General features: G+C 39.4%; 1 protein-coding gene across 3 annotated transcripts; it reads right to left on the bottom strand.

Moving 5' to 3' along the window:
- Positions 1-9,958: 9,958 nt before the first annotated feature.
- pou6f2 (POU class 6 homeobox 2) lies at positions 9,959-98,584 on the bottom strand. 3 transcript variants are annotated; one of them, XM_084747675.1, is made up of 10 exons: positions 98,432-98,584; positions 97,312-97,499; positions 79,286-79,383; positions 71,854-72,073; positions 52,589-52,917; positions 37,828-37,962; positions 29,009-29,218; positions 25,913-26,054; positions 20,072-20,240; positions 9,959-13,573 (listed from the first exon to the last, which is right to left on the bottom strand). In XM_084747675.1, the coding sequence occupies exons 2-10, from the start codon at positions 97,481-97,483 to the stop codon at positions 13,066-13,068; spliced, it is 1,983 nt and encodes a 660-aa protein (XP_084603801.1). In that variant the 5' UTR covers positions 97,484-97,499; positions 98,432-98,584; the 3' UTR covers positions 9,959-13,065. The 3 variants fall into 3 exon arrangements, with proteins under 3 accessions (XP_084603801.1, XP_084603803.1, XP_084603802.1); XM_084747677.1 differs by having other exon boundaries at positions 25,913-26,051; XM_084747676.1 differs by having other exon boundaries at positions 37,828-37,959.
- Positions 98,585-104,829: the final 6,245 nt, after the last annotated feature.

Below are 104,829 nucleotides of genomic sequence, written 5' to 3'. Positions count from 1 at the left end.
GTCAGAAACATGTTGTCAGCGTGTCAGAAATCACGTCTGCCGTTGTTGTTTCTTCCATCATGTTTAGTGCAGCTTGAACGCTTCAAATCACTGTCCGGTGCTTCTGTACACCTTCCTGTTTAAGTTTTCAAACAAGAAAATGTCACCCGTCATGACAAACACATTATTCACTCATCAATAATGCATCTCACCTCCTCTTTTTTCTCCTCGCTGTTGAGTAAAGAGAGGAAGAAGGAGAAGAAGAAGGGAAAAAAAACAAAACAAAAAACGAACCCCTTGTTTGTTTTATTTTCAGATTTTCTCATTCCTCATGCTTTATGGAAAACACGGCGGGTTAAAATGCCTTTCACCTTGTTGGAAGACATTTGCAGCCGCCGGACAACAATGGCCTTGAGACCACTCCGAGGCCACGGTGGAGTTGTCTCCACTCTGGAAATGGAGGCCTCATTCGCGGCCAGCCAGCCACACCTTCACAGTCCCCCTCGCTCAAAAGAGTCAAAACAAGCAGCCGGGGCAATCACCTGACACATTTCCATCCAATTTCCACTGCAGAATGTGTTCATTTTCAGGCTAATGGCATGTCATTTTGCTGGAGCCTTTGGTCAAGAATTAATCCTGGAATCAAAACAGATTTTCCGGGGAGCAATCTTCCATCAAGTATTGATTTTTTTACACTCACGGAGCCTGTACTCCCTAATTTAACCTGACAGCCAGCAGCACAATGGACTGGGAGCACCTTGGCATCTCACAGAGGGAGCTCTCCTCCTCCTCCTCCTCCTCCTCCTCCTCCTCCTCCTCCTCTTCGCCATGAAGCGAAAGAGAGATTGGGAAGGAGAGGGGAAAAAAGACTCCCAGATGTATAAAACAAAGAGCATTGCTTACAGAAAACACAGAGATAAAGCTTCCGTCTCTCTGCTTTACCTCTAATTATGTTTTCTAGTATAGTGCAACTTGGGCAGGTATAAGGCTGAGAGGGAAAAGGGGAGAGTGTTCTGGGGCCATCAGCTATCATTATGTGCCTGTTGACATCTCCCTGTCTTTGAGTGATTCTCATCTGTGATTTCCCCTGGCCATTTTCCACAGATGCACCAAGAGGGGTTTCATCATGGCTCCCCGTAAAAAAGGACCAAAGTGTCCGTACAGGCCCTCACTAATAAGAAAGCAAAGATGTGTCCGAACATGTCACTCCTCTCCCCACCATCCATATCTGCTCTCATGATGCCTTCAGATATGCAATCATTCTCTTCCACCCCCCCCCCCCCGCATGTGCTGTAAGTATACTATAGCGTACGTAGAGGTCAGTGGGATGAGAGGATGATGGAGGGCAGGGCCGGTTATTTTCCTCCAGCTCTTAAAGCTGCGATGACCCGTGTGCAGGAGAGTTGCACTTTGCCAAAGGGTTTTCTACGCGCTGCGTACAAACTACCTGACAGGAGGGGAAACTATTTCACTTTTCATCTGCTGCTTTTAACTCATAATCATCCATTTCAGGAGAAAACGTGGTCTGATGTTTCTGTTTTTTTGCATTAAGTAGCACTTTTTTGCAATACATTTTGCAGTACTTACTGTAATCACGGCTATGTATTGGCAGGGTCACAGAGGATGGACCCTCAGGCAGAAGTTTTCAGATACATGGCTGGATTACTGATCAAGCTCAGACCCCTCTGCGTTAGGGATGCACCTGAATCTGAATATGTTACTTGGGAAAGCGCAAATAATGAGATGGGAACAGAAATTTCTTCTGTCTGAAGCTGCTCATAATTATTTGGAAAAAATCAACCTCATGATTACCTTGGCATAGTTTTGAAAAGGTTTTAATGTACTTTAATCAATCACTGAATTAACGCTCCAAGATTATTCCTTTTATAACTGTAGAGTTTCTATTTTCAATGCAAAACAGAATCTTCATATTCATAAAACTTTTTTTTTTTTTCCAGTTTTCAGCAGAGGTGATGGCTGCAGAAAGTTAACATAACACTTAGTTTAGCTTAAAATAAAAAGAGATAGAGAGATGAGAAGTACAGTATAAAAGTGGAAATTAATTATGTGCTGATATTAAATCATCTGGATGGTTTGAATAACAGGCAACTTCCCATTTTAATATGATCATCAGAATAAACCACGCCCACTTCTAGTCTTGTATCTGAATACAGATACAGAGATATTTTATTGGTTGAACAGATACAGATGCAGCTAATAATTTCTCTTTGCACCCCTACCCTGCGTGAAGTCACTGCATTTTTTCATTGCACAGTCAAATGCATTACTAACTCATGTCAATGACAGAGTCCGAAAAAGTCCGACTGAAAAACTAAAGGAGCCAAACTATTCACTCTGAAGATGTCACAAGAAAGAAACCATCATGATATATTTTAAGTTCATCCCATCACTTTATCTATAAGACTTGAGCTCTGTAGGGAGAGATCCATTAAAACCAAATGTCCATGTCCAAAATGTCAAAGTGAAAACATCGATCTACTATATATCGTCATCTTTAAGATACACCTTTATTTTGAAAACTACATGGCATCAGATCAGTTATAAAACTATTAATTTGTTAATTTTAATTTAGTTGTTTTGATATCAATCGCAGGCCGTATCAAATTAAATCAAAATTGTACCATTGTATCGTAGCCAAAAGAATAAATTCAGTATCGTGTCATGGTGAAACTTGTGATTTACACCCCTGCATTTTACTGCTGGAGATGTTTGTGGTTGTGCTCATTATAACTACTTTAGATACATTTTGGGTAAATTAATCTACAGAAATGCGTCATATTCTATACGATCATCATATTTTTGGGGATGAAGCCTCTTTCTCGGTGTATTTTACAGGTTAACAGTGGCTCTGAAGTTCTCTAAAGTTCTCTAAAGTTGTTGGTTGCAAACTCTTTTATGCTGCAGTTGAGAGAGGAGAGAGTCTGTTTCAATCCACTGACACAACAAAAAAAGTTTTCAAACTGATTAAGAACCTACATTAAGACCTAAAAGTCTTGAAAAAAGACATTCATTAGGTATTTTGTATTGGTTATTTCACACAAGGCTACATATATCACACGCTTTTATCCAGGAGGGCATAGTCATGACCCGTCCTACTCCTATTTTAGCAATTCGGCTCTGCCAAAATAAGATTTTGGATGGATTATAACAAATTTGTGAACACAACTTGAGTGAAATAAACCTTTTGAATGGACAAAAAAAGTATTGGATCTTTTACAGAATGCTTTCAAACACAAAATCCTTTCAAAGGACATAATGTAATGTGTCCTATAAAATGCCATAGTAATGGTTTTGATGCTCAAGGTCAAGACAAAGACAGCTATCATCTTTTTTTTTTTTTTTTACAGCAAGCACAGAGCTATTGATTAAAGTAACTATTAAATAAACTATTTAAACTATTTACTGACATACAGTAGATTTTCTGAACATTTTTTTATGGTGGTTTTGATTGTTTTCATCCTGTCCTTGTGTTCCTCAGTGTATAGTACATTCAATAAATTAAAAAAGAAGTGCATTCAGTTATGTAGCCATTAGAGCTGGATGTGAACTTTTTCATAAAGTGTTATTGATTACTGTCTTTTATCTACTACTAAATAAAACTACCGACTGTGTGTGCAGTCACTTGGAACCCCTTCAGACAGTTCTACATATGAACCAACACAAAGGGTTATACCTAGAACCATCTGTGAAAGGTTTCACCCAGAAACCCCAGTGATAGGTGTTCTCCACCAACATGGTTCTGTTCCCATCCCAGTTCAAGCTCCTAATTTTGTGGAACTTCTGATGATTTCAACCAAAAATAAATTGGTTTGGAACCTGAAAAATTGGTTCCCTGTTAGAAACAAAAAAAGAGCAAGTTCTCCTTGAGGATGAATGTGGATGTGTCATGTTCTACAGGCCGCAGAACCCTTTGTTGATAACATCTTTGATTAGAATGGTTCCTTTTGAAACTGGTGGAAACTTCTAGTAAGGTTCTGGATTTAATCATTCTACTATGAAATATTAAGCTCTTTACATGTTTCATAGGCTACAGTGGGTTCTTTCTGAAGGGTTGTAGTTCTAACCAGAGCAATGCGCTTCTGAAGAACCCTTTTTGGAAGAAAAGGTTTGTCAAGGGTTCTTTGTAAGACTAAACTTTTCTTAAATAACCCATGACATCCAAATAACCTCTTTTAGAGGAAAGAATTCTTCAAGGATTGTTGAAATCCTTGAAGAACTCTTTCAAGGGTTCGTTGTACCATAATATAAAACGGTTCTAGGTGGAACCATTGCACCATAAAAGCAGGTTCTAGATTAAACCTTTCACAGTGGTTCTAGATATAACCCTTTATATTTGCTTCGAGGTAGAACTCCTTCCAAGTGAACCTTAACAAAAAGTTCTAACAAGAACTAGAAATGGTTCTCCTATGGGGACAAGCTGAAGAACCCTATATGGTTCTAGTTAGCGCCTTAATTTCTGTGCAACATGTTGCTGTGGAAACAGAGCTTCGACTGAGGGGAAAATGCATCTATTGTTTGGTAAATGCAAAGGTTTTAAGATTTTGTGAGTGTGATTAATCAATTAATTGATTGTTAATTTTTACCGATGATCACTTAAGGACAGAGTTTATAATTTGCAACCCTAGTTCTAACAGCGGGAAACAATACACTTTAGTTTAGTGCAAATTGCCCGTTAATAAAGTCTAATACTGTTTGATAAAGAACATATTGTTTCTACTTTCTTTCTTTCTTTCTTTCTACTTTTTGTACAGCTTGTCACATCTCATTAGAGAACTGTAAAATAGAGTGCAACCTGTTATTTCTCAGCGTGTGGACAGCAGGAGTGCCACAGCAGCTTGTACAGTCTCACCTGAGTGTCTGTGAGACTTTTTGGGGAAAAGATTCCTGCAAAGAAAGACGGAAAGAAAACAGAGACATCACGGCCTAAAGACGTGCATTCAAAAACCGGGCTGCTAGAAAGTTAAATGGACTATGAGCTGATGCAATCAGCTGCTCAAGTCAGACAGGTGTCTCTGTAAAGACCCGGGCTATTAACTCCTCTACCTGCAAATACCTCACAGTGTGTCATTGCTAATAATGCTGAAAAAAAAAAGCCACAGAAACAACAGCGAAAGCAAAGGGGATCATATGCATGGCCAACCTCGATTGCATGTGAGGATTGGTAATTGCACCCCCAGAGGCATCTGGGTGTGCAGAGCAGCAAAGTGGGAGACGCCTGAGCAGCTCGGGCTTCGCAGTCAGTGTACCAACATCTCAACCTTGAGGAGGAAGTGAAAACAAGGAGGCGGAGGAGCGGAGGGTGAGGGATATACAGACAGTTCATTTACCCAGAACATCAGCCCACCGCGCATTGTCTGAAAGATAAGGAAAGTGAATGCTTCATGCCTGATGGAAAACAAAGGCAGCAATTTAAAACCATCTGCATCCAACACATGCACTCTCTGCCTCCACCTCTCTGTTTCTGTGTCCTGACTGATATTGAAACATAATCCATTTGGAGCGCCGACATGTCATAATATTTCTATCCGGGCCTCCCTCTCCCCCATTCAGGACAATTTCAGGTGGAGGTGGGTGCAGGTTGGAATGCTTTATTGCAACAAGTCAGACTGAAAACTGGAGTCTTCACTTTGATTCTGGTTAGAAAAAAAAAATATAGAAATAGAAAGAAAAGGAGGACTTATAGCTCACTTTAAACCCCTCTTAAGGAGACCTCAGCTGCTGCTCTCGGCTTCTATAGGTTCAGAAAATAACAATAAACCACAAGATCCAGAGATCAAAACTCTCCTTTACTGTAAAGGCTTGAGTGTGAATCCTCAAACTACAGTATATACTGCTCTTAAGTCTCCTCCAAGTAAAGATGAGAAGAAGAAAAAACAGCTTGTCCACGCCTCTTTGAACAGAAATATATATATGTGTGATTGTGCATATTAACTCCAACTGTTACCTGTAAAACACTTTGAACTCAAGGGTGTAGATTTCGTTTCAACACCGAGGCTGGTGCAAATTAAATGGGGGTCCTCTCCTTCATTTCCTGCATTCTGGAGGTTTTTATGCACCAATTTGTGCCTTTCCTCCATCAGCTTATCAATTTAAACTGGAAATATCTTTATTTATAAAAAGGAAAACAAAAAAATTCAGGTGCCAGGTGACAATTCAAAATAATGCAGTAAGGCTGCAGTAAGGTTTCAAGTAAGGCACTTTACTTATTAAACTTAATATTATGTAGTAAATATGATACTTTACTTTCTATTTATCCAACATTGTCTTTCTGTTTCTCAGTGATGGCATGTTGCTCCTGTAAAAGGGATCCTCCCTCTGTTTCCACTGAAATTCCTTCCTCTTTTTTTGGAGGTTTTCTTTCAAATCAAGGGTCTAAAGGTAGAGAGCCTTGTATGTTTATTTATTTTATGAGCTCCAAAGTAAACAGCCTGAACCCATCCAACATGCCAGAGCTTTTACAGCCTAATCTAGTTTGGAATATATGTTCTCTAGATGGGATTTTATACAAAATACACAAAACTGAACAAGAAAACAGACACAAACACACAGTGAAATCAAAAAAAGGCCCCGTGTTGTAGTGCAGAAAAGTGAAAACTGAAAAGTTAACTGTAGTTTTCTTTGAACATGGCAGATTTTAAAGTTGTCTGAGAGAGAGAGACGTGTCATTTTGGGCTTTAGAAATAAAACTGATTTTGTTGACCTGTAAGAGAAATGCCACAAAAAGCTTGATTAAGTGATTGACTGGTCACTGAAAATTCTTTTTGACAGCGGACATTTTGTCCTGTTATACAACGTAGGAAAAATACAGATGTTACTGATAGTCACACCTGTGCCTTTCCTGCTGTGACGTGTCAAAATTACTTCAGTGAAAAATGCTTATTGTGTCAAACAGTAGGTGTAAACTGTAGGAGTTATTTATAAAGTACAAGACAGATTTATTTATCATTATACAACACAAGGTTGTATATCAAGATTAAGATGTGCTTCTCTTTTTCCTCTCACAACAATACAGCGTTAAATATATATAATAAAATATAGCTGCGCAACTAATGGAAATTTTATCAAAATTGCAATATGGCTTCATGCAATTTTCAAAATGCACTGTGTCAAAAAACTTTTAAATGAATGTCTGGTCCTACAAATCAGATTCTGCAGACTTAATGTGGGTCAAATTCCTGCAAAAACTGTGTTTCAGTCAAAATAAGAATAATAACGTAAAATTTACCATCACCTCTAATAACACGAATCATATCGCAATACTCACAATTAAGATATATTTGCAAAATCATTCAGTCCTAGGATAAACTGTTTTACACTGTGGGGTTGGTGGAGTGCTGGAGATGAATTCATTATTCATATCATTATTATTGTAATTATTATTATTATTTTGGATTCTTTGGAAAACATTTCAGACACTTTGACAGTGTTATTAAACACTGTCAGAGGAGTGGGACAGATGTCCATAATACGGCTGATAAGACACAATCAAAACATTGTTTAATAAAGTGGTTCCTTCACTCTTCACGTCACTCTGACAGACTTAATTACACGTCTTCAAATTTACGCAGGTGAAAGTGTGAAGAGGCTGAATCTGCTACAAAAACTTACTTAACTGCGCACAAATGGGAGCAAAACTTTTGCGCGCGAGACGTCCTCATCAGATTCACATCCGAGAATGATTGAGAAAAAGCTCAAACCGTGACATTTCACTCTGTAATTCCGCGTTATGATTCCTTTTAACTGTGCTGTTACTCTTCATTCAAAAGCCGTGCTGCTGCAAGAGAATCAATAGAAAGTAAACTTTTATCAGCGGCAGAATACAAACAGTTTGAGAAAACAGATATGGGTCAGGAGCTGCATCTGCACAATTACATTGTTAATGGGAAAGACAATGAAAATGGCGCGGGCAGACAACAAAAGAACATCAAATAACTCACTCGAGCTGTGTACACCTCAGCCATCACCACTCAAAAATACATCCAGTGTTTTGAAATGAAGGCGGGGGGAGAGAGAGCTGAAAGGAAGACGAAAAAGCATCTTGAACATCAGTTTTCAGTCTAATGTTAATAATTTATGTTGTCTGTGCTTTTTATTATTATTATTTATTTATTTACTACTTTCTTTTCAGCAGCCTGCCCGTTTTTCAAAGGCATCATGGACAGGGAAGCCGTATCAAACTTTTGAGTTTAGTTTCAAAAGGCTTTCTCCCCGTTTATTTATATATTTCTTCTTCTTTACACTTGTCTTGTTGTTATTTGGTGAGGCAAACACATGAAGCTTTGATGAGAAGCAAACCTGACATGTATTCTTCTCTACTGACCCCAAGGAAATCTAAATAAATTGCTAAATATTGTATGTAAGACAGCTTTTTGTAACCCTTTCTCTCATTAAAAACATCAAAAATTCAGCTGCATTCATTCATCTGTCCACCAACAATGGGTTAAAATGTCAAATAACACCCTAAATAACAAGGTGTGTACAGGATGCACTTCACCATGACCTCGCAGAGGGAGAAAGTCCAGACAAGTTTGGTTTTATTCGATGTTTTCAATAACCGTGTTTATGTGAGGAGTTGAGAAAGATGAAAAGAGAAGTCAGTGATGTTTTTAGAATATTTGTATGTTACTGAAATCTTTGAACTCTACAACAAGCAGTGTCTGTCTTACTTATATCACGCTTTTTAAAATCTAATACAAAATATAAACTACATCTTTCTTCATTATGAGTTTCAAATCTATCTATCTATCTATCTATCTATCTATCTATCTATCTATAAGTAAATGCATATCTATTTTACTAGTCTGTCTGCTGCAAATATTTACAGTATTTTGAAATCAACGAAATATTAGTCAACAATTTAACAGATTTTAAAATGTTTGTACAGTTTCACTATAAATTTAAAAGCTGAGGTGGCTTACTTAGCTTGTTAGCAAGCGTTTAATCTTAATCTAGAAGAGTTTTTTTTTTTTTTTACTTGACTAGGGTCCATGGGTGCAATTAGCAGTTGCAATTAAATGCTAAGATGGCAATTACTGCAACTCTGCTAAGCTAGTTAGCTTCAGCAGTAGTAGTAGTTCAGCATGATTGAAGTCTGCCTCATTTAGGTCTGTTGAATAATTAGGAATTATTTAGATTACCGAGATATCTCTAATAAATTAATCTGCAATTTAGCTACTGGCTACATTTAAAAGTGATTAAGAAGTAGCTAACCACACCAAATTATAAATTCAGCTACAGTCAAAAGCTGAAGCGTTACCGCTACTCTGTTAAGCTTGTTAGCTTTAGCAGGAGTGTCGTTTGCTAGTTTCTTTTTTCATCATGATTTGATTTAGCTGTTGACTCATTTAGTGATTTCAAAGAACTTACAATGTATGTAGCTACTTATTTAATAAATTAATCTACAATTTAATACATTCAAAGATGATTTAAAGGCATAATCACACAAATTCACATGAACTCCACTAGCTAAACCTGAGATGGCAGTTATGTTTAGCTAGCTGTTTTTTTTTTTATCATGATTGGATTTGGATTATGGAACAACAAATTGAACATCTCAATTATTAATACATTAATTTGCATTTAAATATGTGATTAAAGGCAGCTTAATTGTTGTTTTTGTTGTTACTCTGTTAAGCTTGTTAGCTTAAGCAGCAGCAGTGAAACTGGGGTTTTCTCCATTATAATTTAATTTAGCTAATATTATGTGCAATAAAAGTAATTCTAATACGTTCATTTCAATTACAGATTACAACAAGGAAAAAATACATTTATTTCTCCCAATAAATCCCAACAATTTTATATTGTCTGATGGAAATGATACCTTTCTATGGTATAATAATTTTTTATGGCAAAAATTCAGATTTCTGTCTAAATTCAGTTTTGACCAAATATGTATTGCATTTTCGCTTTGTAGGGCAGAATCTCTATAAAATCATTCCACTGAAAACAGGACACATGATTCATGTCAAACAATTGTTTATTACTAACTATGGTACAAATCAATGTGACATACTTGAAGCTTCTTTTTTTTTGGAAATACACAAAGTGCTGCTTAACTGACCAAACAGATATTGCTCTATAGATTAAGTACAGTTTTCAGTCTATAAAAAAATGAAAACCAACCTCTGCAGGCTCTTCAGCTTTGGTTTCGAGTTCTTCGACTATATTAACAAAACGTCAAACCAGTTTGTCTGTGTTAGTAAAATTTCACAAAAGCATTTAAAGGTGATTCACAAATCATCCTAATTGGGTTAAGAGCAACATTACTGTAATCTCCTTTTCCTCTACGTACGCGGGTCTACAGGTCTGTGAAAACTGAGAGGTGAACGTCACAACGGATGAGAAATAATGCAACAATAATATAAAAAACAGATGACCAGAGTCACATGTGGCTCGGGGAGCCACTTCACGAAAATAAAACAATCATGTGTCACATAATAATAAATAAAACACAAGCCTCTCCCTCCACATTGAAGGTGAACATCGACACACACACAGTGCAGAGTAATCATCTTGTCTTTTCTACTGACCTGCTGCTGCTTGTATGGCATTTTGTATGATTCTCACAAGAACAGTACTGAGGTAAACCTTGGATGAACTACTGTACATTTCTACTCTTCAATTCTTTTTTTTATCTCAGATTTTAAAGATTGTCAACATCATGAATCTATTTCTCTGTACAATGTGCATAACTATAGAGCTTTGGTCCAGCATTGAGAAGTTGAGCAAAGGCATAACTCCTTTCTGTGTCTTCTTCTTTTTTTTTTTTTTTTTTTTTTTTTTATCTTTTTGGTTTTGGTTACAGCTTTATTGTTAAGCCTCAGAACAGATCCATATTCTACCTGCAGGAGCCTGCTGCTTTCTCATGTATTCGTCTGGTGGGTGGATGCAGACGTGTAGTTTCTTGGCCAAAGATTTGCCTGAATAAAACATTGCGAGCAACAAAAAACAAACAAACAAACAAACAAACAAAAAAAAAACGCAAAATCTGATTATGAAAATTAAATTAAATAAATAATCAAAATCATATTAAAAAGTCTCTGTGCACCAAAGGAAATGAGATTCTATAGTTGCCTTTTTCTGCAAAACTCACTTTCTTGTTTTAAATTTAAAGCTTCTTCATGTGTTTTCTAACATTTACCAAGTGTGTGTGTGTGTGTGTGTGTGTGTGTGTGTGTGTGTGTGCGTGTGTGTGTGTTTTACAGGCAGTGAAGAAGAACACAGCAGTGCACAGGGGACTGAAAGACTGAGATAACCAATGTGACATGGAAGGACAGATATCGAGCAGACACATGATTCTGAATAAATTGCATCAAATTTCACCTCACTTCAAATTAAGTTCAATCGTTCTGACATGTGACACTTATTCTCAACATTCACCTCTTTTTTTCCCCTTCTTCTTCTTCTGCTGCTTCTTCTCCTGTGAGGGTTTTTATGAAAGCCAAATATTTGTAGTGACGGTCTGGAAACAGCATGTTTAGTACACTGTAATTAATGCAATAAAATGCAAATTCTGATTAAAAAAAAATAACCACAAATACATGAAATCTGTTGAAACGAACCTTTTAAAGCATTTTTTTACTGCAGTAGAAACCAATCAATAGATAAAATGGTTGATTGGAACATCTGTAAACCTTCACTTAGCTGCTTGGAATATCAGAATTGAAAGGAAATGACATTTATCTTAGCAGAAAATCATATTTGAGTTGAAATATTCAGGGTATAAAAACAGCCGAGCTGGAATGGGCTCAGCAGTTTGGTCAGTGGCAACAAAAACAGGCTTCATCCACACATTTACTCAATTTTAGGGCATAATTAAAGGGTTTATCATGTAAAATAATGTGTTTTTTTTGTTATAATGTTAATTTTGGGTTGCCAGGTGAAATTTATCTTCATGTGGTTTGAGTTGAAGCATGCAGTGGGAAATTAGCTTAAAAGAAAATCCGTCCAACACATTTTCTATATCGCCGTGATAAGGAGTTACAGCAGACAGTGTTGCGGCTGTTTGACATGATTTTTTTTTTTTTTTTGTTAAACTCGACCCACAGAGTGAAACACTTTAGAAAAAACGGGGGGAGAAAGCCGTGTGAACAAATAAATAAAAAGGTAAAATCTTCACCAGTCCTTGAGCTGAATTTTATGTGTTCTTTGGCTATCAGGCTTTGGCAACAGAATGACACAGTAGCTCAAAACAAAGCTGCAGTAGACTTGACAGACACTGAAACCCCTCATCATCATCATCATCCTCATCATCATCATCCTCATCATCATGTGAAAGTCCTTGGTTTACTCTCCCTCGGTCCGTCCTCTGAAACAATCTCATGAGATTATTAATAAATACCTGTAAAAGTTGTACAAAGTTACACTGTGACTGAAAATATTTGCAGATGAAACACAAATCAGAGGCAAACAACATTATTATGCAATTGTTTAACAGCAAAGGTAATTTTTTTTTTTTTGTCCAAAAGAGAACTTTATCAGTGTGATTTCAATTCGAAGACAGCGTTTTTCTTTTTTTCATCTTTTTTTTTTAAAGATATTTACATACAAACAATGAAGAAAAAAGTAAGCGAGACAAAGATAAAATGTATACTCAACCTCACACATATAGCTTAGATTTGCCAGTACAAATGTAAAAATTTAGAGCACATTTACATTACAAAATTATTCTTAGTACTCAGATGCAACAGACTTTGGTAAATAGTGTTTTGATTTGGTATGATCTCTTTACTAAATCCCTCCTCGTGGGAACCAAAATTTGGGCGATAGTCTGGTCTGTAAGACCAGAATCTAAAACTCTTTGAAACAGCACACCGTATGTTTTTACATAATTCTCAGATATTAATCTCTTTTTTCATGTTTTTGGTTTTCGCCAAGGTCATTTACATAGCTGTGGTAATCACACTGACAACACATAGTTTTTGTTTGCAAACTCTCAAACTGTCCGTCCGGGTGACTCGGGAACATTTTTCAGTTCTCATTTCAAGATGAGTTCATCCACCTCTGTTGTTTTTAATGGCTGCCACTTTTCCACTCCACTCTTTTTCGGTCGCAGAGCGAGCCCGTTCATTTCGGGAGCTCCTCTAGAGAATCGGTGAGAGGGTCCATGGGTGCAGCCGGGCCGAGGTCGGGCTGTTTCAAACGCTTTATTGTGTTTTTCAAGGCTTGCCTCTTGTTGCAGAACCAGACACGCACCACCTCCCTGTCATAGTTCAGTTTCTCGGCTATTTCCGTCATTTCCTGTCCGGAGGGGTGTGTGTTCTTCTCAAAGTGGCTGTTGAGGATCTCGAGCGCCTGCGGGGTGAAAGAGGTCCTCCGCTTGCGTTTTTTGGAAGGCTCGCTGCCGATAAACTCAGTCAGGTTCTGCATGCCGGATCGGTGGCGGGCTTCAGCCTCGGCCATCCAGCGCTCCAGAACGGGCTTAATCTTCTGGGCGCTTTTAGGGGTGATGTCCAACTTCTCAAACCTGGCAGGATATAAAAGGCCAGGGTTCAGTTTGCCTGTCAGACTGTTACCTATAGTGTTCTCTTGGGCTTCCTGTGGTAGGAAAAAGTGGCTTCTCAGGATGGTGTGTCTGGGGAGAATTGAGAAAAAAGAATCTTACTTAGGTGCCCTGCCAGAACAAGGGATAAGCTGCCTGCCTTTTAGTCTCCTCAACCAGAATGCCACAGGGACTGAGACTAACATCCAGGTACACATCCGAGCCAAACTCCTCTGTATTCTGCACCTGGAAACACCTCAGCTGCAGCAGCTGGAGGTGACGCTTGCCAGCGGTGTGTTAATTTTCTGGCGGAGGCTGTGGTTCTCTGTCCCAAATTGGCAATAGTGGAGCAAGGAGATACTGCCAATGGCTAAAATCAGGTCCAGTTGAACCAAAAACATACCAAACATCTAACTAAATGTTTTAAATGATGTACTTGAAAAAAACAACAACAAAAAAAATCATAAATCAACAGAACAACAAAACAGGAATTACTCCCAAATATCCCATTTCTTTCCCTCAGGTGATAAAAAAACAAAACAAAAAAAATAAAAATCCACTAATGCATGCAGTTAAATATGGCACCATCATTTATTTACACAAAAGAGCTTGAATTATTAATCAAAATGTACATTTAATACATTTTTCAAACTTTTTCGTCCGCTAACAACGTCTCATTTTATATTTAATAAGAATACATTTACACACTCTAATCCTGAAAGTTCCTGCAACTTTACGGCTGCGTGACACATAATTCTGACTTCACATATACTCCGTGTTTTAGCAAGTCACAGTAAGAATGGAGAATGAAGCTTTTTATATATATATATATATAAAAAAACCCACTAAGTTGGCAGCTCAATGACTGTGATGTGCTTTTGACTGTTAAAGGAACAGACACAGTGTGTGTCGAGTTAGAATTAGATGTGATGACGATGATGGTCTCATATATTTACAGAGAAATGACTCCTCTCATGTCTGTAATGCAGGGCTGCAACTAACGATTATTTTAATTGTTGATTAACCTGCAAATTATTTTCTCGATTAACTGACAGTTAATGTTGGTCGTGATCTACTATTTTGCCTTTTCAGAGTGACAGGAAACATGGGAAGAAAGACATGCAATAAAGTTCCAGTTAAACTTGAACCAATGACAGTTGAAACAGTTACTTAGATACGTTTGTTACTAAGAAATCTGGGATGTCGGGATCTCCCAGTAATGCTTCTACTGAAAGAAGTAGTGCTGCACAATTCACTGAAATATCATCAAAATGGTAACATGGCCAAGTGCCATATCCAAATTGCAGAAGCTGCGATTTTTTGATAAAGGAAAAATGTGTGATCAAACATTGTAATGAAGTACTGTAGAGCTGCAGAAAATGCTCTGAACCACAAATCTTGTTCTCCAGATGTAAGAAAACATGTTTGTTTAGTAAAGAGTCCAGGAAATGTCACATCATCATGATTTTAATATTTTTTTTTTCAAGGAAAATTGTAATGCAAAAATTATAACTCCCACTAATGATTATTTTTTTACCACATCGTGCAGCCAGGCAGATATTTACTGCCTGGTTCAAATATCATCCACCATCATCACCACTGGAGTGTACTGCAACACAAGTTAGACAGACTTGTTCCTCTCTGAGTCCTCTCGGATAACTTGCTGATAATTTAAAGAGTGTCTGTGGTTGTTTTAATTGGTTTGTCTATATTTGCAAATTGTTCTTCAGTCTCTCTCTCTTTTGTTTTGTCCTTACTTGATAAGAAATACTAAAAAGGAAGAGGAAATGACAGAAGAGAAGAGGGATGACTTGTAACAGAGGTTCTTGGCAATGTGATGATTGTAGATCAAAACCGTGATCTGAGGCTATCAAAAATCTAATTTTCAGACAATTTTTTGATATAACGTCATTGGCTAGCAGATTGTCGAGTGATGTAATGAACAAGATGGCTGTGCTAACTGGACAAATTACTTCATGTGGGGTGACGTAAACGATGCAAGTGAGTTGTGAGAACTTCAAAAGTGTTATTTTCTGATTATGATTATCTTTTGGCTTGTGTTTACATCGTAAAGTCAGTTTTTAATCACCATTTTGAAACCTGTGCAGTATCGTTAATGCAATATTGTGTTTTAATGGTGTAAATGCATAAAAATCAAAGGCTATTTCAAGTCTGGCTGTAGTCTACAGGGTATTTCAAAATCAAGAAAAAAGACCTCAGTTTAAATTGGATAGTGATTGTGTTAAACAGATCATAATGTTATTTTTCAACAGGTTCGTCAGCCCCTTTCCTCAGCTCCCCAGTGAACATTAATTTATTCCAGAATAAAGGTTAACTAAGTAACTCTGTATCTTAGTAACTAACTGACTAACTTTAAATTTAACAACGGACAATGAAACTGTCATTAAACATCACATGTCTATTAATAGAGGAACTGTTGTTTGTTTTCTGGGACTAAAATGAGCGTGACGTGTGTGAATGCTTTTAGTAAAATAACTCCTGAGCTGACAGCTGTGATGGAAAGACAGCAGAGATCTACCAGGAGTCTCCGCTCTCTGTGGAACAAACAATGCACACAAGACGTTTTTAATGGCGAGGTGAGCGGCTGCAGACAACAGCGGCGAGCGCGAGATGATGCCCATGCATGCATGAACTTCCTCTGTTTCTACACCTCGTTGGTGCTTTCCTGCTTGTCGACAGGCGGTATTATTTATAACCCTCCTCCTAAACAGTGGAAAGAGGAGGGCTCCATACTGCGGGGAATACATTAGTAAATATGAGGAGTCACCAGAGACAGGACATTTCATGGATCAACAGGAAGCGCAGATACTAAAATGAGTTGAGAGCTGCTCAGCTGGGGTATGCACTCCCTCTACTAGTGCATCAGCACGAGAGAGAAATGGCCCTGAATGCACCTCCAGCAGCTCTCTGGCTCTTCTTAAAAGTACCTTAGGAGGCTGCTTAGACATGCTGTGTGTTTAGGCTTACAGTTTCCCTGAAGGTTTACAGTCAGGAACCAGAGAGAGAGAGAGAGAGCTGTGTGAGAGGACTGTGCTTCAAATCAGAGTCAGGGTGACCTAAAATCTACAGTATATCACAATGACCCAAATTACCTCCATAATAATATATATGACAACTATTATTTTTACACATTACCATATATGTCTCCTTTCTCATGCTGGTTTACTGATATGTTTGCGCCATTTAAAGAACTGAACTTCTGGTTAAAACTCACTGATTCATATATTATTGTCTGTTTATAGACTCTTTTTAAATGGGTGATATAATGATAAATACAGTCACACAATATAATTTAAACTGTCATAAACTGTTGTGGATCAATCCTATTAGTATCTCTGGTTGTTACAGGCCATTCCTGGCTGTAAAAATCACTGAACAGGACGTTTTTATGGTAAAATCTTTTTATATGTCTTTGAAATTAATGTGATACATTAAGGTACTTTACTTTGTCAGTTTATCTGTAACTGGACCAGTTATAGAAACATTCATGTCTGGTTATTTCATCCATCAACAATTTCTCAGCTCATTTTATAAATGTACTTTATCAAGATATATATTAATATAATGATTATACAGTATTTTATTCACACTACTCAACCCCGCTGTCAGGCACTGAGAAGTGGCATCAGTTACTTAGATTTCTTACATTTTTCCTCATTTAGATATGAATTTCACTAATTTTAGACTGTAATTTATTAGGTAAAGTTCTTGTAAGGCCACTTCATAATGAGAAAATATTAAACACTGATCAATTTAAGAAGTTTGGCTGCTTTTGTTTAAAAGACAAATGATTTTTAGGGTGTTGCGATACACTGATGATAACTGCGATGTTAAAGAATTATGTTATTAATACACATATGATATTATCATTATGCCTTGTTGGTCAGTTTATCTGGTTGCCTTTTCAATAACCATGCAATGAAATTACAATTTTTGTTCACTTTTCTACTGTCACGGTTAAAGATGCGAGTAACTCCCTACACTCGTATTTTGAGTGCATTTTATTTGCCAGACAAGACACAAACCGCACAACAAACAAAGATAAAGATGAATTTGACAGATAGCATTAAAAAAAATCTTAAATGATCTTAAATTTTTTTGGCCACAACAGTCGTGTGGTGAAAATGTGCGAAAATTTGCAACAGCCCCAGTTCAAGTAGTGTGATAAAAGTACATTTGAGTCTACTGGAGATTCATGACATCAGTTATTTGCTGAAGTTGAGTTACTGCCTGGTCCTAAGTGGTGCGACTGACTGCTTTTATAAGCTGTCTGTATTCCTGGTTTATCATAAAGTTAAAAATGTGGTGAAATGTCTTTTTAAAGTGATGAGCAGGCCCACACAGAATCTGTGACTGAACGATATTGACAAAACCTCGATGGATTTTAAATGAATAGAGATGCTGCTTGTAAAACTGAATGTTAACAAGTACCGTACCAGTTATTTTGTTATTTATGTAGTTGTTTGTTTATGTGTTGAAGTGGTCATTGTTTGGAGATGAATGATTAATGGTTAATGGTTCTGCTAATTAATTTTCGCTCTCTCTGCTCCACAGTGAAACTTGTATTTCAGTGCCCATGTGTCCAACACTCTATGCTGGTTGACTTTTCCAACAAACATTCACACTTTGCTCTCGGTTCTTTTAAGGTATTGTGTGGTATTTTTTATAATAATTATCATATATATTATTTGCTGACTGAACTTATTTGCTGTTGAAAACTTTCCTAAATATTTCCTGATTTAGAGATAAATTCTGCTGCTTTAGATTTTGTTCATTAGATAAGATAAGCTCTTGTAAGGCTTATCTATATTTTTGTAGAAAGACATTTTTATTCTTTACAAAAAAGTGTTTAGTAGGAGGTGATTGTAGGAGATTCATGACTCATGACATCAGTTATTTAATAACGTTGGTTTATAATTATTTTATATGAGTTTATAATCGTGTTTGAAATTCTCAGCAGTGTGAAAACACTGATGAAGGCAAGTTATTAACACTTTTTAACAAAAATCATGTAATAAAAAAGTGAAATGTGTGACAGTTTGTAAATTTTTATCATTATCTTGTCTGTTTTTGTTTTTTTTTTCCAATATTTTTAACTAAGCAAAACAAAATATGATCCCACAGAGGACACAGTGGTACATGATTGGTTTGATGATGCCCTCATGTAATGCCTGTGCCTGTTTAGATAAACTAATAAAGTCCCTGGAAACACACTGAGCAATGAAAGGAGACAAGATGGAGGCATCTGTCAGTGTCTGTTCACTGTCTGGGTTCAGAGCCGGAGCCCCAGAGCTACCGTGACGTCCCGCCGCTCCTCAAACTTCATGTCTATGTTGATGTTAACTAAACCAAAGCATGTGAAGTTTGCCCCTCTACTTAAAACATCAGGATGTCATGTCCAATGTCATACAAACAAAAAAATTGTCTTAACGGCATGAAGAACAGCCCACAGAGTGTTTATTTTTGAAGCTAATGGCTTTTAATGTATGTTATAAATATTTGAATTATTCCCGGCTGTGAATATTTCATGTGTGATTTTAAGACTTTAAACATTAGTCAGAGATGGCTGGGCCTCATAAGAACCCCGGCCCCTGTACTGTTTCACATTTTATCGCCCGTTTGATGTTGATGTGATGAAATTTTTAAAAGTGCGTGGCAACGGCGTGTCACATAAACAGCGCAGGTCATCAGCAAAGCACATGCATCGCACAGGGACATTAAAATTAATACAGGAATGTGAGCTGGAATTTCACTGAGAACGGAGGAGAACGGTTGTCAAAAAGTGAGGCTTTAATTGTGTTAAGCTCTGTGTGTTTTTGGCAAAGAAAAGCCAGAAATTAATCCTTTAATTAGACTTTAGAAAAGACTTCAACATTAACTTCCATTTGCAAACTTTTTAATTAATCTTACTCTTGAAATTCTTTTTTTTTATGTTGTAGAGTAAATGATTGTGCTATTTGTTTCTCTTGTTAAAGTCATATTTGGGCATGATGTGGCCCAATTATTCTCACTTGAAGGGGAAATACGGCTCATTTGGCATCCTCATGCAAAACGTTATTCAAGTGGAAAAACAGGAGGGATGAAACACTGATTGTCTGATTGTCTCATGAATATATAATGCACCATTTATGACTAAACTGTCCTCGTGGCAGCAGTAAAACATGGCAATCTTATTAACAGATCATCGCCGTCAAGCTCTCTCATGTTCAGGCGGAGCAAACGGCAACGGGGCCTTAGAAATTATTAAATGCTTTAAGTGCTTCGTGTAATACTTGTGTATGTATTTTGCATAAGTAACGCACGGCTGTCATGTCAGCGGCTGAGAGGGAAGCGAGAGGAAGATGAGTAAGTACAGACGTGAGAGCTTCATTTGTCAGGGTGGTGATAGTCAATTATGTATTTTAATATCTTAATAACGTCTGTTAAAACATGGGATGAAAAATAGATGGTAGTTATGAGCACCAGACAGCTCAGTGAGGCTGCACCACTTCATCTGACAGAATTAGGACATATTGATCAGAAATAATGAACCCTTTGTTGTTGAGTTTTACCCTCTTTGTTTGTTCTTACCTGCAGATGGCAGACTGGCTGTACGCCGGACCCTCGGCGGCGCTGAGCGCCTGGCCCACCTGAGTCTGTGTCAGGCCCAGGGACAGCCGGCGGATCTTGAATGCTTTGGCGAATTCACGAATCTCCTCCAGGTTGACCCCATCCACCTCGCTGGGGGCGGTCTGCGGGTCTACAATACAACACACACGTCTCATTTTATTAGCCCTCTGCTCCCCCGCCGCTTCCCTCATTTTGAAGAGTGAATGAAGCAAACACCCAGACATATGTGATCATGATCGTCTCTAAACAACTTAAAAAAAATAGTCCTGCTCCGGGTCAGAACTTATTATTTCTCTTTGCCCTTGTGCTGTAAACTGCATGTATCTGAGAGATGTTTTGAAGAATAAATTCATCTGTGGTGTGAATGCAGGCATGTCATGGCTCTGACTTGCAAGTGTAAATCTTTAATCTCACATACAAAAGCAATATGGACAAAACCATACGACAGAGAGCTGCTTAATTCAATAGACGGATAGATCTTGAGCACATAGATACTGTATATCTGTCGTTTTCTTTTATATCTTCAAAATTTTCTGTATGACTTCATGTATTCTAAAGCTAGCACTTTCAAATAAACATTAAATAATGTATAAAGACATTATTTCATCCATCTGACCCTTAGTCCAGACAGTTCAGACCTTCAAACCACCAGCGAGCCTCATGCACAAACAGCTCCACACTCTTTATACAAAGAAACGCTGTTTGTGAATCTCCGCATTTGAGCAGATCTGAAAAACTTCACTGAAGCATTTTGAAGAATTTCCCTGCTAATAAAAAGTGATTTCACATTGTACATCAATGTCAGGTGCCCTGGCATCCTGCTTACTAAAGCAAAGTTTGTGCCTCTGAATTATTCATCTTGGTCATTATCAATGAATTATTAAAGGAATCCTCCAAGCGTATTTAAGCAAAAATCTATGGGGCTGCCATCTCGTTGTGCCTCATAAGTGACGTGTAGCGTATGCGGCGTGCTCCAGACGTGTGAACACACTTGGAAGATGAGGGACTAGAGACTCCCGGCTAAATGGGAGGGATGAGCACTCACAGCTTCGGGTCCCATCATCTCCACATTGATGAGCATCTCTTCATCATTCCCAGCAGAGTCTATTTACTCAGTGGTTTGAAAGACTAATGGTACTCTCGAGCGGCGCTGCTCAACTGCTCTAAACTCTGGATCCATATTTGTCTTTAAACATTAAATCACAACCCAAACATGACTTAAGCTTTAAACTCCTCTAATTTATTTTGCAATAATGAACGGCGGAGTAAAGCTTTCACCAAATAAACAGAAGAGTGAATAAAATGTTTTAAAAGCCAAATTAAAAAAACACTGAAACAATGAAGACAAATCAATCAAGCTACTTTTCTTTACAACAATAAAACACTAATAATTGCAACAGAACAATAACAAGTTAAATACTCAATTTCTCTGCTGAAAAGGAAAATGAGAAAAACCTTCATAAATTACAGACAAGGCTTGTCTATTGTGCTACGTGGCGGGACTGTCTGTCCTCCGCTTAAGGTAAAATAGTTTTTCTTTCTGTTGAAATGTTCAGAATTCACCTGAATTAAATTAAATGATGATGGAGTTCATAGCTGTGGCCTATGAGTGGAGAACCAGGAGGAAGAGAAGTTAAAAAATGTGACCGGGAAAAGTGAACTGTCCCTCAGGTTTGAGACTTTATTTACACCTGGTGTCAACATGTGATCTGTTAGGATGTCCACGCAAATAATGAATTCAGCTTAATGGTTAAGAATGATTCTGTTTGAAAAGGATGGATGAAATGGATTTTATCTGAAATATGCTTTAATAAATATCTAAACAAATTATAATTATATTATTATTTCACAGAGTAATTGATTATTGTTTAGAAACTGTCAATATTATTCAAACTCCAGAGTCAAAAGTTTATACACAGTTTGCCCTGGACTAATCAAAGTCATTATTATTACAAATATTAGGCTGTAATACTGATTAGGCTCGTAATGAGTTAGATGTTGAATTTCTTGTCTTATTTCTTCACTTATTTATCAAACTGTAGTCATAAATAGCCTGGTTTTCCAGCACTTCATAACAGGCTAGAAGTCAAACTCAAGTCACCACTGGTTATTTGTGCAGTGTTTCACTTGATGTAGCCAATAAGAAATCACAATCTCAACTGGTGTCTAAAAATCATATTGACAGGAAAGAGGCAGAGGAGGAAAAAGGTGACAGCAGCTGGGGCAGGGAGAGCGGGGCATCAAGGCCACTGTGGCATGAAGCCAAACTGAGGGGACACGGCGGCCATGACCATGAAGGGCCAACATGAACTTCCTGCCCTGGTGAATACATTTACTGAATACGAGTAGTCTGCTACACTGTGATCCCATATGGATTAGTGGGCATCAATACTTTTTTAAAGGGGAGACTTTCTAGCAGCTGGTACTTCTTATTTTTGTGTAGCTTGAGCTAGCAGGCAGAGGCTACGTGAAAATAATATGACAAAGCAGTTGCTCTCAGTGATGAACCAAGAGACAATTTTCATGGTTTTGGTTCACTATCACAGTTTTCACTCTACCTGCTCAACACCAAACAGCTGACAGACAAAGTTAGCAGCGAGCTGATGAATACAGACACAATTATCTTTCTCAGAAGTGGGTGGAGACCAAAAACTGAGCTAAAAGAGAGTGAATACTGGACTCACATTTGCCACGTGGCCAGTAACACGACTCTACTAAATCACTGCATGTTTATGCCAGGGAAGCAAGAGTCAGATTTCAAACCCAACACTGTAAGCTAACCACAGTCAGTCATGCTTGATATGACTGTACAGACTGAAATACACTGAAAGGGCGATTATACAGAACCATAACTTCGCCTGCAGACATAAGCGAGTAGTCTGTTGTTCAATGCATTACCATGAAGGTGTTAAATTGTGCTAATTTGTCAAAACTTAAGACTAACGTGGCTAAACCATGGCAGCCTTGTGAAAAAGCTAACATTAATAATTAATAGAGGGGAAACTTCCTCACTGTGGCATCCCAGTTGGCTGATTTGATCACATTTTGATCACAGTAAGTTCTGGATGCATTCACACGTGCATTAACATATAATTTTCCATATCCAGACAGAATATCCACACTCAGATTTCGTGTTGTTGCCAGGTGTAAATAAGTAAGTGCCACTGAGCAAGACACTTTAACCTCTGTTTTGTTCCAGTGCAGCTGCTCACTGGAAACCAACAGAAGACAGTGGTTGGAGTGGTGAGATGAATGCTAAGTAGAATTTTGCTGGAAAACAGTTTGTATGCTCAGCTGACTTTCTCTGGATAAATAAACGTAAAAATAAAAACAACCTCGGGCAAAATACTGCTGACATTCTTCTCCCTGATTGACATTTTCCCATCTGATTATTTCAAATAACAGTAACAGACATTCTCTGTTTTTTAATCTGTTTCTCGCACTTTGTTTGTGGCCAGTGAATGCAATGACATTTCATCTTCTCTTCTCTGCAGACGACTCTGATTCTGTCATGGGATTTTGCTTTCTGTATGTATGCTGTAAGTGATATTGAAAGGAAGTGATATGACTCATACTCAGCATAAAGCATTAATTCTATTTACCTCAGAACTGAACCACAATGATTTTGTGCAGACTCAGAAATGTTTATAAGATATTTTCCAGGCTACAAGTGAACACAAACTAAACACAGTGTCTACAACAAGTTGATCAATGGCGACTTGGTTTTTTATTAAATTCAGTGGCATTGTAGCTGCCTTTGAAATGAGTTTACATGGAGTTTAGGGGAATGGACTCTGACAAATGAAATTTATCTGAATAAAACAGAGTTTTTAAAGGCAATAGCTGCATGCTGACAGGCTGTGGCCCAGTGATTTATAAGGCTCTGCCACAGGCCCCCGCATTGGGAGAATGAAACTTATGTTCATTATACATAACACACGCCACTTTAGATTGTCTAATAAACCAAAGAATTGACAGTCAGGAAAAAAATAAAACAATCGTAGGAGGCGGGGATCAGTCAAAAGCTGTCCACACTGAGAGTAACGCAGCCACAATACTAAGCATTCACCATACTGAATCTTTAGATCTAAATTACAAAGATATATTTTTATTCTCTTGCCTTCTGTGGTATCGAGTCATGCAGATAGTTTTGGTTTTATTTGCTGAGATGTTTTTCCTCCTCCTCAATACAATGAAGGTCAGTTGAATTACATTTATGGTGCCCAAGAGGAGAGAGAGAGAGAGAGAGAGAGAGAGAGAGAGAGAGAGAGAGAGAGAGAGAGAGATCTACACACCAAAAAGCTCCAGTTTACAGGACGGTTATTTGTGTGTAACTGCTGAAGCAGTCTGAGGAGCAGCTCAAAGACAAATAAACTTCCTTTTTACATCATCATGACATCGGGAGCTTTTTGGTGTGTGGATCTCTCTCTCTCTCTCTCTCTCTCTCTCTCTCTCTACATCAGGTGTTTTGTCAACCAGCACCCATCCCATTTGATGTCTTTTTCATTATCTTTTCATTTGTGGTGCCTAAAACATTCACACATAAAAATGATTGTTGTGTGTATTTTTAATAACCGGATAATAAATAAAAAAAAATACAGTCACTTAATCCAGTATTGTCTAATTTTCTGGAGAAAGAAAGTTGATTGTTGAGTCTCATTCCAGGTCTTTAGGTTCACGGCTTGGGTCCCGACACCAACCAAAAGCATGAATGATGAGATTCAACACTCAACTATCTTTCTCCAGAATCACTTACAGCACCTTTAAAGTAATGAAAGACCAGGGAAGTAAGAAACTTTAAAGCAATTTCTAATAAAAAAAAAAATCACTGCTCTAATATGAAGAAAAAATGATAATTGATTAGAAAATGCTATTTGCAGTCTGGGAATATATATTTTTGTATTGTCAACAAAGCCCATAAAAAGTTCAAAACCAGCAATGAATTCACCCTTGTGAGCACTGCCTACGTAGCCATTTCATGATATAGCTTATTCCTTTGGGCTACAAGACTCCGTAGAAAACTGATATATCTCCTCTTTCCACTTGAATTGTGCACTGAATTACACAAGATGATTTCATAATTCGTAAAGATAAGAAAGTACCATTTAGTTTGTGTGAAACCGCTCAGTGAATGACATCTCTTGTCTTGTACAAAACGAGACATGGCCGTCACCTTGGCACATTTCACCTCATTCCTCCAGAAAAACTCATAAAATAGGTGAAACTACCAATCTAGCCATGTTGAGAGCCGCAGCTATATAAAAAAGGAGTTAGTTAGTTCCATAAAAGTTAGCATGCAAGATCGAGTTTGGTGACTTTTGGGTGTGTAGTGTATTTTCACAGTCTTATACTTCAACAGTGAAAAGACCAACTATGACTTTCTTCACTTGTGAAATTATCTTTTAAACTCACAAACATCATATGTGTACTTCATGGCACAATTCAAATGGGATGAAAAAATTATTTGTCTCTCGCTGTTAGCTACAGTGCATATTTGTTCTGAAATAAAGTCCCATGGTGCTCCACTGAAATCAATCTCACATAAACAATCCTGCTGTAAATACTTGAGGACCAAATGTGTATTAATCCACAGCTAAAATTGGTCCCCAACAAACACATTATCTCCTCCTGTTTTGATAACATTTACTAAAACCTACAGCTACAAGCTGTTCTAGAAAATTACACTTTGATTTCACCCTTTAATGCAGATTCGCTGTCATACCAAACCTACAAGAGACAGTAAATTTTATTCTGTGTGTTTGAAGGCATGTTGTGTTTTTGTGAGCTGTGTCGAACACTTACTGCTGACCAGCTGCCCCACGCTGAGAGCCGAGGAAGAGGAGGAGGTGGAGGAGGAGGAAGAGGCCTGGTGGAGAGGACTCTGTCTGTGGGGCATGTGGAGCAGGTTGGGCTGAGACGATGCAGGGCCTGTCTGACCCTGCTGCTGGACACACAAACAAACAGAGCTGATACAATATATTGACAGCAGAAAAACATCTATTATTCCCTCCACAATAATCATCATTTACAGTAATCATGCCATTATGACGATCAGGCTGTGATATTAAATCTAATCAACCAATCAACAGCTATTAAATTAGCCCCTTAGAAGCTGAATATAATGAGATTTACCTTGTACCGGATGATGGATAAATGTTAATGACTGCCTGCAGTATTTAGACTGACAGAGCAGAATATAGTGTCAATAGTCTGCTCAATAGACTACAGCAGTCAGTGGTTTACTACTGCAGGAGTCAACTGAGGTGCTTCACTGTCTCTGAGCTTTACAATCGCTCCTCTGCAGAAAATCAACTGAGTTAAAAAAAAAACAAAAACAAAAACTCTTTGTGACAATTAGAGTCTCCTCTCTCGTCATCAGAGCAGAGAGGATGCTAATAATGGCAGCCTGAACGTGAAATAAAAACATGTGGACACAGCAGTCCCCGTATCAAACATAATTCATGATCCACACGCTACGTGCTCTGATGGTGAGAAAACGATGTATTTTCATGTTTTATGCACATTTGAATTGCTTTTACAAGATCAAGATGGTACGTCGTCACTTTTAAAGTGAAAAGCTGTCTCTGCTGTAAGCTGGGGCCGGCTTCTCCTCTCCTTCTTTGCAATTAATTATTTTCTCTGTGGCATGTGTTTGTTTGGATGGTGGGGGGTGTCAACAGCGATGCACACACTGTCAGGACTGTTGACAGGCTCGGAGAATTATCTAGCTTCACTGGAAATATTCCAGACTGCAGGCTCTGACAACCGTAAATTATGCCCGTGGAACAATGTGTACATGCGGGCTTTGAAGTGGAGACAAAAGCATAAACATTATCACAAATGCATTAATTCATTCAAGAGTATGATCTGGTGTTTTCGGGGGAGCCACAATTAGGTGTCCATCTGTTGTTCATCCATTCTGCACTGTACGGGCCTTCAGTGTGAACTTTTACCCTGTAATTCTGCGCTGACATCGCCATTATCAAGTCAATAATGTTTCATTGTTGTGTGCATGCATCTGACTCCACGCTCGTGCACTGTATAGATCTTCAAATTGGGAGGAGATGATGTTTGAGCTCGAGTTTCTACACTTACAGTATGAACTTGAGACAAGGAAATGAGCTTGTGTGTCTTATTCCTTTAAATCAAAACAAAATCCTTCTTGTTCAGGTCAGAGAGGACAAATCATAAGGCTGGAGAGTGTGATTGAGGAAGGAGAAAGAGAAGGAGGAAGGAGGGAGGGTGAAAGCGGAAAGAGGTAGAGAACAGAGGCAGGAGTGTTTGAGTTTTAAGTGGGGTGATGAAAAGTGTTGCTTTGTTTTTTTTTTTTTTTTTTTTTTTTTTTGGTTTGGGCTCTGCAGGGGCGCAGCAGTCTGAAAGGTTGGCTGACAAGTGCCTTCCGAGCACGCACAGACACACACTGAAACATACACACACAGATTGGGAACAATTGTACCAAATGCTGCAATTTTCCGAGTGGAATGATGCAAATGAACGTTATGAGTGCTGAGGCGGGAAGAATATGAGGTGTTTAGCATAAAGCAGACCTGACGAGCAGCGCTGGAGGCTTTCATGAATAAACAGACTCCACTAGGTGTTGCTCATTCAACAGTTTTAAAGTCTTGATCGTTGCTGAAACATCCGTTTAAAGCTACTACAAGGAACTTTCATATTATGTTGATTTTGGAGGTCCCTGCAGACAAAAGCTGTAGCGTTTCCACCATAATAACCACAAAATTTAATGTCAAAAATAAAAACTACGTAAATAAAAATCTCCTCCTGCCTCATTTTAACTGACTAATGTGCTACTCACTGGGACTTTGGCTGGGAAAATGAAAACACAGGCTTGTTTCATCTGATTTGACAGTGAAATGACCTGGTGGCATTAAGAACAACTATATAAACAGCCAGTCTTCTTGCGGATGGTCTCATTTGCTTATGTAGGTCATGCAGAGACATCAGCATTAAACTGAGACTGTTCAATAACCAGCTAAAAAGTTCTTGTGATAACTCTAAGTGTATAAAGTGGGGTTGTAAGAGGCACTTGTTGACAGTCAGCGTATTATTTACAGCAGACGGTGGTCGGCCACGCCCCCAGTTTGGAGAAGCAGAGTACCAGTAAGGAAGCTAAGCAATGAACTGCTGCGGATGAGGACAGCAAAAAATGTATTTTAACCATCTAAATAAAGGTCCACCTTAAAAAAATTAGTATCAGTTTAAGTGTATGTTGTATTTAGTATATTTTCACTGCTGTACTTTGCGGTCAGACAACCTTTTCTAATGCAGAACTGCAGTTATATAAGCCAAATAGCGCTCTATCAGAACCAACCAAACTTCAAAGGTAAAATCAGTAATTTTACCTCGCAGAACATGGGAGTTGCTGGTTTATTGTTGTCTTGATTTGTTAGTTTATATCTACGGTTTCCTGTCAGAAAAGGCCGCCTGACAGCAAAGTAATGCAGTGAAAATATTCTAAATAGAGCTTACTATGCTAAAATACATTTTGTTGCTGACACTCACCATGGCAGTACAATGCTTAGCTTCCATGCTGGTGTAACGCTCTGTTTCTTTAAACTGGGGGCGTGGAAAAAATAAGTCCTACCATCATTACACTCCCTGTGGCTAGTGAAGTAGTGTGGAAACTTTTCCTCCTGTGCTCACATTGTCTATTTAATGTTATAACACTGTATTTGCATACATTAGGACCTCATACTTGACTTAATCTTATTTATTTAAGTTTTCTTTTGCATGTTTATTTACTTATGTAAAATAGCTATTTTGCTTCAATAAAAATATCTTTAAAAAAGTATATAATAAGCTGCTCTACAAGATGTCTTCTCTTGTCTCTTGTCTCTGTATGTATGTGTGTGTGTGTTTGTGCATCAGTGTCTATGTTACCTGCTGTCCAGGCTTGATTGGTGACAGCGTGATTCCCTGGGTGTTGATGACAGGCAGGATCTGATTGCCGATCACCGTGGCGATGATCTGGCCTTGAGCGTTGGTCAGAAGCTGAGGTGTAATTGGCTGTACCTGCAGTGCTGGGTTGCCACCCCCTGATTGGCTGGAGGGCCCTGCAGAGTTGGGCATCAGTGGGATTGTTCCAATTATCTACAAAGGGGGTAGAGAGGAGACGAAATCAGCTGGGCGGTTTTAAAAAGAAGATGGAGCAGAGAGGGTAAACGCTACTGGAGGTATCCGTCTTAATGATCTCTGCCGCTGTGAGTCCTGTTTTTTGATCGGAAACAAAGCACGACACGGTCGTTTCGCCGTGTTACGAGATTAATCAGAGCACTCAGCCTTCCGGTTGGTGTGGTTTTTAAGAGAGAAACATGCACAAGTGTCCACTGATCATCTGTCACTGAGGTGGTTTTACAGGCCAGAGCAAGTGAAGCCAAAGCAGACTGCTGGGAGCACACTGCAAAGGTCAACGCTGAATACCTGTGTGTGTGATGGTGCACACCACTGACTGTATTATCCATCACCAGGCCAAGACTGGGGATGAGTGTGTGTGTGTGTGTGAGTGTGTGTGTGTCTAAGTGTGTTTGTGCTTTAAGTGTCTTTGTCTGTCTCTGGTGTGAAGGAGTGAGGCTGCTGAGAGACCCCCATTTCACCCTCTCTCACACACACATACACACAGAGAGAAAGGAAAGGAAGAGGAAAGAAAGAGCAAGAAAAGAAACAATAAGAGGGAGAAAAGAGGAGCATCAGAGAGTGAGACAGGACCCTGTGTTTCTAATTCAACTCTCAGGGGTCCCAGGGGTACTTCACCCCCTCCTCCACCCCCCCTCCAGCCCCTGCTTTCCTCTCCTCTGTGGCTGTAATCAGGAAGGGCAGATCAAAGGGGGCGGCAGAGTGTCACTGCAGCGTTTTAGCTCTCAGAGCTGCCAGAGTGTGGCCAAGAGTGGCGCTTTAGGGGGGTCTTAGCGCCTCTTCACCATGATGAAGGTTAATGTCATCTGGGGACTGGTTCTGAGCAGCTCCTGAGCAGCCGTCGCCCTGGTCCCCCCCTCCCCACCCGCTGACATCGCTGCTCCACCAAGCCTCATTACACCAGAGAGCAGCTCAACATGGATGAGACGCCCGTCATTCTAAATTCTGTTACTGGGCAAGAGAGCTACTTTTGCAAAAATTGCACTCTTCTTGTTTTTTAAGTTTTTATTTTAGTGCAACCCCAACTATAAACATCCCCTACATAGCATTACCCAAGCATCCTCTGGCTCCCTAGTCTCTATCGCCACCACTGCTGATGTGCTTCAGCGCGTGGTTTGCCCCCCTTCCTCTCTCCCCCCCAGTCTCTTTGACATAATAGGGAGGGATCAGTGAGAGAAAGGTGGGCCGACAATCTGTAATTCATCCCTGCCACGGCTCATTTGCTTACGTTGCTTCGCATTAGGGGAGAGATAATTTATCTCTCTCTCTGCGCCGGCTTTACAAATTCCCTGTAATGCTCTCCTGCCACTTAGCATATTTTATTGCCCTGCCTGACGCTCTTGTCTCCCGAGTCCCACTGATCCCGCTTTGCATGCCACTGTGGCAGGGAACTTGTTCCGCTCAATTATTCATCGTCATTGGACTAAGTGGTTGTTCTATAAGCATAATAAAAGAGCAGGCAAGTGACAGCTTAGCTCTCGTCCCCGTCCCACCATGCAATGCTTCTCCATCTCACTATCTCAGGCAGATGTTTCATGGCAGTGTCTCAAAGCTCTTCTGGGGCTGGAAGGGTAGAGTAGAGAGGTAGAGGGTTCTGTTGAGTGTTAATTTGTAGGAAGAAGGGAAAACTTTGTTATAACCTTCATTAATGGGAAGTAGTGAGTTCAGAAGCCTTAAGTTGATAGTTTAAGTTAATTCTGGGTATTAAAACGCAAACGCTTTGAATAAAGAAATGCATCTGTAAATTCCAAAAGGGTCCAGTTTTGAAACAATGATTGGTCAGATTCTTAAATTAACTAATTTCTCTGTATAGGCTTTCCCATTAAAACCTATATTAGGGTGCTGATCTTCCATCTATGATACAGACTTTTTTCTGTGTTAACTTTTGTGCTTTCACTTTATTTCACCTGATATTTAATTATTCTGGATTGTGTGATTGCCTCCTGTTGCTGTTGTGTTGGCTGTCTGTTTGTTTAAAGCCCTGATGAAGATCTACAGTGGTCCAGACATGTTGGGTTTTTTGATGATTTCACCACTACAGTAAAGTTTTTTTTTTCCTTTTCTGTTCTTATTTTTTCTTACATTTTTGAGTGCCTGGATTGCCTTCCTGTTATTCAGTTTTTTTGTTGCCCTTTTTGTTAGAGTACTCAACACATTTCTGATCTATGATTAAATACACAGCAACAGTAATGAGTCATCTCTTTTCCTTCCTTATTCTTTTAACAGAAATTTCCAGATCTCAATCAAGAAACATGTTTTAACTTCAGCTTATGTTTCATTATCTATCATTATGTGTATTTGGCAGCTTGGTGATAATTTCAATAATTAACTGTAAGGTTGTGCTTGATTCATAAAAATGCTTCAGAACAACTTTTTTAAAGCAGTGCAACCTTGTGTGACACCTCTGTAATCTTTAATTCAAAACTTTGTTTCTTGTGAGATTAAAGAAGAGTGGCAAGTGCAAAAAAAGTTAGTTGTTTTAAAGCATGTCATTTTAGTGTTGAAACACATCTTGTGAGTCTATATGTTATATATTTTGTTGTGCTGTGCGCTTATATTATCACCAATGTTTCCAACAATATTCAAAACCAAGGAGATCTGCAATTTTGTAAAGGTAACAGTGCATTTCCAACTTTGGTATAACTTCCAGGAAAACACGTGATACACCAGATATGCCAGAGAGTGAGGAAGGAAGTTGGCAAATGTAACTCAAAAGTGAATAAAACTTTAATACATTTCCTCGTGTTCTACTGATAACATTCACCAGTGAAGTGACTTTAAAGGAAGTTGCACAGCTCACATTTGGTGAGCGTGCACTTCCAAACCTGCAGTACTCCAAATCAACCAGCAGGAAATCCCAAGCAAGCACATATTTGATAGAGACGAGCAATCATCTCCATTTCTTAAGGTGCAATTTCATAGTAGCAACATTTCATAAATAAGCAGCCTTCAGGACCCTCTCTCCCTCGCTGCTAAGCACCTCTCCTCAGTTATCTTTCAGTTCCTTCTCCTTTATTTGGCTTCCCGTGTTTGCTTCCCGCTCCAGTTCGTATGACATGTGAGTAACGTGTCTCTCTCCACCCAGCAGAACTCATTAAGATTATGCTGCTCTTGTTTCCACAGAAATGTCATCTCATCTCTCCAGCCAGGGCAATCTGTGTCTTTAGCCATGGTCGCCAGGCAATATCTCTGCCCATTTTCTCTCCTCCACTGTTCATGCGGTGAATTTAGACCCAAGAGGGAAAATGTTTGGGAAGTTTGGTCCAAAGTCCAGAAAAAAGCTAAGATTCAGAGCAAAATCAAAGCCTAAAACAGCAGACTTATAATGGTGCACTGGACAGAAGATGTTTCCTATGTAGGGTGGCAGGTATTTTCTGTCATCTGCAACACGATGCTGCGGGCAGTGGCTCACTCAAACTTTGCTACTTTTCTCATTTAATCTGTTATTTATTTTCGGCTTTATTGCTGGAAACCGTATCGCCCACAACAGAAATAAACTCGTAGGCACTGGCAAAGGAGGAGTGGGGTTTGGTTTGAAGAGCAGCAGATCTTGAGGCGATCAACAATGCGCATGGCATCTTTTGACCACACAGTCAGATCAGCCGATCAGGAGTGGAGGAGAGCGGGGATAAGAGCCATGCTAAACCATCTCAGACTTAAGGTTGCTCCTGGATAATGAAAATGAACCGGACAAAATGGGACTCAGGCTGTGCCACATCTTATAGAGACTTGCTCCACCACAACATCCGGTATGAAGGCGCTGCACTTTACCAGAGGACCAGTTCTGAGCTGACAGGACGCAACACGACTCCTGCAGGGCAAAGGGAGGAGGACTCTGTGTTTAAATCAATGACGCTTTGTGCACAAACGCAGTCAAAGCCGACAGACAATATTTCCCAGATGATGAACTTTTTATGTGAAGATTTCGACCATATTATGATCACCGTCTTCTTTCTGCTATTTACATTCAACTGGACGCAAATTCAAAAAAATGCACAACAGAATCATCGCCTGGATGTGTTTGTGCATATGTATATGTAAATAACTGTATATACAATATTGTTTTATTTTATTTTATATTTTATCCTAGTCTATTCTGAATTTAATTAATTATCTGTAGATGTGCTGTATGTGTGTGTAGCATGAAGGAAGTACAATTCTCATTTCATTGTGCAACCCTGTGTTGTATAATGGTACCTTAATTAAACAGTGTTTGTTTTATTTTATCAAATACATGACACAAAAACAAGACACACATACAGTAGATTGGTGCAGCACTGATTAGTTGTTAAACATGTATTAGCTAATTGACATAAATTTTTGAAAATTGATTAACTGTGTGAATAATGTATCCAACAAAAATGTCTAATGGTAGCTTGTGGCAGTGACTCAAAAATTTGCTGCTTTTCCATGTTTTATGTCTAAATAAATTTAATATTTTTACTTTTTCGAGTGTTGCTCGGACAACAGAAGCAATCTGGGCACTTGTGGGTCATCGACAGATTAACTGATACTGAAAATAATCAATAGTTGCAGCCCTAAAGTAGATTTACAATTACAAGGTCAATAGCAGTTTACACTGAGGTTACACGTGATGTAAGGGCTGGAAGCATCCATCAATACAAAGGGCGCACTTGTGCTGTGGTTCAGCTTCACTCACCTCACAGCCTGACTGTAACTGTGCATGTGGTTCTTCCAGGGTTATTATAGGTTTGAATTTTGCATTTATTTTTTTAATTTCATTTTAACTTTTTGCTTTTAGTTCTGTTTAGTATTAGTTTCCAGAGTGGTTTATTGTTTAAAATGTTTTAATTTTTAGTTTTGTTTTTCTAAGTTTCAGTATTAGTTTTTCAAAATAGGGGCAAGATTGAAGAAATTCAGAATGGGTAACAAAACAGACAAACTTTGTGAAAGCAGTTGACTCGTGCTTGTTGTGTTAGCGAATTTGACCAACTTGACAAAAACTACAACTAAAGACATTTCCTGTATATTTTTATTTTACTTAAATTAGTTTTAGTACACAATATTGTTTCAGTTTTAGTTTTTTCTTAAGTCTAGATTTTATCCTTATTTCTCTTAACTGCAGTGTTTTTTACACCTTATTTAGCATTTAGTTTAGTTTTAGTTAACTATAATAACCTTGGTTCCTTACCAAAGTTCTCGCCGAAGGCTGGAAATGTTGGGAGTAAAAGGGATGAATGGTCTGAGAGTCTAAACTCAGGGAGAAGAAGGTTTCCACACACAAAGCAAAGGAAAAGTGAGAATTTACACTGAATAGAGGATGATGAAAAAAATGCCACAGATTCATGAAGGAGAAAAAATCTCAGCAGTGAGAGTGACAACAATATTCTGGGCTTTTATCCACAGCCTTAATCACTGTTGTAGAGGCGGCGAGGACAAAAGCGCCTCATTGATTCTCCTTGGAGAATCAAAAAGGCTGGGGCCAATATAATTAAGGTTTAAAAACATATTGAACTCCAAACGTTCATCAAACGTGGCACTTTTCAAGGTCCCCAGGGCTGTTGCTTATGAAAGGGCCTTTTGATGGAGTTGTAGAAGAAATTATGAGGTCAAAGACAGTATACTATGTTTTACATCAAAGGAAAGGTGACTTTTTACTCATGGATTCCAGTGATGATACAGATTGGTCCCCTAAATACAGCAGTACTCTAGTAAATACAAATCAAAATGTGGTAAAAGTGGCACCACTGCTTTCTGTTTTGTAGCTTTCAATGCTGACATAAGTTCTCAGAACATGTTTGGTGGACCTCCAGCCTTGTTTGGAGTATGTATTAGCCTGTATAATCTCCTCTGTGTTGGGGGGGAAAGGGGGAGGGCGGGACCTTCTGATAGGGTAGTGCATGTTTCAGAGCCCTCTGTCTGAATAATGCTGTGGAATAATGAGGTGGGGAGCAAAGGCTGTAGCCCAGGGCTTTGACCGTCTCTGTGACCTGATTATGTCAGGGGCTGTCAGCCGCCAAGACACTACAAAAGCACAGAGCATCCCATCAAGTCCATATCCACAGTGATCTGTCCCCAGTGCTCCAGGCACCTTGCGAACCAGGGAAGTCCATACTGTCTCATTAGCGACGTTTAGCATCAAGCACTCAGACAACACTTTACTGTAAACAATGAGGCATGGTCACACTGGTGGTACTGGAACTTCACTCCAGTGGGCTAAGAGTCAAGTTTAACATTAAAAATAAACTGTTTCCGCATCTTTTCTAATTCTAAGAGATGCACCTACTGCTTTGGTCTCACCATGTTTGAGTGAACCCAGAAATGTTTTATATTAGAAATGCACAGTATGGATCCCCAGCATTTAGAGAAAAGTAGCAGTAATTAGCATAATCACTTATATATCAGCAACTGCTCAGCTGATTTAGACAATATTGGAGCAGTTTTGGTTATTGAGGATGCCAAATCTTTTTCCGACATTGCACAATTCAAAATGGCTGTTTAAAGCAGAAGAAAAATAAGACAATCAGGGTGAGGTTGAAGATGAAGATGTGATCTATAACAGCGCAGAGTAGTATTAAAGGTACTCTTGCTTGTAACGTGTTGTAACTGGAGCGAGTTTTCTGCTTCGATAATTTTGGGTAAACTTGTATTTTAAAAACTGTTCCAGGGCTTACGAGTTCTGCCCGTTAAACATTTTCACTTGTTTAATATGCCCTTCTCACGCTCTCTTTATTGTTTCAGGACATTATTTTAGCCGTAGTCACATTATTCTAGTTTGTTATGTTTTTTGCCTTTTAGTGTTGTTACGATTCTCCAAATCACACAATTCGATTTGACGATTTTGAAGTTTTGTTTTCTTTCTTCATCCACATGCTGGCTGCCGCAAGTAGGTGGGGGTGAAGAGAAAAAAAAATATGGGGGAAATCACTGATTCTGCCTTTTCCATTTAATTATTGACATTAAAAGCATCTTAAATTAAAATGTACACGTTTCACACAAACCACTTTATGGTTTAAACATCCATTTAATTTTGAAATGTCAGAAATGGATTCAGGATCCTCAATTATAAAGGTGATTATGCTAATTATTGCTAATTCCCCAACATAGAGAAGTTAAGATTCAGCAGCTTCTAAATGCTGAAGACCCACGATGAACACTCCTAACATAAAACTTTGGGGTACTCAACATTTACAGGGTCACAATAGGGCCCTACTGGCTGGCAAATAGATGACTGAGGACAGTACAAGTGTTGAAAGATGAAACTGGGGTTAAGGTAAATAACACAGAGTGGCATGAAAGGGCACATTGTCCATACAATTTTCCTTTAATATGTGCTGTGTGCACCTGCGATAAGATGATTCATTAGATAGGGTCCCACAATGACAAGCATCATCGTTCAAGCCTCTGGCTACTGATGGAACAATTCTGCAGCCACCCTGTAAATATGACAAGGTCAGCGTTTTACTGCGACAGGCGCATGCGGATAAGAGAAAGAAGGGATTTGTTTATTCCCAAAAAGCTTAATATATGGTGGGGTGGCTACTAGAGTGTAGACAAAGACAACACACAGACCCACCACCAGAAATCTATGAGGAAAGATCAGAAATACTATACAAATCTTTTATGATGGATGGTGCAGCAGCATCTCTTACAGATCTGTTACCAAGGAAACTGTTTTCTCGCTGCAGTATTTAATTAGCTGTATGTATAACTGATCCTTCAGAAAGTTTTTTAGGGTCCAGTATTCAGGGTTGCTACACATCTTCCATTTCAAAATTCCATACTTTTGCAGACTCAAGACCTCCAGAGTTGTTGGAGATGTCAAACAATTTTACACAAAGATTGCATCTAGCTTTCTTTTCCCATTTGGGATCCTTAGCCAACCAGGCTTTATATGCAGGATTGTCGAGCCAATGGAAAACTTGCATTTACCCACTGTTGCCATTCAGTCCACACTTTCATGCAGAAAGTTGAAACATTCCACTGTCTACTCCTAAAAGGAAGTAAACTAACCAGGGCTACCTAAACTCATATTATTTTACCTTAACATATTCAATAAATAATTTTATATGATTGTTATAAACATTTACTCTCTCTAAAAGATTATTAATGATCTCTTACAACTAATAAACAGACATTTATTAATTCTGCAAACATTTGGCATTAATTTGACCTTTAATTAAAGTGAAACAGACAAACTTCACAAACTTATTGACCCTGGAATAGAAATTTCAACACCACGGCTGCAGCGTTGTTGTCAGAGCAGTGAATATTTCAACTTAGCATATCCCTTTAATCTCTGATGACACATCATTTAATGATAAATTACAGTAAATGTATACTGTGGATACTCTGGAAACTAGGTCTGGGTACTGTTTAAAAAATTATGCAAATCATCTGATACCTTTTCTATCATTTCGGTGGAATTTTGGCACCATTTGGTACTGGGTTATTTCATTCGATACCTTAAAAGGTACTGAGTATCGACACCCAGCCCTATTGGAAACACAAATGATTTTCCATATTTTTTTCCATACTTATCCAGACCTGTAAATCACTCAAATCAACTTCCATATATACTTCCATACTGAGTATACAGCACTCACCTGTCCTTGTGCGTTGGTGACCAGCTGTCCGGTGGCTCCTTGCAGGTTTGACAGGGTGTTTCCAAACACCTGAGAACCAGCGATGGATCCCATGGCTGCTGCCGCTGCTACCTGGCTGGCCAGTGGATTCAGCTGCTGAGAGCAAAGAAATCATTTGTCAAAACCGCAACTCTTTATGTCACTTGTGCAGACGTTTACTAGTATAATGCAAATTCCTAAGAGAGCAGGTTCAGGAGCAAGGGGGTGGTGTGGGGTGGGGGGGCTTCATACGCCTATTCTTTGTTGCCGAGGCCAGATTAGGCTAACTGCTGTGAGTCCAGTGTAGAGGGCTATGCAGTCCATCATGCGGTTCCCAGAGGTCTGTGCTCCTGAACCCAGTGGGAGGCTCGAGGGTAGGGAGGAGCAGTGAGAACGGGAGGGTGGCTGTGAATAAGTGGCCATTTTACCACTCTAAGTGCTTCCTCTGGCCCCCGGGGCTCCCCATGGGCCGAGCCAAGCCTCTCCACCGGCAGCAATGGCCCAACAGCATCCCGCTCGCACAATAGAGCCGGGCAGTGTGGCCATGCATCACTGTATCGTCAACCGCTTCAATACGCTTCGACTAAGAATTCCTCCTGCGTCACATAATGCTGCAGCACACTGTTACTTTTGAAGGAGAGGAGGGTTAAAATGACCATCTTTACCCCCGCTGTAATGGACTCATCTGGTCTGGCCTGTGGTTGTGAAAAGAGGCTCAGTGCGTCGGGGAGAGGTTGTAGAGCCACCGCCACATCGACGAGATTACCCATATAAATCAAGCTAACCACTTATTAGGGGGCTGAAAATGCACTGCTGATTTGGTTGTAGTGCAGCAGAGCAAAGTCTTATTAGGTTGAGTAAGTAGATCAAAGACCAAGAAGAGATAGGAGACCTCCCAATTACTCAACAGAATAGAGAAATAATAGAAACACAGCTTTGAAACAGGCTGCCTCCTCCCTGCTGCTAATACTGGTCGGCTACATATTCAAACAAATCTCCTGAAATTAAAAGTACAGTTTACATAAAATGTTTAAAATAACAAAGTCAAAGTTTATGTGTGCTGTGATAGAAATTCTTTCCACACTCTCTGTACTCTGCAGGGAATTCAGCTTTGTTCATCTGAGATCATTCAGTTGCCATTCATCTTTTATCGTACTGCGCCACCATATATTATTACACTTTCTGAAATCAAATGATGAAAAAATGCCACCGAGCGATCAATACTTTTTCATTGACAGTAAAGGTTAAGCACATTAAGAATGACACTGCATTTGTCTTATGAAATCATATTTCATGTTGGTGGCCTCAAATTGGCCGTGATTGATATTGCCTCCTCTCGTCTGAAAGTCATCCAGTTTTTCCTCGATAATCGCAAGATTGTCTTTTATGTGTCCATCAGTTGTCCTTCGGAAATCTTGACGTCTCAAATGTTAGAAAAGTTTGATTCAAATGCAAAAGTAACAATAAGCTGGGATTAACCTGCAACATCTGATAGTAACTTCCACAAACTTATATGTACTTCAGGAGAATATGTTAGCTAATTTGTGTGGTTTAACATTTAAAGAACAATAGTGTGTATGTTCATTAAACTTAGAGATGAACAGTGGGAGACAAATGCATTTATCATCTGGCAAAGAATTTATCCCAACACATATAGTTTCTAATGATGCTTACTAATGTTTGATCTTCCAGACAAAGGAATCTGTACAATTTCTTGCTTGTATAGTTTTTTTTAATTTGTATCTAATTATTTTTCCTCTCTAATCATCCTTTTTTTTTTTTACATCTAACGGTCATGCATGTGTTACCTGAGAGCTCACTGGCTTCAGGTCATCAGGTCATCTTGATAAGGTAATAAATACGTTTTTTATGTGGAAGATGGCAAAAGCTCATTTTTGCACACCCTCATATACATAACAGTCCTGTCTACTCTTTACTTTTATTTGTGAAGCTTTGTTGACTGCGGTCTTAACTGTAATATCTATTCTATTTTTTCGTAAGTACATTAGAGCAATAAAAAAAATGCATACTAACTCAGAATAATAAAGCTGATTCTGATTCTGATTGTGTTGTACAATGTAGTACAAAATGTTCTATTCTTAGATGTTAAAACTACATATCAAGATGGATTTAGCCAGTGTATTGGTAATTTTAACATACTGCATATGAACACAACTATTTTCAAAATCCTAAAATAAGATGTGACCAATATGGGATGAGATGTGAGAGACAGAGGAGTTTTGCTGAGATAGAGATGAAGAAATAAAACACGGACCAGCTGTGGCAGTTTGTTTTCTGAATACAAAATTCCTTCCTAAGTGCTGATAAAGGGGGTCTTTAATCCATGTTGGTGAAAACAGTATTATGGGTGTTGTAATAGCGAATGGGAACACAGAGAAAAGCCAACACGGCCAGTTAAACACAGTTAAACAGAGGCTACAGATCAACAAATAGATAATGTGATCTGCTCAGGCGAGCACACCCAGAGCGTCCCTGAAAGTCTGCTGTGCTTGGTGTCATTGTGTGAGTGATAGGTCGGTGGAGAAGCTTTCAGATTTATTTGAAATATTATCATTGTGTTTCATTCGATGATAGCCCTTTCAGATGCTATGTTATTCTGGTTAATCTAGGTGAAAAGAGAGCAGGCTTCATTGCTGCATCTCCTGGCACTGGGTAATATGGATAGCAGTTGAAAGGGAGAGTCAGGAATAAGGAGAGGCGAGGCTGTGTTCAACACCTAAACAGGTGATTTTCCGCCACGGTGACTCCTCTCAACACCTCGGCGGGAGGCACAAAATGACAGACCTGGCCTAGCATTTGTACTGATTGCATGTGTTGGAGGAGATAAACAGTGATCTTCCAGTTTGCAGAGCCTGCATGTTAACCATTGTGTTTCGTTCTTTTCATTCGCCGTGAAAAGGGCGTCAAGAGGATTTTCAGCAGCGTAGAACCACTCTGGTCAGCCACACAAGTGTTGGGATAACACAGATGCAAAAATAAACCAGAGTTTGGGTATTTGGTAAAAAAACTGTTTGAGATTTTAACATTAAATTCAGGTCAGAAATGTAGAAATATTGTCAACACCTTAGCACTGCCTCCATTATATCATGTGACATCATTTTATCACCTTTAAGTCACTACAACTGCTATCCCTCTCTGCACTATCACAGTTTAATATAGCCAAATCTACAGGGCTACATAGGGATCAACAAACACAAAGAAATGTCTCTGAGGGGGGGAAAAGCTTGCAAATTGTTAAAAATGCATCTTTTCTCTGTGCGGTATGAAGGGGAGGGAATCTAAACTCCACCAGGCTCTACCGTCGCCTTGTTTGACCATGAGGGTCACCTGGTGCAGCAACCCGTGTAATCTCAGGAATAGAGGGAAAAATAGCGTCCCCGCAAACCGTGGAGAGACCCCTGGAAACCAAAATTGTCTGACACAAACTAACTGGAGTTTATTCTTGGGTTTTTGCTCTTTTCATGTGGCCCGTTTGAAACTTAATTGCTTTTTTTGTTCTGGGGCCTGCACAGGACAAAAAAGAGCAAAGATAAATGGACAAAGTGGTGCAGACACCAGCAGGCGGGCAGATTTGTCTACGCTCAGGCTTCAGCGCTTCAGAGTAAAACTTATTTTCTGCTCATCTATGATTCAACAACAGAATCAAACATTTATCTAATATATCAGAGAAAACTGAAAGAGAATAAAAGACCACAGAGAATGATTTACCAAATTAGTGGTCAGTAATGTTTTTAATTGACAATGAAAGCAGGTACATGTAAACTTTTGTCTAGGAAGTGACTGAAACAAAAAATATTTTCCTGTTCAAAAAGTCTTTCAGATTGATTACAGCTGGAAGTAAGCATGCTTTCCTCCCTACTGTTCAGCCAAAAGTGCGTCAAAGTGGGCCAAGCAGTGTAAATCAACAGTCAATAGAGGAAGAATGTCCTTTATCTGTGGAACAACATCGAAGTTTCCCTCGTTCATCCCCACATCTCTGTCTCCTCCTGCTCTTTTCCCACTCCGGAGTGAATGTAATCAGCTGTGACATGAGAAAACACGTTCTCTGTCTGTCAGGACTCTGCTAGTCTTCCGCTGACAGTCCTCTGCTGACTCTCCTCCTCCCCCTCTTCCCCCCAAAACGGCCTCTCCCCCACCTCCCTGTCTCCCCTCCCCTCACATCCTCTGTGCTTATGAACATCAAAATGCCATTAGGCCCTCCAAAACACCTCTGGTCCCTTGGTTAGCGGGGCCTCGCACTGTGGTCGTGCACTCTGAGCCCTCGGAGCGCCGTCTATTGCTCACCACTGGGCCTCTGCTGCAGCCGTCGTGAAAAATAAACCCCAAAAAGAGCCATTCTTGAGGAAAAATATTGGGAAGTGAAAGACGGATAGAACAACTGGGGAAGATAACACCCGGCGAAACACAATAACGCTGCATCCGGTTGACGGTCGGACAGTGTAATTGCTTAAGGCAGAGGAGGGATGGTGGTGGCAGCAGTGGTGTGGTGTGGATGTGGAGGTGGCATGGCGGGTGCTAATGGAGTGATGTCATATGAAACACCAGAATGACAGCTAGTTAACTGGGGAGGTTTGGCTGATCAAATAAAATGCATTAACTCCAGGAAATGGATATCGCGGGCAGCCTCAGAAATGGCCATATCTAATGAGGCAAAATGCAAATGAAGGTGGAAAAGAGTCGTGAAAACGTTTAAACTAACTATAAAGGGATGATGGAGTGTCGGACAGTGGCCGTCAATCTCCCCACTCATTACCTTCATGTGAAATTAACAGCAGCTTTAATCATTACATAAAATCTGCTCCAGCCCATTTGTTGATAATTGTGAGGCGCAGAGGTTCAGAGTGGGTTCTCTGTCATCAATCACAGCAGCGGTATATTTCCTCTGGTTAGGGGGCACTCTGCGAGTAAAAATATAAGTTATACTACAATCCTCTTACACTATTTCTCTTCCTGAGGAATGATCTATAATATTTAGCTGTTTCCAGATGTATTAAATTTGAAACTACTTGGTGATTAAGTATCTACAGGAAAGTGCTGACCGTTTCAGCTCATGATGTGACATATTTGGTGCAGTTATTTCTGTACCATACTCGTGTTGGGTTGGAAATCATAGCAGCGTTAAACCGGTGTTGCAGTAAATCTACTGCTGCTCCGGCTATGACTTTAAAGTGGATACCTGGCTATGTTTTTGGCTGCTGTGAGAAAATGAAAAATAAAATCATTGGAGTCAGGAGATCAGGCTATGAAGAAATTATGAACACTATTATTTTGCTGTATTATCGAAAGACTCGCCCCCAGCCTTTGGATGACAATTACCTCAAATATTCAATACGTAATAAAACATTTTTCTTGATTTTAGGAGTTCTATTTCCATTGCAGAGACTGCAACCCATTCGTTTTCGTTTAGGTGGAAATGCCGTCTCTTTTCACTCTGCTGTTGTTTGACATATAAATATAGCATTTGAATGACTTTAATATCCTCCTAATCAATGTCCAGTGATCTTTTGATGTCCTCAATTCAATATAGGAAGGGTCATCCATGCCGCAGCTTTATAAACACAATAAAGGTAAATGATTACTCTCCACTGTGGTGTCCAAAAATACGGCCAGTAATGAAGAGAAATGGAGGAGTTTGAGGGGGAGGCCTGTCATGTGTCATTGGCCAACTCTAAGCCCTAAGATTAATCACGAGAGAGGGGCTCTGTGGCTAAGATGTGGTCACCCTTGATCGATAAATCCAGCCTCCCTCCCCTCCCCCCTCCCTCCATGTCTCTCTGCTTCACTGTCTTCCTCACTCGTTCTCCCAAATATACACAAACGTTGGCACAAGCTAAATCAGCATAAGTGGAGAGATGAATTGATGACATTTACAGCCGTATTTGTATTGATTACTCGAGTTTTGACTTCGGAGGCTCCCCTCTTGGAGGAGTTGACTTAAGAAAATGCACTGTTCTTGCATTCCAGTTGAGTCTATTTACTAAACCATCAATTGCACGTTCCCGCTCCTAATGAAAAAGGGCATAAAATCACCCAACAAGAAAAAAAAATATGAATGCTAAATGCTTCATAGAGTAGAGTAGAGAGCAGAGTACAGCTTAGAGGAATTTCAATTCACACAACCCACTATACAGTATGTACATTGCAAAATATAGACCAAATCTAGGCTCAGCTCACCAGGAAAACACTGTGGAAAAGAATTTCTGATAATATTCTGCAGGGACCACAAATGGGACTTTTGACTTGGTCTATGAGGAGGGCATAATGCAATAACATTGCATTAGAAGGGTCTTTTTACAGCGTGGCAGTGCTGCGCGGCTGTATTCCTTGTGTGAACCCGGTGCTCTGTTTGCGGTCACTAATGGGCATCAGAAATTACAGGCAGTGGAATCGCGCCCCGCGGGGGGACTGGCCTCCTCAGCGGAGCGGAGCACTTAGACAGTGTCTGGGAGCCTGCTGGAGGAGGAAGGGGGGAACTCAATGTCATAGCCCTGCCTCATAATTAAAGAAACCCTATTCCTTATCCACTGTTAGGTGAGCCCTAGCCTGGTGCTCCATCTGAGGGCTCCCCTGTGGGCGTCTAATGCGTGTTGCCCCCAATGTGCATGTGGGCTGATCAGGGAGCTGTGCCTTTCTGCTGGGTGTCTGAGCTGGAAGCCCTCTGCCCACTGTGAGAGTTAACGGGGGCCAGGTTTAGAGGAATCGCAGACCTCAAAAAGCGAAGAAAATATCAAGTTGGTGAGGTCTGAAAACCCAGCAAAACCAGAAAAGCCAAAAAGGGAAGTGCAAGGCAGGCTGTAGGTGTGATTTTAAAAGTGAAAGTGGCTTCACAGTTTTCCAAATGATGCCTCTGAAATATGATAAATTTAAGTTTCTCCTTATTTATAAATTCAGGGCTCATCGTTGGTCCTTAAGTCTGTAGATTTTCTTCCTGCCTAATCCCTCATTTGAAGTAAATAAAAGTAGTAGAGCTGTCATGGTCAGGTTGTTTTCCTCATCTAGCTCCCATGCTTTATAATTATTCATATGAAATGTGGTTCTGTTGATGGGCAACAGTCTTATTTTCTGCTTCAGTCAACAGTGCACATTTGTATTTCTAAATTGTGGAGCGCTTGTTATGTAAGGCAATTTTCTGCCTTCTTAAGAGCCGGATCTCCTGTGCATTAATAAGAGGCTGGGCTGAGCTGCTGGAGAGCTGAGGGCCCGTTCATGCTCTACACCACACAGCCAAAACTAGCAGCACAGCCATTTAAACACACAGCCTGGCACCACATACCATTTATACATATTAAAAAGTTTTATTAGAAAATAGTGATTTTAAAACAGGTGATATCATGGATAATGGTCAGATGAAAGAATGCTTGCAGTTAAAGTTTAGATATTTTTGCAGCTTCACCTGAAGACCGTCAACTTTACCAGAGGATTCAGGAAATCCAGGTTGTTCTACCACAACCCTAACCTCCACACCATGCATTTATTTCCTAACCTTTATTTACACAATTAATTACATTTTCTGACAATTCATCTCCCAACACAATGGTCTGAATTTGGGGTGTCATGATATACTAGTATGGATGATAACCATCATATTAAAAAAAAGAAAAATGCATTTTAATGCAAATTTGCAATTTACTAACTTTATTTAATGTGTACTTTTTCAAGTCAGAATAAGGACAACATGTTGTCCAGGCATTTTACCCAAAAGTGTGCATCAACCTCACACAAACTGCATCATAAAAAAAACTGATTTTGTATTCTCCTTATGTTCTGAAAGAGAGAAAAAAAATCTTGAAGAATCATTTGAAGGTCAAGTTTTGAAAATCATCAGAATATGATCCTCTCAAAAATTCATTTTTTTAGTTGCAGGTATTTTGTGAGAAAAAAGCGGTGAAGCTCACACAAATTACCACAAAAAATCTGACAATTGTTGCAACTGATTAAAATAAATTTAAGACAAAATTATTTAATTACCACAAATATAATTTTTATATTACTTTCAAAATATTTGTGACTACCAAATTGGCACTAACATAACAATGAACAAACTTAAACAACATTCCCTTTTAAGTAAAACTTGATTTCATTACAAAGGTATTGAAAGAAACCAAACCATTAGGTCATTTTGACCCACATATTTATCTAAGCTCTATTTCCACATGCACTGTACTGCATCCAGCTCCATGTCTCATGGAAAGCATAGTTTCTGGTTGATTGTGGACACCACTGGAGCCTCTGTGTGGACATCAGACAAGACGACATGCTTAAATCAATTTAACATGTGTTGCAATGTGGCCCCACTGATTTCCCCCACTCAGATTTCTTAAGACTTTTGATATGTTATAAATGGCATATTTATGAGATTAGAACAGTTGAAAGAGTTTCTGTTGCATACTGTGTAGGTCATATTGTACAATGCTTGTACTAATCACCTCAGTGCTGCTATTATTTGACAATATTGCAGATCTCTGAGTGAACAAGTTTGAATAAACATGCAGTTTTGTGGTTTTAACTTAATTCTGACTAACAGAAATTTGTTTGGTGGTCACCTGCACATTGTGAAATTGTATTATCAATTTAAAAAAGTCAGGGATACAAAAAGAAATTAAACAATTATATTAGGGCTGTTTATTAACAAGAATTGGGCAATACAATGTGTATCACAATGCAGGGGTTACAATTCAATATATTGCGATATACTGCAATACTGTAAGCGTGTTGATACATTTTTAAAAATCTAATTTTAGGAAAACTGTCATTGTATAAAGAATAGACACCATATGCACAAATTCTAAGTTAAAAAAGTTTTTTATGCAATCAGAACAGTGGGACCTGAATTTGTGTTTATCACAGCCCCTTAGGGCTGCAAACCATGTTAGAAAAGCATAATGAATCATGCCATAATCGCCCTATGATTATTGTGACAGATATTGCTATTATCGAATGATTCATGATTAGTAGGAATGATAATTTTTGCACCACAATTTTTATTTTCCCTGTTTTCTTACACCTGAATAACTGCATCTCTGCAGCACCACAGTACTTCATTATAATTCTGTTTGTCACACATTCTTCCTTTATTAAACAATTTGAGCTTCTGCTATTTGGATATTGTACTTAGCCTTATTGTGATTTTGATATTATTTCAATTAACTGTGCAGCATTATAGTTCCAGTAACATCCAACATCACACCACTACTTTTTGTGCAATTTGAGCAAATGAAAGATATCTGCTTACTTCCTCCCGCCTCCGTTTACGTTGTTACATCAGAGTGGAAGAGTCAAATGGCTGCTAAATCCTGCTAAATTATGATTAGTTATGTTAATCATATGCACATGTTAGTTTATTGCATAAATCATCTGAAAAACATCTGTAAAGTTATATTTCTGTGACTAAACTCTGTGATCTTTCTCCAAACCACAGACACCACAGTTGAGTTATGAGACAAGAGATAGATAATGGACTCTTTCCTCAACTTAAGCGTTGCCAGTTTCATCGACAAGCCACAGTATGAGCCATTGGGTCCACATTTGAGCATGTCATTTTAATTTTGATTTAATACCCCGTGGAATGATGGCGGCCCGTTTCGCTAAATTGAATAGACGTGGGGCTGATCTGGAAAATCAATTAATCGATGTGCAAGGCTCATTTAATACACATGTTAATATAATGGGAGAGACGCCCACCGCCCATAAAAAAAGAGACGTTTGGAGCAAATTGGTCAGTGGTGATTTTAACAGCGGTTGACATAAGTAAAAGTGCACTGCAGCGGAAAACAGTGACATGAGTGTCTGAAGGGGCCTCAGCTGGAGACAAAAGCAGCAGAGATGGGCCCGAGACTTGAGGAGGATGGTGGAGCGAATGGGAGGGGGAGGAGGAGGAGGAGGTGGAGAGGAGAATGGCAAGGAGGTGAGGAGAGATGGAGAGTGCAGACAGCCAGGCCTCTGAAAGGCCGTTGTGGTTGGCAGCCGCTGACCTTGGTGACGATGGGTTTTCACCAGAGGCTTCTAATGAAGGCTGATTGCCAGGGAATAGTGAGAGAGCCAAGGGGTAGAGAGGGGAGAAGGGGGGGAGAGGAGAGAGAGCGAGAGGGAGTGAGAAGAGAGACGGGGGAGAGAGAGAGAGAAAAGGATAGAGGAGAGGCTCAGGTAATTGCAGCACTTGTGGGTCTGAGGCCCTGCGGTCCTGTGATGTCGGGGTGCAGTGGGGAAGAAGAGAGATGTCTGTGGACGCTTTGGTGGTAAATTGTGGAGCACAGGGATAGGAGGCAGGCCCCTAGGCTGTAATTACCCCTATGAGTGTGCGGATGGAGAGTGGACAGGCCCAGTGTGAGGCTCTGACAGCGATCAAGGAGACGACTGCGAAGGGGAGTAGAGACAGACACACAGACAGACGGCAGGAGTCTGGCGGAGGAGGAAGACAGGACGCCTCCATCTCCGCCAGGCCCCCTGAAAACCAGCCAGCCAGACACTGGACCAAGGTCAGAGGCTATTAGCTAACACATAACATGCTGGTGACAAGACAACCATGACAGGAACAGCAGAGAGACGGCGCGTTGTTGCTGAAGATGCAGCTCCCGGATGGAGAAAGACATAATGTAGAAGGATTTGGCTACAAAAAAAGGCAATAAAAAGCGAGTAATTAGATCAGAGCCACAGAAAGAGGGATGCTGGAGCTCCACTGGATGGCGCAGCTGGGTCAGGAGGGTCCGGGGCATACCAACTGGAATAAGAGAGTTGATAGGCTGGCCTAAGCTTCCCGCTGCCACGGATCAGTATGTACTGCCTCTCCTCTCCCTGCCTGGGCTGATGTAACTCACTGGAGTGGCAAATTACACCAGACCTACAGCTGTAGCCCGACATTATGATTAATTTGATCAGTAATTTCTCCTGTTTTTCATTTTAATCGCCGCGACCATTCTGCTGTGGCAGGTCTTTCAGATCTAATTAAGATCAATTCCGGTGTAACAGACTTGGCGAGCGCCTTTACCCCGTCAAATCCCTGAGCTCTCCGGGCGTGGAGAAAACCCGCAGCTCTAATCAATCAACTTCCAGCAAAATCCAGCGGGCTCCCGCAATCAGCCCATTAACACACTTAAGCAAATTTTTATAATCTCCCCCGTCTATTTGTCATCACTGTGGTGGCTATTTCAGGCAGCCACAGGCTGCATCTCACTGTACTCTACATGTTGAAGAGCAGAGAGCATGTGGGCGGGGTGGAAAGGTAAATTCTTTCTCCATTTAAGCAAATTAGCTGCAGTAATCTGAGTTTAGACCATTGACTCAAGGGGACAAGGTCTGTTGTGGTGTGATTTGTCCCCTAATAGGGATATTAATGAGCCAATTAATGCATTTTGTCTCACAAATTAAAAACTGCAAACACTAAAAACACTAGGGATGTAATGAATGCTCAGGAATTCCTCTCACTATGGGTTTATGGGGACTATCACACACCTCCCATGAGAGGAGAATTACAATGGGACATTAATTGGAACATAATGAGTGTTTGTCTCACTGCGGCTCTGCGCTGTATTTTCAGCAAATAGTTGAATGGCTGGGTGATTCTGCACGTCTGAATAATGACAGCAGGAAATAGGGGTGTTATCTGTGTAATGCTGATTGTATTATGGTAATTATGACTCGACTTTACTGCACAGACTGGCTCCTCTGGGTGAAGCAAACATACAAAAGACTGATCACGGCCTGTGTTTGTGAGTGAGTCTCTGCACAGGGAGTCTCCCTGATTTAAAAACTTATGCGAATTAACCTGTGAGTTGCTCAGTGATTCTGGATCCTGAAAATCCAATCACTGACCCAGGCGGTGGAGAGAGGCGGAGTTGCTGTTTAAATCCTATTGCAGCCTTGAGTGGGTGCTGAGGCTGCGGCCTGTCCTTGGGCGAGCCCCTCGTTGGGTGACACACTATTTGAAAACACCAGCACTGACCCAGAGAAACTAAACCTTTTACGGCCATTCTGTTTCTCCCACACACACCCACACACACACACAAACACACGTTCCATAATCCTATTTGATGAGGCAATATCTTAATGATACCTGATGTGGCCCCTTTGCCCCCCCCTCATGGGAGGTCTGTCCTCAGTCATCATAATCAGCCTCGCTGCTTCTTTTAGAAGAAGACAATCTATATAAAGCTGAGGGTCTCAGTTTGCTCTAAAACAACTCTCCTTCTGCTTTCTTTGTGTCTGAACATCACAGATTCAGAGTAATGCAACAAAATTATGGTTTCCAAGGAAATCAGACTTATATTCTTATTGCACAGTATCTGCTATTTAAGGCTTTGGTACCAGCACTTTAAATTAAGGACGTCCCTTTTTTCAGGGGAACAACAAAAATAGCACCTGTCACACAACAATACAGTGTCTGGGACAATTCTGAGATGGTACAGACACACAGCATTACAAAGGCATCAGAACAAATTTCCAAATAGGCATCATTTGGATAAACTGACCACATACTGGGAATCTAAAGAGTTACTTTCATGCCTGAAAAAATACTAAAACTTCAGTCCTACAGAGAATGTACATGACAACTGCCTCATTCAATCAGTCACGTCTGTGCGCGCTGTATTGCTAAACATGTGACTCAACTCGAATTTTCAATCGATCCTCAAAACATCTGTGTAAAATGTAAGTGAACATAACATGATGTAGAAATGCAATTTTACTGTGCTTGCATATATGCATTTGTAGTAAATTTTTGAAAAATATGTAGTGTTACATTTTGTTGCATCTTTGTGCTATTTTTAGTTTTGGGAAGGTGTATCCATCAAGCAAGCAGCAGTAGATCTGAGGGCAGCTGAGTCTGTGTTTCCCAGATGTTCAGCTATCTGTATCAACTGCACTGTCAAAATATTAATATGCAGTGTTATTCAAGGCTGCTTTGCTATAATATCTGTGGCAGAAAAGTCGCACATGTTAAATGAGCTGCACCATATTGGTCATTGCCAATACATATGTTCAATCTATTGTGCTTGTCTGAAGGAAAGCTTTAATGAGCTGCAATTTCATGAATCAAAAGACAAAGTTTTATTTGAGAATGGTTGTAAAGTCTGAAATCCGCTGAAAGCAGATTTCAGGATGAGGTGGACACTGAGGAAAACAGTTGATTTCAAGCGCTGCTTTGTACGTTGACATAAGCTTAATGTGTGAATCTGTATGTTGGTCAGCAGCTCTTGTATCCACAGTCAGACTGGACAGTGTGTTTGGTGCGATGTAGCGGCTAGTCTTTGGAGCCCATTAAATCCAGAGGCTGTTTTTCCTGCTGAGTCTCACTAGGCCGTGACAGGGCCGGAGAGGGCTGCAAGGGGGAAACAAATAGCCCAACTCATCCTGGCCATAAAGAAGGTTGCACCACAACCCAATAAGGGTCTGACGCTGATGAATGTGACCAGGGACAGAAAGGCGACCCTGGCCAGTCTCCACCAGAAATGAAACCACAGGGATATAAAATAGGTTATTATCGTCACACAGTGACAGCCAGACGGACAGAAGGGCAGAGATGGATGGACAGACAAAGTGACTAAAAAGGAGGTTGAGTAGGAAGAGCAGCAAAGATTAAGGGACTGATTACGGCCAGAAAGCCCAAGGTTAGATAACCTCAGAATCCCTCTCTCTGCCGTAGGAGGAAGTGAATCGTGCTCCTTCTCGCCTGGTTGTGAGGTTTGATGTGCTCAAGTGCGTCAAGGCTTCAGCAACAAGATGCATATTCTAATAGCTCCACATAGACAGAGCAGCTTCCAACCTCCATTCAAATACTACCACTTGATAAAGATCAAGTGGTGACAGAGAATCGAGAATTGTGTATCCTGCTTAAACTCAGTGTTTTCTCAAGGTTAACTTGCCCAAAATCACATCATTACCAATGATACCATTCAGATGCGCACTTCAGTTCTTTAAGTGGAGAATTACCGAAGTACACAAATCATGAATACAAGAAAATGTGTATTTGTAGTAAAATGTAAAGACCAATTAGCCAGGCATTTTTCATGGTTCCCGTGATGTATCTCATCTAATGTGTCAATGAGAAATTATATGAATGAGACGAACACAGAAAGCCTTTCTGTGTACAATTGCTGTTGTTGGGATCATTCACAAATGAATATTCCACAAGATATGTACAAATCTTTAAAACTGGATTAGTACTGCTGCTGATACTGGAGGACAGACTGCTCTAATGAAATCAGTATACTTAAATTCTGCTTTCTGCTCATTTTTTGTTATAAAAAGGAAAAACAGACCAGTGTGTCAGACACAAATGAAATATAACATTCATGAATGTTTGCATTAGTGTATAATCCTCTGAAAATAAAAATCTTTATGCTTTTGTTATATTTAAATGAATTCACAATATATACACAATGGAGAGAACCACATTTTAACTAAAACTGAAATTATGTCTTTGATGAAAATTGGTCAAAATAGCTTATCAATGCATCAACTATAAGGCCTGATTTTGTATAGCAGCAATATACTTATGTAAAGGATATATCTTCCAATTTAAAATAATTATATATCCTTCCAAGGACAACCATTACGGTTGATTTATTGATATGAATGTGTGTGTGGGTATGAATATCTATATTTTTGTAGAATTACTTTTATATTTTTTATTTGCATGTTGGCACATATGCATCACTTTGACTATCTGTGTTCTTTAAAACAAAACCTAATCAAAGAAAGAGAATATGTTGAATCGGTGCAGACTCACCGGCAAAGGCATGGGCGGGGTGACGGGCGAAGGGAGGCTGCGGGCCGGTGACTGGTTGGGCCGGTGCGGCGGGGACTGCTGCGGCTGTCCAGAGGCGGAGGAGCAGGCAGAGCCCGGAGACGGGACAGAGGTCTGCTGCTGGCTGGGTGGGGTCATGTGATGCTGGGGTGGCAGCTGGTTCTGGGTGTGGGAGTGGGTCTGTTGGTGATGGTGTTGCTGCTGTTGCTGCTGATGTTGCTGCTGCTGTTGCTGCTGCTGCTGGTGGTGGTGCTGCTGCATCTGTTGGAGCTGCTGCAGGTGTTGGAGCTGGGAGTTCAGTGATGAGGTAGCTGTAGATGAAAAGACAGCGAGTTGTTTGATTTTCTCTTTGCGCTCGAGTCCAGTGGCCAGTTGCAACCTGAAGTTTTCTCTTTAAGTATAACACAAAGGGACTTACTTTAATGATTTTGCACAGAAGCCCCTAAAAGTTTTCCTTAGTGAAAGAAAAACCTTTAAGCACCAACTGCATTGAAAATGATTTTACAGCGATAAAAGTTTACAATTTCCATGAAGACCATTTGTTTGCTTGCACTGGTGCTTGTGAAAACTGTTGCTGCCTCCATCCAAGTGGTCCAAAAAATATGATAACTTAATTACAAGAGGAAATCCAACAAAACTGGTAAGAACGAGTTTAAGTTAAGCAAGAAACCATTACCACCTATATACATTTAGAATGTAACTTAATGTGCTATAAAATAAATATTTTTAACATAATTTAATCCATACATTATTCATTTATCTCTATAAATTAATCCATGTTGCGACTAAGATAGAGTCAGTGGTATGTTAAGTTTTTTCCTTACTTTGGCTGCTAGTCTTTTGTGCAACTAACTTTAAGAAATTCCTTAAGCATAAGGCAAAGAATATTTTATATTCAGTGAATATTTTAAGGAAATGTTAAGGAGAAGACTAAATAGTGTTTTTGGAAAGGAAGGAAACCTTAACTCAGGAAAGGAAAATCCTAACTTAAAGCTACTACAATGAATCTCCGTCTTCTGTTGATTTTGGAGGATCCTAAGGACAAAAGCAATAGTGTTTCAACCACAATAACCACAAAATATTGAAAATTATCTAAAGAAAAATCTCCTCTTGATTCTTTTCAACCAGTTAATGTACAACTTGCTGTAACTTTGGCTGAGAAATTGATCCAGTGGGAGGCTTTAAGAATAACTATACAGAAATAACCAATCTTCTCGTGGACGGTCTTGTTTGCTTATGTAGGTCATATAGAAACATCCGTATTACACTGAGACGGTTTCATGACCAGTCCTTGTAGTAGGTTTAAGGTGTTTTTGTGCCCCTGAACTCTCTACATGTTTTTTTAGCACATAAACAGGAAGCCCTCATTATCTGAAGAATATGCTCACACCTCAGATAGAAATGCATGCACACATGGAGGTGTTGGGATTCATGTGGTGAACAGTGAGAGACATGTAAATAGCATGGAGCCACAACAAGGTCCTCCAGGGTTTTTACCCTGCATGATAGAGTCAGTGAATTTAATTTAGCCAGCTGGAGGACAAAGCTATCAAGCCTGACTGATATAATTGCTCTCTCTGGAGCCAAAAGTCTTCATTGTCACTTGGAGAATGTCAGAATCTTTGGTTTAATGGCTTAAAATCTCATAGGAAAGAGACATCCATCTTCACTGGAAGACTTCAGAAATAAACCCATTAACTAATTGGATCCAATAATGGCACGCCATTAGAACCTCATCTCTACATTTAAATTTTTATGCTGCTTAAAAAAAAAAAAGACGGTTAACACTCACGCTGAGCCAGGCTGCAGCCACACCAGCATGCAAATACTCCTATGGACTCACAATGTCCAATCTTTAACTTGATCTAATATATATATGTATAATTATTTTCTTCAAGGTATGAAAGTTCCCTCAAAAACACCCGAGTACAGATTTTGGTCGATCTTCTGTCAGTTCACACACACTGTGTTTTATTGTCTGAAGAAATCCATACCACAAAATAGACAAATAATGTCTACTAAAGGTGTCAACCATAATACTACATGTGGAGAATTGGGATAAAAAAACATCTAAGCTGCCCTTCACAGCTCCTTAAATAGAAGGACAAGTTTCCATTCCATTCAGAAAGCTCTTGACAGCCTTTTTCAGTCAGAAACTCCTTAAAAGAAAATATATTCCATAGAGCAAAATAGTTGCACAGAATTAAAACAAATACCAGTGACTTTAAACTTCACAGTATTGTTCCTACAATGACTCCCACAGTTAATCTGCTGTTGCCTCTGACTGTGAGGTCACACAGCTTTGCATATAATACAAAAGGATGAACACAACAGATGACCATGACAGGGTCCAACATGATTCTCTGTGGATTATAAGATAAAATAAGTTTGGAGGAGACGAGACCTGATCTGTATGTTGATATCTGACTGGGCTTCACACACTGGACTGCATCGTAGAAACCTGGGGGGTGGACTCTAGTCACAAACATGAAGTGAAACGATGCACACATAACCAGTGGTGGGTCAGATTTGGAACCTGGTATGAACCACTTAGAAAACCATGCTGTTTAAGTGTGATGCAGACTCACAGCAAAAAGAGAAAGTGCAAATAAAGTGCAAGAAATGGAGCATGAGAATATGAACAGAAGTGTTAAAGTGATCTTAACTTTCACTGATCACTTGAATCAACTTGAATGTAACTCTAAAATTCTGTGGTTTACACTGCAGTCTGTTAACACTGACAAACAGGTGGATCTGTGTTATACACATTCCAGACGAAATGTCTGTACTTTGACTGTGCTGCTGTCCATGCACTGTGTCTCTCTATGGAAACCAATTTCCACCAATGTAATAAAAAAAAAAAGAAGCTCCTGTTAGGCCATTGTAATGAGAAGCTCGTTTTGTCGACACACAATTCTCCAGGTTCACTTTGTTTGAACCAATCCATCATGGCTTGAAAAATTAGGGACAGAGACACAACAACTTCCAACTCTGTTTGATGAAATTGCACAAAAGTGATTTGAGGCTCTGCTGCTACAATGGCTTTACATTTAGTAAGAGCATAATATGACTTGTTTAGGATTCAAAATTCAAATTTGACTTAACTTGTGACATATAAAACAATGACTTGTCCAATAACTAATGAGAAAATCTAACAAATGAAAAAAAGCATTATTTGTATGACTAAAATCAAGATATGTATGCAGAGTTAAGGATACTGTATATATATATAACGTCCAGAAGTAAATTAATCAACCTCACTTACAGAAAACTAAGTTTATTTTGCATTATCTACTAGCCCACTGGTTTAGAATAATCAAACTGGTAAAAAAAAAATCAACTGGATTTTTAAAAGATAAAAAAAAAACAAAAAAAAAAACCTTTCTCTCTAATAGTAATTTAAAGACATATTTTCTCTCCGGGCACTCCTCAGTGATATAAATAAAAGAAAAAATACTTGAGAATACCTGCCTTCAAATTCCCTAATTACAGCCTATAATGTATATATGATGAAAGACGCCTCAGTACAACCTATTATCTACAGCAAGAGACAGTACATTCACAATTTACTCTTAAAATGACTTGAAACACAAAGGACTGAATAACAAATGCTGGTTCAAAAGAGTGTTTGTGAGCATCTATTGATAATGCAGCCGAGCAATTGCGAACGCAGGCGTAGACAAGCTTGTATACATACAGAATCAATGCACTTAAATAATTTAAGTATGGTTGCCTCATAAAAGATGAATAAAACATCAGCGCAGACAAGTCTTTGATTAGTGTGGTCACTAGGACTCCAGGACAGGCACAGATGAACATTTGATGAAGATCAGATCATCCTCTTCTTTCCTCACTCTGCAGAAGCTCAGCCAAAGAAAGCCAGTAAACAGTGCACTTTTACATTTCTTCTACCTCTTGACACATTGACACCTCTCTCACACCCCCACCATGAATTATATATCATCTGTGCAAACGGCAAGAGTCCAATTCTCACTTGAAATGTTGGGGCAAGTTGTCTAGCAAGCGCCGAGCCCCTGACAGGACCGGCTCTTTTCCTTTGCAACTTCGCAAAACGACAAAATGTTGAGTCCCTATTTAAAGATGGAATAAGAGGGAACAAAGACGGAGAAAACAAAAGGGGTCCAAAATGAGATTTCTGTCAGAAAATTATCGAAACCAGCAAAGATCAAAGACGATTGGAGAATTTCCTCCAGCGCCAACCATTACGCCGAGGAACAAGAGGTACAACAAAAAATATGAGGCAAAAGAAAACAAATACAGAGGGAATATGGAAGAAGCCCCATGTGGCCTTATTATAAGGGCTACACCGCAGGTACTATATTCTTTAACAGCAGTGCTTTATAAATTCTGTCATCTTGTTAAGACTGTCAGGACCACTGACCCTCCCTTCCCCTCTAACTGGGCAACTGGCATTTTGAAGCTCATTCTTTTAACCACAGCTGTCTGATTGCTTTGGTTGAGCACATAATCCAAACGGCTTGTCTCAGCTAATTGTTTGCGCTCCTTCCTCCAGCAGACACAGGGCCGAGGATGAGAGTGGGAGCTTCACTTATGATGGAGAGAGGGCAAAAGGGTGCCGGGATCCTATAGTGCTCATTATATCTCCCACTGTCTCTTTGTTGTGTTTCATATTCACTAGTTCTCCCGACTGCGAAGCAAGCAGCGCTCCCACTTAGTCATCACGCCCGAGGGGTGTAAGAGCACGGGTCCCACTTTCGCTGCTGTCACAACTCGCCTATGTTAATGTTTATAATGAGGAATGAGCCAGATCATAGCGGAGAGTCACGCAGCTAAATGACCAGATACGAGCTGAACTGTGGCATTTTGTGCTCCATTTAAACATTTACAAAACAATCATTTGGGACTATGAAACACCAGCACTGAGAAGTCTGAGGCCTCCAACCTCAGTGCTTTGAAGAAGTGTCTGCCATCTTTCTCTCTGTTTTTTTTTTCTTCTTTTTTTTGTGCTTTAGTGCCACAGTAGAAATCAACTGTTATCTTTGACTGTCCCGGCCCCAGCTTCTGAAGTACTGGAGGACGAAGCGAGACTGATTGTCAGAGGTCGAAAGGCTAGGTCAAAGCTGGCTCATTCGTCAGACAAAATGCTATTTTTATTTCCTGTGCGGTTGAGGAGTAAAGGGGGGGAGGAGGGAGGTGGGGAGAGCGGGAGCAGCCTGCTCTCTCATTACCAGCGCTATCTCAGTAGTCCCTGCCAACCCCCCTATTACGGCACTTTTCTCTCTGGGGCTGATTCGAGCTCAACTCCTTGTTTTCCCCTCAATGCACAACACCTACATTTACAAGTCTTCCCTACAAGTTATCTTATACATCGTTTGTGTCTGTGCATGTCTGCGTGCCGGTGTGGTCAGGACAGAAGCCAAACTTTGATACTCAACCTAAAGGTGAATTTTGAGGAGCACGCAGAACTGATTTAAAGGGATAGTTTGGGTTTATTTGAAGTGGGGTTGTTTGAGGTACTCTTCCACAAATTACCTGTAGTAAATGACGGTCGGCACGTCCTCAGTTTGGAGAACCAGTAGGAGTACTGGTGTAGCTGGACAGGGTCAACAGCAAAAAATACATTTTAGCCAATTTTAAAAAAAAGCCAACCTAAAAAAACACAATATCAGTTCAATTGTATGATATATTTAGAATATTTTCATTGCTTTATCTTGCCATCAGACAGCCTTTTCTTCCGTTATATTGCTGCCTCCTCACCACCCTTGGACAAAAACAGTAATTTTAGCCTGGAGAAAATAGGAGTTGCTGGTCTACCACTGCCTGGATTGGCTAGTTGTTTGTTCTATAGTGTGACTTTGGTGACTTCAAACTAACCCTTTAAAACATCAAAGTCACACAAAAACACGAACAAACTAAACGATTGAGGCAGTGGTGGAGGAGCAACTTCTGTGTTCTGTGAGTTGAAATGACTGTTTTTGCCAAAGGAGTCTGTTTGCTTTGGAAAGAGCGATATTTGGCATCTAGAACAGCAGTTTTCTGTCACAAAAAGGATGTCTGATGACAAGGTAAAGCGGTGAACATATTCTACATATAGCATCATTTTTTTAGGTGGCTGAAAGGTGGCTTATGCTGCTGACTCCGCTTTTCTTACTATACAGCTACTCCTGCTGCTTCTCCAAGCTGGTAGCCAACATCTATTGAAGTAAAGTTGCCACAATACCAGAGTTTTAAAGAATGTCTGGGGTAAGAGTGCTTCCTGGGATTAAAATGTATTTGTTTGAGGTTCTCCTTGGATAGGGACACTAACACAAACAATTAAAATGCCTGTATTGTTACGTCACGGTCGTGTTGGACTTTAAAACAAACAAGTTTCTGCATCACACCCCATAAAAGAATAAAGAAATGCTACTTGATACCATGACATGAAAGGAAAAAAAGTTCTAGGCACACAAAAGTAGTAATAGTGTCTTTTTTAAAAAAATTAACAACCTGCATATTGTGCTGGTACTGAAAAGGTTACTGAATACCATCTGGCTTTACTACAAGCCCAATTTCAGGCAGGACAATAAAGACTGAACTGAACTGAGGTATTGGATGAGCACTTAGGTAGTTTATTTTTAAAAACAGGTTTGATACTTTCTGTTAACTCTTAATATTGTTTTTTTTTATCATGTGGTACTGAAAAGTGGTGATACTTTTGACAACCTTGTACTGTAGGTAGGTAACACGCTGACCATGGATAAGAATCTCATACAGCTATACTTCAAAAAATCAGTTCCCTTTAATACTGGAAAACCGCCACAAAAGCAAAGGTCTGTATGTGTGGAAAATAAGCTACTTTTTGGTCTAAGCTTCAGTTATACCTAAGATACCAACTTCATGACATACCTGATTCATGGCACTAACTACTTCTGTGAATACATATTGAATAAAAAGAAATAGCATTAACACTTTCTAGAAAGCATATCTGAGCAGGTGCTCATCATATTATAGCCTTTAGAGGAGGCCGAGCCAAGGCCAACATGAATCATGTCTACACAAAAGGTCTTTGACGATCTTTCACTCCATAGAACTGCGTGTGCTCCATCCAGCATCAAGTATGGTCAGGAGATGGTAAGTTCTCATCTCATGTTGAAGGAATTCACGTTTTCTGGCCCTCAAAAAGGAAAATATAGTTCAAAAACCTTGTAAAGAATGTACTGAGTTCACAGGAATGAATAAAATCTATGGTAGCTTTTGTGTAAGACCAGAAAATTACAAGCATGTAAGCTGTGTATGTTTTCCTTAAAGATACTGAAAGGTTGTGGCTTTTGAAGTAGTTCTCACAGCTGGAACATGTGCATCGCGTCTTCTACTCAGCTCAGATATGTCATTAAACTGAGATAAAAAAAAAAACTGTCAACTCAAAACATATCTATCTGCTATCGTACTGTCTTAATGACATTAATGTCTTAATGTCTCTGGCATCATTTAGGACTTCTGTAAATTAAGAGCTAATTAGAAGCTGCAGAGCTGTCAGGAGTTAATGAAATTGTCCAATGTGAGCCACCTTGTATTTTTAGGAACTGCTCTAGTCTAAACACAGCTGTCATTCTCTAACAAGGTGAGGTGAGAGGGGACAAACAAGCTCCCCATTACTGCTCTGCCTCACGTTCCACTATGGGAGTCCATAAACCACTGTCTCAATTGCCTTTTCAGTGAGTCACACTGATAATTACTCCACTGGAGGTAAGGAGATTTAGACTCTATGAGATCTGGTAATTACAAAGGTGGTCAAAGGAAGGTCATTTTTACTCTGCGGATTAGATCGGAGCACTTGTACACTGATGAAGTGGATAACATCACTGTTTCTGCACTCATTCCTTCACTTCCATTGTTAACTTTTATCACCGGTGGTTACTTTGTGTCACATTGATGACACTCGTTCACGTAACAAAATATTAATTACTTAATTTACTGATCAATCTGTTAGTTATGCTTTTTCAATTAATGCAATCCTTGTAGTCAAACCCTTAATACTGCAATATAAATACTCCAATACAAGTAAAAGTCCTGTATTGAAATGTACTTTAAGTATCAATGCAAATCAACAGCTTATGTGAGTGCTATAATGTTTCTGTATATTATTGGTGCATAAATGTGTAACTTGTGTATATCTGTTCTAGATGGAGCCAATTTTCATTATTTTGGATACTGCTGGGTAGTTTAATCTATAAGAGCGCATCATATTTTGAAAACTTGTTATATATTTTGTGTGTAAAATGTCAATCTGTAAAGTAACTACAGCTGTCGATTAAATACAGAGGAGTTTTAAAAAAGTTTCCCTCTGAAGTGTAGTGAAGAAGTATAAAGTTAAATCCTCCTGTAAAGTATCTAAAACGTATACTTAAATACTGTGCTTGAGTAAATGTACTTATCACTTCAGCATTAGCTCCTCGATCAATTGTTAACATATCTGTGAGTTGTTTAATGTATTTAAAAAAAAAAAGCTGTAATTGTCTTTGTGCAAAGAAAAAGAAGAGAAACAAACAAATGAGTTAACAGAGGAGGAAATATGTTCTTATCACAGGTTTTCTTAACACAACGTGGAACACAAATTGGTGTTACACTCCTTTTACCAGCGAGTCCATACAATTGGTAATCATGTTAAAGGAATGGAAAATAGATTCCTGCCTTGGCGATGGCTGGAATAAACATGGAGAAAATGAAACGTTAAAGGAACTAGTGAACTACTGAATAAAAACATTACTCAGAGCCACAGCAGGCAATATCACTGTTTCAGTCCTGCTGCAGGAGGAAACTCAGTGACTACACACACACACACAAAAAATATAGGCAGTTAAGATTTGAGCAGAGTCGTGGAGCCACAGGGTTTTAGAGAGTAAACCACATCGCTTGTAGGGATCCAGAGATAATGCTTTCACTTTGTGATGCAAGGCAATATCAAGCTGTGTTGTAGAATTCTCACTCTGGGGGAAGCATTTCAAAGAATCAAATCCTCTCCATGGAGATGTTACACATACAAGAAAATCCCTGTGTGCTCGATAATGTTGCCCTTTTGGTATTGCTTACGCTTGGTTATTGATTTCCAAAGTGTGGTCCAGGGACCTCTAGGGGCCCTTGAGAGAGTTCCAGGGGGTCCCAAACAAAGTAAAATTTCCTTCTTGAGAGAGAAAATAAAAATTATTGTAGATTTTAGCTTTTTCTGCCTTTTAGTACTGACCTGTGCTGTCAAACTACGTGCTAATGAGGCTGAAAATGTGAAAATGTGCTTATTTTCTTTCTAACTAAAGATGACAGAAGTTAATTTCAGAAATAAGTTGAACTCTGTCTGCTCGAGGGTTTGATAATCAGTGAAATTAGTTGGTTCACTGTCTGATTTTAACCAAAAAACAAAAAAAGAGTGTTTGAGTTCTGGACTGTTGTTTGGACAAAAGAAGCAATTTTAAAATGTCTCTTTGGGTTTTGGGAAATTGTGATGAGCATTTTTCACAAGTTTTTGTCATTTTATAGACTAAGCAATTAATCAATAATGAAAATAATTGTTAATACAATAATACAATGCCTTGAAACACTTTCTTTAATCAAATGAATGACCAGACCAACCCTTCTATAAATTGAAATACATTCAGTCTCATTTCTAATACTACGTGGATAATGTGTAATACCAGTGTGCCCAGTAAGGGGTCCCTCGCCTTTGTCCTTCAGAGTCCAGATGCTGGTGGACCCCCACTCCTTCCTTTAGGAAAAAAAGCGCCTGTCTGCCTGGCAGGACAGACCGGGTTATTACAGCGTGTTCATGGTCCCATCATGTGTCGTCAGACCAAAGCGGAGGCCGCGAGTAAAAGCCTCATGCAAAATTTATGTTCATGCGGCTGTTTCAGTGGGTGGAAAAATCAATATTGCGGGCCTGATGCACGGAGATGACTGAGTGCTCTCTGACTGACAGTAAAAGCTGAGAGAGATTGAGGGGCTACATTTACTGCTCTAGAAATGGAGTGGAGTAGAGTTGGCCTAATAGTCTAGTTCACCTTAAATTTGAATTTCATTGTGGCTTATTTTGGTAACAACTTGGATACTGAGGGCTTGAAGAAATTACGCCATTAGTGCGAAAAAGAGAACAAATCAGCAATAAGCAAGCTTGTTTTGAAATCGTCTAAAACACATCTGGCGTTGTGGTTTCTGAGCAGCTAAAGTATTGTATATTATGGGGTTATTAAGCCTTCCCTTCCTTTCCAACTTACACAGATATAAAATGATTGTAGAATAATCAAAAGACAATGTGGGTATGAGGAGGACATCATAGGGCTTTTGTTCTGCGCTGCTTCGCTTACATATGCTTTTGATAGCGTGCCACATACCCACAGTGCATTTGGGGAGGAATGTGAGAAGAGAAACGAAAGAAAGTGAGAAAAAGAAATTCAGTGGGATGAAATAACCCCAAACAATGGGATTTGCTTTCCATTCTTCTGCCTCCATCTTCTGTCTTTAATTATTCCCTTTGGTTGTCTGAGGGAGCGTGTAAGCACTTTCACACAGCACAACATGCCCAGCAGCACAACACTGTCTGCCTTAGTGATGTGGAGACTTCTGAGTGACACTGAGCCTCTTGTGATTATTAATGCTGTTTAATACAACACAGAGCAGCCACTATGATTGAGGGAAAAAACAGATTTCAAAATGCATGCATTCAAAATGCAATGTGAATGGAATTATGTTCTACACGAGCACTGTGCTTGAGATACATTTCTTCCCCATCCTGCTACATAAACAACATGTATGAACGCTAATGTTTTGTAGATGCAACGCTGAAAATGTGTATGTGATAATAACTACCAAGTGTGCTCTATTTTGTACACAGTGTTTAATGGAACCTCAGCTGATCCTGGTGGGATCCTTTGTGCCGGTTTAGTAGTTTCTTCCTGAATCGCATATGAGATATTTGAGAGCCCAGAACGATGTATGATGAATGAAGTAGCATGCTACTTATACGCTTATCGTGCTCACTGACTAGCAACAGGTTCAGCAAAGGGCAGCGGCAGTAAATGAAATTCCGCACCGGGACAATATATCATCAAAAGAAATGTATGCACCCGAAACTTACAAGCCTTCTCCAGATGCGGACAAGGTGCCTGACGGGGTTGGGGGAGGGGGTGAGGATGGGATAGTAGGGGGGAAGAAAAGGAGGAGGAAGGGGGGGATAGGATTTTTTTTTTTTTTTTTTTGCTGGATGGGTGAGGAGCAAGCAAGGGGAAGCAGCAGATTTTGTTGAATCAGTTCTATTTTCATACTGGCTGATCTGTGTCTTTTAACCATTTCACTGCAGCTGGAAAATGAAAAGTACCAGGGCTAATTTCACAGTGAGAGCTCACTGAACAAAACCCCCCACGGTCTGTGGAAAAAGGTGCTAAGTCTACTTTGTCATTGTGAATAACGGCGGTGTAATTCAGGAAACGGGCGCGTGTGTATGAGAGAGAAAAGTAGAAAATATATTCAGAAAGAAAAGGCATGAAAAGCCTTTTTTCCCCTCTCTAGCCTGAGATGTTCTTGGTGAGGTTTACTTATAAGTAACAGATATCTCTCTCCAAACACGCTGTCCTGTACTGATGCCACAGGATCCATCTGTGATGTGTCTGCAGTTAGTCCAGAAATAGCACCCACGGGACTTACACACTCCTCAGGCCTCCTACGGGACCTTTTAAGCTGCACTGATACTGATAAAAGCCCCCACAAATCTGGACCCCAGATACCTCGACCATTAATTAAGGTAATTAGGCCCTGGTCAGCAATTAGTAACCACAGATAGCTTTTAGCAGCGGCTGAGACGTCCCCGCTGCTGAGGGGTTTGGTTCCATACCATCTGCTGACAAATGCCACCACAGACTCTTTGGTTTCACAGACGGGGAACTGGAGAGCCGTGTTTAAAAATGACCTCTGTGTGATCCAGGCTGGCTCCCAGACTCCCACAGCTTCTGCTGCTGCAGGAACCACTTTGTTTGTTCTCTCTTTGGTTCTTTTCTCTTTCAAACATGGAACAGCGAGCTCTATGAAAATCCATACGTGCTGCACGCCGCCAGAGTGGGAATAGGAAACATTCACTGCACAGGGTATCGATCAAAATTAGAACATCTGGTCGGAGTGTAAGTAGTATTGATTAGAGCGTAATGCTACATTGATTTGCTTGTATTATTAAGTCCATGATAGATCCTTATTGATAATATGTTAGTTTACATTATGTTTTGTACAGTTTTATTGAAAGTGAGGATAAACCAAAATAATGTTGTACATACAATATAGTAGTTTTAAGCAGTTTGAGTCATTTTGAAAGAAAAAAGTTTAAAATTCTCTGATTCCAGCTTATTAAATGTCAATATTTTCTGGTTTCTTTAGTCCTTTATTAAAGTAAACTGAATATATTTGGGTTTTGGACAAAACAAGACATTTGAGGACATCATCTTTAGCTTTGGGAAACAAAGACTGACATTTTTCACAATTTTCTGACATTTTATAGAGCAAACAACTAATCGACTAATAGAAAAAATAATCAACAGATTAATTGATAATGAAAATAACTGTTACTTGCAGTCCTAGAAACAGCCATTGGCTGCAACAATTAATCGTGTAATTGATTAGCCAGTCAAAAGAAAATTAGTTGCCATTAATTGTTTTGATAATCAATTTATCATTTCAGTCCTTTTCAACCACAAATATCAAACAATTGCTGGTTCAAGCTTCTTAATATGAGGATTTGCTGTTTTTCTTGTCATTTATGACAGTAAATGAAGAGTCTTTTGGGTTTTTGACAAAAGAAAGACTGGGAAATAGTGCACATGCATTTTTTGGACAGTTTATAGACTAATAAACTAAATAATTAATAATGAAAATAATCAACAGATTAATCGATAACACAAATAATTGTAATATGCAGTCCTGTTTTGAACAAGATCTTATTGAATGACATGAGGAAGCATTTACTTTCATTCTAGGTGAGATTTATGATTAGAAACCTCAAGATATAGGTGATGATTCTTGTTTTACAAGTTTCAATGCTTTGAAAGAAATCCTCAAAAGGTCAAATATTCAACAATTAGAGTATATTAACTATACCAGTGGTTTTCAAACTGGGGTCTGGGGACCAGCATGGGTCTTTGAGTGGGTTTTCTAGGGTCCCCATCAAAAGAAGTAATAGAATATTTTAACTTCTATCACGCTTTTTGGAATTCAGAACAAGGGAAGCAATAGGGTTGATAGTAAATGAAGAGTCTTTGCGTTTTGGACTGTTGGTTGGACAAAAGAAGCAATCTGAGGACGTCACTTTGGCCTCTGGGAAATTGTGACGAGCATTTTTCACAATTTTCTTTTACATTTTAAAGACTTAACAATTAATCAATTGATCGTAAAAATAATAGGCAGATTAATTGATAATGAAAAACCTTATTAACTGCAGCCCTACCATTAACATCTTATTAAATGTTTTTAATAGTACCTGCGATACAAATACACAGGGAAATACAAACAAAAGCAAAGAGCTGCTGAATAAATGTGAGAAACATTCACAAACAAATGTGGCATTTATACTAATATCAAAATACAGCAGTTTGTGTATTTCATCCTGTGGCGGAGGAGTGTGATATAGTAGAACGTGAGTAGAACAGACTGATAAAAACAGGCTGAATACACACATTCAACCTTAGAGAACAGATCATGCAATAACTCGCATTACTGGGGGAATGGGAAATAAAGGATGCAGCTGTGCTACTTTACACAATTCCACATTTGAAGCAATCGGTGATAACACCATTTTCATTCCGGTTCAGTCCCATAAAATTACCATTAACATTACAGCTCATGCAGAACACAGATAAATGTAAAATGTCACCCAGTTCTGCCAGGCGGGAATTCCAGTTCCACAAGATTACCATCTCTGTCTGCTCTCTCCCACTGCACCTTGTCTAATATTTCATTTACAACATTTCATAAGTTCATTTTCCCCTCACTGACCATGTAAATCACAAATCAATTTTCATTTAAAATGCTTGACTACAGATTGTTGCTGAAAGCTTCTGAATTGCGCCTCAGCAATATGGCAGACCTTTAGCAAATCTTTCGGAAACAGTCTGGTCGGAAAGAGGGAGGAAAAAAAAGTGAGATGTAATTTCTTCAAAACAACTCCGGGGCCAAGTGGTCAAGGCATTTACTGGAAGCATTTTACAAGTGTTGAAATATCATGAAAACAATACATCATTATGTATTGTAATTTATATCCAACTCAGTGCTGCCTCAGACTTGTGATCGACTGCTCTGCTCAACAGGAACGATAGGCTGATTATGTGATGATGAAAGATGAACGCTATTGATTGCGCACAATTGTTGGGGATATCTAATCAATACATGCAACAAAAATACTGAATATTTATGAAGGATATCAGTTTTTTTAAAGAAACGGTTCAGATAATTAAGGTTTTATTAAAAAATACCCACACAACTGTTAATTTGGTTGAAAAGACACCACAGTATGCATGTTTTCTCAGTAATTACACCAGGGAGAAGGTAATCTGTTATAGTTCAGGAGCCGTGGGAATAGAAAACAGCTGGATTAAAATGGAATAATTTAGCATTTTCCTAATCATTCATGTAATTGGAAGCTAATTTGAAAATTTGCCATGATGACATTCAGACTCCTAATTCGGAAAACCTATCCTCTCCTTCTCCACTAAATAAATGCATTGCACTCTGTGCATACACAGTGCAGACAGACACAGTGTGTAATGCTGAGAGACTCTCTTGTATGTGTGTTTATGGCAGGTGGTTTGAAAAAAGCCTCCCTCAGTGTTTACCAGTGAGGGCAGATGTCAGGGTTTGCTGTGGAGGAGCAGGTACAGCCACATCTGATTAACAATATTATTGTCCTCCTCCACATCGCCATAAAGATTCATCCTCCCCCCCCCTTCCCTTTCTTTTTCTTTTCTTTTCTTTCTATTTCAGGCTCTGGCAGCGTGCTGTCCTGTGGCATGGCTGAGCCAGAGTGACACTGCCACCATCCACAGAAACAAAACACGAGTCAAGAGCCAGAAGGTTAAGACAAACATCACTACAGCTTCTTACCAGACAGAAAACAGAAAATATCATGGGATACATACATTTAAAAAAGCATCCTGTATTTTCAAAACACAATGTGCATCATTTGTACTGTTATTTTTGTGCAATTATGAAACTTGAATTCAGAACAAATCATCAGCATGTCTGCAACAAGTGAAACACCAGGGGGTAAAATTTACTTACATCTCAGCTTCAAAAAAGACATCACAGTATAAATCATGAGTCTCATGGGAGAGTCTGTGTGTTCACACTGTATGTGCGCGTACAGTAAACCTGAGTGTAAATCTGTGTGTTTGATTCCAACCCTCTCTTCCCTCCTCTGTACATTTTGATTGGTGCGTTTTTTCCCCTTCTTTCCGTAGCCAAACTGTCACAAAGGCAGTAACCCCACACGTTTCCAAGCTGCTTATTGAAGACAAACAATAAACCACTGGCAGATATCAATGGCAGAGATGAGAACCCGGGTGCCATATCTGCTGGGACTGCCTGGCGAACCTGCCTCTGCCTGCGCTTCATCTCCAGCAGCACCTCTCACTCTCAATTATTTGGCTGCTGTCACAACAAATCAATCAAATTACCGCTCCAGGACTGTGTGCAGCTGCTCCTATTGCACCGCTAGTTGCATTAGCTTTGAAATGTATGAGGTCTACATTTTATCACTGTTATTTATTTAATGCAGCTCTCTCCCCTGCGAGTCATCTTACAACCACAGCAAAGTTAAATCATTAAAGGACGACGTGGAATACATACTGGTTGAGAACGCCTCAAATTAAACAGCGATGAGGGAGAAGGGATGGGTTTGGCCTCTATTGTGTTAAGATGGCAGATGTTGATGTGAGGAAATGTGGACTGGGTCCTCTTAATGTACTCCTCTACTGGCTGACTGTGCACACAAACAATAGATTATTTCTTTTCTTATCCCAAAATGATTCCACAAATGCACACATGAGGAAAAAGGAGCCCACAATGAGCAACTAGTGTGGCTGTAACAAGCCCAAGAAGGATGCTTGAAATTCTCTGGCTTCGATAATATAATGGGTAAAGGGACACAGAGGCATTCCCACAGCAGACAGAGGTTAAGTCAGTGGCCCGGCCCGGTGATCTAACCTCTTAAAGGAGCAGCAGTCAGCTGAGGCAGAAGAGATGCAGTCTGACATGTCTAACTAGTGTGGAAACATTTGGCTCTTCCCCCAGGAGCCCACCCTTTGGTGCTGTAATGAGCACGGTGATTTCCCTAATTTGTATCACACCAACAGCCGCAACCTGCGAACGACACCGCTGAGCGTTTTCATCAAAACGGCAGACATGCCTTTGATTGGCATTGACACCGGGTCTCATTACTGCAGGTGAGTGGGATGTCGACCTTTATCAGGAAGCTTGAGTGCTGTTTTGTGTTTCCTGCGGACGAGTACAGAGGAACAATGCTCTCACCTCACCATTAGAACTCGGCTCTCTGATGTGATGCGCTGCCTGGCTTTCTGCTGAGAGCAAATAAGATGGGATATGCTTATTAATATGAAAGAGCTCCAGTAAACTAGCTTCTTGCATTACCTTTGAGTGAGTCGTAGAGAAGAGGAGTAGACAGATGAGACTTTGTTCTGCTTCCTCCCATTGGGCATTACATGTACAGTGCTTTGATACGACTAGTTTTACAAGTATGGTAATCATGCTTTGCTTGTTATAAAATCATGTGAAATCTAAACCTATTAAAAATGCAGCAGAAAGTTAGCATCATATCTAACAATAAAAACCTGCAGATGTTTTGTCTGCATCGGTCGAGCACACTTATATGAGAAATTGTGAAAATCATGTATGATTTTTTTATTCTTATGAGCCGTCATATTTACAGACCTCTAGCATGACCCAACCTAGTTTTGCCTCTGTGAAGTCAGCTAGAATTGTGTGCACTCTGTCACAAAAGATAACTTTCTCCCTTGTTTAGTTTCATTGGGAATTTGTTTTTACTGCATGTTTGCAGGCATAAATCATTCTGACAAATAACCAGTTACACTGGTGCCTGTGTTTACTGAGTCTGCCACAAGATGCTGCTCAGTTTTATTTAAGCAACCGCTCCGACTTTATAGCACAACCCCATTACAGTGATAGTTATTCATCACAGTCTGAGAGAGCTGCCCTCCTAAAGCTCACAGCAGTCGAGTCGGTTCCCTTCTGTCAACATTTATTTTTACAGAGCCCGCTTTGATTAGCGTGATCAAAACATATGATCAAACATGCTGTTGTTGCTGTTTGTTCTGATTTGTCTATTCATGTCATTCCCCTCATTAAAGCTGAATATGAAAATGTACAAAATGTAAACAAATTGGGCTGGAAAAACCTAATTTTGGTCTAATAAAACTTGTTTAACCTCAGACTCTAACTGAGAGACTAGCATGCTGGCTTATAGTCTAATAGAATACACTTCCTCCACCCTCAACCTCCCATTCCCCAAGACAAACAGCCTTATTAGTTGGTCATTAGCCGCCTCATTACATTTAAATACAGCCATTGGCTGGGCTCCTCCTGGAGTCTCATTACTGTGCCGCACAGTTGTCTTGTGTCTGATCTGACGCTAATTAGCTAGCAGCGTGAGTGCTGTAAAGCACACTTGCTCCTGAGGTCATGAAATGAGCTGACTGCTCCCTGGCGACAGCACGACGCTGTATTATATCTGTGATTAATCAGGCCTGGAGACCCAGAGGGGCAGGGAGGGGAAGCGACGGGGACGCAGGGGCAGAGGCTAGAGTTGCAGTTGTCTGACAGAGGTGCTGTGCCAGCAGGCCTCATTCAGCGGAGCTGTGATGAACTCAGACAGGGGAGAGTGGAGGAGCGCCGCGTGGCCAGAGGGGCCCGGACACAGTCAAGACATTTAGCTTCACTCGTGACTTGTGTCACTTTCTCTCCATGGAGGTCCCTTCAATGCATCCCCTTCAGATAAGAGGACGTGCGAACAGGCAGTCTGTCAGTCCACACGCTTAAAAAAAGATCTGCCACAGAGGCATTTCTCCACAACAGTTTTTTTCCGCTATCTCTCATGGATGGGGAATTTTATCAGGACATTGGATTCCAGACTGTCTGTTGGTTTGTTTAGCAGCAGACAATAAGGATGACTGAGAGGTGTTTGTTTTGGCATTCTGACACTCTGACAATGTGTTTGTCGATCAGTTCATCAGATCACTGAAGCCTCTGGGTTGTCCCTCATGCACTAGGAGGAAGATCTGTTGAAGTGTGAGTCAGACGGGCCTGCTGGGCCCATTATCGTCCACTACTGATGGATACATTGAAGGGCTTGCTAGATAGATGTGGGTTTATTAAAAGCTCTGCCCACAGCGATGGCTGCTGTTATTTATGCATGTTTGTGTCCATTAGGCTTCTACCTCCACATTTCCTCACTCAGGGCATCTGTCCATCCATTTCCCCACATGAAGGGAGCCTTCCCTGCACTTTGTGCTGCACTGGCATTATTGTAATCTCCATCCTAAAAACACACTGCTTTACATGTAGCCTGGCATCTTTTTACATTAGTGCAGCTCTCTCATCCAAGATTCATGACTGACGGTTTCCCCATCCATCCCTCAATCTAATGGTATAAAAGAGACAATGTTTTAAACATTAAAATGAAAACCATTTACAACTATGATCAAAAGAGAACACTTGGGCATTAAAGTTTAAAAGGCAAGGATAAGTACAGCCATGTGGATGGACAGATGAGGTGGAAAAGAGATAAAAAAGTGAAGTACAGTGCACTCTTATGCACTGGAAAGAGGCATAAAGTGCTTTTGCGCTGCACTGCAAAACGTTGACCTGTAATTAATATGGTTGTTCCTCTGGGCAAGTTGAGGATAGCGGCTTTTTGGGATACAAACCCCTGAAGGATTCTTACCTGCTCAGAAGCTTTGTAAAGCATTTTTATTAAGGAAAAAACAAAAACTGCTGTAAAACTGATGTAAAACAAGCTCTTACTGGGATCAATATTTGTTGTATTTGTTACTAATAGTTCATGGTGTCTCATGCTCTATCAACCATTATGTATAATACAGGAAAAAAACTTTATTCTTTTTAGAGCATCCAAATTATTTTCTACTTTCTTCCTGGGATATCATGTTGACCCTGTTTTGTCAGAGGAACCATTTTTTTCTGTAGCGGTGTAACTTGGCCCTGTTTCTTACCTTGCAGGTTCTGGAGGGGGAGCGTCATGATGCCCCCTGCAGCAGCAGCAGCCACCAGGCTCTGGATGTTGGCTGTGGGCAGGGAGAGGACGAGGCCCTGCTGCCCGCCCAGGTGTCCGCCTGCGTTGAAGGGGATGAGGATGGGCTGGTTCATGCCTGGCGCCGCCCCGGACATCACACCGCCTACTGCGTTGGCCAGCTGCTGGGCCACCAGGAGAGACTACAGCAGACACACACAAGAACACACATTCATAGCATTATTGGTTATATAATCACAAATGGGTAGTTTTTCCTTTTAAATGTTTTTAATATCACTAAATATTAATATCACTGTTTGTTCATTCTGGGCTACTGTAGAAACATGGTTGTGCAACATGGCAATCTCCATGGAAAAGGACATGCAGCCTCTGTAGATATAAATGGCCAATTCAACAGTAAAGAAACACATACACAAAAAAATGAAAAAAAAAAAAAAAAAAAATTATATACTAATGAAAACATACTTAGAAATATATACCATTTTCTGCCAATAAATCCATGTAAATCATACACAGCTGACTTTTAAGGACTGCCTGTAATGTGATTACTTGTGCTTATTTTACTTAAAATTACTTTACCATGCTTGGGGTATAACTACTCACTACTCTCATCTTGTAAACATATTTTTGATGACTCATTCTGAATTCCGGGGCAGTTACATAAGTGCAACCAATCAAATGTGATTTGGGTTGACTGGCTAACTTAGGCCAAATAGTGGCTAGGGGGGGCAACATAATAGGTGGTGTGTGTTTGGATTCCAGCTGATAAATCTGTGAAAGAAAAAAAAAAAACAAAGAATGTGGTTGAGGTCTAATTTTCCATTTTTTTTTTCCATTTCCATTACTGTAGATTTTTTTAATCCACGGAGGGTGCAGGTCCTCTTCCATGGAGGACACCATGTTGCACTGTCATGTTTCTACAGTAGCCCAGAATGGACAAACCAAAAACTGTCTCCACTCCAGATAAAGCCTTTTGCACGTTTTGCGGGTTTTGTGGCTGCAATAGGTTACACACACTACTTGCTTGGAATGGGAGGGTGAGACTAGCAGTATTCACTTGGTTGCAAACTACAAGCTCACAACTATATAAATCCTACACACTGGTCCTTTAATCCTCCTTCTCCTGGTCAAACAACATGGGTCAGGGAGGTATGTGTGGAGGACAACGGTCTACTGCAGCTCCCTGCAAAGCCTGGTATCGTGTTGAAAGAAGATGGCAAATGTCCACAGGGGTGTTTTTGGATGCAAGGGGACGCTGCTTCTCAGCAAAGGGTGCTAACCAGCAACGGGCAACACCCTCCAACACATTTTCTGGCTGGACCTGATGGCCTAACATGGTGGCTTGTTTGGAAACTCTCTTATGTGACGAAAATATGTTACGGCAAACATTTTAGGCAAGAAATAAGTCATGCAGTTGTTGAATCTGTCTTCACTTTAGACTGACAATTCCTATGTTTTTTGGGAGGTTTTCACTGGACACCCCTGATTTGTATAAAGCCGCCTTGACCTCAACTTTATGCAAACGATGAGCACTGCGGTGCTACCAGAATACACTGCATGGCTGCTAACATAGACAATGAATGGCAAGCATGGAAAGGACGAATCCTGTGGACACACATCCTTAACTTCTGTTTAGCTGTAACTTTAAATGTGAAATCTGGTGTTTTACAAGCATCTGTCATAAGAATACAATATTATTTTAGTTAATATAGTGGATTACAGTAAAATCTTTTTTCTATTCAGAATGCACAATACAATTAATGTAAACTTGCAAGTAATGCTGGATGATATGGTTGAAATCATTACATTACATTACATTAATATTGAGGATATTTTCCAGTAATGGCATATATCACAATATAGCAAATACATAAATCACACAAAATAATCCAAATGTTGTGTATTACACAAGACCAAACCCAAACTTAAGATAATTTTGTTAGTTTATTTGATCAAAAACATTAATTCCAGAATTTTGTAGAATGATAACATGATAAGATTTGTCTGTTGTCGATAAATCATAACACAGCATGCTTGTTTGCAGAAACATAGTTGTTGGCAGAAATATAGAGTAAGGACATCACACTTAGTTGATGAATATGCACTATTTTACACCCTGGGATGCTTAATTGAGACAAGCAAAGCAGTGAAGCAGATGAGACCAGAGTGAGTGTCACTAATCAATGTGTTTTGATGAATGCAGTTGTTTTGCAGATGAATTCTGTGCTTTGCTGTGTCACAGACTGACAGTCAAAACACACCGCCGTTGGTACTGACAGAGATCAGATCCAATCTTTGTGAAAGAGCTGAGAATTTTTCTTTCACAGAGATGCAGAGTGATTTATGTTTCATCCCATTGAACAAATCTCTGGTACCGCAGAAATGTGCCTGAAATACACAGTGCTTTTGGGAAAAAAAGAAAAAGAAAAAAAGTAGCAGTACTTCACTGTTTTGATGAGGGATATAACACATCACCCTTGTCTCTTCGTGTATCCATTCATTCATATTAGTTAAAGTGGAATCTGCGCAGTCATACCCATAGAGGAAAAGATATGTTATCAGAAGTATCGCTCTGAGATATTTTACGCAGTAGAAGATCTCTTCAAATGTATTTTCCGAGGAAGTGGGTTTGGAAATACACCGACACATTTTTCATCGAGAGCTTTGAGCCACAAGTGGGAAGGTTTGTAGCATGGCTGAAATCTCCATGAATACGCAGGGAATGACATCTTAAATTTCATTCATTCTGATAAAACCTTTTTCAAATTATGTCAGCGTTTGAGCATGTCAAACTGAATTTACACAGGAGCTACGAGACAGGAGATACTGAAGATGCTGCAAAATCCAACAAAATTACTGTTTAAACACTAAATTGAATTGTTTGGAATAAAATAATAAAAGTACAATGTCAGCTTGTGTTGTGTCCACAGTAAAGCAGCCTTTAGACGTTGCTAGGTAAGCCTGGCTGCACTATGTTGACTCCTCCACTGTGACTTTACGTTCACAAGCCTTTAACTCCAATTGTCAGCTATCTGCTTCTGTTTTGCATGGTGTGTCTGCAGCTTGCAGAGGATGCACAGCGGGCTGACTGGTGCGAAGACCCCACCATACTCCCGAGCCTGGTGCTCCTGGGTGACAGGCGTGTCACTGTGATAACCCTGCATGGTGCAGAACGCCTGCACCCACTCCGACATACATGCGATCACAGTTTAAGAGGTACGAGGTCATGTGGGTTTAAAGCCACAAAGCACGGAGAGATCTCAGGGCACTGAGAGACACATGAATACCTGTTTGTGTTTCTAAAAGAATAAAAAAGCACAGAGAGGTGATTGTTGCTGGCAGGAGTAATCACACGCGCGGTATAGGATTCCTCTTTCTCAACATTTGCTTTGATACGCAACAACAGTGCATAACAAATGACAATATCTGACGCTTCTGAGAGCATTCAAAATGACATTTGCCATTAACTTTAAAAAATGAATTAATAATTCGGCAGCTCAAAGAATCCTCAAAGGACAATAACAAAGGCAACGCGTTTGTTAGCTGCAAGTGACATATGTTTAATCTCGCTTTTTAAACTAAATGTAATCTTGAATCGAAGCAGCATATAATCAAAGACACTCTTTGAACATTTCATCTCAGAGTCAAACAAAATGAGATTGCCAGGCTTGACAGCAAAGACAGCCTCACATATAAGGGAATAACATTAAAAGACAATTCTGCAATTATCAGATGTAGCCCTGATTTATTTATCATTACAGGCAGCTTTGGAGAAACAGGCAGCTGTTAGGCACACAGACAGCTACAGAGAGAAAACACTTTGGAGATTTTTTTTTTTTTTTTTAAGCTTGCAGGAGCTCTTAGTCTTTAGGCTGTTTGTTGTGCCAGTTTAAGCCTGATTATGATCTTCATCTGAGGTGAGAACACCGTATACGCACACGTCAGAATCAGAGATAAGAATAAATTTTGCATGAACATAATTAGCTCGACTCTGCAGCCACACAGCGAGCTTTTACTACGAGAATCCCCAGCATCAGTCATCTAGATTTACAAGCAGTTCACCTTCTGCCTTTTCGTCTGATACTCTCGCTCCTCCTCTCCATAGGTGCTGTTGGAAAGCTGCTGCACAGTGCTTGGCAGGCCTGACAGCTGCATGTTGAGAAGCGGTCTCCTAGGGGCCACACGGACGCGCAGGCTGGGTGTGTGTTGGGCTCTGGATGGGGAAGCAGCCCCACTCAGGACTGGATGTCGTACCCAGCCTCTCTGCCCATCAGGGGAGAATAGGCCCTTCTATCTGCTTGGCAGCTCTGGCACTGAGAAATTGCCCATAATCACCCAGATAGCAGACTTTTGTCATCCTAACTGCGAGTGGGAAACAGAAGGAAGGTGGATTCATGTTGGGTAAACTACCATCGGATAATGGTTGTTCGAACAATATCCGGCTCTGGAGCGAGAATCTATCAAAACATATTGATCCTGGAACAAGAGAATTGGGTATGGCATGCGGAGCGCCTTTGTTTCTGAAAAGTGTTAGCTTCACAGAGACTGTACTGACAGCATTAATATATTAGATGGTGACTGTTGAGAGCCGCCTGCTGAGGCTCAGACTCTAACTGCTGCCTGCTCGAGATGCTTTCCCTTTTGTGCTTATTTCTTATCTATTACCAAAACAGTGGCTTTGACCGGCGAGGGCATCTGTAATCAGAAAAGTGCTTTTAATTAAGCTCATTCTTTATCTCCATTTGCAGCAGATTGACTCTTTCACAGGGGATTTCTCACCCTGCAAACCTGCTCGACAAAACTGAACAGCTCTCCTGCTCTCATGTTTCCTCTTTTGTTTATCCTGATGAGGATTGACTGTCATTGAGTAACACTGAGTGCAGGCAGAATGGCCTTATTAAAGAGGGTGGAGGAAACCTGACGCTCGCTCTGTGTGTGCTGGTGTGTGTTGAGTGGTGACACTGAGCAACACTAATGAGATAGATGTTCATTAAACATCGCCGAGCCACCAGGCCAATAAATCCAATCAGATAGGACAATTCCTGATTGAGCTATTAACAGGGCTGCAGGCTCAGGCTCTTTGCTCCCCTGCTTGTTTTGACACAGCCTGTATTGTCAGCTCATTAGTGCCACAACTCAATTACATCTGAGGATGATGTGTGATGACAAAATACTTTACGATTTCACATTTTAGCTGAAAATTATCCTTGGTGTGGCATTCAGTGAAGGTGTTTTATGTTTTTTTTTCACTCATGAATGTAACAAGACCAAGTAAATGATTTAATTACTGAAAATATCACGAGAAAACTTCTTAAAGGGATTATTTATCAGACTATTTCAAGTGGGGTTGTATGAGGTACTTATCCATTGTCTATATATTAATACCTACAATAGATGGCAGTTGACACGCCCCCAGTTTAGAGAAGCAATGTGCTTGGGAGGACAGGGCCCACAGCAGGAAGTATTTTAGTCACCGAGAAAAGGTCCACCTTAAAAAAAATATCTATATATTTAAAATATTTTCACCAATTAACCTTGCCAGCAACTGCTGCTATATGAGCCAAATATCTCTCCCTCTTGCTCAACCAGACTTCCTTTACAAAAACATTTTACCTCACAGAACATTGGTTGGTTTGGAAAGAGCAATATTTGGATAGTGATGAAAATGAGCACAGGGATTTTTTTAGTTGGCTAAAACAGGGTACACCTGCTGCTTTTCCATACTGGGTGCATGTCAGGTGCATGTGCACTGTAGGTAATACACTAACTCTTCCACCCTGCTTAAAAAAAATGGAACTACCCCTTTAATCTTGACTCTCATTATGGCAGTAATCAGAAAAAAAACATTGTCCTAATATACCATTTTAGTTTGGCTTTTCTGAGTGTGTGTGACAGTGGTCATTGAGTGTGAACAGAGCAACGTGGCTCGTGGAGACACACATCTTTACTGCAGTGGTGCCCACGCCAAACACAAGGAGACCCCGGACAATGTCGGATGGCTCATCATCGCAAAAAAGGACGCTTAAGTAAGTCGTCGAGCTCAGCTCTCCTGTGACTTCTCACATACCCGACTCCAGTTTGTCCAATCATTTATCATCATTACAGTGTCACACTGACGGTTATTGTACAACACTGCTACAGTCAAACCAAACAGTGGATATTGTTCAAAAAAAAGAAATGCAGCAAGTGCTGAAAACGTTGTGAATTTTGATTCTGTACAGTCCACGCTATTTCTACGTTAACCGACATGACTGTGAAATCAAAGGTCATTTGAGGAGAGATAAGGAGCAGTCAATTAACACTGTCTGACGTGGCTTTATGACTCTGCAGTCTAACTTAGCATAAAACATTTTCTCACTGGAATATTATACCTTTCTTCTTGACTCTTTTAGGTGTGGAACAGGTGAAACCTGATGAGGCTGGCAGCTCTTTGTATCAGTTCAGTGTTTCACAGAAATGTTGGTTTGATTTGAGCAGAGACACAAAATAGTTAAAAACAATAAACATACAGAGGTACTAAGTATGAAGATCTTATGGCAGCCAACCAAAACTAAAATAAAGAAGTCCTGCTTCAGGAGGAACTCACACCCAAGCCAGAATCTACAGTATAATTCAGTATAACTATAGAAAAAAGAGGTTATTCAAATGCAAAAAAATCAATTCGCAACATATGAATAAATGTACTAATATGATGTCTGTCAATACAACTAACAGGCCACATAATTTTAGAGACTTAAAGGACCAGTCTGTTGGATTTAGTGGCTTCGAGCAGTAAGCTTTCAGATTGCAAAAACCTTGTCTCACTCTCTCCTTCCAAGCATGTCAGAGAGACGGTGGACGCAAAACTCATTCCTCATTGGAGGAGGAATGTAATGCACCAAACGGTTCATTCTAGGTCACAAAAACACAATGATTCTCGTTTTCAGGTATTATACACCAATGAAAGCACTTCATGAAATATTCCAATTCTGCCATATGCTGCAAATAAATCCCAGTAACTCTTACACACTGGCCTAAAAATAGAAATATTACATTTCTAATAATAGAAATACTTATTTAGTCATGAATATTTAATGTTATGTTTTACAGAAATATTTTAGATTTGAGGCGAAGTTTTAAAGGGCGTTAAACAGGCTATCAAACAAACAACAGTGGAAAATCAGGAGATAATTAATTGATTCTTTTTGCATCTGAAATCTCCAAATTTTTTATTTGTGTGCAGGACTTTTTCCTATGATATGACACAGTTTATCTTGGCTACACACACCTGACACTGCTGCTTGAAAAGGCTGGGTTTAAGGGCACAAAACCTTTTACGTTTTTGTTTTGTTATTATCCCACTTTTCTTTTAATGTTTATGTTAAATTTCTCTTATGTAAGATCCCCTCACTCACCTGAGGACCCATTGGGTATCCTGGGTGGGACTGTCCCAGTTGACTCTGCTCAGAGGGGCTGCTGCTGGCATCAGACTGGACTGAACCGTCACGAGCTCCTGCGAGAGCAACAGGCAGAGAAGTAGAGAGAAAAAGAGACAACAAAGAGCCCGCCTTAGTTCAACACAGACAATATAAGTAGATAAACAACACGGACCACATTGTGATATCACAACATAGAGCATCGCACGGCACAGAGGAGGGCAGTTGGGAAAGACGGGGAATTTGTATTTAAGTGCTTTATCAATAACCGCTGTAGCACTGAATAAATTACCAACCAGCCGAGAGGCTCATTGATGGGGGATGATGCATACTGGCGGGTCCCCGATGGCCTAGATTACCGCTGAGAGATAGAGCTCCACCACAAACGCTGGGGCCATATTATTCAGCCATTTACATCACTGAGTATCACTCATCTAAACCCACTCCCTCCCTCCACTCTGAGCCTGCAGCTACGAGACACAATTAGACCTGTTTGCTATGAGGGCAGAGTGGAGCGGAGCAGACAGGGACATGATAATAAGCTTGCTGCAGGGAAAATAAAGGACACCAACGACTGGATATCATAGCAATCCCTATCTCACAGAATCTCACAGCAGCGCACTGAGTGCGGACCGCTCGAAATGGTCCGAAAAGGCTGCTTTGACCTCCAACCTTTGACCCCGCTGATATCAAGATCGCATGATGCCTAACTGTGGACGCACAGCGAGACAAAGATGAGTGCAAATAGTGTAAAGACGGGTAAATCTTGGGGGAAGACATGTCAGAAAAATTAAATGTCTCTTAGATGTCTTTCACCAAAATGACTGTCCGGAAGAAAAATACAATACCACCTGACTAAAAATTACTTCTCTTTATTTTCTCTGAGTATCCATTTAAAAAACCAAAAACTCAAAGCCTGAAGAATTTAATGTGAAGGTACTTGGATTTTACTAAAGCGAAAACAATAGTCTTGTGAACATGGACAAATACATACAAATTTTGTGAGACTGATTGATTTTATAATTGTTCATACTTTAAAAACAATACAAAACAAACTGCCACTCTGTAAACAAGGCACAATACACGAGGAAACCTCACATTGATTTTCTTGAGGAGACTTGAGAGTTGAAAAGATGTTGTTGCACGGTTTAGAGAATGAACTTCTTTTGAATAAGTTGGTGAAGGTGAGCTTGTAGTGTTGCAGAAATGTGGTAAAACTATGTGTTATTATAAACAATAACCCCTGTTCTCTTACTGACAGGATGTCAATATAGTGGATAACATCTACTCACTGATTCATCTCGCTCATTCATCTCTGTGCCAATGACAACTTCAGGCCTTTTATTGATGCCAACTGCCATGTTTGGGTGAATATAGCTGTCCCTGATCGACCTTCAAGCACTTATTCAAGGTATTTAAGCATTTTCTTTGGAGACATTTTTATCAAGTAGTCTTTTTTGTGGGTTTTTACATTGTACTGTACCACATTTTGTAGACAAAGAGTCATTGGTAAGGCATCATCTTTCTCCTTTGATTTTTCTGCTCTGATTGAGTTTTGAGTTTGTAGTACACTTTTTTGTCTGTTTCGATCGCTGCAATAAAATCAGATGTGCATAAACTGAACGACCATACTCACACTGTTCATATTAATTAGTGACAGAAACCTGAAAGCTTTGTCTTTTTAACTCTGAAATGACACACATAATTAGTTTAAAGGCCCTGAAAACCTTTTTTCTCGATTTGGTTCTCACAATGAGTGATGGGGTCTTACATGAAGACAACATTAGCTACTTTAACATGGAACAAGTATCTTATCCATCGGAAATAACAAAACAGAAGAAGAAGAGGTCCCGGTTTCGAAGAAGACATCGTATCCTGAGAACAATATTAGCATCTTTAAATCTTTTAATGTTTCTAACAGAAAAGTAGTTTTGTTTTGCAACATCCATGTATCTGTCCCTCCCAGAATATTATTTATGACACGTCACCTACCCCAAAGCAGGGCAGACATCTGCAGAACGAATATATTCATTACAATCTGAATCAGAATAAGCGTTTACATGATTATTTTGCTATTGAACAGATTATCAGTCATTATTTCATTTAATTCAATAAATGACAAACTTTTTGATTGAGATCTGAAATGTAAATCATTTATTTAAGTAAAGAGGTGAAAACTCCTGTTATGACCACAATAAAAATGACTTATTTACTTTAAAACCAACGCAATCATTTTACAAAAAGGTTGTGTGGCATCTGTAATTTAATAAGCATGATTCTGTTTTGAATTTATGATATAAAAACCCACACAAAAACTGAATAAAACATCTTTTTAAATGCACTATCTCCTTCATAAAACAGCTCTTCCCCTGAATAAAGTGGATTTTGTAGATGATGTCAAGCCAACCATGTGGAAACGCGTTTGAAGGCCACACAACCTCGTTAAACTGCACAATGTCGGCAATGAATTAAAAAAATGTAATCACATTTCCACTGTAAGATCGATTTTCTTAAATGGAATATCACAGCGTTTAAGTAAAGAATAAAGCCCTGGTGTATTGTGTCTTTTTATTCAAGGATGAATAGGCTTTTTCTTGTTAAACATACAGGGCATGCAGTGGTTTCTAGTCCTTTCATAAAAGCTTCACACAAAACATACTATTGAAAAGCCTTGCCAGCAAGATCTCATTGCCTGTCAAGTATATTTATGCATTACATTTTAAACTCTCCACCGCCAACTAAAATCATTTCATCTTTACATAAAATCCAAATAATTGGTGAATGGCATGACCTAAGAAACCTCGAGCATTTGATGGTTGATGTGAAAGCCCAAGGGGGAAGCCTGCTTTTCTAGCTGGTTTCTACCTCTGGCTGGCTGGCTGGCCCTGCTTCTCGATGAAGGTCCACATCCTCTCGCTTATCAGCCTCGCAACGCAGTGGATATTTTGACAAGCCAGTCTCTTTTCACCAATTATTTCACCCATTATGGATCACGATGTGCACCGCCCCACCCTGCGCACTCGGTATCTGGAATTAAGATCAATCTGAACATGCAGGAAATACGCTGTGGCAGTATTCAAGTCAATATAAAGCTACAAATAAAGTACAAAATCACCATAATAATACTGTATAGTTTCACATTTATTTTGGAGAGTAAATAAATATTATATATAAATATATAGATTTAATTAAAGGTATTGTTTCTAAGCAGTTAATTCTCACTTCAGATTTCATAAAATTAAAGTTAATTTCTTTCCTGCTGACTTTAAAAGTCTGATTTTCATTTACAGCAACTGAAACTTTCCACTATCTCAGAGGCAATTCTCTGAATGCAGCTGCAACACTGTGACAACAATAATAAACCCATCAGAGCTGCTGACAACTTTTACACCAGTGAATTATCTAGTTATCATCATAACAAAGCCAATTAGCTAAATTAAGATATTCAGCTATAATGAAGGAATGAGACTTTATAACATCATCAACAGGGTCCAGACAGTATAGCTCATGACTGTAGTTAAGATATTGGTTGTGAATAATGTATTCTATCTGATCAACAGTGTGGGAGACTTTCTGAATAACGATTCTTTGATGCCTTTCATTGTATCACCTCACAATAACTTAGAAAGCTTCATCCCCTTGCAAATATCTGTAACGTTAACACGTTTATCGCAGGGGAAAAAATCGATGATAAATAAATACACATGCACATCTTCCCCCCAGAGGATTTGTGTAATTTCTTTAACTAAATTAAATAGCTGACAGGAGAAATATCCAGGGAGTCAATCTTCAATTCTTTTTTATTACTAGAATCTTTGTACATGTTTTGCTTTTCTTTAAAAAACAGAATTTATCCAACGTGAATGATTCTTAAATGGATTTCCAGATAAAAATTAATACTATATACGGTGGGGAAAAAAGAGAAACTTTACTAAAAAAGAAAGTCCTTTGATGCAATGATTATACACAGGTTACACAATGAATAAAATGGAATGAATGGACGTATTGATGTGAGGAAAGATGAAAGAAGAGACCAAACGGATGAAAGAACTGGCGATGCACATTCAACATAGCTTTACATTTATCTAGGATATTCAGGCATCGCTTCAAGTGTCCTTAAATCTTCATTCTCATAACAAAAACACTCTTTAACCCTTAAATTTACAAGCAAGTTTTACATGGCCTTGACTGAATAGATTTCATATGGATTCATTTAATTGTATGAATCATGTCGTCTGAATTCCACACTCATCCCAACAGTGACTTGATAATTGCATTGAAAAGCTTCTTTTGTGTAAATGAAATAATTATATTTATTACAGGGCACAGAGTGCAATTTGATGTGACTTATGTCATGGAAATATTGCCAATATCCACCACTATATAAATTCTCTTTCATTGATCACCAAAGTGGCCACTGGAGAGCGACTTTCAATGGCACACAAGGCAGAAGGTCTCTCTCTGTGCTGCGTGTGTGTGTTGGGTTATTGAGGGAGGGGGGGAGCTATATTTATTTGACTTCATTCGGCCTGTCTTAATGCAGGGTGCCCCAAGGACTACACCACAAAACAATTAGCCTGGATTTCATAAAGCAATCAGCATGCCACCTTGTCTAATGCAACCGCTTCATACATTGACAGTCTGAATAAAATGGGTGTTATTGAAAGCTTTGTGTTCATGTTAGCTTTCGCCTCAGTGCATTCATGAATCAATTTTTGCCCATAAAAGAAGCTTTAACACTTAAGCTATTTTAGTGGAAATGCATTATGTAAGTTGTCAAATGTACGAGAGAGGCCTGGTAACGATTCAGCCCTATTCACAATGAACAGCCAACCCCCATTTTTATAATGGTCCTTTTGAAAATGTCTGGCTGAGTGCATGTGTTTGCTATTAAGATGTTGTCAATCATTTTGCCACTGAAATCTAATCCATGGAAAATAATTTCACATGTGAACACATTTAAAAAGACTGAAGATTATAAGTTAATTACTTTCTTAATTGTTATGATAAATTGAATTATTGAAGCAGAGGTAATTATAACATGAGGAATATGCACAGTAATATAATTTTCACCATCAAATGTGTGTTGTGCTGTTGAGTCAGAGCGTTTGTTGCACGGACAGCGATCTGTGAGCTGCTGAAGCATAAAGAAAAGGCCCAGATAAACAACAAGCCACATCATACACGAGGTTTAATTCCATCAATACACAACCAATTGTCCCAGATTGTTTGACCATTGATTTTGTTAATACCACTTGGAAAGTTGATGTGGCATTGCCGAGAGGGCTGAGAGAGAGAAAGAAATGCAGAGCGACAGATCATTTCATTTTCATTTTCTATCTAAACCAGCCTGGATATAAAGTCCGAAAAGTACTGTTGCATTCAGGTTAGGGATAAGGCTGCCACTAATGATTATTTTCATGATCAATTAATCTGCAGATAATTTTCATGATTCATCAATTAATCATTTAATCAATAAAATGCTGAAAACTGTGAAAAATGCTCATCACAGTTTCCTAGAGCCCGAAGTGACATCCTAAAATAGAGAGGTGATAAAACGTGAATGGTAGACAATGGCAAGAGGCAGATAATTTTTTCTGATCCTGTTTGAATTTTAAAAGTCAAGAAAGTTAATATTGGTGGTAGGTTTGCTGTAGTTTAGTTTTGTGTGAAACCGCTCGGTAAACTACATCTCTCATCTCACACAATCTACGTCACCAATGGCAACATCGCTGTCGCTCGTAACATTATGTTACCTGAAGTGTTTTATCCAGCGACTTTTATCGGCGGGGAAGTGAACTAACAAGTAAGACCCGTTGCTCGTGTGACTACATCCCGGTACAAAAACACACAGACAGCTAGCTAGCTTCAGTTAACTTCAGCAGCTAATGTTAGCTTGAGGAAAGAGAAAGTCCTGACATCATGTGTAGTCTTTCTAATTCAGAAAGGCCCTGCCCCAGCAAGCCAGGGGATCAAACTCAGGACCTTCTTGCTGTGAGGCCGCAGTGCTAACCACTGCACCACCGTGCCGAATTGAATTTGAATTAAGTGTATTTTATGATGAGTTGATTAAGTTCGTCTTACTTTGGTAAAAGAGAAAAACTTGTATTCCTATTTATTTTTCTGTTTAATTGGAAAAATGTTTAAGAATGTTTCTTTTCTTTATACTTGGTAAGTTTGTTTTGTTTATTGGATGTAGCAAATGTACATAGGGCATGTAACATTGCAAACACATCTTCTAGCTAAGACTCAGGAGGATGGGAGGAGTCGGAGGAGACAAATACATCAGCAATCGCTGGTTGATGGTCTGACGGTGGCCAGCTGGAAAAATTTCAAATATCAGCCAATCCTATTGTCCAACCAACAGTACAGAATCCAAAGACTCTTCATTTACTACCATAAATGACAAATAAAAGGCGTAAATCCTCACATTTCAGAAGCTGAAACCAGCAAATGTTTCTGCTTGAAATATGACTAAAATGATTAATCAATTATTAAAATAGTTTGCAACTAATTTTCTTTTGATCCACTAATCCAGTAATCAATTAATCGATTAACCGATTTATGGTTGCAGCTCTACATGAAGGGCACGGTGTTGTATCAAAGAGAGCGGCCAACATGGGCTTTGCAGTGATTTACTTAACTCCTTGTAGAATGCAAGAGAGCCAAAATCACCAGTGATTTAGCTCAGTGTTTCATTACTCCCACCAAAGCCCTCAACAATAACACAGGGCATAATCTGCTGCCAATAACTCCAGGTGCTCTTAGTCAGATGGCTCCCTCCGGGCCGGTGGGGAAGTAATACTCTGTTTAGAGGCTGGGGTGGAGAGAAGCTGCTGAGGATAGCTCAATAGTGTTTCTGGGGATAGAAAATCACCAGAGACTGACTTTTGAGTGGCTGCCTGTAACACTATTAGTTACATTATGGCCGCTGCTGCTGCGAGGAGGGCTGTCATTTCCTTAATTAAGAGCCCAGCGCAGGGCAAGAGGGAGAAGAGGCCATGGCAATCTCCCCGGGCCCCCAACATTAAAGCCTGATTCCTCATCGCGCAAGGGCGTAGACCTTACAGGGGAGAAAAAAAATCTATCTCATTCATTATTCTGGCACAAAGTGGAATTATGGAGTTAAGGAATTACATAGGAGGTGGTGCCGTGGAGTGTGCCGAACAGAAAGGATTTTACACCTCAGCAGTTCTGTGACTATTTCTGAGGTGATCGTTATTAAGCCGTAAGGAGAGGAGGAAAGACTCAGAGGACAGAAGAAGAAGACGAAGAAGAAGAAGAAGGGCAAGCAGGAACAAAATGGATGCGATGGTGTAATAGTTGTCTCCACTGGCTGGAGGTTTTCTGGAAATAGTACACTTCAGTTTGTAGGCAGTTTCTGATGAATGGGTGGAGAATCTGCATGCAAACGATGCTTAAAGCAGTGAGGACACCCGTCCTCCAACACTTATGCTCTCACTCGTGGCCACAGGTCTTCACCAAAAGGCTCTCTGACATGAGAGTGCTCCGCTCCAGCTCTTACCTGTCTCTCCCTTGATGCTGGAGTGGAGATGGAAGCAGCACAAGCACAAGAGGGACCAGAGGGAGGTAAATTGGTGAGAAGAGGCAATGCCCATTTCAAAGGTCAAGAAGGAGAGATGGTGTGATGAAGAGAGGAGGATGGAGAAGGGAAGAGGAATGGAGGAGGGAGGGAGAGAAGAGGGCTTTTGTGTTGCATCCTCACAGGGGACTTGGGACACTTTGCACATGAGCACATCTGTTATGGTGCGTCCTCCTCATTCCCAAAGCAATGTCAACCTGATTAGCTCAGGGTTGAAAGAGGCAAATAACAATCCAAATTATTCTTCATCCTTTTATGGCCATCAGTGGAGCAGGGACGCTGAGATGAAGACTAGCTTTAGAGAGCTGTAAGCCTTTTAGGAGATGCCTGCTTCACTACTGCTCCTCCTCCTAAATTACTTAAATGATATTTGCTGTAAATAGGATTCTGCTGCCGGCAGCCTGCTGCAACCCTGTGCTGAATAAAGGCCTTGATCTCTCTCTCTGTCATATAGCTTCGTACATACTGTGCTTCTGTTTAAACTCAAAGCTCTTATAAGTTTAAATGATTATCAATCACTTGGTTGATCCACAGAAAATTAACTGATGATGATAACTTATCAAGTTCCTTTTAATGTAAAAATGTCAAACAATTTTTGTTTACAGCCTCTCTAAAATGATTTCCACATTAAAATGTCTAAAAACGCTGGACAAATGTTTAATCAAATAATCCACTATTTAATTAATCACAAACTATTTTGATAATCAGTCAATCAGTTTAAGTATTTTTTAAGAAGAAAAATTCTAAATTCTCTGATCCCAGCTTCTTAAATGTTAATATTTGACAGACAGAGTGAGGAAACCAAAAACTATTTGGTTTCTTTAATCCTCTGTGACAGTAAAGTGAATATCTGTGGGTTGTGAGTCAAACAAGACATTTGCAGACGTCATCTTGGGCTTTGAGACACACTAATTGACATTTTTAAAAGAAGCAACTATTAATTGATTAATCAAGAAAATAAGTGACTGATAAATCGGCTATGATTGTTAGTTGCAACCCTACAGATGTTATGTATTTTGTTGAGTTGTGCACTTACAATATTCAAAATGTGTCCAACAATTGTCAAACACAGAGAAATCCATAATTTATTCAAGGTAACAGTGTGTTTCCTGCTGGCCACTAGCTGCTATAACTTCAGAGAAACAACAAGATACATCAGAGTGAGGGAGGAAGTTGCAAATATGACTAAACTGCATCCATGAACATTATTTCTGCCTGAGTTATGTCAGATCACGTTTTATCAGCTATAGTGGTTGTTTAAAAGTGAAGACAATGACTCCCATGATCCCAAGCTACTTCACAACGTCACCAAACTACGTAATTTTCTCTTGTTTTAATGTGAGAGAGGCCACTAGTGGCAGAATTACTCCTACTTCTTTGTGTTAAAGTTCATTTTGAAGCAAAAACACCAAACTTTTTGGGTTCCAACTTGTCTAATATGAGCATTTACTGCTTTTCTCTGTTTTATATCATGTGATTTGGGTTTTGGACTGACGAAGAGCTCTAAAGACATTTTGGAAATAGTGATGTACTGTACATTCTTCGCTATTTTTAGTTTTATACATCAAATATTTAATTGACAAATCAAGAAAATAATTGGCAGATCAAACTTCTCAAACATGAGCTTTTGCTATTTTTTCTGTTCTACATAATTGCAACAAAACATTTTTTTATTTTGCTACTGTACTGTTGAAAAAATTAATCACCTTAGACTCTGGAAAACTGGGATAGAGATTTTTGACTATTTTCCAACATTTAGCAGAATGAATGTTTAATTGAAAATACAATTTATAGATGATTTAGTTATAACAAGAACCATTAGTTACAGTTAATCCTCAAACTGGGCCTGAGGGATATGGCTACTAAATAATATGTCAATATTTTTAGACTATTCTATGATATCCGATATATATGTCATTACACTCATTTCATCTCAAAAATAACATACAGTAAATTCTCAAATAGTGCAAATATATGATGATCTTATAGAATATGATGCACTGCTGTTGATTAAACTGCCCAACAGACAAGGCTGTATCCCAATATCTTTTACCAAGTATCTCAATATTGTAGGATATATAGTAGATATGACTTCTGGTGATTTAACAAAATATTAACACAATGAAATGTTTTGATAAATTATGATCAGTAATGTTGCTATAATAATTAAGTGGGTAAAGGCAAATAATTGAACAGCTATAACAATCTGGAAAGTTCAGAAAATTATATCACTTTACTGTAATGCAACCTTTAAAACCAGAAAGAGACAACATTTATGGCATATCACAGTATAACAGTTCCTACCATCTAATTACATATCTGGTGTCATATCATGATATGGACATAATATCAATATATCATTCTAATATATACTATGTTGAATGCATAATTAAAAATATAATGAATCAATAATAAAATAATCCTAAATGCAGTTGACCTTCAAACCATGATCCTAAAATAAACAGCATATTTTTGCTCCTTTGTCCATCCTGCGTTGCATCTGATCAACTGCAGGACATTTAGAAGTAGCCAGCGGGGTGTGAGGGCAGTGTGTGTGTTTGTGTGTGTGTGTGTGTTTGTGTGCGCGTGGGGGGCTAGACACCCACATGTCATGCCTGACACATCAGCCTGGGCCCCCCAGGCTATCCGGCACTAATGCTGCCTATGTCCCACTTTCTACCCCTTGCCCCTCAAAGGCTCCTCTCCTCCCCCCTCCTCACCCGTTCCTTCTGTCATAGAGGTATAATAACAATGGATCACACCAGCGCCGCGGCACAGGCTCAATCACTATGGGATAACATCAGGTGATACAAGCTTCGCAGGAGTATATCTTTACGTCCACTGACGCTGAGCTAAACAGAGTTTATCCAGAAATGAGTTTATCTGAACAAAGTCCTCTATTAGTTGTTACTGTGTTCCCCTGTAGCTGTGATATTTACAGAACTGAGTGGGTAAAGGTGGAAACAAGCAAATAATCATGTAGCTAAAAGACACCCATCCTACCCCACCCCACCCCTCCCAGCGCATTATTCTTGTGGAGCAGACAAATAGTGGAAGGAGGGACGTCAGGAAATAGTATTGCTTTGAAGCACATAACTCTATTCTGGAGAAAAGAATCATCACAGTGTTATTCCACATCCTCAGATATAAAGGGAAAAAACATAATAACTTCTCGATAGCCTGGATCTCTACTGCCCTATACTGCCCCCCCCCCTCTACCCGCCCACACCCCTGCCTCATCCACCATACACCCACTTCTCCTGCCTCAATCTTTGGTTTCAAAGGAAGCGAATCAGCCAGAAGGACAGAAGGTTATGCATTAGTACTGGTCATTGCTCAAAGAGCGAGCGTTATAAATAATAAAGGCTTGTGAAGGACACAAGGGCTGTGGGATGCATCTCTGGTTCACGCCACACAAGTCAAAGACAAGACTGTAATTTCTATTCCGAAAATGTGACCCTTGCAGCTTCAATTACATCTCAACAACACCAACCGTGTCCGTGCCAGGAGATGTGATGCCTCTTTGTTAGCTCTACATGAAAGGCTTATTGATATTGGCTATGGAGCGCATGCTACACAACATATAAGTTTTTTGAAATGATTTCCCAACTTAAGAAAAGTGTATAACTAGAATAAATGCATATTGAAATTCAATTTATTTTCTCCACAGCTACCCACCTGCAGAACTGGTAATGCACTTTTCTTTCTAGTCAAGGCACAAATAATCTTCTTAACTTTAAATATACAAACAACAGGGAGAATTATACTGTCAGGTTTTTTGAAGTTCTGTGTTGCTGAAAGTCATTTCTGCATAACCAAGCATCCGTGAAACCTGATGACCTTTGCTGTTGTTTGCATCGAAAACAAGACGTCCGCCTTGTGCTCATCCTGCCTGTCCTCCATGCCACGCAGTGACTGTGTTGCTGTAGCCATGGGCACTGCGGGCACATTAGCAAATGTATTACACCTGCTTTATAGGCATGCATTAAGCTTGTTTTCAAGTTTGCGCAGACAGCTGAAATCCCCATAATGAGATCCACCTCCTGGGGAGAGACTTGTTCTCCCGCCGTCTCCTTTATCCACTCTTATTTACTCAGCGTGGCCCATTCAGCACTGGGTTTACGCCACTTTATTACTTAACCTCACCACACAACATTACGAGGCTCTTTGCATCAGCAAGCAGCCTATCCCACCATGCATCCTGCTCACTAAGCTGATTACACAAAAATAATAAGAACTCGTGCCTGCAGCAGTGTGTGTGTGCATGTTTCTTTGTGTATCTACGTGTGTATGAATTTGCAAAGAGAATTTTGCACGAAAGACAGTAGTTTTGTCCCTTATCTACACTATATAGTAATGCAATGTACGGACCAAGTATGTTAATACAGTGATTTTCAAACTGGGGTCCAGCGACCAACAGGGGTCCTTGAAGAAGGTTGCAGGGGGTATCTAGCAAAGGAAGGAATCAAACATTTTACCTTGTATAACATTTTTGGGAAGTTGGAGCAACAAGGAAAGGAACTGATTTGGTTGTTTTGATTTATTCTAATTTATAGCGATTAGTTTGATCACTGATTGACTATAAGCCAATATTGGGATAATATATCGGCTGACCGATATATCGATCGGGCTCTAGTACAAAAGCTTCATACTTTTCTTATGATTTCCAGTTATTCTTGAAGCTTTCTCACTACTGTCAGGCTTTAATTTACATTTTTTTCCAGCTGTGAGCAGTGACTGATGTGGGTCTATCACAGATATATCAGTATCAGCGTGTATATCTACCAATATGCACCCATATGAAAACTTTTTCACAGAACAAATAAATCAGAAAACAATCATTGGGGTGATTTAGATTTAGCACAATGGAGAACATTAAAAAATAAATAAATAAATAAATAAATAATACTCTACTCAGCAAATGACTGACACTGAACAGTGTTTATGTTTCTTTAGCTAGTTAATATATTTTTATTTGTTCCTAATTTTATCTCTACAATTGGTGGGTTTTGTATATGTAAAATTATTTAACCTGTTAAATATAGAATAGGTGAAAGGGTCATTATAAGTGAATTTTTCACCTACAAAATCGATATCAGCCTTAAAAATCCCACATCAGTCGGGCGCTCACTGTAAGATATTTTTTTCCCCATTCTCTGTGCCTAGCATTTTTTTTTTCCTTTTTGGCGTGCCATCGAAAGTATCATTTTTCTGTAACCGTACTGTATAAAATTTTTAAATTATGGTATTGTGATAACTTGAACACTTTACAAAAAAAAAAAACAGGTTGATGAAACTTTTGCATGGTAGAAATTTTTTAATCTACATTTAAGGAGACATACTGCAACAAAGTGTAGATGGTCCTGTTTGAGTGACTCGTCTTCAAACAGTCCAACTGAAATTAAGTTCACTAATCCAACCATCTGATCGCAAGTGAGGCCTAATATGCCTGGAAATACACAAAAACAAGGCACAGCAGCACATGTGGCATTCGGTGTGGACTTTTTGTTCTGAATGACCTCCAATACCAGGAATCAATGAAAGATTCATTTTGGGGAGGGGGGTGTCTAGGTGACCTTTGTGAAAATGTTCCACCATTTTGGCAGAATCCGTATAAGTGCAGACCATTTCATGTAGACAGTAAGTGTATGAAATGAGTGCTCCTGTCGTTCCAGCCTGGCTCTCTTTGACAGCATGATGATAGAAGCGTCACATCCTTGGGAGAGTAAATGCAAACTGACAAGAGATGAGCCTTTGGTTGCTGAATATAATACGGAATTGTGCTCTGAGTGTCTTATTATCTTGTCTGTTGATGTCTGAAAGGGGGAGATTTGCTTGAGAAGAGAAGACAGAAACTGTACGCATCCAACACCATCTCGTCCTTTGAAAAAATTGCTTGCCCTACTAACCACAGCTTTCCCACCTAATGTCCACTTCTACTTGGAATAAATACAAGGCGGCAGGATGTTTGTGGTGCCTCGTAGCCCCTGTTAGCTGAAGTGGAAGACTATTTGCACAGGCAAGCTTTTAGGAGGAGAACGACCCTTTCACCACTGCAGTAAGCATGTGGTGGGTGTAGAAGGTGGACAATTTACTGTAGACAAACATGACCGCTACTGTCATTGTCTCCCACTGACTTCTCCTTCTTGTGCAAGCACAAACTTGTAGTTGTACATCAACTCTGTAGGGAAGAAAAGTTGTGGTAACCTCGTATATGGCACATGTAATAGTAGTACAAAATAGACACCGCGATATTAAAGTTCAGAGAGTAACAGCGGAAATTTTGCAGCAATGATTCCAAATTGTTCAGTATTGTACAGAATTCCATATTGTCACACCATTTGTACAAACAGCACTAACAACAAGAGATCTTGTACTACTCTATATATTTTCTTGGAGTTTAAAACTAATTATCTGTAAATTTTCCTCAGCACAAGTCGTATATGATCTCCTCCCAGCTGCTTCGATCATGTATCAAGAGACACACTTTCAGCTGGCTGAGTAGACATGAAATAAAACTATTCTAAACTTTCACTGCATTTAAGATCAATTTTGTTCTGTAGAGACGACAGATACAGTAATACTTGAATGCTAGGAGTGCAAATTAAGTCTCAGCATGATTTGCATTTCCTTGAAACTACTTCTAGCGTGTGCCGTTATTCTGCTCATGTGATAAGCGTGTTGGTTTGTGTGCAAAATGTCAATCACGAAATTGGAGCATTCTATCAGAGAGATTATGCAAAATAACGGAACAAAGTTTTCATTTTTCTATACTCCAGTTTCCTTTTACGCCTTGCTACTTCTGCACCGCAATGCAAGTAAAAGGGAAGGATCTTTGTGGCTTCTGCACAGTTCAGAAACACATGAAGAAAACAAGTGAATAATGTAAGGCCTAGTTTAAAGACTCAATTCAGGGATGTTTTCATATCAGTGGCATTCATGTTGATAATAGATTGAGAAATGCAAACTTATTACAATCTCCTTGCAGCAACAAATACAACCAAATGTTGCTTGAAGAACTACAGCATAAAATCCACTAGAGCTGCAACTATTAATCAAGTAATCGATTAGTTGTCAACAATCAAATTAGTCACCAGCTATTTTGATAATCAATTAAACAGTTTAAATTAAAAAAGTGTTAAAATTCTCTCATTCAAGGTTCTTAAATGTGAATATTTACTGATTTCTTTACTCGTCCATGACAGGAAGCTGCATAACTTTGGGTTGTGGAAAAAAGACAAGACATCTTGACATCCACATTTTCCACCACTTTATGGACCAAACAACTTATCGATTAATCAAAAAAAATAACTGACAGATTGAAAAAAAAAATGCTAGCTGCAGCCCTACATCCAACCTGTGATTCAAAAATAAAATCACTGTCTAAAATGTCTGTTTTTATACACTGTCTAGCTCTTTAAAGGGTGAAAACTTCAGATGTATTACTTCTCAATTTGTGGAAATTGAATATCCTCAAAATGTCAACTATCTTTCGCTTTTTCCTTTATGCCCACATGTTGGTTTAATAGAACTGACTCAAATCATAGCACTTACAAAGTGAAAAGTTTCAAAAATGTTCATCAAACTTCAACTAAACACCAAACAAAACAGTCTCTGCAACAAGGAGACTGCCATTCCAATTCTTAAATAGAGTAAAAAAGCATTAGAGCGATCAATCACTATCACCATACCTCTCCCTTCTGCCTGGTAGCATTTAAAGAAACGTATAAAAAGATGCTGAGTCTCTCTTCCTCAACCCCCCACTCTCTCTCTTGTTCTTGCCCCCTATCTCCCCCAGCAGAAGACACAACTATGCCATGTCTCCTCGTCACTCCCGGCCTTTCTCTCTGACAGGCCATGTGGGCAGCGGTTCCCAAGCCAAACCTGCCGCTGGCACAGCCCAGGGCTCCGCCACCGGGCAGAGAGAAACCACCCCCACCCCCAAAACTCACAAGTTACACTGGAGCGGCTCCGACCAGCAACATGCAGCATGAGGATAAGAACGCCAAGCACAAAACAGAAACTAAAAATCGTCTTCATCTTACGATTCCAGAAATTAGCAACGTGATTATCATAATTGCATCTTTTTCCTAAGTAACTCCACATTAACAAAGTCTCATTATTTGTGTGAAACTTAAATAGCTACAAATATAATTAAACAGTAAAGCATTTAACAACATTTAAGTGTGTGTGCACGAGAGAAAAAGAGAAGCAAAAAGTAGCAAGTGAGAAAGCAGGAGGGGAGTCAGATAGAGAAACGAAGAAAGAGGGAGAGACTTGATGCTTATTAAACCAAATTGCAACACTTCTGAGACAAATCCTGCAGTACACAGTGCTTGTTTAGAAGACTGTAGCCTCAGTTTATTCCTGAAATAAGGATTCAAAATACAGCTGAACTCTCACTGATGAGGTTTGAGAGTAATACTTGGCTATCCCTTCTTCCAAACGCTTATTTTATTTTGTTCACAAATGTTTGGCAAGCTCAGTATATGAGCAGTGTACTATAATCTCTGCCACTTCCCAGGGAACACACACACACACACACACACACACACACACACACACACTCAGACAGTGATCCAGACATACTGATATATTACATTAACAACTCTCATTAAAATCTCAAAATACAAAAAATATGCACTGTTTACTGTGGTATAAATTGATAACCAGCTGCAATAAAACAATTATATGCCAGAATCTCAAACACACATACACACTGAGGCATGCACACACACAAACAGACACACAGTTTAACTTTCAGAAATAGAAAAACAGACACAGCAGACAGCAGAGGAGACAAGATTTTCAGTTTGTATTCATATTCAAAACAGAAAGCAACATCTAGAGCCATTAGAGAGGGATTTCTGTCACCTTGCATCCACATAAAAAAAACAAATGATAATATTAAAACTTGACAAAAATAATAAAATAGAAGAATAAATGATGAGAATATGTTGAAATTGAAATTGAAATTTGTTTTGCACAAGATTTTGAATGCACTGTCCTAAGAAGCTTTCTACTGAAATTAAGCAAATGAAAACAAAAGTTTTGGAAATTTGATCTGTGGAGGATACATTTCACAAATGCTAATAACTTCCTTGAAATTAAATATATAAATTCAATTTTATATTCTGTAGCTCTCTCAACAAGGACAAATCTGCAGTTACTGGACACTGAAATTTAATGTAAATACAAATATACAGCTTGTATTATTTCTGATTATAATGATCATAAAATCTCTCAAATGAAAACATCTCAAGAAAAAAACTTTAAGGCTACATTACCTCTCTCATCACAACAAATAATTAGAAGATTTGCTAAAATGGTAATTTATATCATTATGCTTATTGATTCATAACGAGGCTCAGTGATTGAATTAGTCCACATGACTGAAATAGCTAATAAACACACTCACACACTCACACACACACACACACACACACACACTAATTTAGTCAAAACACCAAAATAGAGTGTGAACACTCAATTAATGAGATAACTGCAAAAATAATGAGGCATGCTGATAGAGAAATTGGCTAATTTTGAAGATAATTTGCAACTGAATATGCCAAATGACTAAAAATAAGTGAATAAACTGACACTGAGAATAAATAACTGTAAGAAGATAAGCCTCTGCAATAGTCTAGGAACAAAATTATTATATCTGACGTTTTGACGATAAATACAATATTTGACATAAAGTATAAGTTTTATTTTAAGTTATTATTTATCAGCTTAATTTGCTATTAATTTAAAACAAAAATATCCAACTAGAAAATAAAATATTCTTTCCATTTTAATTAAGAAAGAAGTACCACAAGTACAAGAACACCAACAAGGTTATGAAGGTGGAATTAAAAAAAAATATCCTGACAGGTAAAATTATATTTTTAAGGATCAGTTAAACTTTTAAATACATTTTATGTAAGGGAGAGGCATGCACAGAAGCTGCCATAAAATTCAGCACAGTAATAAAGCATCACAATTATCCACTAATACTTCTGTGAAGTATTTAACACAGATAGTACAATAAAAATGTGCTTCATCCTTAAAAGGCACAGGGATATTATTTACCTGTTGTGTTGTAAATACACTTTGAACTGACCTGACTGAAATAATGAACTTCTTTTATATAAAAAAAAAAGTATGAAGGTGCATGAAACATCTCAATACACAAAAACGACATAAAATACAATTTCCCCTTACAGATATACAAGCTTTAAAAGAGCCAAACACTGACTTGCTCATTGCACTTAAACTTAGTTTGCTGCCTGACACTGCTGACACCTGTCCCAGCACTGGAAGCCCTCTGTTTTCACCTCACCGTTCGCCTCAAACAGACCTCATTCAGCAGATTTATGAAGGAAAAGGGACAAACGGGAGGCGAGAGCCGACTTACCGTACAGCTTGTTGGGAGTGCCCTCTCTGTCCGTGGCCTCGGAGGGCAGGAGCAGGGGCTCGTCGTTCAGATCGCTGTCTGGGGTGGCCGCTTTGTCGTCCGCCCGGAGTTCTGCTGCGCTCATGTCGCTGCGCAGGGAGAGCAGCGGCTTGCTCAGCTGCCCTGTAATCATCGGATCCTGGAGGGAGCTGGGAGCCCAGGTGGGAAACAGGGAGGAGAAGAAAAAAAAAGAGAAAACACCCCTGGTTAGATGTGCTTCGGCGTCTCACCCTCACCGGCTCCTTCTCTATGTCTCTACTCACTCTCTCTACCCAGCTTCTCCTTTCTATTGCTCACTCATCACTCTCCCTCTCTCTCCTGCTCCCTCCCTCTCCAGCTCTCTCTTTTATCTGAGGCTGGTGCTACCCCGCTGATACTGCCGGCTGCTGCCTGGTGAAGAACTGTTACGGATCGCGTGGCTTTACCATTATACCCTGCAGTCCTAAAACGGTGATACATCCATCTCCAAGGGCTCATTACTACCTGACATGTGCCTCATCTTCAGCAAACACTAAGCTGACAGCAGTCTACTAAGAGCTCCATTGGCTGTGTGATGATAAATAAATGACATAAATATAATTCTACATCTAAGATATGACTGGAAAAAAACACACCAGTTATTATATCAATTTTCACATAGTTGGGGACACAAAATGAGATCAAAGGTGACATCTCACAGCAGAGTGTGAGGCAACGTGAACTTAAGGCCTGATTTAAACAAGAGATGAAGTCACTGATGCTCCCAAATTTTTCTCCCAATTATTTTCATTTTTTGTCAGCAATTGGAAACAATAATGAACAGCATCTACATGATCAGAGCAGAGATTAAAGGTTAGTGTATTATCTGTCTGAACATCTTGGAGCAGAACAGATTCAGCAAAGTGAAAATGAAAAACTTTGAAAAGAACTGAAACATAAAGGTTTAAAAATAAAAGAAAAGTATATTGAAGAGCATTTTAATACTTTGCTCAGGACATTTTATCGACAGGAGGATCCAACAGTTGCACAAAATTAATAGAATGTAGTCAATGGAATTTTTTTTAACTTCTAAAAACATTAAAAGGAAAGTTTCTGTTCTTACCTAAACAAAGCTCCAGAAGAAAAGTGTAGAAAGAGTTTTCACAAAGTCCAAATGTTGAAGTGAGTCAAACAGCAGCTAAAACATGTCACCACAGCGCAGAGACCAGCTAGTACATGCTTTCTACTGAACCAGAAGCAAACAACTCAACCTTTGTGTATCTGAATGGCCACCACAGGTTCAAGCCTGAGGTTGCTTCCTAAGACAGGCACTGGAGACGTCACCTCCTCTCTCTCTCTCTCCCTCTCTCTCTCGTCCTCACACACACACATGCACACATACACTCCCTCCCGCCTTCACTCCCTCTGTCTCTTCCCCCTTGTGTCCCCTGACTGGAGAGTTCCTCAGACAGTGTTCACCCCACCTCAGGCTCTGAGACGCAGACATAGAACAGCAGGACTACGGCCCTCTTCCTTATTTATGAATCAAGTTCAATCTAAATATATCTGAGCAAAGGACAGGTGACCAGCACATATAAGCACAGAAACAGAAAAAAAGGGGGGGTCTTATCTTGCCCCTGCACCCATCAACACGCCCCCTCCACTTCTATCAGATTGGTCGATGAGTTCCTGCCCAGAGGGGCCTTTTTAATGTGCTCATCACAGGAGTCAGCCCTCTTTGATATGACACATGATAATCTATGAAAATGTTAATCAATAGAAATAGTTTAAGCTGTCGTTAAAAACGTGAGCCGGCTGGTCAATACTCATATCCCTGGTAACAATGTCACTAGTCATCAGGGCTTCATTTGTGGAGCACTTAAATGTGGGACACTGCGCATCAATGCACCTCCCTGCCCGCCGAGGTAAACACATTTTCCCCTCTGTCTGAGCCTGGCCACACTCTGCATGCATTTGGGCCCACCCCCACCTCCTACCTCCTCTCCTTTGAGTTGCTTGATAGGTCCACTGGAGGGCAAAATTAATACCTAATTGAATCTTGCAGTCATCAAAATAATCAATAGTTTTTTATTATTTATTCTTCACAGTCTGTTGACTGTTTGAAAGCTCAGAGGGACAGGGCAGAGCACAGGCAGCCCTGAAATTTCTACCGTTTCACAATGTAATTTTCACTGGGGCATGAGAGTTTGCAAGACCTATAAAAAATGAGAGCAGTGGTTTTTGTTACGAGGTGGGGGGAAAAAAATAAAGGAAAAATGGGAATCTTTGCCCCAGCAGCTACGATGAAAAATAGAATAAACAAGCTACTGACACTTCAGAGAAGGGCAGGGTCCTTTCTGTCCATCCCTCCATCTTTTTCCCTTTCCCCTTTTCTCCTTATTTCATCATATCAGGAGTGTGGCGGTACCTCTCTAATGCTGGCATTTCTCTTCCTGACAGACTCCAAACAAGTGCTGGGAATGAGATCAGAGCTCTAATCTTCCCCTGGCCTCTGAGGCTCGAGGATAAGGGGGCAACACATCTCTCACCATCTTACGCAGCTGTTAATTACTTCATTTCAAAACAGCTAGCTTTGCCTATTTGCAATCATGCCACCAAATTGGACATGTTTATTAATTTAAGCCCAGGCAGTAATGCAATTACATATAATGGGATAACTGTAATCTTATTGTAAAAATCCGTAATAAAAAGGGATATTTAAAAAATTACCATAAGAAATTACATTACTGATGCTAACCAGTGGATGTGTAACAGATTAGCTTCATTTTTTAAAGTAACCCTGAGACCTCTGGTTAAAGCAATATTGGTGGGAGCAGACATAAGGGAGAAGGTTTGTCTCATTTCTTCTCTGTTCACTCAGTCTGGCCACAGCCCAGGAACAGGTTGCAGGAACAAGAAAAAGCACTTGATCCCCCCTCTGCCTCCCGCTCACCAAACACCCCCAGTGGCCGAATAATCAGTGGTTAGCAGAGAGTCCCGGGCGTCATCAGATATCCATGCTAATAGCGAGTGGTCTTACCAGTGCTGTCCCAGTGTGAGGGACACTGGGTGAGGAGTTTCAGCCTGAGACCTGCACACTCCACTCCAACACTCACGGCTCCCCTGGTTATTGAACAGAGAAAAAAAGAATCAATACTTGTCATTAATGTCATAATATTGTTTAATCTTATTCACAATGATCTTTAATATTTCTAACAGTATTCAACGTGGACTGTCCAAACAGAAAACCCTACAGCTACATTCATGATACTAAGTCAGCAGTTAGTATTAAAAAAATGATGTACTTCACTGTTTTGTACTGACAAGAAATGATGCAATACATCCAATTACAAACTTAAATTGTTGAAGAAATTATTAATAGTGTAATATCAAAATAGATAATTATTGTTCAGGTTTTGGAGCTGCTGTGGAGAAAGATAACAGCAAGGCAAAAGAAGTAGCTTAAAAGAGGTGCACACCAGTAAAGCTGCATCAATTACTTAAAAATCTATTAGTCACTTTTGTTATTTTTTGCTGGTTCCAGCTTTTCAAACTTTGATCCCTTTCTTTGTTATTCATGATAGTAAACTGAACATCTTTGGGATATGGGGTGATAGTCAAATAAAACAAGCAAGGTGAACACATCGCCTTGAGCTGTGGCATATTACAGCAGGCATTTTTCACTATTTTCCAGACAAAAGATTAATCGATCAATTGAGAAAATAATGGGCAGATGAATCAATAATGAAAATGATTGCTAGTTGGAGCCCTACATACCAGAAATGAAACTTTCTCACACAAACTGACTTTGGAATGTCAGCGACAATAAAACTTCACAAGAAAAAAGCAAAAAGACTTAACAAATACATTTTTTTCTTTTGCAATCTCTTCTTCAATCTGTCTCACCACTGGGTGCAATTAATGTAATATTTTGCTGCTTCCCTTTGCCCCTTTTCCTTTTTGCATCCTACTGTGGAAAAGAGCAGCAACAATTAGTACAGTCATCATTTAATCGTTTTGAGAAAAAATAGCAAAATTCTCTGATTTCAGCTTCTCAAATGTGAATATGTTCTGTCACAGACAGTGGACAAACAAGGCATCTGAGGACACCACCTTGGGCTTCGGAACAAAGTTAAACATTTTTCAAATATTTCTAACATCTTATGGACCAAACAACTATTCGATTAAGCGAGAAAATTATCTATAGATTAATCGATAATGAAGATAATTATGAGTTGCAGCCCTACTGTATAAGTGTAGTGCACAACAGTACACTCAAAATAAAGCATTTTATTTAATTATGTATGCTAATATTTATGTGAACTATTTTCTTACTTCTCCAGGGAAATACACCAAATACTGTAAACCTGTTCAACATTAGTATGTGCTATGGAATTGGGACACAGGTTATGGGTTTTTTAATCTTACTAACGCACTGGTAAACTCTCCATTTTCCTCCTTTGTGCCAAGTGCATGCTGGGACAGGCTTCTGCACACCTGTAACCTGTAAGTTTCATTTCAACATTGGGGGTGCACACATGCTACTAAGCTGGGGTCCTCCCCAAAGGAAGTTTTGAGCATCAAACACTTAATTTCCTGCATTCTGCATCTTTTTATGCACAAATTTGTGTCTTTTCTGCATCAGTTTATGGGGGGAATGTCTTTTTATGCAAAGGAAAACACCAAAATCTAAACCTATGCCTGTAATGCTAAAATACATAAGCTGGTGTGAAAAAGAATGAGGTTTAAAATCTATCCAAAATAAACCCTATCATGTGTCTTTCAGGCTTCACTCCTTCTTATAAACATTAATGTAATGTATTGCCATCAAATCCTGTGTTTGTCTTGTCAGGTCATATGACTTTCTGAGATAACAACTGCAAAATTCAAATCAGTTACTGACTGCAATATATCTATGGCAACTTCATTTTAAACTCATTATTACTGTGGGTTACTGGCTAAAAATAAATGTAAAAAAAATGTACAGTCATTAGCTGATTTGTGTTTCTGCTGGAACCTAATGAGTTAGTATTCCTTGTAATGCAATCATAATGACCCAAGTAATACAAGGACATGGATACTGCCAAAATTAATATCCGATATCAGCCATAATAAATTTCCTTTTCTTAGCTGCAGTAAAATGAGTTAATGTGTCAGTTACATTTTTTTAGGTTTCCAGGAAAACATCTGAAATTGAACAAAATGTAAAGGCTTTTTGAGCTTTTATATGTATCTGTTTTGCAGATTCATTCATTCAACCTTAATTTAATCTCAAGGAAACACTGAAGGAGTGCCCTCATATACAATGATGTAGAGAGAACAGAAAAAATACAATAAGAAAACAAAACAAAAAATAATCAACAATTAATATAATTAACAAACACAAACATATACACAATAAAACTAAACTGTGTGTCTTAAAGTGTTCCAGATGTGAAGGGTGCAAAGAGTAAATGCAGTTTTTCCTAAATTAATGTTTGGATGGAGGACTTCAAGCATTAACCACTTCAGGTCACTTGAGTGAGCTGAAGAATGATTAGTGGACCAGATTAATAAGGAAGTGATTTATAAAGGCAAGTTTCCATCTCAGGGTTTATACACGAACAGAAACCACTGCCTTTTATATCTTACTGTTAGAGACGTCCATCTGACTTTCTCACACAGCATGCAATGATATGTAAAAATGTGTAAAAATGAGCATGACTGTATGTTAACATAAGACATACATACTAGTGTTTTAATAAAAACGTTTCCTTTCTCAATGTTATAGTGTTGATTTTTTACTAGGGATGATGAGGGATGGGTATCATTATTTTTTGCAGAAATAACAAGTTAAATAGATTCCTGAGTTATTGCATTTAGCTGTATTTTCATCAACTTTAAAAAAGTGAGCCCACACTTTTGAGCATTTTGCCATGTCAGTTGATTATGTAACGTTACATAAATACCAATAGCAATATAGTCCAGGGGCTTATTTATATTTTGGTACGGACCAGTCAGGAACCAGTACCAGTTTTGTACCCATTCTCAATACCCATCCCTAAAAATGACTCGAAAATAAAATAAAGCTGCAACTTTATTTCGAGGACTTATGCTGAGCATTACGTTTTTGTGTAAATATATCAGTCAAAGGTTGACAATAACCAATAATTCTGAAGCATCGATTTTAAATAACTGTTCTGTTGTGTTTCCCTACTGTACTGGGCAAACATCCCAGGACCTCAGTGTCTAATGTGGTATGGAAGATGATGATTTGTCTCCCCCTTAGGGTTATTATCCAAACTGTTCCCCTCTATCAGGGTAAATGAATCTTCGTGTAGTTCAGCAGCGATTTCACCTCTACACATGCAGATGTCTACAAGTGAATAATTAATCATTTTTGTGATTTATTAATGAAAAAATTAGCAAGTTTGCTTTATTGTTTCTCTAAAATTACCACCTAATCTACTTCCTCTGGTTACACCCTTTTAAAATCGCAGAGCAGTGATATATGTAGTCCAAATTTGAGGTTATTTTTTTCCACCCTCATTAATATGATCAGCAGTTATCCCTCTCTACTCCACTAAAGCTAAAATGCTCCCCAGTGAATGGTCGGCGGGTCAGTGAAGGCTGAGGGCTATCAAAGCAGTGTATTAAAAGGAGCTCTTTGAAGCTTGTAAACCACGGTGCCCAGCAGGTCCACAACAGATAGACGCCTCTGATTGGTCAGGTGTGTGTGTGTTTTTTGCTAGATCGATCCATGGAGCTGACATTCTGGAGCATCAAAGCTTTCAGCGCACTAATCTGACTCCTCCTATGAGGGCAAGGGTTGTTTTTATTATTTTCCTTTTTTTTCTATGGAATGCTTAGAGAGGCTCCTGCATGCTTATGATATGAGAAGAGGGCGAGCCATGTATTTTAAAGGTTTGAAAGGGGATGAAAACATATTGAAATCAACCAATAAATAATGCAAAACTATAGAGAGAGCAGCAGAGAATCACAGGGCCATCCATTGGGCATACCATTGGCAGCAGAGGAGTGACACCACAGAGATTCACACACCGCTGCTCCTCAAAGTCAGTTTCCCCTCACATTGTCTCTGGAGACCTGCGCCACATACACACTCATGAAAGGTGTGAAAATCTGATTTCCCAAAAAGGATCGGTAATTCTCTGTGAGGGTGGAAGCCACAATCAATAAATCATTGCTAAGTAGATTGTAAAGAAAAAAAAATTATTCCCCCTTGGTATCAGTGCATTAGGATTCTCCTGAGGATGGATGAGGCGAGATGGGGGTGTGAGACAATCTCAATAAAGAAGAGGCAAATCATACCTTTGGCATTCATCTGGACTCTGGCAAGCAGCTGTCAGCAGCATGAAGAAGGACCAGGAGAGTCGACTAATATCTGAGGGATTCATTTGGCCACCAAGTCCAGGAATGTCTGGAAATACATGTATACAAAACCAATAGGCTACTTTACTGAAAAGTTTAATGCTTTTTATTTATTTTTTTACACATCTAATTTTATATCCAGAGCTGGAA

This window comes from Lutjanus erythropterus, chromosome 21, assembly GCF_056507025.1.
Source record: "Lutjanus erythropterus isolate fLutEry1 chromosome 21, fLutEry1.hap2, whole genome shotgun sequence".
Lineage (NCBI taxonomy): Eukaryota > Metazoa > Chordata > Actinopteri > Lutjaniformes > Lutjanidae > Lutjanus > Lutjanus erythropterus.
The sequence above is the reverse complement of the archived record's forward strand: the minus strand, read 5'-3'. Positions and strand labels throughout refer to the sequence as shown.

Bases quoted from the DNA above. Each gene is read 5' to 3' on its own strand.
- pou6f2 (XM_084747675.1), bottom strand. From the start codon at position 97,483: ATGATTACAGGGCAGCTGAGCAAGCCGCTGCTCTCCCTGCGCAGCGAC. The intron at 79,384-97,311 runs GTAAGTCGGCTC...TTGCTCTCGCAG, and splicing joins CACTCCCAACAAGCTGTACG to GAGCTCGTGACGGTTCAGTC. The intron at 29,219-37,827 runs GTGAGTGCTGTA...CCCCCTTTGTAG, and splicing joins TCACCAACGCACAAGGACAG to ATAATTGGAACAATCCCACT.